Source organism: Myodes glareolus, chromosome 3 (genome assembly GCF_982192425.1).
Source record: "Myodes glareolus chromosome 3, mMyoGla1.1, whole genome shotgun sequence".
In the NCBI taxonomy this organism is placed as follows: Eukaryota; Metazoa; Chordata; class Mammalia; order Rodentia; family Cricetidae; genus Myodes; species Myodes glareolus.
The window spans coordinates 67,310,019-67,453,592 of NC_142028.1; the positions used below are offsets into that span (position 1 = coordinate 67,310,019).

Genomic DNA, 143,574 nt, shown 5'->3' on the forward strand with positions numbered 1-143,574 from the left:
TGGGTCACCCTTCTGCCTCCCACTTACCAGCAACACTACTCTCAATGCTCCTAGTGAACATGAGAAATGCAGATTGCTGCCCAATGTCCCTGAAGACACGGGTCCAGAGAGACTACGTGACTTATCCACAGTCACGCAGCATTGAGACTATAAATTCACTGTCCAGCATCCCTGTCAGTTCTGACCCTGTCCAGAAAGCACCCGTATCCTTTTGGTCCCCTCTGCCTTCCAACCCCATGCACAATTTGTTTTGTCTCCCTCTGGGAGGTGCTTTACTTATTTTTCTGAAACATGGTCTCATGTAGCCCAGGCTGGTTTCAAATTCCCTTTTCTGAGCTTACCTTGATCATTTGCAATCCTCCTGTCTCCACCTCCTCAGTGGCAGAATTATAAGCATTTACCACCACGTTCAACAATGTATACAGCACTGGACCCAAGCCAAGGACCTCAGCATGCGAGACAAGCACTCTACCAACTAAACTATGTCCCCAAGCCCCGAGGGACGGTCTTGATACAATGTCTAGAAGAGGTGTATTCAGTGTGCAGGCCCCCTTTACCTTAGCTCCCTCTAAGTGGGGGACTGTGGGGTAAACCAGAGGCTGAGTGGCTGCCAACTCAGTGCTTACTGTGTCCCTGGATGCTGAGCATGCCCAACGGAAGCCGCTCCTGTGTGTCACCACACAGACTCAGGACAGCTCTAACAGCCAACTTCACAGAGCAACTGTCTGTCGACTTCAAGTCTTTGGGGACTAGGAGTGCAGATCCGGTCCCTGGGGGTTTCTAGCAGAAACTAGGCAAGGGGCTCTGGTCAACCTGTGTCCCATTCTCACGGGTGTGCTGGAGAATAGAATGTACTACAGTGAGCATAGGAGTTATGCAGCCCAGATGTGGGCAGTGGGGGAGGGGTGCAATGATGGGAAACCTTGGAAAGGATGAGAAGACCAGCTCAGTCTGCGTCTCACCACGTGCAACTCTAACACTGGTGATGCAATGTGTGTCCCTAGTGGGCTGTCCCACCCACTGTACCCCTCACTGAAGTCCTGCACCCTCCTCCCACTCTGTAACTGCAGCAGGTATTAGGAACCCCCAAAGTGGGATTCTGCCTTCCACATGTTTCTCTAAGCACCCACATTCTGAGCTGACATCAGAACCAATCTCCAGGGCTGGCTCAGTGGGTAAAGGGCTGGCCACACAAACCTGATGGCCTGAGTTTGATCCCCAGAACCCGCCTAGACAAAGGAGAGGACTCCACTTCACAAAGTTGTCCTCTGACCCCCCCACAGCCATGCTGTGGCACAAGCACCCCTTCCCTCAACCCTTAACATCTTACACAAGAATGATAAACAAAATTAAATTGTAAAAGAAATTTGAGAAAAGAAACAAAGCAATTTGAAAAGAACCGATTCTATGACTGGGTCTGGCAGTGTCGGCCTGTGATTTCGGCTTCCTGGGAGGCTGAGACAGGAGGATTGTAAGTTCAAGGCCTGACTGGGTTGTAGACTAAGTTCAAGGCCAGTCTAGGAAACTTATAAGACCCTATTTCAAAGCAAAAGAAAAGAAAAAATACTGGAAAAGTCTGGAAATGTAGCTGTGTGGTAGAGAATTTTTTATGTATTAGGCCCAGCGCTCAATCCTCAGGCTCAGTCCTCAGTACTAAATACACACACACACACACACACACACACACACACACACACACACACACACACGCTAGTGATCCTAGAACCTAAGATAGCAGGAACCACAAGCCTTACGCCATGGCCTGTTTGAGATCTATTCCATGGACCGCTCTTTAGCTGGGAGTGTCTAGCCTGCACCCCATCCTTTCACACTGAACATGCCTCCCACCCCAGCTCTCTGATTCCATAACCCTCACTCATCTTCCCTTACTGTCCGCAGCTCTATTTTCGTTCGATCCTTATCCAACTACACACCTGCTTCCTGAATCCAGTCCAAAGAGGCCTGGCCTCCTCCCAGTCTGGCTATGGGTTCATCTCTCCGTGTAGGCAGCCAACGCAGCCCCCATGGGAGTCCTGAAAAGTGACTTCTCACCTGTGCTTCATGCCGTCCATCCAGCCTTGAACTTGTGAGGAAATCCCCAGCTAGGCGACCTGGCCTTTGGTGCTATAGCAATCTGAAGTTATTCCTGGCTTGTAGGTTTCGTGTCTGGTCCCTTCCGCTGGAAAGTCGATTTCAGATCAGCAGAAACCTGATCCAGCTGACCCCTTCCCACACTGCCGTCCCCCTCCCCTTCCCTGGGACCCACAGCAGGGTCTGGAGCCTGTGGTAGCTGACCTGTCACTGCCATCCCCAGGACCCACAGCAGAGCTATGGCACGTGGGCCTTTGGAAGCTATCAGCTGGATAAAGAACAAATGAGCTTGGTCCCACAGGCCCAGGCCCGTGTGGGGCAGCCGTACAGAGATCCCAGAGGGAAAATAACAGAACTGGGGTCTGCACAGAGCTCAGGCTGAGAAAGGCTGTTCTAGTCATCATTCACCCCACACGGAAAGGACCCTAATTCCTTCCCCGTCCCCGCACACGGCCTTTGTCAAGTGACTCTGTAGTTGCTCCCACTTAGAAGGTGGCATCTCCGCGCCCTCCTCTTGCAGTCTGCCTTGCCCAACAAGGCACAGCAGGGATAACTAGGCACTAGCTCTGACTCAAGACCTTCAGAGGCCTTCATGCCTGTGTCTGCCCTGCTTCTACTCCCACCATAGCCAAGACCACAAACTCGGGTCTGCCTGCAAGATGTAAGACAAATGGCCATGCCATCATCCTGGCCAAAATAGTGTAGAACAGTCAACCACCCAGAACCCTCCAGACCTGTAAAAGTCCCCTCCAAAATCAACAGTGCAGTCTAATCCATCTCAGTTCACTCCAGGCCTGTGAGCCACACATCTTTTCTGATGTATACCACAGAGATCGTGTGCTTCTTACACAGCAGACACTGACCAATACACTTTCCAGGCAACTCTTGGGTTAACTCTCTAGCCTCTTTCCTCCAAGCTTCCCAACACCTACTCATCCCACCTCCACCGACAGGAACCTTTCTACCTCCACAGGCAGGTAACTCTGCCCATATATTGAGTTTAAAATCTCTGCCTGTGTCCTTCAACCCCAGGAACAAACGGATCAGTCTGCCCAATCTGCCCAGGCCTGTCTTGGTGTTCATCTAAATGCTCACTGAGCCCTTCACGTTAAAAAGTCCAGAAGAAAGGGCTGTTTCTCTCTTAGCCTGAACAAGACGAGAACCCCTTGGCTCCCTGCAGCCTCCCTCACCCTCGACCTCTATGCTGAAAAGCTACCAAAAGGTGAAGATTGAATTTCCTCGGGGTCAGACCTCACTCTCTCCAGGACTGGCTCCACAGCTCTGGCCTGAATCCTTCTGACACCGGACTCCCAGCCAACAGTCACACCTCTCTGTTCCTTCCTCCCCCACAGCTGCAGAACTGCGTCCTGTTCAAAGTGGCACCTGGCATGTCCTCTGATCCTGGAACCGGGTTGAGAAGGAGGACATAAAAGGCACGGTAGTCCCTGCTCTCCAGGAATTCAGCTAGTGAAGGGATTTTGAAGGGACTTTGATGCTCTAGCCCAGGGAGCTCTCTCAGGACAACACATCCTTCATGGGATGCCTTGTACACAGCAGGGAGTTTATGTATATTTATCTGTTTAGCATGTGTGATGAGGTCAAAACACAACTTGCAAAAGTCAATTGTCTCCTTCTACCTTGTGGATTCCGGGCAGGTTGGAACTTTGTGGTAAGCTGAGTTTACAGCTTTACCTGCTGAGCCCCCCCATGGGCCACACTAGGTCCTTTATACCATGCAGTGCCTTAAATCCTTGAAACAAATTATTGAGTTTTATTACTCTCTCTCTCTCTCTCTCTCTCTCTCTCTCTCTCTCTCTATCTCTATCTCTCTGCCTTGCCCCAACCCCTCCAGCGTGTGTGTGTGTGTGTGTGTGTGTGTGTGTGTGTGTGTGTGTGTTTGTGTGTTAAACTGATCAGGGCCTCTGTTCTACCACTGAGGCATGCCCCAGTCCTGTATCTATTTTTAAAGATGAAGAAATCAAGGCTCAGGGGCTGGAGAGATGGCTCAGTGGTTAAGAGCATTGCCTGCTCTTCCAAAGGTCCTGAGTTCAATTCCCAGCAACCACATGGTGGCTCACAACCATCTGTAATGAGGCCTGGTGCCCTCTTCTGGCCTGCAGACAGAATACTGTATACATAATAAACAAATAAATAAATATTAAAAAAAAAAAGAAATCAAGGCTCAGAAATTCACAGGACTCGCCCAAGATGTAACTTATACACAGCAACATCTGGATGTCAGTCTAAAGCCCAGGGTCTCCCTATGTCCCGAACTGCCTTTGAGCCTCCCCTATTCAAGATCTCTGTGACTCCCACAGCAAATAGAATAAAAGTATTCTCTTTGGCACAGCCTCTGGGGCTGCTCCTGTTATGCTCACACCGAGCCAGCCATATTCCCCAGGCTCTCCTTTATCCAGAGGCTGGGATAGCTCTCTATTCCAGGCTATCTCACTCCATCCAGAGGCTGGGATAGCTCTCTATACTAGATAGCTCACTCCATTCAGACCCACCTCTTTCTAACTCACAGCCCTGGATTCCTCTGCTGGGACTGTCCTGTGTCCCCATCACACTTTGACAGGACTTCCCCTGGCCCAGGCCAGTCTCTCCTACCAGACAAACAGGTGTGCCGAAACACAGATTGAGTTGATTGGTACCCCTGATGCACCCCACGTGGGACCAACATTCAGTTATCAGCAGGATCAGACAACTCCGACCCTAATAGTGACAAAGTAGGGCAGTGGACACACTCGTGGTGCCAAAATTAGTTATTCAAACAGAAAAAAAAAGAGAGACACTTTCTTGTAGCCCAGACTGATGCCAAACTTTGAACCTTGTTGATATTTTTGTTTTGTTTTGTTTTGTTTTGTTTTAAGAGACAGGGTTTCTCTGTAGCTTTGGAGCCTGTCCTGGAACTCATTCTATAGACCAGGCTGGCCTCGAACTCACAGAGATTCACCTGTCTCTGCCTCCCAAATGCTGGAACTAAAGGTGTGTGCCGCAGCCACCACCACCTGGCTCAGCCTTGAACTTCTGATCCTCTTGCTTCCATCTCCTTAGTGCTAGGATTACAGGAGTGTACCACCAAGTCCATCTGCTTCAGTGCTGGGGGTCAAACCCGGGGCTTCATGCTTGTGAGACCAGTACTCAACCACCTCAACCACATCCCATTACCACTTAATCAACATTTTTTGAGCACCTCTATCTATCAGGATCCCTTTATAAATAATGGTAACAGCTCAGCCCAACCTGCATGGAACCCCCCTGAAGGGATGTGCCATATTCGTGGGAAGAATCAAAGTGGTCTTAGAACACCCAGGTGCCCAGGAGCACTCAGCAGTTAGAACTGACAGGGAATCCACGGAGAATGTTACCACAGATGTTCGTTTAAGCCTGTGAGCGTGGCTTCTCTAAATGACCCCTCTGCTGCCCCTGGAAATCTGGCTGGATCCACCTCTCTGGGTTCAAAGTGCTAGCTAACCTAGGTCACATGTCCTGAGTAGCTCTACAAGTAGGAGGAAGAAGACATCTGCTTCCACCGATCTCTGAGGGAGTGGGAGACAGTTCTTCCCTCCAAGACTTGAAGGAGAGTCCATGAAAATGAGGAAGGGGCCTGGGTGCTAGGCAGCCAATATTACATGGCCAAGGTCAACAATAATCCTCACTCTTACAGCTCACATTTTTGCAGGGGGTGAGGTGTGACCTTAGCTAGAGATCACCTGTTAGAACAATTCCCAAACTGTAACCAGTGGAACGGTAGGCAGCCAAGATAGGAGAAGGGTTCGGTGGTCAAAGGAGTCATTACAGAAACACTGCCTTGAATGTTTTCAAGACCCGCCAGAGTGTTTAGTGTTCAATGTGCACCATGGCCATCCAGGGATGGGTGACATTCTCGTCTCTCTTGGTCACACAACCCTTTTCTTGAAGAATGTTCTGTAGGATCTACATCCTGCAGGCCATGCTGAGGGAAACCCAAGTGACCAATCCTTCTCATCCATTAGACAGGGAAAGTGAGGGGCTTTCCTCCCCTCATGGCCTCTGACAACAACCCAGGACTCAGGGAGAAGACCAGTTCCCAGCAGAAGGCAGAGCAATGGAGGTCAGGACCTGGGCCAAGAGAATGGATCAGACCCTCCCCAGTCTGGCGCCGCTTTCCTATTCTGCCTGCTGACACAGGCACCCTCCAGGTGCAGTCGAACAATACACGCTCTGTGCCTGCAGGTCTCACTTCCATCCTCAGGGAAACCCCTACCAGGACAGAGGGACGACATCATGAGAAACTCTGGGAAACTGGACCAGCTCTCCAGCTGCCCCAAGAGCCAGAAGGAAGGGGCAGGATGCCCAGCAGTCTGCAGGTGCTCAGTCCCCCAAATAAGGAGCCGATGCCGATGCCTGCTGTTAGATCTTCCACACATCTGCGTGACCTTGGAGAAAGCTACATTTACTCAGCCTTGGTTTCTTCAGCTGGAAAAGAAATTAAAAGCTGTATCTTACCAGTTGATTCATTTCAAATAAATGTCCAGTCAAGTATTAAGCATTCTTTAGATGTAAAGTGAGTATTATATTGGACATCAAATAAGAATTACCTCCTTTCCTTCATAAGGTCCTGAAAGATTTTTCAAGGAGCTCACACACCACACCACACACACACACACACACACACGACATATTGTTCCTCCATCTCTAATCTCGCCCTGATGGTCCAGACTTCCTAGCATAGGCTTCCCTGTCTTTCCCTGGTAAATTTCTTTTTTCTTTTTTTTTCTTTCTTTTTTCTTTTTTGGTTTTTCGAGACAGGGTTTCACTGTAGTTTTAGAGCCTGTCCTGGAACTAGCTCTTATAAATCAGGCTGGCCTCTAAATAACAGAAATTCGCCTGCCTCTGCCTCCCGAGTGCTGGGATTAAAGGCGTGCGCCACCACTACCTGGTTCCCTGGTAAATTTCTATTCCCTCTTCACAATCCCAAGAGCTGCCACCTCTTCAGCGAAGCCCCCTCCCCCCCCCATTCCCCTCTCCCCAGGGTCAGTCAGGCACCTGCTTTGCACACTAGATCTTCATCACTGAGATGCCTAGGCCAAACATCTCTCTTGTTTGTACTCTGATGACTTCCAACAGCCTGGGACTTCAGAGCTATCCATCACCCGCGAGCCGAGCCTGGAGTATGCAATAGAGTGGACAGATGGGAAGCGCAGTCCTCATCCCTCTCTGCTGTGGGCAGCCTGGGGTTTTGTCTTCTGTCAACCTTAAAGCAAATGCCACAGCGGGGTGGTGGTGGTGCACGCCTTTAATCCCAGCACTTGGGAGGCAGAGGCAGGTGGATCTCTGAGTTCAAGACCAGCCTGGTCTACAAGAGCTAGTTCCAGGACAGGCTCCAAAGCTATAGAGAAACCCTGTCTCAACGCCCCCCCCCAAAAGTCACAAATTCATCACATTTCCCTGAAAGTAAACACCACACACACAACATCTGAGCACTGAAGATTTTGTAAAGACAGAGACGATGCCCACAACGAGATTCCAAACACTCATGAGACGCGTGTATTTGTTCTCACAACTAATCGTCTTGAACTGAAAAAACAATGAACTTTAGTAACTTTCTGGGGGGGGGGCACATCATTAAGTTAGGGTAGCTAGCCAGGTGGTGGGGGCGCACGCCTTTAGCCCCAGAACTCGAGAGGCAGAGGCAGGTGCATCTCTATGAGTTCAAGGCCAACCTGGTCTACAGAGTGAGTTCCAGGACAGCCAAGGTTTCAAGAGAAACCCTGTCTAGAAAAAACAAGAAAAAAAAGTTAGGGGAGTTACCCTCAGCCTCACTGGGCAAGCAAGGCCACAGTTCACCCACAGCAGGGCAGAGCTCAGAGAATGGGACTATGAAAAGGATAGGAAGGGCGGGAGAAAGCTCGCTGAAGAGAAGACATTGCACTGGACTTCGGAAGATATGGAGGCCACCAACGAAGGAACTGTCCTGGTGCCTCAAAAAGACTTACAATGACAGGGGAGAGACACTGAGAGACCAAGTGACACCCACTGCCAACTGTAGAGGCGACCATGCGAGGAGACAGAACAGCTGAGTATGTCTGTCCTGGCTGCTCCTGGCCCAGCCTCCCGCCCGTCCCATGACAGAAAATAGCCTGCCTGACCCAGAGCATACAAAAGCATTTCCTGCACAGCCCTGGGGACCCCTGAGCTGTACTTTCTCAGGGGTGGGGCTGCCTGAGGGTTGAGGGCAGAGGAGGAGGGGATGAGCCATCTTGAAGTCTCTCCAGCACGGAAGTGGCTAAAGACAGGAAGGAGCGGCATGCCTGTGCCGGGGCCACATGTAGGTGTGTGTGCCCCTGCTTGTGCAGGGGTGGAGCAATTGCGCCTTTCTGTGTGACTAATCTTGGATTCTACGAACATTTTCCTGGGAGCTGAAGGCTGAATGGACGCATAGCCCAGGCGGGCTGGTCACGTCCCTGCCTTAGGTCCTAGAGTACAGGTCAAGGAGAGAGTCTACTGCTGTCGCAACCTTGGTGTTCCTGGAGCAACTTCCAATTGCTCTCCCATTGCCATGCCTAGTTCCCCAAAGCACCACCTTGCGTATCCCCTCAGATGTCAGCAAATTGGTTCTGACTCTGCGGAAGACTGAAGGACCAGCCAGGACTTTCACTGGGGGGCTTTCCCAGGAAACGGAGGAGGGTTCACGGACAGCTGGGCGTGACTTCTCTAGTCCAGAGCAGCTGAGTGAGAGGGTGTCCCTTGGGAGGGTTCCAGCGTCCCCAAGTGATTTCTCCATGACGCAGTCAAGCTTTGCTCTGCTCCCCTCGTCCAGCCCTGGTCCTGTCTCCAAGGCTACCTGCTTAGAGAACTGGACTTTAAGCCTGTTCTCTCCATCTCATCCCTAGAGGGCCCATGGTCCACCTCTGTCTCAGTTGTGGAGGGTCTCTTTTGTTATAGGCGTTTGGTTTTTTTTTAATTTTTTATCTATTTAATTAATTTTTATTTATATTTTATTTATTTAGGGGGGTTTCAAGACAGTATTTCTCTGTGTAACAGCTCTGGCTGTCCTAGAATTCTCTCTCTCTCTCTCTCCCTCTCTCTCTCTCTAGACCAGGTTGGCTTCGAACTCACAAAGATGTACCTGCCTCTGCCTCCCGAGTGCTGGGATCACAGGCTTGTGCCACTATCACACAGCTGTTTCATCCTCTGAGCAGAAGAGCTGCCAGCTGTAGCTGCTTTCCAAAAACCATCACCCTGGGCTTGCTGCTGCTCCCTCATAGAAGAAGGGGCAAGAAGGGTCACTGGCCCTCAGTCAAATGTGCAGCCATTCCTCCAAGCCAACTATCTGAAATTTTCTCCTAACTGCACACAGCCTTGGGGGTCTCTGGGAGAGGGGAGAATACATTGACCAGGGAAGACTGGGAGGAAAGGGGCTCCATCTATGCAGCCATGGGGAAGTCACCATCCACGCTGTGCCCGGACCTTCTAGTGGGGCAGGCTAAGGGTCACCCACTGCTCTGTCAGGAAGTCGAATGAACTAATGGTATCCGTAGGGTGAACTGTAGTAAGGATCCCACTTTGGTTTGTCACTGGGACCTTAGAAGAAAGGGAAGATGTTACCTAGTTCTCCAACTCCCCGGGAAAATTCTTACATGATCCCAGCATAGGCAGATGGACTTTCCTAGCTGACAGGCCTGATGGGCAAGACCAGAGGCAGCAACTGTAGCAGCAGCTGAGGGTGCATCGGTCCTCTGAGAGGAAGCTGGGCTTTTGTGTTCATGGGAGTAGACATACACACACACACACACACACACACACACACACACACACAGTGCTGTCAAAGTAAAACATTGCCTTTCAGGACACTCAAATTCATTAGCCTCATATTCCCCTTCTAAGTCTGAGGTCTCAGCCAGGATGAACCTCCCTGACCTTGGTCTTCTGTTCACATGCAGAGTACTACCAGCCAGCACCTTTGACTCCGTAGCCCTGAACCCCATGGAGCTCCTTGTCAAAGATTCAGAAAGGCTGATGGTCTCCACCTTCGTACAGGACACTAAGGAACTCGTGGTGGAGAAGGGGAATGCCTACCACATATCTCCTTTAGCCAACCCAGAAGCCTCCTCAGGGGAGCTGCAGTGCTGGTAATGGGTTTCCCGGATGAAGCCACATCAGGATTCAGAGTGAGGCTGCCTCATATACGTCACTCCTCCCTGTGTCATGGACAAGAGAAGGGCTTGAGGCAGCAGGAGTATGGATCAGCAGGAGTATGGATGAGAACATGACCTTTCTCACTCCAGCTCCTGGGACTGGGTCAAAGCCATAAGACAGGAAGGGAGGAGCTACTGGCAGAGTCCACGGGAGCAATCCTTCCCGGGGAATTTTTAGAGAGAAACTCATAAGCATGCTATTTTGAGGTTCAGGGACAAAGCATGACCTGAATTTGGTGAGAGGACTCAATACACACATTCACACACACACTCATGCACACACCTCACAAAATTCCAAATGGCTTTGCAAGGACTAATGGAAACCTGGCGTAGCCAGGCATGGTAACACATGTATTAATCCCAGCACTCAGGGCAGAGACAGGCAGATCTCTGTGAGTTCAGCACTCTGGTCTACATATTGAGTTCCAGGACAAACAGGGTTCTGTAGAGAGACCTTGTCTCAAAAAAGCCAAAATAACAAAAGAAATAAAGAGATAATAATAAAAAAGAAAACCATATATCAAAGTCGACCATCTCCTGTAATATCTATTAGGAAATTTCCCAACCTTCCTAATGCTGTGTGACCTTTTAATACAGTTCCTCACAATGTGATGACCCCCAACCATAAAATTATTTTTGTTTCTACTTCATAACTGTAATTTTGCCAGTGTTATAAATCATAATGTGATTATATGTGTTTTCCAATGGGTGTGGGTGGTCGTGACCCACAGGTTGAGAACCACTGACTGAACCATGCGTGCCACATGCTCATAGGTAGGTCTACGGTATGGGGCTGGTGGAAACATGGTGTCTTCTGGAATCCATGCGTGCTAATTGAGCTCAACAGGACAGCCTCTGGACACAAAATGAGGACTTTCCAGGTGCCTGTAGCCCCTCTGTGGTTTCCAGGGGAAGGAGGTGTTCGGTCACAAAACGGTAAGCGATGACCACATGAGATATGACTGACCTCTGAGTAGACAAGAGTCAGGCGTCCATAGCTCTGCCGCTGAGACAGACACAGGGGACACTGAAGCCATGGTGACTTTGTTTGCAGCCATAGGCTGGTAACTTTGGTGGGCGTAAGAGGCAGAGAGAGAGGGGGGGTTGGTGGCTTACATGTTAGTCACAAGGGTAAGTTAGATTGTGTTCACTTGAGCATGCCCTTTCCGGTCCTCCCCAGAATAGGGAGGACAATGAACTACAGCGCCAGGGAGAAGAAAAGCACCCTCAGGGTGGGGGGAGTGTGGGTTCTCCCTTGGGCTTCTCTCAACAATGGCGTGGGTAGCAACGTTGTTTGTTTCTGAAATTAAGACCCCTCCCCGGAAACCCCCACCCATCAGTGGCAGTCGGGTGAGGCACAAGCAAAAATGGGTGGCAGGGGCAGTTGCTAGTGTCTTTGGAAACCTCCTGGTGCCTGGGGTACCACCTCTGTGACCACAACTTTATGTGGTCAGGAGTGGAAGAGGAAGAGGTCAGAGAGGGACAGGAGAACGGACTGCTCTGTGGAAGACAAGAGGCTTAGATGGAGAAAAGATGGGCCTGACCCTACGCAAGCCTCAGGATCACCCCTCAACTGAGAAGATTCTCTGTGCCAGAGACCCAAGTCTGGAGATAAGTTGGTCACACATTTGATTCCAGATCCACTCCTAACCTTAGCAACTGCCCAGTGCCCTTGAACTCAAATTACTGTGACTATATGTGAACCTGTCTGAGGCAGACGAGCCCACAAGGTCCTCCTAACCATGTCTAACACTAGAAACCTTAGTTCCAGGTGTGCTGGGACTTCACTGTTGGTGAAACACAAGGATCTGGGACTTGGGCAGGAGAGTGAGCTAACTCCAAAGGTGGGGCTCAGCCCACCAGTGAGATCGGCAGGCTGGTTGATGTCAGAATAGAGATCTGCGAGCTTCAGGAGATGGGAGTGATCAGAGCAGGAAGCCAGGCCACAGTTCAGGGGCACAGAGGCCAAGCCCTGCTCCTTCAGGGAGACACAGAAATGGCTAAGGCAAGGCTAGTCATATATCAGAAGTAAGCGGAGGTTATAAACCATAAAACAACCTGGCAAGTGTCATGGTGCTGAGGTGGCTAAAGTCTGACCATGTCCACAACTCATGCACATCCAGGCCCAGCTAAGAGAACTCAGGAGCGATAAACAGCCACCAGAAGGAGCCACCATCTATGCCCAGAGGAAGACTGTGCCGTCAGCAGCCATGTGAACGCCTACTGTCTCAACGTAAGGAAGACAAGGGGACAAGGAAAGGGTATCAGCCCTCGGGCTATGGGATACAGGGATCTCATGACAGTTCTGGCTTTCTCAGGCTTACGTAGCCATCATTCACACCCGGATGAGGGCCATGACACACAGGCAAGCAACAGTTATCAGTGAGGAGGCGATCTATGTCAAAGCTTTCTTAGTCCAGCTACTGAAGACCTGACCTTTAAGTGTCAGCCCACACCCCGCCCCCAAACAAACCTCACCAATGGGACAGGATGCAGAGATGGAGAATACAAGCCCTAGAAACACTCAGAATGCACAGAGCGCAGTATGGCCCCAGCTCTAAGTTCTCTGTCCTAGCTAACTTAGATCTACTGCAATCAGGTACTACACACAGACCACCTGGTAGGATACACCTCAGTTGTGGAATGTTCCATCTCCGCTGCCCAGCACTGTGTTCACTAGGCATGTGCGGCGGTTGAGCCCTTAGAAAGTGACTCCTCATCTCGGCCATCGTTCTTTTAACAGTCACCAGTGGCGAGCGGCTTCAGGGCTGTGCAGCCTGATCCAGGCTTTTCTACGTGGTGGGGCAGCAATGATGCCACAACTCAGATGGGGCTGCTCTTAAATGGACTACACCCCAGGGATGTCCCTCATTGCTGCCCTTTCTGCAGCCAACAAGGGCCTCTGTTCTCCTCTGATAAACGTCTTTGGGACCCACCCATCTCCAGACCTGGTAAAATTCCGTGCTAAGTCACGTGCTAAGTCTGGGCCCCAAGCTCGGCCCAGAGCCAGCTCAGCTCAGACAGTATCTGAGGATGCTTCACGTTGTATTTGATCTATCGCCTGCAATATTTATCGTAGCCCTAAGAAGAAGTCAAGAGGCCTGAGGAAATCTGTCCCTCTTGCTCTTCCCCACATCCTCCATTGGCCAGGCCTCATGGGTCCCTGCTCAGTGCTTCTCTCTTCCCTCAGGTGTTTTTTATATAATCTCAGAAGCTTTTAGCCTCCAGAAGTCAGACCAAAACCTGATAGTTTCTGTCACAGCGCTGGCCACAGTGGCTCTCGGTGACCTGAAAATGGTCCCTTTCACATCAAAATTCATGTGGACTCAGAGAACTAAATCATCATAGCAGCAAATGACCTTTTTCTATCTCGAGCAGCCTGTTGTTGCTGCAGCCCCTCCTTAAAAAGCATCCCTTGGTCTCTGCCCAGCTCGCTCACCCTCCTGTCTGCCGAGGCTGTGTGGTATGGTTTCCTCTTTAAAATGCTTCTCTGAAAAATTTCTCTCTGCCTCTCTGCTAGGGCGCCTGCAAAGGCTGAGGGTCTCAAGAGGCAGCCTGGAGTTGTAAGTGCCCCCTGTCCCCTCTCTGCTCACACCAGCCGGCCCTTAACTCCCAGCACACTCTTCTCCACGGGGGTGCCTGTCTGGATTCCTGTCTCACACTCAACCTCTCTCTCACCCTCAGTCTTCATGAGCTGGTAAGTTTTCACCCCACAAATCAGAGCAAAGCTCATGTCCCCTTCTTCCTCCTCCTGCCCACAGCTCTCAGACACGTAGCTCTCTCCTCTTCCTGCCACAGCCCCTGCTTCCTGCAGCATTTGTAACCTGCCCTGTCCGTCACAGCTCAGTACCTAAAGAGTCTTCCAAAAGTAAATATATAAGCAAATAAATCAATAAAATGGGGTTTTAGTAAGCCAGCGCCCCCTAAGACAGTGGTTCTCAACCTGGGGGTCAAGACCCCTTTAGGGTCACATATTGGATACCCTAAATATCAGATATTTACATTACAATTAATAACAGTAACAAAATTGCAGTTATGAAACACCAACAAAGATAATTTTATGGTTGGGGGTCACCATGACACGAGGAGCTGTAGTAAAGGCTCCCAGCGTGAGGAAGGCTGAGAACCTCTGCCCGACAACCTGGTCTGCTCAGACTATTCACAGGGGTGGAACTTCCCGCCACACTCACACCTCTCTCTTTGCTGCCACCCCCAGCAAGCCACTGCCACCCGATAAACCGCCTACCTCCACCCCTTATCCCTGCACACACACCCGCTTTGGCTAAAGGTCTGTCTCAGTGTTCACAGTTTCCAACCAGGTTCCATGAAACATCATGCTAAAGACTGAAAACACTTCCGTGTTGCCGTGTAAACAGCTTGACTGTGTCGATTGTCTCCTGTTGGTCGGCCGGCGTCATGTCCGTCTGAACTTCTACAGCACCTGTTAATTTTATCTTTAAAAGTTAATTTAGAAAACAAGGCCCGCCACTCTTAAGCTCTTGAGACCTCCTAAAATTAAGACAAGCACATTTGGAGGCCGCAGAGTGGCTGCTCTTGTGGAGGAACTGGGTTCAGTTCCCAGCGATCACATGGTGGCTCACAGCTGTCTGTAACTCCAGTTCCAGGGGATCCGACACCCCCTTCTGGCCTCTGCGAACACCAGACATGCAAGTGGTGCACAGACACACATGCAAGCTAAACACCCATCCACATAAAATAAAATTAAAATCATAAAAAGTATACACATTTTTTGTTCAAACTAACTTCCTAAGCTTTAGTCTGACTTCTTAAGTCTTCACTTGCCTATTTTAAAATATATACATTTGGTATTCCAAAACTGATAAGGTTTCATTTTTTAATTCAAAAAGTTGTTTTAAAATTTTTTTTCTAACAATTACAAGGTTAACATACAAGGTTTTGTTTGGGTTTGGGTTTTAATGTTTTGTTTTATTTTGTTTTGTTGCCTTTCTTGGTAACAAGGTAACCTACAGCTCTTGCTTCAGATACACTTTGGAATTTACTGTGTTATGTCTCATAAAATACCGGAGTGTTTTGAGGATTAGGAAATGCCTGAAGGATTGCCGTCATGGCAACACTGTTTTGAGCAAAAATGACCAAGGCAGAGTTTAAAGATCTCAGCAAACTGTGAAGGTCCAAGTAACTTACATGATGTAGAAAAGATAAAGCAATCATAATGTATGCTCAAGGGCTGGAGAGGTGACTTCATGGTTGAGAGTACGTGTTGCTCTTGCAAAGAACCCTGGTTCAATTCCCAGCATCCACATCACAGCATATAACTGCCGGCAACTCCAGTTTGATAGGACTGAAAGCCTTCTCCTCGTGCACATACATAAAATAAGACTAAAAGTAATAATAATGACATATGTTCAATGATTAAGTTAATTATTTTTTGCTCATACAACTGTTAGATTAGAACATAGGACTAATAAGACCTATTTCTCTGCTGTCTTACAGAGGGCTAGCAAGCCCCTACAGAGAGTGTATCTGTGACCAGCTCCCTGGGGCCTCCCGGGACTTCAGGACTTCAGGAAATGCTAAATCCCCCAGGCACTGCAGCTGCTATCTCTGTGTCTTCCTCAGTCAGCTCTCACAATTGTTTCTGTGCTCAGAGATTATACACAAAGAGTTGAATGGCCTGTCTGAATTCTGAATTCATAAAACAGCCTCCCTAAGCATCCAGAGAATGACGGGTCTCTAGGAAGTCGGAAACCTTGGTTAAAGCGCATCCACCCAATGAAGGCACCTGAATTACCCCACAGTGCAAGACAAGTCCTCCCCTCCCCCCCATCACACTATGGCCTTAAAGCAGGCTCCCTTAGCCTTCCAGTCAGTTTGATAATTTCTCTCTCTCTCCTTCGGACCTGCCACATCTCTCTGGTGTTAAATAATTAGTCTACAGACTCACGGAACAATCTTTATTGTCTGTGCCTTCTACTGTATCAGAGACCAGGCAAGAACAAAAGCTGGCTTAAATGATTTTGTTGAAGATAATTACTTACTACACTGACAAACTAAGATTTAAACTAGTTGGGGTTTTAACTGAGATATATTTGAATACACAAACATCATTGAATTTTGTAAGTATTGAAAGCAAGGCCTGATGACTGTTGGGTTATAAAGTGCTATACATTTGGGGTTATGTTGTATACATATTTATGGCTGTAAGTATCAGTAGTTTTTGGACTTTTTTGGTTTGGTTTGGTTTTTCAAGAAAGGGTCTCTCAGTGTAGCCCTAGCTGTCCTGGAACACACTCTGTAGACCAGGCTGGCCTTGGACTCAGAAATCTGCCTGCCTCTGCCTCCTGAGTGCTGGGATTAAAGGCATGCACCATCATCGCCCAGTTTGTATATAATATTTTAAGGTAAGGAGGGATTTTGCTCAAAGACATCTTCTGTTAGTTAATAAGGTTTAAATATAACTTCTTCCCCTCGCCCTCTCTCTCCGAGATGGGATCCAACTGTGTCAACCAGATCTGCCTGCCTCCATTCTGGCTGTAACCTCTGTTTTTACAGATGTGCTTTTGATAATAACTGGTTTCCACAGTACAGGATGGTTTCCCGAGTTCTTACCCATTTATCAACAGACCTGAGAGTTACAGACATAAAGTGTAGATTTGGTAAAGGAGGTCTTTGTCAAAGACTTTTAGATAAGAAAAGATTTTGTGGGAAATTTATAAAGAATGGCTGTAGTGGCATTTCATTTGTATTTTAACAAATAAAGTTACCTGAAGATCAGAGAGTAAGCCAGCCCCACTGATCAGCCTTACAGACCAGGCAGTGGTAACACACATCTTTAATCCCAATAGCCACACTAGTTGCCATAGACACCGGGCAGAGCATGCCTTTAATCCCAGAACTAGAGAAGATTATAAAATGGGAGAAGACAACTCATAGACACAGTCTCATTCTGAGATTCCTGGAGGCACGATCGCCATTTTGAACTAAGGCTGATGTAAGAGCCAATGGCTGGCCGCTTTGCTTTTTTGGTCTTCAGGTTGAATCCCAATATCTGTCTCTGAGTTTTTATTAATCATGCATCAGATGATTATAATGTAGTCATCATTTAATTACAATTCCTAAGGTCAAAATTCTGTTACACTTTGGTAGAATTAAAGTTAATGATCTGTTTACAACAATAAGGGCTTTTAAAGGAAGACGTCCTTCTTTCTATTTTATGTGTATGAGTGGTTGCCTGCATGTATATCTGTACCATGTGTGTGCCTGGTGCCTGCAAGCATCAGAAGAGGGTGTCGGATCCTCTGGAACTGGAGCTACAGATGGTTCTAAGCCTCCACGTGGGTCTGGGAACTGAATTCAGGTCTTCTGCATCATCTTAACCCACTTAACCACAGGCGCTCCTAACCCGCTGAGCCATCTCTTCAGTCCCCTGGATACGTTTTTATTTATTGAATGAAGCCTTAAATTTACTTAATTTACACCGTCCCAGAGGTAGGAACAATTCTATTAAAAAGAATTTTTCCTACTTGACATTCATACTAAACTATAGTCAACATCAGACTTACTTTGCTAACCCAACTGCTTAAACCTATATAAATCTGATCTACTATGCAAGTTTCCGTGTCTGCATAAATCTGGCTATATAATGTCTCATTGTGCCCATGTCCTTTCATGCTTTGGGTTGACAATTAAGCTCCTGGCATTAATTTTGAGTTCTCCACAGGAAACTCCTTAAAAGCAAAAACAGCCAGAGGATTTCATTAAATCAAAGACGATGCCCTCAGCGCCTCAGGTCACGGTCGTCCACAGCTGTGTCTCTCCCGACTCTATGCTCCCTTTCCTCTCAGAAGCATGACACGCCGGATTCTGTCACCTCCTCTTCGCTGGGCTTTTACTGACCCCTCCGTTTGGACGTCTGTCCTTCCCAGAATCTCCGCTCTTGCTTCCCTTCACCCTTCTGAGTTCTATTCACTGTTCACTATGCTGATCTCTGAGTTCACCCACCTCCAGAAGGTAAACTGAGGCTCACAATGGGCGTCTGCCTGCTTGCTTCGGTTATACAGGGAAACGATTACATACATTATATTGGCCAATTGTCGTGTGCTATTTAAGTTCACTCAGGAGCTGGCTCAGAGGTAGGTTTAGCCCACCTACTTCAGAGCCAAGTGTACGTGTCTCAACGTGTCCTTCAAACTCACCTGTCCTGGGTCAGGCTGGCCCCTGGCTCTGTAACAGGAGAGAGCTGTGGGGAGAGGACCGGAGGAAGAGGGAGAGGGCGGAGAGGGGAGAAAGGGACTGGAAGAGAGACTGGGAGGAGAGGGAACAGGACAGGGAGAGAAAGGAGAACGAATGAACAGGGAGGAGAAGCAGAGGGGAGAGGAAGAGGAGGGGGCCTGGGAGAGGGACAGGGACAGGGACAGGGAGAGGGACAGGGAAAGGGAGAGAACGTAGGAACAGCACAGGGTAAAAACAGAGAACAACTAAAAAGTGAATCATTTCCAGCGTCAGTTACTACTGTTCATCCGTGACATAAAGGCCTTTCTGGGAATGACCAACAGGAAGCTCCCCCATGGAGAGGGCTCCCCGCCCCCAAAAACCCTCAGTCAGTGACTCCAGCATCAGAGTTTGAACAAGGCTCTTCTAGTAGATTTCTTCTATGCATTTGATGATGTTTTGCTATTTATCTGCAGTTTGTCTCAATTTACTTACTACCTACACTCGTGCAAATGTATAAAAAACACTGAAAATGAGGCTTAGCAATGCCTCAGTGACAGCAGTCACACTACGGAGAAAAGTGGTATCGTGTACGTACTTTAACCACCTTTTAAAAAAAAGATTGTATTTTATTGATTGTGTGTGTGTGTGTGTGTGTGTGTGTGTGTGTGTCAGTATGTGGCTGCTGCAAGTGAGCAGAAGTGCCCGCAGACACCAGAGGCACGGGCCCCTGCGGAGCTGGGGTTACAGAGCTGAGTCACCCGATGCGGGTGCTGGGAACTGAACGAGAGTCCTCTGGAAGAGCAGCTCCACACATACCTTTTGATGTAATTATTTCTCAGTCACTCTACCACTTTAAACCTAGTTTTCAAATGTTTTCACTAGATTCAAATGCTTGGAGCTTGAAAGACAGTTCAACAGTTAAGAGCACTGGCTGTTCTTCCAGAGGACCTGAGTTCAATTTCCAGCAACCACATTACTCTTTGTAACTCCAGTTTCAGGGGATCTGACATACTGTTCTGACCCCCATGAGCACAAAAACACATATGGTACATATTACACACATATAGGCAAAACACTCATACATGGACAATAAAATAATAAACCAGTAAATTAATGAATTGATTAAAATACATTCACTGCCATAAAAGTTAAATGTTTCACTGCCTTTGTAAAATAATTACGTCATTCAGTAAACTTTAAGGCTAAGTCTTTGAAGGCCAAGAAAACTTTTCCTATTTTTGCATATTACCTGGGTCCAACTCCTAGATTGCTACTCTTAGACCAATTCCCGTCCCTAAAAAGGGGGAACTTAATATTTCTGTTACATATGTGTTGTATCAACTATAGAGAACAAAAATAAGTAATTTAACCTGGAGTATAATGTGACTGATAGATAATATAACCCCAAAATAATTTCTTTTAAAAACATTTGTTTGACAAGGTGGTAGTGGCACACACCATTAATTCACACTTGGGAGGCAGAGGCAGGTGGATCTCTTTGAGTTCAAGGCCAGCCTGATCTACAGAGCTAGTTCCAGGACAGCTAAGGCTGTTATACAGAGGAAACCCTGTCTCAAAAAAAAGAAAAAAGAAAAAAAAAAGAAACAGAAAAAAAGAAAGAGAGGGAGGGGGAGAGAGGAAGAGAGAGAGAGAGAGAGAGAGAGAGAGAGAGAGAGAGAGAGAAGAAACTTTATGTGTGAGCGTTTTGCTGTATATGTGTCTGTGTACCAGGTGTGTGTGTATATGTGTCTGTGTACCAGGTGTGTGCCTGGTAACTGTGGAGAGCAGATGAGAACATCAGATTCCCTGAAGCTGAGATTGTGGATGCTTGTGAGCCACCATGCAGGTGCTGGGAACTGAGCCTGGATCCTCTACAAATACAGCAAACGCTCTTACCTGATGAGCCATCTCTCTGGCTCCACAGAAATCTCTTTGATGATTTCAGTAACCACTTCCGTCCCTTGAGGATCCGTCTCCCTGGCATCCCAGCCTGCTTCGATTTCAGAGTAAGCTCCGGGCTACCCTGGCACACGAGTGGCCATGTACCACTGACAGAACCTTCAGAAAAGGAGCCACAGTCATGCTGGACCTCCAACAAGCTACACTTGTTTAGGATGCCGCGGGTCCAAAGCCAAAATGATATTGGGCTATGTCAGCCTTTTCAATATATGGTGTGATATTTAGCAACTAATACTCAAAAACTTTTTAAAGGGATTAACAGTAAGGAGACCTAAAGCAACCCTCCAGAGACCCTACCTTTTCTCTCAGCCTTCTCCACAACCTCCTCTTAAAGCTAAACTTCAGATCTTAACAGCTCTCCCTCCTGTCACGCATGACCCATTATCAGTTCTTCGACTCGGCCTCTACCCCTTTCTCAGGAACTCTTCATGGATTTCCTGATTCACAGTTGCAATTATTCCTCTAAGGGCTGTCCTGATTCTTATATCCAGAGGTGGGTCCCTCTTTTCTAAATTGATTTCTTTTAGACACATTTGTGTCTTGCCTGCATATACTACAGGCACACGGTCTCTGCACAGGACAGAAGAGAATATTGAATCCTCGGCAGCCGGGGTGTTGACAGTTGTGAACCACCATGTGGGTGCTAAAAATAGAACCCGGGTCTTCTGGAAGGGCAGTCATGGCTCTTCAACACTGAGCCATCTCTCCAGGCCAAGATAGGCTGTTTGGACTCACTAGCATTCTCACCTCTGCCCTAGAGACCAATACTTGACTTCTTTCTCTACATGGGGGAATCCCCACCCTCATCCCAGACATCCAATCTCAGCTCAAAGGAAGTTAGATGATTCTGTCAGCTCCTGCCCCCTTGGCTTTCCTCCTCTACCTGCCTGGCTTGTGAAATCTTCTATTTCTTTTTTTATACACATAAGCAAGCGTCTGGAATGTAAGAATATGATGCTAGAATCCAGCTCTGCACAGGCCTTCTCTCACAGACACTGGCAGGTACCCTACTGGGACATTGTCTGTGAGCGCCCAGACTGGCTGGTGCCAAGTCCTTTCACCTGGGAGTGCCATATCCTGTTCTCCACCCCTTTCCTTGACTCTTGCCTGGGAATCAGAGAGCCTGACTGAAGCCTCTGGCTGTGAAACTGCCCAACCCCTTTCTCAAAAAAGTATAGAGACTCTGGGCCTTGCCATGTAGGCTCTCATTCCCCTCAGAGACTCCAGGCCTTGCCGTGTAGGCTCTCATCCCTTAGAGATTCCTCCATGCAATCTGTTTCTGTTACTAGAGTCTGGTGTCTCCTTGAAGGCCCTGCCATGCTCTTTGCTCTGTCTGTTCATGGCATTAGTGATTCTTCCAATAATCTTCTAATAAACTCCTTAGTCTCTAGTAATTAATCTCAGTGTCCTCTTGAATCTCCATTGCATCCGTACTGGATCACTTTATGTCAACTTGACGAAAGCTAAAGTCATCTGAGAGGAGAGAATCTCAACTGAGAAAATGCCTCTGTAACATTGGGCTGTAGGCAAGCCTATACGGCATTTCCTTAATTAGTGGTTGATGGAAGAGGGCTCAGCCAATTGTGAATGGTTCCATCCCCAGGTTGGTGGTCCTGGGGTCTATAAGAAAGCAGGCCAGTAAGCAGCACCCCTCCATGGCCCCTGCATCAGCTCCTGATTCCAGATTCCTGACTGTTTGAGTTCCCGTTCTGACTGCTCTCAATGACGGACTACAAATAAAGAAGTCAAATAAGCCTTTTTCCTCCCCAAGCTGCTTTTGGTCATGGTGTTTCATCATAGCAGTAGTGACCCTAACTAGGACACCACCCCAAACCTAGCAACACTCATCTGCTGGGACCATCAATTGCTCTCTACTCAGAGGAGGGCTGAGCGACAGGAATGAAGGGAGGGCAGGAAAACACAGCCAGGTGATGGGAGGCATGTTCTCCTATTTCAGCCTCACAGAAAGCCTGTGATGAAAATACCATTAATACTTAAAATACTGAACATGGTGGCTCACAACTGTAACCCGACATGCAGCAGGAGGATTGCCACCAGTTCCAGGTCAGTATGGGTTTCAGCATGAGTTCCAGGCTAGCACAGTCTACGTTATGAGACTCTGTCTCAAAATAACAAAACTTGGAGGTGCTGCCCTACAAGCAAAGGGACAGAGACTCAAAGGAGTCAACAACTTGCCCCATCAGCTGTTCACACCGAAGCTAAGATTGGACCACAAGTGATTCCAAAGTGCGCAGCCTTCTGCCTCACAGAAACTGAAACAGAAAGGGCCTTTTGCCTATAGCTAACAGAGCTGAAGAGGACAGAGAGCCACTGGCTGCCACCTAGGCTCAGCCCCTCCTGGACGCGTCTGTCCTGTTACAACTTCTAGAAACTGAACACACCCAGATTCACACATAAGACACATGGCCAAAGACCAATGATCTGCTGCTGCTCCCTCCACGCGTTAGTAGATGATAACAGTTGATTTGATATTCTTGGCATGAAGGAAGGCAGAGAGATGCTTTGTTTGGGCTGACATGAAGATGCCGCACACGCCTGTCTGCACGCACTGATCCACTCACTGGAGACAGCTGGGGTCAGGAGTGAGCTGCGTGGGAAGATGCGGGTGGGGAAGGCACCGACATTTCTTAGCTATCTAGTAAGTATCAGGAACCCGGGTGAAGTTCAACAGATTATCTTAAGCTATAGCTGCCCTCCTCATTTCACGAGACCCGGCTGAAGCCAGAGGGTGAGGGGACTTGTCCAACGTTATAGTTACTAGCGATAGAAAATGGCCAGAAGACCGAGGTCTCCTGATGCCACAACTATTTTACATGGCGCTGGCCCCTGAGAGAAGGCTAGGAAACCCACCAGCATCAGCGAAAGTCTCCAGGACTAAGGAAGTCCTGAGGCACCTTTATCGCCATTTGGTACGAAACTTGAGGTCTGACTCCTGCGCGGCCATTCCTTCTTCCTGAAGTTCAGGCTCCCACGAACAAGAAAGGACCCCAGCCCCCAGCCCCATTGTGCCACAGATGACAATGCAAGGCAGGCGTCCCCTTTCGTACCCACCACTTTCCTTCCCACCCTGTGTGGTGCTGCCAGTTCAGCACAATAGCACATTCTGTGTCCAAGGGCCTCTGATGGCGGCCCCTGGACTTTTGCAGCCCCTGTAGACAATGGTAGGGCCTGAAAAAGGCCTGATAGCCGGTGACAAATGTATGTGAATGAGCGGCTCACAGGAAGTGGCCTTCAATAGTCCGATAGCTTCCTGTATCCTGACATTGTGAAGGTCCACTTCCTGTTCTGTCTCCGAAAATACAGCCAGGCACCCGGGGTGGTGGGAGGGGGAGCAGGGGCAGAGGCTGGGCTCCCCGTTATTCCTGGTCCAGGCTCCTACAGGATTCTGAGGATACAGCCAGTATCGCTTGCCTTGTGATTGGAGAGGGAATTCCTGCTGGCCTCTGACCAGTCAGCTCCTCCACCTTTGGCCAACCCTCTCCCAAGTCCAGTCAGAACAAAACGACCTATTTTTAAAGATTTCACAAGCTCAGTTTTCCTCAGTTTCACCCGCCACACCCCATCTTTCCAGGATCTCAGGCCTTCTACTGCTGGGAAAGGCTTTCCCAGGTCTCCTCGAACGCGCCGTGGCCCTCTAAACACATTTCCTGGTCAGAGCTGGTCACTCTGCTCTGAATGATAACCTTCCTGGGCTCAAAAAGGATTCACAATGCAACCTTATCTTCCCAGAGTGGATAATCGCCATTCTTTCAGCTTCCTCTAGATCATGAAAAGCAAAACGAAGGCAAGGAAACCGAGCTAGGCAAGTGCAGGGTTTTCCTTTATCACTGGCTCCAGATGGGCTGGGAAAAGGCTTCCCCAGGTCAGTTCATGCCCATTGCACCTGAACCCCCAGCTGAGGCTAGTAGAGAACCAACCAACAGAAAACAGGCAAGAGGGCCATGGATGAAGGGTGAAGCCAAGGAGCTGCTCAGAACGTTTTCCTCTCAATTAGTTGGTGAAGTAGCAAGAATGTGGTTCATGCCTCTAATCCCAGAACTCAGAAGGCTAAGGCCAAAGGACGGCCAAGAGGCCAGTCAGACAACCCATGACTCGCAACTCCACCTGGTGCAGGGATACAAGGCTAGATACAGAGGATGGGGAAGCCACCACTTTGCCCCTCTTTTCACACCCACTCTTCGGACCACTACCCCATGTTCTGACATAAAGAAGGGCAGGTGACTACTCCCAACCTCCTGGCACCAATCTCTTTTCCACTTTCAACAAACCTGGCTCTGAATCAGCTTCAGGCCATTATAGCTGCCAGGCTTGGGAGGATTGTTATGGGAAAGGGGTCAGATCAAAAGGTCACAATCCGCTCAATTCCTCTAGGCCACTGGAACCTGAGAACCCTTAGAGTCTAAGCAGGAATGGGGGAACAAAGAGGTCTCTAGAGGCAGGAAGGAGGCAGAGGGGAACAGGCTGGCTCCAGCTTCTCACCCTCCACCTTCTGCTGTCCAAGGGGAAGAGAAACAAAGGGCTTGGTGAAGTTGGAAGGGACAGCTTTGCCTGGGGACAACTTGTGCTATTTAGGCAGTTACTTGTCTCTTAGGCTCAGTTTCCTTGTCAAGGCTAGGTAAAGACCTCCAGATATGAAGTGTCCAGCCTGGCCAGACACTTGAAGAGCATGGCCCGAAGAAGCTCAGTGAACAATTTCCCTGTTCCTCTTTTCTGGGATTCATCCGCCTCGACTTCCCAAGAAGGACAAGATCCATCAAACAGAGCAACTGCCCTCTATCCCTTCTCAGAAAGCGAGAAACTGCTGGGCTCTTGGGTTTCATGCACTGGGTAAGCAGAATCTTCAGGGCCAGAAGCCACATGAGAACCAGGGCTGCCAACCCCAAAGGGAGACACAGAGAACCGCCCCTGGAATGACTCTAGGATTGCCTAGTAGGGCTGTATGAAAGGACGGTGGGGAACCACAGCGAAGGAAGGTAAGGTGGTCGTTGGTCACCCATGACTGACTGACCCTGGTGTGCCCCTGCCTCACTTCCCCACTTGACCTCAGCTCTTACCAGAAAACACGTGCACTGAGGCAACCAATGTCTTTACTAGAAAGCCAGCCTCAACCAACCCAGACCGGGCAGTTTGGAAAAAAAAAAAATAGAAGTGATGTTTGGATTTTCCCGGCTGTTTCCGCAGATCCTGTCCAACCTGGTAGAGCGTACATAGAGTCGCAGGGCTCGGCTACAACTAAGATCAAAATTATTGCGTCTCTACTTGGGAAAGCCGGTGGTCCCAGCCTCAAAGCCAACGGAAGGGCGTCTAAGTTCTGATAAGGCCAGGGGAAGGATGAGACAGTGGCCTGAGGCCTGTTGACTGTTCCTTCACCCCAGAGGGATAACAAGTTCCAGAGCCTTCCGGCGCACCCTAAGGTCTCTTTTTGGCAGGAGGAGCCAGTGTAAGCAGACCTGCCCACAGAGGGCCAGCACCTTCACGGGCAAGGCTCTCCTGTATGGAGCATTCCCCAGACACTACTATTTGTCCTTAAAACATGGGCTCAATGAATCCCTCCAAAAACTGCTAGACTCCAGTGCCTTCGGTGGTGATTAAATTGCTTACAACGCGGCTGTTAGCAGGGTCTAATGTAATCTGCTGAAGTCTTTTGTTGTTTTTATTGTTTGAAGAACAGGCGATTAAACCTACAGCCTGCTGTTTACTAGCGGAGTACTCTACCACTGAGTTACAGTGCTTTTGTTTGTGTTTCGCTTTGTTTGTTTATTTTGAGATAGAGTCTCACTCCATAGACTGGAAATCACTATGTAGACCAAGCTGATCTCGTACTCACAGTAATCCACCTGCTTCTGCCACTAGAGTGCTGGGACTAAAAGCATGTATCACCACACCCAGCTCAACTTTTTTTTTTCACTTTTAGTGTGTGTGTAATGAGCATGGCGGTCAGAGGACAATTTGCTCAAGTCAGCTCTTTTCCCACCATGTTGAAAGATTTTTGGTGAAATGTGTTAAAACTGGACACTGTGGGCCAGGTGGTGGTGGAACACTCAGGAGGCAGAGGCAGGCAGATCTCTGTGAGTTCGAGGCCAGCCTGGTCAATAAGAGCTATTTCCAGGACAGGCCCCAAAGCTACAGAGAAACCCTGTCTCACAAAAAAAAAAAAAAAAAAAAAAAAAAAGAAAGAAAACCTGGACACTGAGTGGGCCACTGGGCTGTGTTGTTAGAAACCACAGATAACATGGCAGGGACTCTGGAGAGAGGGATCAGATGGGGAGCTCTCCTGCCTTTCTGAGGATGAGGAAGGTTTCACAGCCAGAGCCTGCAGCCAGGTTCTCTGATCCCCGGGCAAGAAGGCAGGGAAGGGGGTGGGGAGCAGGATGTGTGGCCACCAGGATCTCTTTTGATGTAAACTCACTTCCCAGGTACGAGATCCTGGCACCAAGAAGTCTGTTAGACTCACAGACAATGTGTCAGTAGGGTGCCAGGCATTTTGTACAAAAGGGAGCGAGGAGAGTGCTGCAAAGTCGGGTGGCCTGACTGCATTCTTCCACACAGTCCTGAGGACTGATCCAGACCGTCAACTCCAGCTCAGGCTTTTGGACCTAATTAGCCATCTCACCAGCGCCCCCATTAAACTTGTTTGGTTTTGCTTTTGCTTTTCGAGACAGGGTTTCTCTGTAGCTTTGGAGCCAATCCTGGAACTCGCTTTGTAAACCAGGCTGGCCTCGAACCCACAGAGATCTGCCTGCCTCTGCCTCCCGAGTGCTGGGATTAAAGGTGCACACCACCACTGCCCAGTTCTCATTTTGAAGTAACTGGATTACAGACTCGTGCCAGTAGTTTCCTCCCTCTGTCTGTTGAGTTTTTCCTGTTTTAACTGGGGCCTCTTGTTGCCCAGGAACCAACTATGTGGTAGAACTCCCAGTCCTCCTACCGACACCTCCCAAGTGCTGGGATTACAGGCTTGTCCTCCCAAGCCCAGATCATGACATGATGTCTTTATATAAAGAATGTGAGCCAGATTCGATGATTCATATCTATAACTCCAGCGTCTAGGAGGCCTCAAGTTAGGTGACATAGCGAGATCTTGACTCAGAAACAAATCAAGGGGCCGAAAGGATTACTCAGTCCTTAAGAACGCTTGGCTCTCTTGCAGGGGACCCAAGTTGGGTCCACAGCACCCACAGGTGGTTCACAACCCGTTCCAGAGAATCCGATACCCCCTCCCACACACTCCTAAGTATAATAATGCACATAAAACATGCAGATTCACACACATGCACATAAATAGAAAATAAATCAGCAAATCCTTGAAACAAATAGCCCAGGAGGGGCTGATGCTGCCAGGATCTTGATCCTGGACTCCCAGGGCTCCAGACTGAGAAAAAAAATTCTGCTGTTCAAACCATTTGGTCAACAACGTTTTGTTACAAAAGCCTAGCAAGCTAAGGAGACTCTCCTGATTTGTCTAGGGGACCACAAAAAAAGTGGGGTCAGAGCTTCCTTTGCGTGAACTCTCGGCTCAGCCCCACACTGGGCTACAGCTTCAGAGCCTCTTCAGTTCATCTCGTCCTATCTGCATCTTCCAGAAATCTTCATCTCCCTATGTGCCAATGGGTAAACCAGCTAGGGTGGGGCTGTGTGAGTACTAAGGCCTCAGCAGGAACTAGGAAGTGCAGGTGGTATCTTACCCGCCAAGGCAGAAGGGATGCAGGGGGAAGGGGCAGTGAAAGGGGCAGAGACACAAGTGGCCCACAGGCTTTAGGCTGAAACTGGAGTCCTTATCATTTCCCAGCCCCATCCCAGCATTGCTGCAGGCCCTCTTTCCCTCTACACTTGGGCACCCCCTTTTAGAACCCAGGGGCAGTCGAAGGTCTTGCAACGTGGCTAAATGCTGCTGAGTTCTGCAGATCACGCTGACCAATTTATCCTAACTGCAAACTGTGAGCATGTGATCCAAAGGCCTTGGTGCATTTCGTCCTTGGATCTCTCCTCTGTGAGGTCAGCCAGGTATTTGCCCCCATTTAACGCAGAGGTTTAGATACTTAGACATGAAGTTGCTGGCCAAAGTGCACACTGCTCTAAGTGGTAGCTCTGGGCTTTGAGCGAAAGCCGTCTAACTCAGGAGCTGATTGATTGATTGATTGATTGATTGATTGATTGATTGATTTTCTGGAAAGCTCAAGAGAAGGACTGAGATTTGAGCTCCACCAAGGCCCCAGTGTATGTTACATGGGATGAGAGGAGCCAGACAGGGCTTTAGGGACAAGAACAAGCTGAAAAGTCAGTCCCCCGTCATCAGTTGTCACAATGATAAACACACAGGACTTCCATTTGTGGGAATGACCATGACTCCCCCTCCAGCCAGCCTGCATGATGGGAAACAGCTTGGAGAGCATCAAACGGCCAGAGCTACCCCAAGAGTTGATCTTTTGTGTGCAGACTGGGCAGGAAAGGCAGGCAACACCCTACAGCAGGGTAAGTCGGAGAGAGGCTGCCAGCCAAGGGGCCATGGCAGTGCCTGGCAGTTGGCAGGCACTCAGAGTGTCCCCTGGTCATGTCAAGCACTCTGCAGGCCAGAGCTGACCTTGGTTTGTGTGATGACAAGAGGCAAGCTGGGAAGGGGCGGGGGGTGAGACTTAAGGCCGGCTCTGCCAAGATTCCCGTGTTATCTTGGGTGAGCCATTTCCCGTCCAGGCCTCGGTTCCTCTGCTAGCTTGAGGAGAACCAGTCGGTGCCCGTTGTTGTCTCTTCTCCTGGAATTCTTCAGGGACCGGGATGAATGGAAAGAGGGTTCCGGAGAAACACAGCGATCATTACACCAGCTTGGCATGTAGAGTTGGGTTTTGTTGTCGCTGCCGTGTGAATCAAAACCAGGACCTAGTGAGTGTTATCCACAGCCCCTGCCACTGAGCCACTCGCCTGATGAAAAAGAAAGTTCCACAGCCTGGGCCACACTTGCTGAGTTGGAACCACTAAGGGGAGAGCAGAAATCCCCTCCCACCCCCCTTTTTTTTTCTGCTCATGCTAAGGATCTAATGCGGGATCTCATGCACGGGATATGTTCTGTTTCGGTGCTATGGCCCACGCTGGGTAGAATGTAATCTCGGGCCTTTGCTTGCTTTTTGTTTTCTTTCTTTTTTCTTTTCTTGTCTTTCCTTTTCTTTTCTTTTTTCTTTCTTAAGGCGGCATCTTATGCAGCCCAGGCTGGCTGAGAGCTCCTGATCCCCCTGCCTCCACTGCTAGAATTACAAGTATGTACTCTTACCCCAGACTTAACTTCAGTTTAGGTGAAACAGGAAAACCAAAGTCCACCCTTTGTGCTGAGAGTCCCCCTACTTCCCAGCCTCACCTGCCAGCCTGCCCCTCCCCTGGGGGTCTCAGAGAGAAGGTATAAAGGGGAGATGAAAGAAAAATGGAGGTCTTCCAGGCCGATTCCCACAGGCTTTTCCAGATGACATTCCCATGCCTTTGCATCCTCAGCCAAGAGGCTGCTGGGAGCTGCTGAGTCTGTGAGCTCCACCTGGCAAGAGCATTAGGTGGATCCCTGGGCTGTGACCCAGGTCCTTGCTGGATTCCTTGGAGTGTCCCCATCCACCCCGCTGAGCTGCTGGGGAGCTTTGATCACCACTACACGAAGGGCTTCCTGAATGCTTTCCTGAGGACATTGTTCCCCACTGCAGAGTCATCAGGGTCAAATTCATCATTGGCTGGGCTGGTCCAGGTTCTACCCAGTGGGGAAACACAGCCCTCTGCCCAAGCCCCACTTCCCCTCGGAAAATTAAGCCAGCAGTTTGCCTTGGGAAAGATAAAACTGCAGCAAGCAGAACCCTGCTTTTCCTGTCCTTGTGCCGCACTGGGGCCCCTCAACACACAAACCATTGGCCCTGCTCCCTAGCGCTGTCTCCGCACTCAGGCCCAGTTCCGCTCCCTCCCAGAACGACTCAAGCCCCCCCCCCATTCAGCATTTATTGAGTGACTATATGTGAGCCGTTTCTCCCGGGGCACAGGGAAGCCTTGGTCCCTGCCCTCAAGGAACCTAAGTTCCTTGGCAAACACAGTGCCTGGTAACAAACACTGCCAGAAAGTACCAACCACGGGGCCAGGCAGGCAAAGAGGGACCACCAACCTCTATTTGGAGAAGTGGGGTTCGGGTCCACATGCTAAATCATGTATAACTAGAAGGATTCCATCAGGCAGGCAAAGAGGGAGGCAAGAGCCAGGGAGGCCTGAGAGAGCACAGTGCACACAAAGGTGCCAAGGTTCCAACAAGCAGAACACACACAGGAAATGACAAAGCCAGGTTCCATGTCCAGGAGTGATAGATGCCAGGTGAAGGGGTGGCAGGCAGTGGTGGTGCCCGCCTCTAATCCCAGCACTTGGGAGGTAGCGGCAGGAGGAGCTCCATGAGTTTGAGACCAGACTGGTTAGGCAGAACATGGTGAGGCCCTAAAGCAGGGAAGATGGGGTCCAGATGTAGACAGGGGTCACCAAAGGCTGGCGGCAATGGAATCCATGAAGGAATTGGTGGGGAAAATGGCCTCAGATGTGAGCAAGGTGGGAACAAGGTGCCTGTCATCCCAGTGGCTCAGGAAGCACAAATTCAGGCCTGTCTGGGCTATAGAATGCGGCTGAGGCCAGTCTAGGCGACTTAGTGAGAGCCTGTCTCCAAATAAAAGATGGGTCATGGAGAAGAGCCTGTGGGTTAGGGAGTTTGCTGTGTACGCCTGGCAGCCTGAGCTCAATTCCAGCTCACATAAAGGTAGAAGGATTGAACTGGCTGCTGAAAGCTGTGCTCCGGCCTCCACGTGAGCAATATGGCATGAGGTGCCCTCCCTACAAGAATCATAAAGTAGCGAGTCGTGTTGTACGCTAGTAGGTTATGCTGAAGGGGAAGGAACAGGAGGCTTACAAGTTTGAGACCAGCTTTTAATTCCAACACTGAAGAGGCAGAAGCCAGATGATATCTGTGAATCTGAGGTCAGTCTAGTCTACATTGGGAGTTCCAGGCTAGCCAAGGCTGCATAGTGAGACCTTGTCTCGAAAAATCAAGACAAAATAAAATAATAATAAAACTAAACCAATTTTTAATCAAAATAAAAAATATAAAAGACCCGAGGTTATAGTTCAGTGGTGGTGTATTAGCCCAGCAGGTGAGGCTCTGGGTTCAAGTCTCAGTAGTGCAAGAAAGAAAATTAGAGAGGGAGGGAGAAAGGGGGGGAGGAAGGAAGGAAGGAAGGAAGGAAGGAAGAAAGGAAGGAAGGAAGGAAGGAAGGAAGATCGTACTCCAGTCCTGTGCTGGGTGTTTCTAAACATTATCTTGGGCTCATAGCTCTGGAGGTAACACTAATTAGCCCCATTTACAGATGATGCTTAAAGAACATAATCAGGCTACTAACTACTAACCTAGTTAGCTCTCGCATCCAAATCAATGCATGTTTTCCTTTCTGTGACAGGGTCTCAGGTAGACTCAACTAGCCTCAAACCACTATGCAGCCAAGGCTAACATTGAGATGACCCTCCTGCCTCCACCTCTTGAATGTTGGGATTACCGGTGTGCACCCCCACAAATGGCTCCATGCAGTGTCAAAACCCAGATCTGAGCAAGTGCTCTACCAAATGAGCTCCAGCCCCAGCCTCAGAAGTCAACGCTTTTAACTGCCACACCATATGGTGAGCCTAGCTTGAACAGTGTTCATGGTGTACCTTTCCATGGCTTGGTGGTTATATTCAAACCTAGACATTCACATCCAGGGGTCATCGAGGGAGATGCTGGCGGTGGCTGAAGCCACAGATGAGGCTAACATTACTCAATGAGGAAGCTGAGGAAGGACTAAAGCAGGGAGAACATCCCCACCTTTGTTTAAGACAGGATCTGATGCTGTAGCCCAGGCTAGCCCAGGCTCCATAAATTGCTGCTCATCCCAATTATCCTGCCTCAACTTCCAAAGGGCTGGGATTCCAGGCATGAGCCACCATACCCAGCTCATTTAGCAGGACAGAAGGGTTCAGCGGCAGAGGGGAGCTAGAATGGGACATGGAAGTGCTGTTGATGCCAAAGGATAGGGCCACAGAGACACTGCCACCCACCGAAAAGAGACGGAATATGACTGAGTCGCAATTGAGGACACCAGAGACGTCTTTTCAAATGCATTTAGCCCAAATAGCTTTAGGTCATGAAGTGGTCGAACAGCAAGCAAGAAGCAAAAAAAAAAAAAAAAAAGGCTGTGAACTGGGAGGGACAGTGCTGGGGGCGTGAAGAGCTTTGTTTAAAGAGGCCCGCCTGCAAGTCTTTAGAGGATCTCACAGCTAGAAGGAACGGATGGACAGAGCTAGGCTAAAGGGCCCCAGCTGCACCTAGCGGCTCAGATTGAGAGGCAAATAGGAAGTTGCGGGGTGGGGGGGGACACACACGACTGGAGTTGGGCACAAGGCACAGGGGCAGTGGGAGAGGGGCACAAAGCACAAACACCTTTGGACTGCACGCCCCCTGTACCCTGAAAAAATTAGCCGCCCTTGCAGAGAAGCTATGGACTTGTTTAAATCTCAGTAATTTGGAGGACCCATTTGACTTTTATTGAAAGCCATGGTTTACCTCTGTATTCTGTAAAAAGGATTTCAAAAACATATAAATAATGTTAGCAAATGTAATTCATAATGAATAAACTCTTTCTAGGTAGATGGGAGCCACCGCTGGCACAGGATGAAAACCGATCTTCCAACAGCTAATTATTCTTCACTTTGTGGCCGATTTCCTCCAGCGACTGGTATTTAGCAAACACTTTGAAAAGAGGCTGTGTGCAGCGAGGAATCAAAGACCACTTATTTACCTCGCATTGTTCAGACTGGCTGCCATCCCACTCAGACAGAAGGGAGGTTTTCCTGGGTCAATGCCACTAGCACTGGCTTGGGCATGCTCTGCCCTACCAGCAGGGGTCAAGTAACAGCGTCCCTGGGGATGCAGGTAGGAAAAGCTTCCTGCTGTGCAGGTGGGGAAATGGAAAGCTGGGCCACTGGAAGACAAAACCAAGCCACCCAGTTCTCTTGTCTTCAAGCCTACGGCTGTCCTCCACCCGTACTCCGGATCTGTGAACTCCTGCTGGTGCCTCACTTTCCGAATCTGGCTTTGCACATCCTAGGTCCAAAACCTGAGATCCCTGATCCTTCAGGCTAAGGTGGAGTCTATAAAATAAGGTGTCCTTAGCCAAGAGGCCTGCTAGGGACCTCTGTCATCATCCAGCCAAGGCTGTTCTATCCTCTCCCCCACTCTCCAGGATCACAGGAAAGCCAGTAGAGCGGTGGTTTTCAACCCGTGGGTCGCCACCCCTTTCACAGGGGTCGTATGTCAGTGCATATCGGTGTCCTGCATATCAGATATTTACATTGATTCAAAACAGTAGCAAAACCACAGCTATGGAGTAGCAATGAAATTAATTTTATAGTTGGGGCCACCACAGCACGAGGAACTGTATTAAAGGGTCACAGCGTCAGGAAGGTTGAGAACCATTGCCTTAGATGCTGACATTTTCATGTTATTTATCAAAAACTCTTAGCCCTTTTGTAGGCAAGACATCAGAGTTCAGAAATGCTCAATGACTCAATCATTCGGGTAGATGCTCAGGCAGAAGATAAAACTCAGGTGTGTAGACGACCTTGATCTGCCCTCTGCTACGCTGCCTAGCTCAGCACTCAGGGACTAAAGGACCACCCCAGAGTGGGAGAACCATCAAGACAGAGCCGCTGGGGCCAATAAGATGGAGCAGTCGAAGTAATCCCGGGGCTTGCTGACCTGCCAGTCCAGCTCAACTGTCCAGCTCTGGGTTCCTTGTGAAACCTCGTCTTATAAAGTAGAGAGTGAATGAGGAAGGTATCCAATGTTGACCTCTGACCTCCTCACGTGAAAGCACATGTTCATGCATCCATACACACATGTATACACATACACACAGTGAGCCTTTCCACCCTGACAGCCTGGTTCCCAAACCAGACGCTGTGGCACTAATTCCTCCCTATCTCGGTCCCCGAACAGTCTCACCAACCCAGGGCCCCGAGAAGCAGACAAAAGTCAGAGGACTCCCTGGCAGGCTTGTCCTGGCAGCTGCCCAGCCGACTTGTGCTAACGCAGCCAACAGACTCAGGAAGAGAGTCCAGAGAGTGGAAAAGCACCAGTGAGCCACTCGGGACAGAAGTCAGGCCCGCTACGCTCAGACAGGATAACCCTGCTCCAAAGTCACTGCATCATAACTCTGGGGAAAGACCCGGGGGTGGGGGGGGGGAGGGTGGAGAACAAGCAGAGTTCCAAGTGAACCTTGACTGTTGGGCCAATCGAAAGACACAATTCACATATCTCCAAGGTGAATCAGCAGCAAGCATGATTCACCAAGAAAACCAGCCCGAGTCTTGTTCATCCCAGCAACCATGACAAAACAGCCACCTGCACAGGGACTGGAGAGCAGGCACTGCCTTACCGCCATGACAGCAGCCACACACCTCAGCCGGTCCGTGGGAAAGGGAGGTCTAGCTGAGAATATTAATAGACTCGCTGAAGGCAGAAATTCAACAAGGACGTGTCCCAGGAAAGGAAATTATTTAAAAGGAGGCACAACCAAAGTTAGGCTGAAAGACAGGAGCACTTGGATTTCCAAAGATAGGCCGTCCTCGGCCAGGCGTGGGTAGGAGGTGCACCCATGGGGGCAGGGTTATTCTAAAATATCTGAAAAATCCAGAACCGTCTATGGGAAAACCTTTTCGTTGTTTCTGTGGCTTTCTTTCCACCCTTCAATGTTTAACTCAGGCTATATTGAGCTACACACAGTCAGGCACTGGGACAGACACTCAATTAAAAAAATCGTTTTGTTGGGTTTTTTCTTCCTTTTTCTTTGTGAGAGGGTGTTCTGCTTTGGTTTCTGACACAGATCTCACATGTAGTCTAGCTAGACTCGAATTAGTTTTGTGGCCAAGGCTTTCCATCCGAGCTCAGCTTCTCCATCACACCTGGCTCCAAACATGTTTTCATGGAAATCCACTTCTGGGGAGTAGTAAAAACACATGCCCTTTTGATCTTATTAGGAGAAGCAACTTTCTTCCTTGTGGTGTTAGCACTGGCATCTCCAGGACCACATGAACTACATCCTCATTTTGAGGACATTGAAGGACATTTTGAGAGGTCACAAATTGGCAAGCTTGACTTTTTAAATATTTTAATTACATTTCTACTCATTGTGCATGCACACACACTTGCTACATTCTGCCCCTGGGAACCTGAGGGCATGTAAAGGTCGATTCTTTCCTTCTACCTCTTGGGTTGCAAGAATCAAATCCAGTGGCAAGTGCCTTTTCCCACAAAACCATTTTGCTGGCCCCTCACTTTTAATTTTTGGTTGTTTCTGTTGGCGTAAGACAGTATCTCATGTATTCCAGGCCTTGAACTTGCTGTGTAAACTAGTCTTGAACTTTACCATTTGCGTGAGGGTGTGTGCACTGCATGTACGTGCGTGCCACAGCACAACATAGGTGATAACCGGAGAGCAACTCTGTAGGCTTGGTTCTTCCTGTCCTCTGTTTCGGATGTTCCTGGGATTGAATTCTGGCCACCAAACTGCACAGCAAGAGTCTTGACCCACAGAGCATCTCACTAGCCTGACCCTGAACTTCTATCTGCCCTTACTTCCCAAATGCTGGGATCACAGTCATGCCCCCCACCCCGTTTATGTGGTGCTGAAGACAGAACCCAGGGCTTCATGCGTGAATAGTCAAGCACTTTACCAACTGAACTAAATGTCCAGCCCCCAGATTTTCTCTAGTGAGTTGTCTCTATCTGTAAAATAGGCTCTACAAACAGAAATAATAAGGAAAACCTCATTCAATTTCTAGCATCTTTGGGGGAGGATATATAGAAAACTTGGTGCCCCAGCGGGAGCAAACAAAAGAAAGCTGGATCTTTACCGTCCCCTATTGACAGACCTGTGGTTTCCAGTTTTCAGCCTTGGCCAGCCCTGTCACTCATTTGTCACCTGACTGCCCCCTGCAGGCATGCACCAACATTGACTCAAGTTCTGCCTAGTGGGGCAGCCACAGGTCTGGTAATACTGAGAACAGCCACAGGGTGACAGCACTGGACTATTAGTGAGGCCCATCACTGGCCTAGCCAGGGCTGGCTAAACCTCAGCTTAGTCGATGCCTTCAGAATCGATCTTTTCATCCTTTCTTGAGAGGTACACAGTTGCTCCTAAAACTGCCCATCAGAGGTGTTCGAGCAACAACTCGAACAATCCCCTTAGGCACAGAGGGAGAGCTATTGACTGTATCTGCTCTCTTCCAGGCCACCACTTGCCCCTCTTCCCAGGATGCCCACACCATAGCTGGCTTCGCCACCTGATGCCATCCATCAGCCCTCTGGGGACAAGCAGGGGAGGCACCTTCCTCATTTAGAGGCAAATTCATGTTTAATCAGATAAATGCCCACTATACTTTCTTTGCTCTCTTGGGCTAGTCATCTGCTTCCTCCAGCCCTCTGCTCTCTCCCTTTTCAACCTCCCCAGCAACATCCCAGTGGTAACGCACACTACAGTACTTTCAGAAGGGATGTTTTGTATTATGCATGAAGACTCACTTCATCCGAGGTCGTTTGTTGGTCATTCAATGGTCTTTCCTACCACTGACTCCAAAACACAGGGGAAACGCTACATTAGACGGTCATGAGTTACATTAAACTCATGAACAAGAACAATATCCACACTGAGCAATACGGAAACCTTACAGTCAGCTTTTGCAATAGCTTCCCTTGACGGGTACATAATGCACAGCTACTAAAAACAGTAAAGGGGGCTGGAGAGATGGCTCAGTGCTTAAGAGCTGTATCTTCCAGAAAACCTGAGTTCAGTACTCAGCACCAGAATCATCAGGTGACTCACAAATCACGTGTGACTCTAGCTCCAAGGGGTCTGGTATCGTCTTCTGGCCTCTGTGGGCACCAGCACATTATATACACGTATGCACGCCTGCGCAAACACACACACACACAAATATTAAGATAAAGACAATGGTGAGGGCTTGAAAAATGGCATAGAATATAAAGGTACCCACTTGCCAATATTAATGACCTGCATTTAGTCCCTGAAACCGAAATGGTAGGAGAGAACAAAACGTTTTCTGAACTCCACTCGCACGCATATGCACACACACATACACACACGATCAATAATTTCTAGAAAGTATTAGGAACACAGGCTGAAAAGAAGACTCAGTGGTTAAGAACATCAGCTGCTCTTCCAGAGGACCTGGGTTTGAGTCTCAGCATCCACACGGTAGCTCACAATCATCCACAACTCCAGTTCTAGGGGATCTGACACCCTCTTCAGGCCTCTGTGGGACACTAGGCAAGTCTAGTGCAGACTTACACACAGTCAAAACACCCAAACACATGATGATAAAATAATTTGTTTTTCAAGACAAGGTTTCTGTATAGCACTGGCTGTCCTGGAACTCAATCTGCAAATCAGGCTGGCCTTGAACTCAGAGATCTACCTGCCTCTGCCTCCCAATTGCTAGGATTAAAGGCATGTGTCACTACTGCCTGGCAAAATAATTTAAAAAAATATTTAAAAAAGCAAGCAAGCACTGATGAATCCATTTTAGCAGTGCAAGTCTATAATCCTAGGCACTCATGGGGATGAGGCAGGAGAGCCAGGAAGTCAAGAACTATATCCTGGCAACCTAATAGGACATCTCATAATAAATTGGAAAAAAAGAAAAGAAAGAGGGCTGGGGATGTAGCTCAGTGATTGTTTAGCAGGTGTGAGGCTCTAGGTTCCCATCTCAGCAACCTCCTCTCCCCAAAACAATGTCGACCACATATGGTAAAGATGAAAAATGACATAAAAGTATAGTCATGAACTCTTTAGGGTTACTCTAAAGCTAAGTGGGGTGGCACACGCCTTCCATCCTAGCTCTTAAGAGGCTAGCCTGGTCTACATAATGAGTTCTAGGCTAGGCATGTTTACACAGTGGTCGTTTCAAAACAAAGCAGAATTTACAAACCCACACAGACGTTAGTGAAGACAACAAAATGCTGCCAGCATCTACACTGGAGCACTGGGAGGGCAGGTGACCCTTCTCAGTCCTGCCCAATTTCTTTAATGTGCAAATAGCTCTGAGTGTGTGCTGCCAATTTAGACTCTGGAGATGCTGCAGCCTCGTGCAGCCATGGTAAAAAGACTCTTGGGAACTTGTGCCTCGGGGAGTCTCAGCTAGCACTCGGTGCAACAGAGCTTCCAGCTGTGTTCACGGTCTTAGGAAGTCTGTAGACACCACTGGCCTGCAGTAACTCCTAGAAGAACCCAGACCCCATCCAGAAGACAGAATTCCACCAGTGTCTCAGGTGCCACTTTAATTGAGGTTCTCCCTTCACATTGAGGAAGGGTGGAAGACAGGGATTGTTTCCAGGCACATGCCCCTTCTGTCCCAAGGTAAACAGCCTGAGCTCCCCACCAACAGAAGCATGCTCTCCTTCCCCTGAGAATCCACCCCTGAGCCGGTAAAGGGACACATGTGTTGGGGCATAGGAAAAACTCAAGAGAGCCAGGGAGATTTCTGAATTCTTTCCAGTGTAAAGACTAGAACTAGACATGGAGGTGTCCCTCCTTATGGCAACAACAAACCCACCCATTCCCAGTTGAGGACAAGCCCCTCCCCAGGAAGCCTGAGAGCAGCGTTCATTCCCCAGGGCTCCTCTCTGCAGTGATCCCAGGGAAGACCAGAAGCCTGCACAGTCATGGAGACAGCCATTCAACAGACGCAGTCTCCTCTTCGTGGGCCCCTACTGCTGCAGCTGTACAGCCATGAACGACCAGCCAGTCCGTGTGTGGCCGTGGGGTGCAGAAGGGGCCAGAGTGAGCAGCAAAGCAAACCAGATGTATGTTCTGAAGCTGGGTCAACATAGTGGCAGGGCATGTCATAGCCCTGCGGGCCACTGGGACCTGGGCCCTCCATTAATTCTTCTCTGGACGGTTTCTGTTCAGGACGGCTTTGGGGGTAAATTCCAGCTTGTCCTTAAGGCTCACCACCTGAGTGTGGTCCTTGCCTAGCAGCTCATCTAGCTTTCGGTCCTCTCGACGCTCCGAGATGCTCTTCTCCTCCTCCACAGGCTGAGGGTCCTTTCCCCTGATGAACCATTCCAGGTGGTAGCCCACAGCCCCGACCACAAAGGCCACAGGAAAGGTGACATAGGGAGCGTAGGTACGCACCACGGTCCAAAGCACAGGCCACATGACATCTGCAGAAGAAAAGAGAGGTTACAGAGAAACAGGCACCCTGTCCCCCAGCAGATGTGGACAGCCCGTGGGACACTCTACTCACCAGGCGGCCTGGCACTAATAACTGAACAGCCACCCCACAAACAGCCAGCGGCTGCTGTGCTTCATGCAATGGCTGGGTCCCTAGGAAATAGAGTAGAAATACTCTAGGGAATTGTGCAAGATCTGATGGTTAAGGAAGGGGGTAAAATCTCCACGAACTCAGCTGTGCTCCTTTGTGCAGATGTTCCCCAAAAGTGTGGGTTCACCTAATGGAATTTCAAACTTGGTGTGACCTCAGGTCCCCCCTCCAGTCTGTCAACATTTCCGGAAGGGAAAAAGAAGTCTTTTCTCTGTTCCGGGAAATTTCACATGCACACACACAGCCCCATTCTGAATTCTGGCTCTGATTATGAGTAGTTCCTCTCCTTGGATGAAGTAGGAGAGGCTTATTTAACAGTCAAAAACTATGATCCATTACCTAACTACCCTGGACTAAAGATAGAGACGGGTTTTAAGCCTATTCTGGACTTGGCTTTTTTAACAATGACAGCAACCTCTATTAACAAAAGAACCTGGTCCAAACACCCTCAAAATACACTCCTGCCAACCATCCTCTCATCCTCGCACGCGCACAGTGAGCTCCTGAAGCTATCACAAATGAATACAGTACTCCAGATGCCCTAGAGCCTCGGTACTTCAGAGTCCCTGTGGGAATCACTGTAAAATAAAACTAACAAATATTGTGGAGCTGCCCCTAGGGCTTCTGCAATGAGATACCAAAGTAATACACAAACCCACTCACTCAAATGGCCCCTTAGTCACAAATGATCACCACTATTAAATTACTATTTATACCATTATTTCCATTACTATCACACTCATAAAAGGCCATTGGTAATGAACTCATAATGCTAGCTGCCATCTACTGATCACTTATTCCAGGCTAGGCCTTGGGCTGAGCACTTCACACACACACTGAACTCTAACCCTCCTATTCACGCCTCAGTGGTCAGCATTTGTTGCTGAGGATCAGCACGTGTGTCGATTTCTCCAACACTGCCGTCTCTCCGCTCTAGGGGGACATCTAAACATCATGGAGAATTAGACGGCTCTTTCTCCCTCTGGTTCTCATTCTCTTGGAGGGGCCAGAGTGTCTTATGGGCCTGAGACTACGCGTGGACCACGGGGTGAGAAACTGCAGCAGACTCACACTTCTCTTTGCGGTCCTTTGACTTGACCCCATACCCTGTGCTCCGTGGTAGCTCCCCAGTCATCACCTGACCCTCACAATACCTCTATGATGTAGGAATTACTCGCCCAGATTCCTGTCTAAGGCAACAGTGGCTCAAAGACACTCTGCTAGCAAAGTCACTCCAAGCTGCCAGCCCACTGGTTTTGAAGCCAAGCCCGGGCTTTTTCTGGTAGAACACGTTGCAGACATGTTTACGGTGTCTGTTCAAACCGTAGACATAGGACGTGACTCCTGCAGCTCCTCACTAGCTTAGTTCTTCATTACACTGGAAGACTTCCTTTCTTGTGTGCTCGAAGGTTGCACCAAAAGTTTTACAAAATCTTACAATGTATACATTAACAAAGAGGGACACCCCAAAGAATACCAAACCCAAAACTTCTCCTCTTTTTTAGATTTTAGAATCTTTTTTAAATTTTTGTTCATTCTTAAGACCGGTTCCCATGTCACCCGGCCCGGTCTCAAACTCTCAGTGTGGTTGAGGGTGACTTAGAACTGCTGTCCTCCTGTTTCCACTTCTCAAGGGCTTATGATTACAGGTGCGAGTTCTTCATACTGTTGCTACATGGCGACTCTCCATTCGGTTTTCCGATGTGTCTTAAGTCCCAGTCTACAACTATTATCCTCTTACATATAAAGCACAAGTTCTGTATGGTCCTGTTCACATTCCAGTCACCCACGTATTCAACACAGCCATTTTCCCTGTAACAGGCATTGTGTGGGTTTACCCTACTTGTCTACCTCTCTCAAAACACCTTGAAGCTCCGTGAGGCTAAAGACCAAGGATGTCCGGATCGTCCTATGCTGTACGCCTCTTCCCCACTGCTAACCTCCCTGTTAAAGAGCTCCAAAAAAAAGTTTGTTGAGAGAACGAATGACAAGCCGCATACTCAAGTCGCTACCGTTAAGTCTTTCACCCACAATCACAAAGGGGCAGGAATACGATCACAAGCAGCTAGACTTCATGAAGTCGTCCCTAGGGCATCAAAAAGTTAAGCAGCAGAAACGTCTCGCAAACACTGACGCCTATTCCCACCCCAGCACGCCGGGGAGCCTGCCAAAGAGTCCAGAGTCAACTGGGCCGCCCGGAAACCTGTCCTTGCGCCTGGTCCTACCGGAAGTTAACACTCCAAATTCGAGAACAGTCAGAAGAGGTCCGAGGACGTGGAAGAAATCAGCCTTGACAGCTACCACAGTCAAGTCTGGGGATGAGAGCGAAATAGGTCAGGGTCATCAGCTCCCGGTCCCCTGTCCCGTTACACCAAAGGCGTGGCCTCGTTACCCTCAGGCGGACAAGTTCTGACTGCAGCCCACACTCGGCCACGGAGACCATCCCTCCCTCAACTAGGAGGGCACGGCCAGAAGCCGTCCCCGTGGGACTCACCTGCGACCCAGCCGGCACGCCCCGGACCGGCCCCGAGCTGCGCCCGCAAGCCGGGAGCTTCACGCACGGACGTCGCCGGTCCCAGGGACCCGCGGGGCGTCGCCCGAGACCCCGCCCACTGGCGTCCGGGCACTCTCGGAGAGTAGCGATTGGCTGAGCTCGCCTCAATCGACAAGAGGAAGGAAGCCAGGCATCCGCCTCTCTGTTGGGAATGCACGGAGGTAGCTATAGCGTCCCCTGGCGGCTAGGAGGCTCTCCAGCGACGTTGCTTCATGCTTTTCTAATGAAGGAAAGTGAAAAGTTATGCGTTCTTGATCCAAGTGAGGTTTATTAGGCATCTTCTGAGACTTAGGTCGGGTGGTATCGAAACAGAAAACCCAACCCCTGACTGCCAGAAACTCCTCTTAGCGAAGGATAATCTAGTGCTTTCAAAACTCTTTCAGGTTGTGTGTCTTTGGGAACATTATTAATTAGTCTGTCTGAGCCTCATCTCTTCTGCATAGCGTTAACACCACCGGTTTTCGCAAGGATGTTGTGAAGGTTAAACAATATCACGCATGTCAAGTACTGTGCCAGGCACACGGCAATCCGGGAACTAGATGGTAGCTATGGCGAGTCTACAAAGAGCATTTGTACAAGACCCTCTCTCTCCAAGGGTCTATACAAGCATCCACTCTCCTCCAGACTTCCACTCTCGCTGAACAGACATACATTTATCCCATACAGAAAAAAGCCTCATTCCCGATGTCCCAACATGGTCCTGCCCTCCCGGCACTGAACTCAACCTGACAAGCCTCCCTATCATTAGTAACACATACTAAAAATCAGCTTTCTGAGCCTGTGCCTTTTCATGTTCTTTCAGTCACCATTTCTTAACAAGTTAGCTGTGAGTCATTTGTTTCAAGGTCTTGGGTGCTTTCTCAGGAAGCTGCTAGACTGCATTGTCAAGTTAGACATTCTTCTCATTTTACATCAAAGAACCCAAAGCTAAGCCCGAGAGTGAAGTTAGGGAGAAAGAAGCTGCCAGAAATTAGCAACCATACTTAGCAGAACTTGATTATTTGTACACTAAAAATGTAGAGAAGAAACAAGGTCAGAATTGTCTAGAAGACAGGCTGCTGTTTAGTCAGTCATTCTACACAAAGACATTGGAAATACAAAATAGACTGCCCTCAGTTCTCCGGCTGAAGAAGAAACAGGTAGGCTCACAAGATGTTAGCAATCTAAGAAATGTCATAAGAGAGGACACCATCAGAAGAGTCGGTGGATGCTCCCTGGAAGGACAGACGCTCATGCTGTTTGTATCTCAGCAATGACTAGACGCTCCCTCCAGCAGAACTGGAGTGAGGGCATAAGTCCAAACTTACAATGAAATCACAGCACTTGGGAGACCAGGACCCCCAAGACCAAGCTTGACTACATACCAAGAGTCTATATCAATGTAGGGAGGGGGACAAGGGGAGCTGGGCATTGTGGTGCACACCTTTAATCCTAGTACTCCAGAGGCAGAAGCAGGTGGATCTCTGTGAGTCTGAAGCCAGCCTGGTCTACTTAGTACTTCCAGATCCACCAGAACTTCATGCTGAGATCCTGTCTAAAAAAAATTTAAAAAAAAAAAACATACCAAACTTTGAACTTAGTCGTGGATTCAAATCCCGACTCTGTGACCCATTAATCTGAAAAAAAATATGTATAACCTTTACAAAAGGATTTTAATTAAGTATATGTGTACAAGAACACAGGCACCTGTGGAGGTCAGAAGAGGGTATCAGATCCCTCTGGAGCTGAAGTTATTGCAGGTTGTTAGCTGTCAGATATAAGTACTGGGAATCAAACTTGGATCAACTGCAAGAGCGGTATGTACTCTCACCACTGAACCACTTCTACAGACCTATTTGTATTTGTAAAAAGACCGTTTAAGAGAATACCCTTGGGCTCGCCAGATGGCTCAGCAGGTAAAGGTATTTGCCACCACGCTGACGGTCCGAGCTTAATCCTCAGGATCCACGTGGTAGATCTCCTGAACGTCATCCTCTGACCTCCCCACGGGGGTTGTGGCATGTGACACCCCACACACACATACATATGTTAAGCATCCTCTAGGGTTGTTGTTTCAAACCATCTCCATGTGCAGGAAGTGCCATAGTTCTTGACGTCTCCTCGACAAGTATTGGCAGTGCCTCTTGACATGTTAAGTATTCCCCCGATACACGCTTCTTTCTGCGGTGTTCATTCCGAGCAATCCTCGTTCATTAACAGAAAATCCTGTGTAATATCTTCAGGTTTGCTCTTTTCATCACTCCGCAGATCCAGCCTGCGGCGTTACGCTTCTCAACAAGCCCTCAGAATCAACACCATTACCTCTTACCTGGACCGTATCACTGGCTCCTCACCCTCCCACTGACCCTCCACTCTGTGTCTATTCCTTTGGCTAAAGGACCATTCAAAGACTTAAATAAAACAACGGAATCTCTGGGTTAGCCCACGGATCTCTTTCGGCCAAGTCATCCAACCCTATGCTGGTTTGTCATCTTTCTGTAGCTTGTTTTTCCAATCATTTCCAACACAGCCGTCCTTCTGAGCCTCTGCCCACACCGGTCCCTTGAAGTGTCCTCCTGTTCCATTTCTCCTATGCAAAATTCCAATGCATCCCGCGAGACAGTTCCCAAGGTTTTCCCAAACTCCCTGTGCTTCCAAAGGATATTTGTTCCTGCTGAAAATCACATTGAAATCTAATTATCATTGTTTGTGCCTGCTGAAAAAAAAATACATTGAAATCTAATTACCATTGTAACCAGGCAAAGAGGCTGGAGCATCTTTAAAAACCAATTAGGCCACAAGGACTCCAAATCTATGGGGAAGATTGCAAAAGGGTGTTTATCTCCCTCACGCCTTTTCTTCCTCTTGTTTTTCAACATGGAGAGGGGTTCATCAGGAAGGCTTTTGCTATATGCACGATATGCAAGAGGATTTGTTTTCTGTTCTGTGATTAGGTGGGTCTCATACAATCCAGACTGGCCCTCTGCTCTCCAGCTGGGATGACAGGTGCGTGCTGGTATCCATTTGTGTTTGCTGGGCCTTTTGAGGCAGTCAATTTATTTTGTTGTTCTTTTAAATTTAATTTTATTCAAAATATTGAATGTTTTGCCTATAGGTACCTCAGTGTGCCACATGCATGCCTGATGCTCAGGGAGGTCAGAAGAGGGTGTCGGGAGTCCCTGGACCTGGTGTTACAGTTATGAGCTGTCATGTGGGTGCTGGGAACCGAATCTGGCTCCTCTAGAAGAGCAGCCAGTGCTCTTAACAGCTGAACCATCTCTTCAGAGCTCTTTTGAGTCAGTCTTGCTATGTGGCCTAAACTGTCCTTGAACTCACTGCAATCTTCTCGCCCCGGCCTGCAAAGTGCTGGGATCGCAACTGTGCTGTACCTCACCACATTCAGTTACCATCATCATCTTATTACCACATCTTATTATTGTATTTGTGGTGGTAATTTTTTGATATTATTTTATGTGTATGAGTCTTTTGCCTGCATGACTGAGTGTGCACATGTGCATGCCTGGTACCTAAGGAGGCCAGAAGAGGGAATCAGGCCTTCCTGGAACAGGAGTTAAAGACAGCTGTGAGCTGCCAAGTGGATTCTGGGAATTGAACCCCAGTTCTCTGTAAGAACAAGTGCCCAGAACCACTGAATCAACTCTTCAGCCCAACCAGTTATTTATTGTTGAGTTAGGAAGGTAGCTAGGCTGGCCATGAACAAGGCAACAAGGCTCAAATAATCCACCTGTCCACACTCTCAAGTAGGCGGGGTTACAGGTACACAGTATTGTGCCCTGCTTTAGGAATATATATATATATATATATAGTTTGTTTTCTTTGTTTAAGACAGTCTCACTGGGCAGGTGGCAGGCATGCCTTTAATCCCAATTGGGGAGGCAGAGGCAGGTGGGACCACTGTGAGTTCAAGGCCAGAATGATCTACATAGTCTATACCCTGTCTTTTAAAATGAGTTTCAAATATAGCTTCAGACTCACTGTGTGGTCACAGATGGTCTCAAACTTCTGCTCCTCCGACCTCCATTTCCAAGCGCTGCATTATAGGTATGCGATATCACACCTGGCTTTCTTGCCATACTGAAATAAGACCTCCAGCCTCCAGAACTAAATTCGTTATACAGTACCCAGAACCAGCCTCCTGTTGTACCTGTACGTGGTAGGTATTCAGTTTCGCTGAGAGCAGGACCCTCTTCAAACTACAGCTTTCGGCTCCTGTGCCTGGTTACAATCAGGCTGAGAGCCACTTGCTGCTGTAGAACACTAGTAAAAGATGTGTTTATGCTGTGTAGCATTTGTTTAACGATGAAAAGGTGTGGTCATCTTTTCGGTTGCAGTTGTTTAACCCTGTGAAGCTGTGTTACTTTGCCTGTCTAAAATACCTGATAGGTCTGACAAAGAACTGAACAGCCAATAGCAAGGCAGGAGAAAGGCAGAGCGCATAAACAGGACAGAAAAGGAGGAGGGGAGGACTCTAGGAGCCAGCCACTCAGCCACACAGCAAGTCACAGAGTAAGAAATAAAGGTGTACAAAAATAGAGAACAGTAAGAGCCCAGAGGCAAAAGGTAGACAGGCTAATCTAAGTTAAGAAAAGCTGGCTAGAAATAAGTCAGGCTAAGCTGGGCATTTACAAGATTTGTGATTTATTTGGGAGCTGGGTGGTGGGCCCCCAAAAAGAAAAAAAAAGAAAAGAAAAAGAAAAAAGAACAAAAGACAACAACAACAACAAAACTCTACAACTTGTACGCAAGGACCACCTCTTTTTTCTACCTAGGCCACTGGACTAACACCAAGCAACTACCCCACATTCTCAGCTCCTAAGAATATTTTTATTTGTTTTTTAATTTTATTTATTTATTTTGGTTTTGAGGCGAGGCCTTTCTATGTAGCTCTGTCTGACCTGGAGCTTGCTAAGTAGACCAGGCTGGCCTCAAACTCATAGAGATCAGTCTGCCTCTGCCTCCCAAGTTCAGGGACGAAGAGTGCCACCTCCTAGGGAAATTTTAAGCATATGCCCACAGCAGGATGACCAGGCCTATTGGTACTGCCATGTTTCCTGTGTCTACTCCCATCTACTATGACTTCAGGAGACCTAGCCCCACTTCCAAGTGAAGACAAAGGCCCCTCTGAACACGGTGTAACCGAATCCCGTATAATGCGGCCTCTACATCTTCTTGGCTTAGGGGAGAGGAGTTTAAGTTTGTCTCCTTATCTGAAAATCACAGTACCTGCTACACCGGACTGCTCTGATCAGTCAAACTCACTCACGTCCCAGCTTAGGATAAAAAACACTCTTCAAGAGACGGAAGGTTAGCCCAGGCCTCGTCTGGAAAGCCTAAAGAAAACCTCCAGTCCCAGTGTCCCCACATCTTGCTGTGTCAGAATCACCTGCAGCACTTAGTAAAGCCCAGTAGAGGGCGCTGGAGTGACAGTTCAGCAGTTCAGAGCACTGACTGCTCTTCCAGAGGACCTGGGTTCAATTCCCAGCACCCACTTGGCAGCTCACAACTGTCCAAACTGCACTTCCAAGGGATTGGAACTATCTTCTGGACTCCGAGGCACACATATGACACACACATGCGTACAGGCAAACACTCATACACATAAATTTTAATTTAAATTTTAAAAAGACAGAAACTAAGGACTGGATAAAGTGGGTAAGAATAACAGATAAAGTGCTTGACATGCAAGGATAGGGACCCATGTTTGGATCCCCAGAACCCACACATAAGAAGTCTAGTGTTGTAGTGGATGCCTGTAATCTCAGCACGGGGGAGGGGGTGTGTGTGAGCGGGGTGGGATGGGTGAAGATAGAAAGGGCCTGGGGGTTGGCAGCCCACCATCAGAGCAGAATAAATAAACTCCAGGTTCAGTAAGCCTGGGTCTCAAAAAACTAAGGCAGAGAATGACTAGAGACACATCATTCACACACACACACACACACACACACACACACACACACACACATTTTAAAAAGACCTCAGGGCTACTCCATGGTGTCTGCCAGTGGCAAACATTTGTTGAACAAACGAATAAGAATTGGCTGGTCCAGTGTGGCCCCAAACAACAGCCCCAGGAGACTATAAAGGGGGGGCTTTTTTGTGGGGACCGATGTCAAGTTCCTTCCGAGTTGGGAATACTGTAGATCTATAAATCTCATGAATTGGCATTAGACCTGGCCGTGCCCACTACTTTGTGATTCTGGAGAGCCCAGTTTAGCCTCCCTGGGCGTCAGTCCCTCCATCTGTGAAGCACTCATCCCTTGGCCGACCCTCCGGAGGCATTCAGTAGATACTCTCCATGCCTCCAAACCTAAGTCAGTTTCTCAGTGAAGTTTCGTCCTTTATAACCCTTCCTGCAAAGCGTCCCACATCTGAGAAAATTGCAGCGTTAATCTGGAGTTTGTTGCAGCTGACTGGATGGGACTGGAGCAAGAAAGAGTACTTGTTCTCCACGGAAAGCTTACGCCCATTCATTGATTTCTAACAATAACCACCCCCCATACACACACAGGATCCTTCCTCCCCCATTGCACATGTTCTGTGTGCCAAGTACTGAACGCGGGGCTTCCCTTTCTGGAGGGTCTAGGAGGCCCTGGGTTGACGGAGGTGGGGCGAAAGGGTTCCTTGATTGACGGAGGAGGGGCGGCGAACGGGTTCCTTCCCTCCCCTTCACGCCCCAGCAGGATCCCTCCAGGAAGGCACAGGTCCGTAGCGTGACTACCAGAATCCCGTCTCCCAACTAACCCTTCCCAGAAAGGGCTTAGGTAACCTCTGCGGTCCCCCCAAAACGAATGCTCAAGCTCCTGGCTCCTTCTCCTCCTCTTCTCCACCCCACCCCACCTTACCCAAGCCCCCACAGAGGTGGTCTCTTCTGGAGAGAGCTGGCTCCGGTGCAGTTCTGCGGTTTTATTTTTCCTGGGATAGTCAAAGGGATGTGGGAACAGCCACAGGTGTGGTGAGGGAAAGCCCCTGTCTCCCCTCCCCAGATGAGGGAAAGGGGAGAGGCCCAGGCGCCCTGGTCCTGGGTTGGTCCAGCCACTGTGGTCCCTGGGCCCTGTAGGCGGAGGGCTTAGGATGGAGCCCTGGGAAGGTGGGGCGGGCTCCTAGGCGGGGTTCGGGATTCTTCATAAAAAGCCACGAAGCTTGATCCCCACGAAGCCCAGCCCCGCGGGGTGTGGGAGAGACGCAGAGCCCAGATGGGGGACCCGGCCCTGCCTGGCCCGTGGGGGTGTAGAGGGTGTAAAATAATGGCAGAGATGGTGCTCATGGAAGGGGAAAAGGTGAGGACAAAGCGTCGGACCAGGAAGATGGGAGTTCCTAGTGAGGGGCGCTGGGCGGAGAGGCACGGCCCCCAGCCTAGCCCGGGCGCCTTTGCGTGGGATCAGGAAGGTAAAAAACCCACGAAAGTGCGGCGGGCAGGAGCCGGGGCGTGCGGTGCCGGCAGGGCGGGCGCACGGAGCTGCCCGCGTTCACAGTGACCTCGACGCTGGGTGTACAGTACGGGTAGAAAACTGCGGGCCCGGGGCCGGGTTGGACGGCCCGGGCGGGTCACAGCCTGGTCTGGGCCTCGGGGATGTAGATCTCGATGCTGTCCGCGCTCTCGGTAGCCGAACTGTGGCGGAACGAGGCGGCGCGCTTGGCCGCCAGGAGCCGCTTGCGCGCTTCCTGCCGCTGCCGGTCCACGGAGTCCAGGGAGCGCTCCTTCACCGGCACGCCCCGCCCCCGCGAGGGCTTCTTTGGTATGGGCGGAGGGACCTTCTTCTCCTCCTGTCAGGAGAAGGCGCGCGGGGCTGAGCTGGGCGGCGGGGGACCACTGCAGCATCCTGATTCTCGCCCCGCACTCCCCATCCCCGCTCCCCGAGGGATAGAATTCCCGTGGATAGCTCCGGGAATTGGCCCCGAGACCCGATGCTGCAGGTGCACGTGTTTCCACAAGGTCAAAGCCGGTCAAAGCCCCTGAACAGGTCTCCAAATAATGACGGGGCTGCGCGCCCCCTGGTGGAGCCGCTCTCAACAGCTAGCACCTACGTGCAGGCTGAGAGGTGAGAGGAGCGTTGCCCGGGCTCCAGGGGCCTCCCCAGTCTCACCCATCTCAGACATAAGTCTATCAAAAAGAGGGCCGAAAACTGCCTTAAAAATCTGCCTCCACTCTCCACACTGCCGCTGACCGGAGGTGCTGGGCTAAGCACAGGGCAACGGCTGTTTTATCTGAAGCTGTTCTTGCTGCTGTTCCCCCCCTCCATAACCCCCAAATCCATACATTCACACACTCCTTTCTGAGGAGGGCATTCCAGAGTGTGGCTTCTTGGCCCGAAAGGACCCACAACAAACACACCTTAGGCTCCAGGAGTTTCCAGCTGTTGGCCTTGAGTTGTTGTAGCTCCAGGAACTTGAGGGTCACATCCTCAATGGAGAGCTGCAGGAGGTCCCAGAAACCCGCCAGGTCCTGGAAGGTGGGCACAGGGAACGCAGTGGGGTCCTGCCATGGTGAGACACACAGGGGAGGCAGCAAGTCAGGGAGGTCTGACCCCCAGGCAGGCTCAGGGAAAGCCATGCTCAGCCTCACTGTTAGGAAGTTCATCCTAGGGATCTGGACTGAAGGATGGGCGACAGGGACAAGAAAAAGCCCAGGTGTCTCGTACCTGGGCGGAAAACACTGGGCTCAACCTCGAGGCACAATACTCCAAACAAGACACATCTGACCTTCTGGCTTCTCTGGACCCCACACAACCCACCCCTCCAAGTACACAGACCTGGTCCCACTTCTCCATCACACTGGGCCACCTGCCAGATCCCTTACAGACACTTACTTACCAAGCTTTGCTGACACAGCCTGAAGAACTGCTGGACCTTCTGAGACAGGAGAAGCTGTGTACTGCCCACGGCACTGCGAATCTTCTCCAGGACTACGGAACAGAAGGAGGCTTGAGGGGGTAGGGAGTGAGATCACTCTTCCCCCAGGGACCCAAAGTTTACCCTTTGAGATGCTCGCCTCTTGGTTACTGTACTAGCTATCTATCCATCTTTCTCTTCCAGCCCCTTCCTCAGTCATCATTTACCAAGTGTTGGTCCTTCTGTATCCTTCCTCCCACCAGTCCCCCCCCCCCCCACTGACCAGATTCTGTATCAGTACGTGCGTCCTTGGTTTGTTAAGAATTACTAACTCGTCTCAGAAACTTGACACTGGCTCCCCTCAGACTGGATCCGTGGGGACGGGTCATTCCCTCTGTCACAGGGCTGGCTGCCATGCTGACCTTCCCTTTCTACCTCAAACTTGTTCTCACTTGAGCTGCCTCCTCCAACAATGTTAAAAGCCTCCATCTTTCATTGAGGAATCTCAGCATCCTCTGGGAGAGCTCTTCTCAAATCAGAATGGTAATGTAGTCCCGGCCTTACCACCAAGCTCATACTGGAACGGTATACTTGTCCAGATCTGAACAGATTGTACCTCATGGAGTTAGTGACTTGGACCTCCTTTTGCCTGGTCATGATCCACCCCCTCCTGCCCCAGTCCTAGCCCTGGCCTCTAAAGCTGTCCCTTTCCAGGCACTCCTAGAACTTCCTGTTGCCAGTGGGAACCTCATATTCCAGTACTGAGGACCAAAGAGGAGGCAAGCCTGAAGGGAGGGGCCATCGCCCCTCTCCCCTTCGTAGGTGGCAGGGGACTCACTCTCCTCCGGTAGCTCATAGTCCTCCGCCTCACGCTCCATCTGCTGGCACCAATGTTCCAGTTTCTCCACCTCTGCCCGCAGCATCTTGATGAACCACTCGCCGTCCCGTGGGCAGGGGGACGTGCGGCCTGAGTCGGGGAGGCTACGTGAACCGCGCTCCATCCAAGAATCTCGGCGGCCGGACCCGGGACCAGGGGCGGGGATAGGGGTAGGGCCAGGCGACCCATCAGTGGCCGGCGGCTCATACGGCAGTGGGTAGCCCTCGCGGTAGGCCCACTGGCCCTGCGTGTGGACCGTGCGGAAGACTGAGTAGGTGGGGGCCCGGGGTCCGGGCTGGGGCTCAGAGGCGTGCCTCTGGAAGGAACGTCCGAACTGCAGGGCCTTGTCTTCTGTGGCCACAGTGGCCAGGCCAGCCAAGCCCTCCAGCTCCAGGTCTGCCTGCACACCGGCGGTCACGCTGTTGGAGCGCTTGAACCTTGCCCGCCTGTGGAGGAAGATGCCTGTGCTCTCTGCTCCTGTTTAGGTCACCCCAGGTCCACCCTCATCCCAACTCCAAGCAAAAGCCTACAAAACGATGACCACTACACACTTAAAATCAACTGGCCCTTGCAGCGAATATACCGACCTACTGTACTTCCATAAAACAGCAGTGACAGCCAAAGTATTTAACAACCTGTACCTGTGACCGGAAGAGATGCTTGGACACACCAAGCAAAGTAAAGCAAGCTGTGGGGCTCCTGGCCGCGGTAGCTCTTGAGCAAGAAATGCAGAAGTATTTTGTTATTTTTCTATGGGGTTTGTTGTTTTGAGACAAGGTCTCACTCTGCCCAGGTTGACGTAGAACTCACAATGGATCCCCGGGCTGCACTCACAAGGTGAGTGAGCCTCCTGCCTCAGCTTCCAGAGTACTAGTATTATAGGTGCTGAGTCACCATACCCAGCTTGCAATTCAGTATTCTAGAAAAGATACGCCTCTGCTGGTTTACGGCGGCTGTACAGTGTGTCCTAGGTCCACCGAGACATTGGCAAATGGGACCCAAAGAGGTCCTAGGTCATCCAGCTTCAGAGTGGCAGAGCCAAGATATAAACCCAGGGCTGCAATCTGGGCGGCACCAGCTAAAGGAAGAAATCCTGGGAGCAGCTTGGGATGGGGTGGGCATACAGCAGGGAAGACATCACCCCTGGGGACCCTGATGGCTCAGCCCAGAGCCTGGCCAGATAGTCTGCCAGAGCCAGTGGAGCTGAATTAAGTTGTTGGCAGGAATGACACAGGGCCTGGAAATTTCTTGTCTGTGAGTTAATTATATGCAAATCCTATGCAAAACAGAAAGTCAATTGGCCTTGTTCATTTTTCCCACTCTGAGTTCAGAGTAGGGGCTCTTTTCTGTGAAGAAGTCAATGAGCACTGTGACGCATGAGGTTGGGGCCAGACAATACTTTCGGAAGTAGTAGTCGGGCTGGGGGTGTGTGTCAAAGATGAACAGAAGTTGAAGTAGTCTGGGAATTCAAGAACCTCAAAGGAGAGGTCCGTGGGTCCTCATCTACCTCCACATTCACACATTTAAAAGGGAAGAGGGTCTCATGAGACATCTCCACGGGCCTGTCCAGCCCTTTCCAGTCTTCCCAGTGGACTCTTCTAACTGTACCCCCTCCACAATCCCCGAAATTCCAACCTTCCTCCTGTGGCCCAGGCCTTCTCTCCAAGCCTGCCTGCATGCTTCCTTCCAGCTGGCAGGCTGCCTGCTGGGAGCCTGTTGCCATAGAAACCAGGCCCAGAAGGATGCTGCAGGACTCAGGAAAGAGAGATGCACTCATGTGCAGTCTCCAATGAACCCCATGTCCCTGCCCCCACCCAGAGACAGGAGAAAGAACACTCTACTTTCCCTGCCTCCCACACGGCTTTCACCTTGGCAACTGCCCTGGGCGCCATCCACCCTGACTACTGGCCACCTTGGTGTCCGCCCTGGGCGCCATTCACCCTATCGGCCTGGCCTCCTTTCAGATACCTCTGCATCCACTCAGTACAGTGAAGAGGAAGGAAAGCCCTGGACCAGGAAGCATCCCTGAGTCCCATCCCAATGCTACATTTGTCACTGTGTGCCTTAGGGAAGTTCTCCATCCAGACCATCTAAGATGTATGAGGACTCATGTAAAATACAGTCGAAAGGCCCCGTGTGGTCGGGCACATCTTTAATCCCAGCACTCAGGAAGCAGAAGCAGAAAGATCTCTGTGAGTTCCAGGCCAGCCAGGGCTACAGAGTGAGACCCTATCTAAAATAACAACAAATAGTCTAATTAAATATGCATTATATAAAATATACATATGTAATAAATATACATATGCACATATATAAAACCATATGAATGGGACAATAATTCCCAAGGTATTTATTTCTTTTGTCAAAAATTATATCCCGTATATGTTAAGGTCTGGAACCTAGTAATTTCTGCCCAGTCTATCCCAAGATTGGAGTAGTCTTTCAAAGATAAGCTCTTCTAAGTCATTCCCCTGCTCAGATTCCCACAACTCCCCAAGGCCAGCAAGAGAAAGCTCAAACTTCGGTGCCAGCCCTGACTTGAAGCCCCTATGGTCTGGATGCACCCACATCCGCAGCCTCCTCCTCTCTACATCCTCCTTGATCCCTAAGTAGATGACATTCTGACTCCAGACCTCTGAGCATGCTGTTCTCCTGCCTGAGATGGCCGTTTTCACTCTTGCTCCCTGGCTATTCTCTGCTCAAGTCCCTCTTCGTCTGTGAGTCCCCTGGCTGCCCCCAAGATCATGCCTCAGCTCTGTGCCTCCCCCACAACAGTCTTCCTGCACTGAAAGCAACTCCACTGATTTGATTAATTAGTCTCTCTTTCTGGTGACTAACTAGAGTGACTAACTATACTCTCAGGACACACCTTGGTTCCCTATGAATATTTGTGCCTTCCAGCTACACTTGGCCGGAGGCTCCTTCCAAGCTCCAGAAATTGCAAAACCAGAGGTCATGGTCATGATAGGTTTCCCCAGCAACTACATTTCTGAAGAGGTACCATCCAACGCATTTCCCTATTGTAAGAATTTGGAGTTTAAATGACCCCACAAGCTTATGTGTTTGAACAACTTGTCCCCATCTGTTGGCAAAGTTTGGGAGGTTATGGAACCTCTGAAACCTGTGAGCTAACTAGCCACAATGGGTCACTGCAGGGTGGGCCTTGAGGACTATTTCTGATACAGGCCTGGGCTCCCTGTTTCCCTATCTGCCAATAAGGAAACAGGCCACAAGCTCACACCAACATGAACAGCCTGCCCCCCAATGACAGGCTGCACTCTTTGAAACTGTGATCCAAAGTTTTCCTCCTTGAAGCTGCCTCTCTAAGGTCGCTTCCCACTAAACACACTCTGCTCCACTGGCCTGCCTTCATCTGACCTCTGGGAAGTCCTGAGGAGGATTCCACACTATCTCGGGCAGAAGTAGGAAAGTGCCCCAGGCTTCATGGTTCTAAGTTCCTTCCACGGTGATCTCTTAATGCATACACTCCAAGGAAAGCTAAGGGAGCTGTGGAGCAGCTGGGCTCAGTGAAGCGTGGTCCTCATATCGCTCCCGGGCAACAGTCATGTTTGCACAGGACGGGCAGGAGTCAGCCATCCTTGTGAGCTAGCCATTAGTGCGGGAGAAGATCACAATAAGAAAGAGCACTGGATTAAAGATCCAAAACCCTGGGGCAAGCTGGACATTCCACAGGGAGGTAGAGACAGCACAACACATAGAGAAAATGAAACCAGAGGAGATAGAGGGAGGAGGGGGACATCCCAGGAGGAAGAGAAACTGAGATGCTCAGTAGGTAAAAGCCCTTGTTGCCAAGCATGAGTTCAAGCCCTAGGACTCACATAGTGCCAGGAAAGAACCAACTCCTTCGACTGTCCTCTGACAGTCACACATATGCCTTGGTGCACCCAGATACACACGTATGTGCATATGTGCACACACACAAACACAAATACACACAGATAAATGTAACTTTTTGTTTGTTTGGGTTTCTTCAAAACAGGGATTCTCTGTGTAGCCCTAGGTGTCCCGGAACTGACTCTGTAGACCAGGCTGGTTTCAAACTCCTAAAGATCCACCTGCCTCTGCTGCCTGAGTGCTGGGATTAAAGGTGTGCATCACCACCGCTTAGTAGCAATGAAAGCAGTTTAAAAATGGATCGATAGACAGATAGACAGACAGACAGACAGACAGACACACATTAAGTCATGACGGATATGTAAAGGCAGACAGAGGAGAGGACAGCCTCCAGGAGACCCAAACAGCCAACAGGAGTAGGCAGCTTGGTTGGCTAAGGCTCTGCTCCTGACACAGCAAAAACAGGTATAGACAGCATGGGCTGTCAGGAGGTGGGGGAAAACAGTTAAAACAACCTCATCAAAGATGGCATCTGAAGCCGGGCAGTGGTGGCGCACACCCTTAATGCCTGCACTTGGAAGCAAAGGCAAGTGGATCTTTGTGAGTTCGAGGACCAGCCTGGTCTACAGAGTGAGTTCCAGGACAGCCAGGGCTACACAGAGAAACCCTGTCTTGAAAAACAAAACAAAGCAAAAGATGGTGTCTAAGAAGCAAGCAGGAGTAAGGGGAATGCCCATCGGAGGAAGAGAGGTTGGTTTTGGGGTAGCTCTCGGTAGTCATATCCTGGGGGAAGGGGAAAACTGAGTGGGATGTGTGAGATAATGGTACCCAAAGAGGTTCCTTTCTTAATCTCTGGAACCTGAAGGTTTGCCACCTACCATGGCAAAGGGAACTTTGTGGACTTGGCCAAGTTCAGGATCCTGAGATGAGATGAATAGCGTGGGTTATCCAGATTTGAAGGTTCATCTTACTAGTCGAGCTGGCTGGGGTTCAGAATTGTTCAGGGAGCACACCTCTGGGTGTGCCGGGGAAGGCATTTCTGGAGATGCTTCACTGAGGGGGAACAGTCTGAGCAGGAGCAGAAAGCCTGCTGAGTATCTCCTCATGCTGGACATTCAGCTCTCAGTTTCCTGACCTGGGATACTAACCTCATGCTCAACCTGCCATAAAGGACCCCTCCCCGCCCCCCTCAGGTTTTTCGAGACAGGGTTTCTCTGTGTAGCCTTGGCTGTCCTGAAACTCGCTCTGTAGACCAGGCTGGCCTCGAACTCAGAGATCCGACTGCCTCTGCCTCCAGAGTGCTGGGATTAAAGGTGTGTGCCACCATGGCCCGGCAGGACCAAGTCTCCTAATCACGGAGAAAACAGTCTTCCTTTCTTAAGTTGCTTCTGTTAGGTACTTTGTAACAGTAATGAGAGGAGTGTAACACACCAGATGTGTGCAACTTAATCACGAGGGTCCTTATGGACAAGAGAGGGGGCCCAGAAAGGAGATGGAGAAAGAAAAACCTGGGAAAGAAATAAATGGAGGGCTGGTGTGTGGTTCAGTGGAAGACGACCTGCCTAACATGCACAAGGCCCTGGGTTTAATCCCTGGCACCACAGAAATAAAAAGGAGAATAAATTTAAAAAGGTAACAAAATGAATTCTTCTCTAGAAGGGACATAGTCTTGCCAACACTTTGATGTTAGCCCAGGTAAATCTAGGAACAACTTCTGAGCCCCAGAAGTGTAAGATAATAAATACATATTTACATCACCTGTCATGGCAGGGATTCGGGAAACAAACATGTGTAGAGAGAAATCAACTGAAGACAGAGAAGAGCCACAGTCCGAGTAGGGGTGGGATAACCGTTAACACTTCCTGAGCACTTAGTAAATGCTAAGTTAATCACCTAACATGACTTAATGTCCCTAGTCTCAGGGTGACGGCATCCCATCGCCCCTACTCACAGATGAGAAAAGATGCCCTTAACAGGCGATGTGATTTCCTGAGATAGCACAGTGCAAAGGCCACCACACGTCACTGCATCCCACCCCAGGCCTCTCCGTATGCAGGGAGGCCACAGGGATCAGAGGCTGTCTGACCCGATGGCTGAGGAGAGGGAGGAGGTACAAGCAAGCTAGGAGCTGGTGTGGAAATGGATCAGGTCCCAGACGATGGCCTCAGTCATCACAAGGAAGTGCATGAGGAAGCTACCTGCTGGAGATTTGTGGGGGCCAGGAGACGAAGGAGAATGGGCTGTTTGGGGGGCGGTATCAGTAGAGTAGGGGAGTTAAATCTGGGTTCTCTAGAGCCAGGCTGCCTGGTTCCAAAGCCAGCTGGATGGCTCGTGCCTGGTTCTGTCATCTCCTACGTGAAGATGACAACTGTACCAGCTCCAGAGTGCCGGGAGATAATGTATGGGAAGAAGGGCCAGCACCTGGCCTGCCATTGTGTGAGCTATTGTGGAGAAGTAGGAAAGTTTGTGGCTCTCGCTGCCACCCAGAAAAGGAGCCGGCCGAACACAATAGCCCAGCATAGCTGCGGCCCCAGCTCGGCCATTGTAGTCATTAATTATTCTGATTGCTGTCGATCGTTCCCATCTGTTCTCCCGCAGCACTCGGAACAAAACCTCCTTTATCCTCCCCCGTCACGTGGCTCTGGAGTCCGCTATTTGCATATCCGTCTCCCTCACTAAATAGAGCAGTTCCTCAAACATCAATGTTGGCGGGCTAGCTGATTGGTTGGTTGGCTGCAAGGGTGAGGGGTAGTAATTATCCCTAACATCTATTCTTCCTTTCTTCCTCAGTAACAGAGTTCCATGATTTGAAGCTGGACAGGTGGCCACTTTGGATAATAACTCATTTCCCAACCTCTCTGAGAACTAGGTAGAGCTAGGCGGCAAGGTTCTAGCCCATGGGATGCGAGCAGAACTGTTATTTACAACTTCTAGAAAGTGCTCTTTGAAAGGAAGTGTTGGGCTGGGCATATAGTTCAGTGGGAGAGAACTTGCCTGGCACGCACAAGGCCACAGTAACCAAAGTGTTATTCAAAGTAGGGGATAGGCCAGCAAGGCAGTTCGGCAAAGGCACCTGCACCATGCCTAACCACAGGCAGGAGTTTGAGCTCTGAGCCCCATGTAGTGGAAGGAAAGAACCCACTCCTACAAGCTGTCCTCTTTAACCCACTCACTCTCTCTCTCTCTCTCTCTCTCTCTCTCTCTCTCTCTCTCTCTCTCTCTCAATGTTAAAAAAAAAAAGAAAAGAAAAGGAAGGTTATATTCTTTGTTTGACCCTTCCTGCTCCCTAATGAGTAGAATGTAGACTTGACGATTAGACCTCAACTATTTTGGAACTCGAGATACCATGTGGAGAACATAACCCGAGTTCTGAGTCTGTGGATCACCAACCAGCCCTGTGGCTACCTAAGCAAGCAGGAAAGCAACTCCTGACGTATTTCAGTCACTGTCAGGCATGGGTTTTCTGTAACTCACGCCCAAACCTAATCCTAAAATGACATGAATCTTCAAGCTCTTGACGTCCAGAACTTATGTCCCTACTTGGCTTGGGACTTGACAGTCACTTCTGTGGTCTTCAGCAGCTGTAAGCGCCAGGTAGGATGTGGCTTCCGTTGTGGTCTACCAGTCATGGGAAACAATGTGTCACATTGTCATTGTCTCTGGGGCCTTTTACGGGGCTGTGGAGGCCTCCCCCTCCAGTTCTTTCTGGTGACAATGATTGAGTTTCTGGTAATCCTAGAAGTCATTATCACGCTTACTTTAGGGAGTTGTTCCTCTTGTGGCTCTCTGGGCAGAAATTGAATTACCCCAAGGGATAGAGTATCCAAGGAACATTCAGTACCCACAAACTGGCAAGGGTTTTGCAGGGAGAGTTTGGCAGCAGGATGGTGGGGGCGGGAGATGAGGGGGCGGGGGAGGGACATATCAGTGCACCAGTCTCTGGGGAAGCTCCTCTCTGAGAGAGAAGCCTAGACTTTAAGCGAGGGTCCAGCAAGGCAGACTCAGAGGTCACAGGAGTCAGTTAAGAACCTCTCCAGGCAGCCATGAAGAAGATGAAATTATGGCATTTACAGAAAGTGGACACCATCATGTTAAGCAAAATAAGTCAGATTCAAAAAAACTGGTTTTCTCAGGTGCAAAATCTAGGTGTGTGTATGTGTTTGTGTGTGTGATAAAAGTAGAAGAGAGACTATGTAGGGAGGAAGGGGTTTAAAGGAGAAAAGACAAGGGAACAGAGATAAAAGATAAATATCCCAGATTCTCTCACATATGGAATGTGATTTAAATATACATGTGTACATAGTTACACATGAACATGGACAAATATGACATTAAATCAGAACGGGGACAGTTTGGAGGAGGAGAGGCACAGCTGGGGGAAGAACAAGGGAGTGCAACAGGGGTGTGTGTGGTTAATATCGGCAAGGTGCAATGATACACCAGACTTGAATTAGAAGAGGTCCACCTGCCTCTGTCTCCCCAGGGCTGGGATACAGAATTTTGAGGTCAGCCTGAGCTACATGAGACCCTATTTCAAAATAACAACAGCAACAAGATCATCTTCTCTTTGCCCCCCAAAAGTCTCGGGAACGGCTTTTCTGCATATGCTTTGCTCTGACTGTGGTCCAGGGGTCTGGGTCAGAAGACAAGCACAGTAGGAACTTCTAGCTCTGTTTCTGTGAGAGTCTCGATAACCCTGAGGCTAAGCTTCAAAGGGCAGGGGTTCATCTGATTCTGTTCATCTTGGTAGCCTGGTACCCACAAAGTATTTGACAAGCAGAACAGGGATCCAGAGACCCGGTAAGCAAACGGAGAGGGTCAGAGGAGATGGAACCAGAGTCAGTCACGCCCACCGACAGGTAACAGGAAGCAGCCACAGACAAGCTTCAGAAAGAAGAGGCAATACACCCGAACTCCACCCAAGAAGCGATCAGGGAGCATATCAACGGGTGGTGGTGTTTTTACACGTATTCGCTTATTTATTTACTTAGTATATGCGTGTGTGCCATGGTGCAAATATGTCACAGGACAGGGTGCAGGAGTCGGCCTTCTCCTCCCATCATGGCTTCCAGGGATCGGACTCAGGTCGTGAGATTTGATAGCAAGCGGCCCTCTCACTGGTGCTGCCCAGTGGCTCTTAAAACCAAAGTTCAGACTAGGAAGGAAGAAAGGTGAGAATCCAGAAAAGTGGGTGGCAGCGGGTAGAGGGCGGCCTGGAAGTTTGCCGAGCATGGCTACTGGGCTCCATGGCTCACAGCTAGGTAGCAGTTGGCGCATGGCGTGTGGTGAGTCAGAATTAAAGTGCCAGGGACAGAAGGGTTGGCACGAGCTGTGCAGGTGTATAACAAAGGAAGCCTTCGGCAGACAAGCAAGGAAGGCCAGCCGGAGAGCTGGGCCAGATCTGCCCTGTCCCCACCTGTCACTCCCTCTGAATTCCCAGTGTGATCACCTGTTCCAGAGACTCAGTTCTTCACCATCTCTCCCCGATGAGCTCATCACCAAGACCTCGCGGCTCACACCACGTTCCCTGTCAGTCTGCCTTCACACTGTGTCTCCGTTTGATCCTCTTCTCCTGGTGTTGGCTACTATCAGTCTCGTGGAAATGACTGATGGGTACAGAAAAAGGGAAGTAGGAAGCGCCCGCCCTCACCCAAACACCTAGAAGAGCTGGAGAAAATAAAATCGGAAGGGCGTTTCTGCTCCCGATGCCAGGCTTGGAAACAGGAGATGGCTGCGGGTTCCAGAAACAAAACGCAGTCTTAAAACTTGAATAGTGAGAGGATTTCTAAGCCAAGAAGGCCGCAGGAGGATCGGGCCCGATATATGCGGAAGGCTAGAAGGAAATTCTAAGGGAGGAAGGGAGGAGACACCCCAAACGTATGCACCAGGGGGAGGTGGAGGGAGATTTCCCACACAAAATCAACAGCCAAAGAGGTCAACTTTGCTTATAAATGTAGACTGAAAGAAAAAAAAAATCTCATGCTGGTATTTCAGGAATGAAGCCCGGAAGGAGGATGCTGGAAAATCAGAACATGAAAGCTGTTTTGTATAGGGATGTGGGATTCCAGTGTGTTCTACCAGGGAAACACAGAAACTTCAAGCTGAGATATTAATTTCCAAAGGGATCTGAAGCTCAAGTGGTACCCCAGCGAGGAGGAAATGGAGCACCCGAGGAAGGAGTGGGCAGGAACAGACTGCACACACAAGTCATTTATGCATGTTTGTAAATCTACACGATTAGGCCACAAAGAACACAATGGCTGGTCTAGCGCAGTCCTTTGAAGAGGTATAATCAAAACACTACATAAGCACACAGGCAGGTTAGGAAGAGGGAATTAAGATGGCGTGGTAAGCATACCTATCATCCCAGCAGAGGGGACACTGAGGCAGGAGGATCACCATGCATTTGAGGCTAGCCATGTCTCAGAATGGCCACCCTCCTAAAAACCTCCATGAAATAAAGTGTTCCAAGGCCCTTGTTTATGTTTATAGAGAACTATTGACTAACCGTGTTCCTAGGGAAAAAAACAAAGCTATGTGCTATCAATTCTGTGTCGAGACGTCTCACTGTGTAGCCCTTGGCGACCTGGAACTTGTTATGAAGACAAGGCTGACCTCAAACTCACAGAAATCCACCTGCCTCTGCCTTTTTGTCCCTTTCTTTTTAAACACAGAAACTTCACCCTCACTGTTTTCTAGGCTGGCTTCAAATTCCTGAAGTACTTCTCTGAATCTGTTTTTCTTTCTTTCTTTTTGAGACAGGGTCACACTGTGTAGCCCTGGATGGCCTATGTCTGGCTATGTAAACCAAGCTGGCCTCTGGCAGAGAACCGTGTGGCCTTGCTTCCTGATTGCTACCATGCTCAGCCTGTGTGAGATATTTTTATACACCTCTCCGCCTGAACTGTGAATTAAACATATGAAGAAAATAAAATATAAACATCTGAGAGTCGCAATTTATAGTCGATCGTATATAAGATACATCACACACACACATATATATCTATTATATGTATTTATGCATGATAGAGAATGTCTCAGTAAGCTAAGAAATTGGACTAGAGATATGGCTCAGTGTTGAAGGGCACTGGCTGTTCTTCCAGAGGACCCAGATTCAATTCCCAACACCCAAGGGGCAGTTAGTCCACAAACATCTGTAACTCCAGTCCCATGGGTTCCAATGCACCCGCCCCTGTCTGTCTGCTGCCCTTGGATCAAGATGCAAAGCTTTCAGCTACTGCTCCCTGCCGTGATGCATCTTAGACTAACCCTCCTCTGAAACTAAGCAAGGCCACAATCAAATGCCTTCCTTTATAAATTGCCTTGGTCATGGTGTCTCTTCTCGGCAATAGAACAGTGACTAAGACAACATAGTATTAGGAATGCAAAATAAATAAATAAATAAAGCCACATAGAGAAAGAATGAACATTTACAGAATTATCATAGCAAGAGGAAGAATATTTTGTGCCACACATTTTGTAAGCTGTCCGTTTTTATACAATAGTTTAAAAATACTGACTCAAGAAGAAAAAATAAAGCCAGAATAGATTAATAACCACTAAATAAACTGAAGATAATTTAAAATTTTCTTCACTCCCCAAAAGGCACTAGACTAGAAAGTTGTATAGGCAACCTTTGCTAACTCTTAGGGAAAATATCATTCTGCTTTATAAAACTGTTTCTAAGAACACACACACAGAGAAAGCTGTCAAACTCATGTTAGAAGTCTAGCATGAGGGCTGGAGAGATGGCTAAGTGGTTAAGAGCACTGGCTGTTCTTCCAGAGGACCCGAATACAATTCCCAGCACCCACATGGCAGCTCACACCTGTCTATAATTCCAGTTCCAGGGCTTCTGACAGCCTCACACAGACATACATGGAGGCCAAACACACATAAAATAAAATAAAATAAAATAAAATAAAATAAAATAAAATAATACATTTAGTATGAGCATAATACCTAAACTGAACAACAACTGAAACAAAATTTTGGCACAAGCATAGTGGCACACACCTACAATCCTAGCACTTGAGAGAGAGAGGCAAGATCAGAGTTCAAGGCCAATCTGGGCTACAAGAGATTGTCTCTAAAAAACTTATGGGCCAATATTATTTATGTATACATATTAAGATCTTCAAAAATCTAATTATATTAAAAAATAATACAGCAAAACTGATTTTTAAAACCACTTTTTAAGACAACCAGGCATGGTGATGCAAGCCTTTAATCCCAGCACTCAGGAAGGCAGACACAGGCAGATATCTCTGAGTTTGAGGTCAGTCTGGTCTACAGAGCAAGTTCCAGGACAGGACAGCCAGGACCGTTACACAGAGAAACCTTGTCAAAAGGAAGGAAGGAAGGAAGAAGAAATACTGCTAAAGTTCCATATATTCATGTTTGGTTTTGTTCTTATCCAAAAAAAAAAAAAAGCCCTGCTTGTGAGCTGTTTCCTGGGTTACAGACTTCACAGCCTCCCTTGCAGCTAGGCGACTCCAAGTGATGCAGTTACAACAATGTCAGTGAAAGTGGTGAAATTTTCAGGAAGTCTCTTATAAAGAAAACAACATCATTCTTCTCCCACCCTCCTTCCAACTGCTAAGAATACAAATGCAGTAAGTATAATTCCCGAGCTCCAAATCTTTTGTATATGAAGCAATACACAAAGGTGGAAGAGCAACAAATGAGAAGACGCCTAGGGTCCTGACACTATATTACCTATGTCAAGGGAAGCTTTCTTTAAGTGATTAAACACACTTGGTAATGACACTATTGAAGCCCCGTTAAAGCCAAATTTAACCTAAGCACACAATAAAATCAAGCAGAGGTTATCCCAAGTCTGAAAACTAGGCCAACGTGGAAAATTTATTCATTATATCACATTTCACAAGAAGAAGGGAAGTTTAAGATCATTTCAGTAGACTCCCAGCATTCAATCAAATTCAACTCGGACATTATATTTTTAAAAATATAGATAAGGATGTAGCACAGTAATAGAGCTCTTGCCTAGCTTGTACAAAGGACTCGGGCTTGAGGACCAGCACCAGAAAAATAGGAGGTGGGGGATAGAGGGTTTTCTTTTTCACACACACCCCCAAGACAGAGGTTTTTTTAATGTAGCCCTGGCTGTTCTGAAACTCACTCTGTAGTCAGACTGGCCTCAAACTCAAGAGATCCACCTGCCTCTGCCTACCAAGTGCTGGGATTAAAGGCGTGCACTACCACCAAATGACTTTCTTTCCTTCTTTCAATAATTATTTACTTTATTTCACGTTTATGAGGGTTTACTTGAATGTGCCTGGTGGTCCCCGGGGTCAGAAGAGGGCGCTGAAGCTGAAGTTGTAGACAGTTGACAACTGTCACATGAGTTCAGGGAATAGAACCTGGGTCCTCTGCAAAAACAGCCAGTGTTCTTAACACCTGAGCCATCTTTCCAGTCCAAAGATTTTCATTAAAAAAAAAAAAAAGCCTTAATAGAGTAGGAACTGAAGAGAATTTCTAAAGGGACAAAAATGGTACCCATCAAAAATTGTTACAAATGTCATCTTAGAACACTACCTTGGGGTTTGAAGAGATGGCTCAGTGATTAAGAGTCTGGCTGCTCTTCCAGAGGACCCAGGTTCGATTCTCATCACCCATATGGAAGCCTACAACTATTTATAACTACAGTACTAGAGATCTGACACCCCCTTCTGGGTTCTAGGGGTCCTGCATGCATATGGTATGCAGATACACAAGCAGGCAAAACACCCAGACACATAAAATAAAAATAAATAAAGTGTATCTCAGGCCCAGTGAGATGGTTCAGCAGGTAAAGGCTCTTCCTGTTGAGCCTGACATTTGATCTCTGGGACTCACAACGTAGAAGAGAATCAACTCTTGCAAGTTGTCCTCTGATTGTCACACAGATACTGTGTGGCATGAGTGTACACATGCACACGCACACACACACACACACACACACACACACACACACACAAGTCAGGAATTGGGTGAGTCCACTACCACTCAACAGGGTGTATAATTTGATACATTATTATAAGAAAAAATTGAAGCAACATCTTACTATGTACTCCTGCCTGATCTGGAACTCACTCTGTAGGTTAGGGTGGTCTTGAACTCACAAAGGTAGAATGCCTCTGCCTCCTAAGTGCTGGGATTAAAGACATTTATCATCACATCCAGCAAAATAATAATAATAATAATAACATTTAAAATACAGATTTGAAAGAAATGTCCTCACTTGAAGAAATTAATTAACTATATAGAAAATCCATCACGATTATCAGATAACCTGAGACTTGATAAGGGCCCAGCAAGATTGCTGAATACAAAATCAATATTCAGAGCTTAAGAGTTCACATGCACTAGTCTTGGCCAATTATAAATGCATTGGAGAGAAGCCTGTTGTAAGAGCCAGCAGAGTTCAAAACATCACCCACCACCCTCCTGCAGCCTGGAAATTACCCTGGTTCGCTTCGTTTCTACTATCTCTTCCCCTCAAACTCACTCTCCGTCTACTGCCAGGCGTGACGTGGTGGCACACGCCTGTAATTCCAGCGTTTGGGGATTGGAGGCAGGAAGATCAGGAGCTTGGGGTCAGCCTCAGCTACGTAAGTGAGCTCTGGGCCAGTTAGGGATACGCGTGACCCGATCTTTTAAAAAAAGAAAAGAAAATCTCCATTCAGTACTTAATACTCTTTTGTAAACATAAATTAAAGCAAGTCACGCTGTTCCTTTAACCTTTTAATAGCTACTCATTACGTATAATTAGAGCCCAGTTCTTTTAGCCCGTGCCCTGCACAACCTGGCCCCAGCATTCCCCAGCTCTCAGCACTGCCCACTCCCCCCACACTGGCCATATGACCCTCCCCCCCCCCAGTTCCCAACACACACCCGAGTCTTTCCACATCCCCACATGCTATCCCCTCTCCCCCAAATGCTTGTTGTCCCCAACATCACCCCCATGTGCCCCTCATCTGCCTACTCTAAGTCCACTTCATCCCCTCTTTATGTATTATACCGCTACACAGAACACTGTTTATAATCGTGGATTATTTATACAGTCTTGATTTCCCTCTAGCCCATAACTTCTATGAGGTAAAAAGTCTTATCTTTGACAGTTCCCAGAGCATTTGATACACAGCCCAGGAACTGTCTCATACCAAATGCTCAGTAATTATCGGTTGACTGACATCATCACTGAATGGCTGGGTGGTGGTGCGCTCATCAAAGGCCCACTGCAACACATTTGCGGGTTTCTGGCTTGTTTGAAGGAACGGAGGACGGACCTCCAGCAGAGGCCTATCCACATGAGAAGTCAAAAAGCCTTCCAGGAAACCAATGAAGATTTGGGGGCTGATTTAGGGAAAGCATGAAGTCAGGAAGGAGGCTGGGAGCACAGAGCTGTGTCTACCCGTGACTCTTACTCCTTCTCTAATTCAAACCATGATTTGCAAATGGACTCTGCCACGCAGCGACAATGTTCTGTGGTTTTCATGGCCTACTAAGGGTTTGGAGGACAGCAGCTGCTGCAGGGATAGGTCAGGTAACTGGGCAGGTTTGTCTCCTAGCATCTCAGGAGCACGTGGTGCTTCATGGAGTGGACAGAGACAGTGACTCCCCCAGGAACCCCAAGACTTGACCAGGCACTCAAACAAGGTTTCCAGAGGTTCCCAGAGATGGCAATAATCCTGGGAGGATTGGAAGGCTCGGCATCGTGCCCGGGGACAGCTAGAAGGGGCTGCCACACAGGTTCTCGCGTCACCCCCGTCACACAGCCTTAATGACTTCAATTTACCATGAAAGCCCTCGGAGCCAAGAAGGTTCCCTGCCACAATACTCAGGCCCACCAGTCTGGTGTCACTGGAGCCTAGAGGACACACACGGCCACCGTGGCACTGCCACCTGGTCATTAGTGAAAGTGTCTCTCTCCAGGCTTCCCAAAGCAGAGAGGACTCTTTCCAGGCCTCCCTCCGGGGCTCACAATGTTAATTCTTCAGCTGGAAATTAAGGAAGCAATGTTTCTGAGGCCACCTAATGCCAAAATAGTGGCTGCTGGCAATTCTAGAATCTCTGATTCACCTCCGATTCAGGCACATAATAGGTACCCCCTACTGGTTAAATGCTTGTGCGAGCCAAGTGAGGAGGAGTGTTAGAACTGCCTGGGACCCGTGAGAGGCAATCTTCCTGTTTGTTTCTTTTGAGCTCATACACTTGTACACCGCAGGATGTAACAAGGGACTGGCAGAATCCTGCTATCCCCTGCTAAAGAACAGTTGCTGGAGGCCCGCTTAGCACCTACCGATAACCTCACCACCACCACCACCATCACCCCTTTCCTTCCCCTGACCACTGCACCTCTCCTGCAGCCCCTAATCACCCAGACTGGCGGGAGTTCAAGCACTCAGTGCAGAGTTATCAGCTACCGTGGCAACACCATCATGAACACATATCTACTCTGACTCCCCAGTAGAAGGGCACGGGGAGAGAGCTTAGTGGAAATGCACTTCTCAGGCAAGCATTAGGACCTCAGCTTTATCCCCAGACACCCATGTGAAAAAGTCAGGTATGGTGGCATGTACTTATAATCCCAGCACTGGGAAAGCAGAGGCAGGAGGATCCCTGGGACTTGGCAGCCAGCCAGTCAAGTCTAATTGCTGTGTACCAGGCCATTGGGAAACCTTGTCTCAAGAAAACACGGGGAGATGTCTCAGTGGACAAACGTGCTTGCCACAAAAGTCTCACAATCTTAGTTTAATTCCCACCAACCATGGTGGGAAGTAAAAATATTCAACACTGGCACCACCACTCCCCCTCCCCCAACACACTTTTCTTAAGTAAAAAAAAAGGTCAAAACCTAAATTGGACCTCTGGCCTCCAAAAGAAGGATAAACACATGCACGCATACGCACGTGCACACACGCACACAAGCACATATCCATAAAAGTGTGGTGTGTCTCCCCCCCACCACCCCCCCCCCTGGAAGGCAGCATGTGCATGAACAGTAGACTAACAAAGACATTGCACTTTACACAGGCCTGGCTCCCCTTTATCCCCAAACCCCAATGACACCTGAGAGACCCACACTGTGACCTACCTTTTGTCCTCTTCCACCTGAACGCCAATGGAGTGGAACTCTCTTCGGCTCCTGTTCTCGGTGTCCGAGTCTGAGATTGTCTCCACCTGGAGCAGGATGGAGGCGGCATTGGCTGTGGCTAGCCAAAGAAACACTGGGCTCACAGAGGACTAGAATGGCCAGGAGTGGTTATGCGCCAAGCTGGCTGGTAAGTCCCAAACGAAATAGAGTGCAAGTACCAAGATGGAAGGTACTGGGTGCCGCTCAGTGCTCAACACTCACCAAGAACATGGTACCAGGGAAACGGAGATGGGCTGTTAAGAGGCAGCCTCAATCATCAATGACCAAGATGGGTCTACTTGCAGCTCAGGGAAAGTTGCTGGTTTGTTTGTTTGTTTAAGTCTGTATAAGCAGAAATCCCTTTCGATCTCCGTCCATTTGTTCCCAAATACATAGGGCCAGAGCCTTGGATAGTTATTACTGCCAACCATACCTGCACCCCAATGGACGGCCTCCACTTCCGTTGCCGCGCCAGGCTCCGCAGCTCCTCCCGGCCGGGGATAGTCTTGATGATGAGTGTGGGGGGCTTGGGGCTGGCCCGGGGTGGCACCGGCGCCAACTCGAGGGTGCGTGCGCCCATGGCCGGGCCGTCCAGCCCGTCCGCGGAGCTACAGCGCCGGGCTGGGCCCTCTGCTGCAGTGAAGCTCTCATGGGCAGAATCAGTGCTGCTCTGGGCGGTGATGGAGATGCGGGGTGGGGCCTGGCTTCCCGTCGGGATGGGGGGCGGGGCCTTTCTGAAGTTGAAGGCTGCAAACAGGGATGCAGGATGCAGGATGGAGATGGTGGCCCATCATCCCCACACAGCCGCACCCACGTGGTACAGAGGTCCTTGCAGCCAAGGACCACTTCCGTTCTAATCCTACCCAGCGAGAGAAGCGATCTACGCAATTGGCGTCCAGGGACAGACAGAGAGCATACTTACAGGAGCCGGGCCTCCCTGAGACAGAGGCAGGGGCAGCAAGGAGGGGTAGGCAGTCGTCGTCTTGAGAGCAGCCGGCCTGGATGGCCCGGAGGTAGCTGTGGCTCCGCATGCGGAAACAGCCGGGCAGGTCCAGGGCGTCCACGGCCTGGGACTCAAGCTCCCCAAACACGGACCCGCACACGGCCTCCAGCTGCTGGTTGAACTCCTCACTGAGCTGGGAGAGGACCAGGAGGACCTTTATTGAGATGCTGGGCTAGGGTGATAGCAACTAGGAGCTTTGCTTTAGAGAACACCCAGGTCACAGAGGCCGTGGCTCTGTGCGACTCTCCTCCATTAGCGGGCAGAAGGTGTCCCAGGCCTACCTTGGGGCCACTCTGGTCCATTCTTCCTCTGAACACACAAACTCTGACCTATGTCTCCCTTCAGGGAGGCTGCACACGAGACTCCAGGCCTCCACATTTGCCCCTCACCTTTCCCTCACTTGACCCTGGCAGAGGGAACCAGGAACTAGTATTCGCCCTCCTGGACAGCTTCTGGGTACAGAGCAGTCTGCTGGCGTAAACATGTTTTATTATGGTTTTATTTTAGCTTTGTTTGTTTGTTGTTTTTCTAAGCTCAAGGTCACAGTCACCCAGGCTGGCATCAGAACTCAGAGCAATCCTCCTGCTTCAGTCTCCCCAGTGTTGGGATCACACGTGTTCATCACCATCCTTGGCTATGAACTGATTAAAAGCAACAGTAGAAACCTTTGCCCAAAAGGCAGGTTGGGACTTGACGGGTAACGGAGAAAAGTTACCAACCTACAAGTGTCCCAAGTCTCTCCCCGCTATACACACCTACTAACTATGTCTCTCGTTTAACCCTCTGGCCACTGCCCTGTCCTCACTTTCATGGATATGTCTATAGTACAGCACAGGTACAAAGCCCAAACACCACTCTGCATGGATATGAACTTGACTGTGGGCTTCCACTCAGCCAAAGCATGAAGATTCCTGCATGGGCCACGGTGTGGACTCAAGATCTGCCACTTCCTAGAAGTGTGGCCTGGAAATATGAAAATCTGGGGGCTTCAGTTTGCTCCCCTATCTAATGGGAGTGCTAGTGGCACTGGCTTAGGGCTGCTGAGAGGGCTGACACAGACATATAAGACATCTGGAGCGGATGGATACTGGTACAGAGTGAGCTCTCGGCGGCAGGCAGATATCCCAGGACTACCTGGTCAGCACAGGCCAGTTGCTCCTAAGAACTACAACACTGCCATTACTGAGTTCAAGAGCAAACCCCCTGCTGATGGTTGTGCAGAGGCCACTGGACGGAGTCAAGGATGAGGTTCTCAGAAACATTCCAGGGGGACTATAACAGCAAGTGCATTTTGTGTCACCCCCCTGGAAAGATTCAGGTCACCCCAGTGATCTGCAGTCACAAACCTGAAAGAGTATCACGGTCCTTGGGTAAAAGTGCAGCTCAGTGTCTCCCTAATGTGGCCTCCTCAGTGACGGGAGATTTCCCTAGACACTCTGCCCTGACTGCAGCAGGCATCTCCGGCACCACATACCCACAGACCGATGTCCAAGGATGCCAATCTGGTACGTAGTAAAACTGAACTGCAACTTTACTTCTTGGGTTCTCCGCAAAGCTGGTTGGTCATCAGGATCATGGAACCTGCTCTCGAGCTAGAGATGCCACTCTCTGCTTCTGCTGCCTGAATATTTAGAACCAAACCTGTTGGTTTTGAACTATACTCGGTGGCTCTCATGCAGACCCAAGGTTTTGAACTACATTCAGTGGCTCTTGTGTAGACCCAAGGAATGACACAGAACTATTTGGACTTCTTCCTGTGACCTTTCCCAAAGCAACTTCATTACCAGTATGCAGACGTCCAAACACTACAGGTTCTAGATCCTCTAGCAGGTACGTTCTCAGCAGCAGCTCCTCCCATGATTCCTGTACCTGGCTCGGTCCTCCTTTCGAAAGCATTAAGGGCAGCCAGTGCCAGAGTCCCTCCGGAAACACGGGAGCTACACTAACTGCCATTCCTGGGCTTGAGGCACTGTCCTCTGAAACTATTCAGCCCCAAGAGTTCTGCCTAGAGCATAAGGGAGCTGAGCTAACCCTGGCATTCTGGGTACTCTGGGCTTGAGTTGTTGGGGCCTCCAAGATGGATGGACTCTCTGAAACTCCAAGCCCTGCATTTACCTCCAATCCTCTTCTGTGTGAAGCACAAGCACACAGTAGATGCTCAATAAACACTGGCTACTATTAGGAGCAGCAGCAAGAGTGTCTTGGGTCATATTGATAAGACCACTCAGAACGAGAGGCTTCTCTGACCCAGGGGTTGCCAGGCCCTTCAAATCCCACCCACTGATAAATATACTCAGAGTGAACGCCACCCAAAGAAGACAGAGGGAACAGATAGAGGAGAACAAGCAGGTTCCCATCTTCCAATAGGACTGGCCAAGAGGTGACTCGGTCCCCACAAAGAACCAGAATGTAAGGAAACCGCAGGCACATATAGACTCCGAGGAACACGGCACACGAGCTGACCTATACCATTTATGATTATGAAATGATAGCACTCTCTGTGAATACTCCTGTTACCCCTACATGGACTTCCACCCGACTTCTCCCAGAACCCACTCGCAGGAGAGTTAAAGGAGTCTCTTGGGAAATGAGATCCTGCATCTGACTTCAGCCTGAGTCAGAATCACCAGCTGTTTCTAAGCATGCGAGACACAGAGAAGAAAATACTTGGGCTGGATCGAATTGGAAATCGAGCAGGCTGGAGTTGGTGGGTCCAGCTGGGGGCCAGGCAATATCCTGGACACCTGAAGGAGGTTACTCGCTTTGGCACACCTTGGGAAAGGCCTCCCATTTCAAAGCAGTTCGCGACACTGGCAGAAACATAGCGTTGTTTTATATGCACAGCTGAGCTCACAAGAAAGCGAGATCAGTCCCCAGGGGACAAATGCAAAGAGGAGCCTGGAAAATCAGAATATGAGCTGTGTGTGCCAGTGCTGCAAACAGCCTGGTGGAGGCGGAAGGCTGGGGGCAGGGGCTACTGGTCTCAGCACAGAGGTTTAAGTTTTAACACCCAGTCTGGTGCCGGCGTAAGACTTGGGGCCTGGGTGAAGCCTAAATGAGAAGCAGAAATGAGAACCTTCATAAACCTTTGATGATAATGTAGACGAGGAAAAAAATGCTATCAATCATCACCAGAGGCCCATGACAGGGAAGCCAGTCTGTAGCTGAGACACCAGGGAAGGGAAAGGAGGTAAATCCTCTAAGAAGCTGTGCACACAAACCAGTCTTCCCATAGACTCAGGACCGCATGTGCATGGACTTGCATGGTCCAGATTAAAAATGAACACCGAGAGCTCTTAGATCAGGACTATTCTAACAGAAACAACCACAGAATGTATCCCAGGAGATCAGGCCTCACAGAAGCTGCTCTGGCCTTACCAAGAAGAAGCCACAGCGAAGACGAGGTAACCTTGTCTACATGTGAGACATCTCTAATAGTATAATAGCACCCTTCAGGGCACATACTTCCTCTGGACTGTGGACTAGACTCAGTGGTTCACACCTCTCTCTCTCTCTCTCTCTCTCTCTCTCTCTCTCTCTCTCTCTCTCTCTCTCTCCCTCCCTTTTGCAGGGACATTGTTTTCTGAAACAAGGTTTCTCTATATAACAGTCCTGGCTGTCCTGGAACTCACTCTGTAGACCAGGCTGACCTTGAACTCACAGAGATCTGCCTGCCTCTGCCTGGGATTAAAGGCGTGAGATTAAAGTGCTGGATTAAAGGAGAGTGCCACCACCGCCTGGCTGGTGGTCGACATCTCATGAATAAAATGTGGCAGACAGAGTGGCTTCCACCTTCGTTTCTGTCTCTCTGCCCCCACCCTGCCTCTCTAACACTGCTGCGAAGGAGGTAAAGCTCATATCACTGCCTAATGCCCATGGAGAACCAAGTCTTCTCAAGAGCCCCATGGGTAAGCAGGGAAGCCAGCCTTCCTCCAGCCAGACTGTGAGGTGACCGCAGCTTTGCGAGACACCATGCCCAGGTGCACGGGGCTAAACTTTACTCTGGCCTACAGACACCAGCAGATAAAAACCATGTTGTTTTTAAGGGTCTGTGTTTGGACAACTTATTATGTAGCAGTGAATAACTAATTCAAACTATGACGTTAAAAAAAGAACTTACGTGTTACTGAGTTAAATCCTCCAGAACCTAGGCATTCTATTACAGCAACTAACATCACCTTAGTTGTAATAAAATCTCTTTTAAACCACATTGTGCTTTGTGGTTATGTCTTTTGTTTGCTTGTTGGCTTTGTTTTGAGTTTTGCTGTTTTGGTTTGGAGTTTCTTGTTTGTTATTGTTGAAACAGGATTACTTGTAGCCCAGGTAGGCTTTGAACTCACAATGGAGTTCCTAACCCTTCTGTGTCTACCTCTGGAGTGTGCACACCACAACAGATAAGTAATACTATTTTAAGACACGTCTCTCTATTTCGCCTAGGATAGGCCCAAAATTCTAGGCTCAAATAATCCCCCTGCCTCATTCTTCTAACTACTAGGGATACACTGTACCCAGTATTAGACTATATTTAAAGGTTTCTAATTTAAACAATAAAATTAGGTAGGCAATGGTAGTGACTGCTGATAGTCATAGCATCTCAGAGGTGGAGGCCAGAGGATCAAGAGCTCACGGTCATCCTCCACTACAGTTCCTTTCTATACCAGCCTGAGCTACAGGACCCTGTCACATAAAATAAACAAACAAACAAACAACAACAACAACAAAAACCCTGCTAAGTTAAAAAATATAAGCAAGAACAAAAAGTTGACTGGGGGGGGGGAGAGTTCATAATAAAAATTTGAAAAGAATCCCAAGAAATTTCTTTAAAAAAAAACTCAGTGAATCAGGTGGTGGTGGCCCACGCCTTTAACCCCAGCACTTGGGAAGCAGAAACAGGCAGATCTCTGTGAGTTCGAGGTCAGCCTGGCTATAAGAGCTAGTTCCTGGACAGGCTCCAAAGCTACAGAGAAACCCTGTCTTGAAAAACCAAACCAAACCGAAACAAAACAAAACAAAAAAAATCTCAGTGAAATTTAAAGCACAATTTATAAGTTAACAATAGAAGACATTTTAATAAAGTGATAATACCAAGCAGAGGGAGGGAACGTGAATGAAAGGTGGAGACACATGGAGGGAACGTCCCAGACAGAACAAACGGGAGCTCCAAATGGAGACACTCAGACGGGTGGGGAAGGCAATGCTTTCAGAGACGACAATGGCTGGGAATTCCCTAGACTTCCTCATGACTTCAGACAAAAAAGGATAAGAACAACAAATCCTATTCCCCAGACAACTCTAAAGATGGACATATCTGTCAGAAATAACCATTTTGTCACTCTGAAGGCAGATCAAAGGCATACAAGAGGGTATATATGTGTCAGAAAAATCACCAAGCTTTGAGTGAGGAGGACTTCGATCCTGCGCCCATGCCCCAAGGCCCCAGCTCTCGGGGGATGCAGCACTCCAGACAGCAGGCGATCAAAACAGCTGTTGTGTTCCCACGGCCAGAGGCCCCTGAACTGAGCATGATCAGGTACAGTGCATAGAGCAGAAAGGCCAGCCGCAATGCTAGGCTCTGGGGCTAGCAACAGATTGAATGGTGAGACGGCTATGTTTACATTTTTTTTATTGGTGTTGTATGTACATAATGTGTATGCACATTTGTGCTATGGCACGGGTGTGGGGATCCTCGGTTTTCTTTTTCCATCTTTATGTGGGCTCTGGGGGTTTTACTCCGGTCGCCAAGCTTGCACTTCAAGCACCGTTTGAGGCATCTCACTGGTCCTGGCCTGAACTTTTAAAGAGAATTCTGGGAATTCAGCAGAGAATGGTCTGAGAACCTGTACACTGTCCGTCTGCCCCCCCCCCCCATTTCCCTCAGCAGTGGAACGTGTGCACATGTGCAGGAAACACAAGAGCCCCTGGTGATGAATGAAAGCCAGAAAAGGCTTAAAAACAAACACAGGCTGAAAGAGGAAACCTCACTGGCTCAAGGGTTTTGAGGACAACTTCTACCCAATCTTTGGCCTAAACGAGGCTATGCAGCAGACACTGTAGCCATCTCTAGGAAACAAGACTTAAAAAGCAAAAGCAAAAAAAAAAAAAAAAAAAGCGAAGACATCAGAGGCTACATGCTGCAGGAGAAGCAGACTTCACAGGTTTGCTCCAGGAATTAACACAAATAAACAAAGCAGCAGCATGTTTGGGAAGCAAAAATAAGAGCCCAGAATTGTCACACCATATTACCTAAAACACTCAGTATTCAATAAAATATTATGTCATGCAAATAAAGAAAGCCTAAATGGTCTCAAAATGTTGGGCTTATCGCACCCAAACTACAAAGAAGTTATTATAATCGTATTCTAAGAGCTAAAGGAAGCCATGTTTAAAGACTGAGAGGCGAGCATGACAGCAATGACTTCCTGGATAGACATCACAATAAACAAATGGGAAGAGAGGAGGAGTTTAGTCAGGGTCTCCTGGGAGTTTTCAGGCTAGCCTTAAGCTCACTAAGTAGCCCAGGTTGACGCTGAATGCAACATTATCCTGTATCGGCTTTCCAGAACTGTAGACATGCATCACTATATCCAACCTAGGTTTTTTTAAATTAGTATTATGATTATTTTTGAATTACATGTATATGTGCATTCAGGTGCTGTCAAAGGCCAGCAGAAAGCACTGGATTCCCTGGAGCACTGTAATTACAGCATGAGAGGTCTAAGAACCAAACCTGGGTCCTCTGCAAAAGCAATATGCTCCACTAAGTGCTGAGCCATCTCTCTGGGCCCTTATTATTATTAGTTTGTTTTAAGAGAAGAAACAAATGGGGGAGCCAGTAAAAGGGCTCAGGAGGTGAAGGCACTTGCCAGACAAGCCTGTCTACTCCCTGCCTTCCAACCCTGGAACCCACATCAAGGTGAAAGGAGAGAACCAACTCCATAAAGCTTCCCTCTGACCTGCACACGTGCACCATGACATGCGTGTACACCCAAGTACACACCATACATACACATATACATCACACACACATTAAGAAAATTAAAATCACACACACACAAATTAAGAAAAGAAAAAATACGCATTCAAGAGCTGAAAAGTGCAGTAACTGAAATGAAAAATTCCATTGAGAGGTTTAATATAGGACATGGTCAGCAAAGCTGAAGACAAAACAACATAGACTATCCAGTCCAAAAAGTAGAGAGGAATACACTACGGAATAGAATGAGCAAAGCTTCAGAGACGCACGGGGCAACAGTGAGCACGCGAGCATACATATGATGGGAGATCCAGAAAGAGAAGGAGGAGGAGAGGAAAGGAAAAGAGAAAGGTGAGGAGGACAGAAAAAAAAAAAAACCTGAAGAAGTCATGGCCAAAGGCTGAGTGCTTGCTTTTCACCCAAGATGACCTGGGTCCAGCCTCCATCACCTCATAAACCAGGCAGGCATGGTGCCTTGTAACCCAGCCGTTCAGGAAGCTGGGGAAGAAGGACCATAAATTCGAGACCCACCTGGGCTACAGACGGAGTTCAAGGTCAGCCTTGAACAAATTCAAAACTCCTTGTCTTCTTCCATTAAAAAAAAAGAAGAAGAATTTTAGTTCAGACAAGCTCTCGCTACGTAACCCTAGCTGGCCTTGAACTTGCTGTGTAGAAGAGGCTGGCCTCAAAAGAGAGCCTTCCTCCCTCTTAGTGCTGGGATTTAAAGGTACATACTACCACATAGAGCCAAGAGAGAGAGACCTGAGGATATAGTTTCATGATACAGTATTTGCCCAGTGTGTTCAGCTACAGGCTCAATTTTCAGGTACAAGGCTGAGGTGGACGCTAGGGGATGGGTGTGTACCTGATAAACAGAATGTGGGAGGAATTTTCCAGAGTCCATGGAAGGCACAAATCCCAGTCTTAGGAAGTGTACACACAAGCACACACGTACACCATAGTGAAAGTGCAGACACCAAAGTCTAAAACAAAATCTCAACAGTAACCAGAGAAAAATGAGAATTACATACAAAAACGGGCATGCTGCCGCAGACTTCTTAATATCAGACAATCAGAGGGACAAACACTGATCTGGATGCCCCTAATAGCTAAATTATGTCAATCAGCCAGAGCTTTCTACCAACAGTCCCTGGAGCAACTAAAGAACACACTTTAGGAGGAAGGAATTCACCTAGAAAGCGAGAGTGACAGGGAAAAGGGCAGGCGACAGGAGCATACACAACTCAGGAGTAATAGTGTAAAAACGACCAAGGCCCAGGAGTCCGCTCAGTCAGCAGAGTGCCTTCCTAACATGCATGAAACCCAGGGCTCGATCCACAGGACTGCATAAAACCAACCCTACAGATCTGTCACCCCAGCACTCAAGACGCAGAAGCAGGAGATCAGAAGTTCAAGATCATCCTCAGCTACATACTGAATTTGAAACCAGCCTGAGCTACGTGAGACCCTCATGTAGATCCTCGAAAGATGAAAATCAAATGTCACGTGCCCTCCCACAACAAACACCATCAAAATGGACCATATATCTACAATAAAATGCAGGAGACATGAATTTTGTTGTGATCTTGGGCTAGACAAAGATTTCGTTTGATATTAAAACAAATTTTCTGAAAAAATAATTTCATGAAATATACCTCCATTAAATTTAACGTGATTTATTGGGGCCTGGTGGTGCAGGACTGTCATACCAACAGCTCAAGAGGCCGAGGGAGGAGGACAGTAACTTCACGACCTACTTAGAAAGACAGGAAGCAGAGGCAGGCAGATTTCTGTGAGTGCAAAGCCAGCATGGTGTATAAAGCTAGTTCTAGGACATCCAGGATTTCACAGAGAAACCCTATCTCAAAAAAACAAGCAACAACAATGACCAAAAAAAATCATTTATTAAAAAAACAAGTTAAAAGAGTTCTGGGGGGGGGGCTGACAATGGCTCAGCGGGTGAAGAACTTGAGTTCAATCTCTGGAAAGAACTGACTCCTGTAAATTGTCCTCTGACCTCCACATGCACACACCGAAGGACGGGGACACACACACACACGTCACACTAAAATAAAAATATAATCTAAAAAGTAAAAACAAAAAAATTCTGGGACTATGACGACGCAACAGTACAGCACATTCCAGTATGTGTAAGGCCCTGGTACTGACAGAGAGAGAGGGGGGGGGGGGGGGGGGGAGAGGGGAGAGAGAGAGAGAGCGCGCGCACTGTGAGGGGGCCCAGCGGGTAAAGGTGATCGCCACCACCAAATTTGATGACCTCAGCACCCACATAGTAGAAAGAGAGAACAGACTCTCCCGCGTTGTCCTCCGGCCTCCACGTGTGTGCCGTAGCACACATGCAGGTAAAGACACACACAGACAGATGATAAATGAGTGAATGGAACAAGAACGTCAACAACACTAAAATGCCCTTTCTTTAAACGAGATGAAAACCCAAGTCCCTCAACAGAGGAAAGCACCGTAGCGGACCGCTTAGCACTATGTTTTTAGCATCTAGAACTTCAGGAAAATAATGTTTTCATGTGGGCGTTGGGGAGAGAACCCAGGGCCTCATTGATGCTGGGCCGGTATCCCGTCACCGAGCTAGAACCACTCTCCTGTCCCCAAATGAATTTCTATTGCTTAAAAAAGAAAAGGACGAGGTCCTCAAAAATTAAAGTCCCCTCAGGACTCTGCATTATTCAGAGCGAGAGTAGCAAACCTTGTCGGCTCCAGACTAAGTCAAGTCTGCACATTAAAATTACAGGAGTAACCATAAAGAATAAAATGGAATATGTAACTGTCAAACTGGCGTGGGATTTGGCAGAGAGAAGAATAAAGCAAACTCAATCAATCCAAAGACAGCAGCGAAGGAACAGAAAAGTGCCAACTCAACTCTGCGAGGTGTGCTGACAGAAACCTGTCATCAGCGCTCAGGAGGCTGAGGCAGGAGGATGGTCACAAGTTCAAAGCCAGCCTGTGTTACACAGTGAAAACCTATCGCAACACAAATGAAAGACAGACTGACAGACAGACATTAAGGGAAGGAAGAAAAGCATCGTCTAAAAAGCTGGAGAGAACCAGACAAGATGGCTCAGCTGGTGACGGTGCTTGCCACCAAGCCTGACCACTGAAGTTTAATCTCTGGGATCCACATGGTGAAAGCAGAGAACCAATTCTTCCTCCATGTCGTCATCTGACCTCCACGCGTGCGCCCCAGCATGCACTCCCATACCCCCGCAGAATGAATGGAAGGCTCGCAAAGTAAGATGATAGAAATAAATACAAGCCTATCAGCAATCACAATAAATATAAATGTACAAAACTCTCAGGCAATTACCGAATGGATGCAAGGGCAAATCTATTTAAAAAGACCTACCTGAAACATATGGGACAAAACGCTTTAAAGCCAAAGATGGAAAAGGATGTTCAAGGCAAATACTAAAGAGAAAAATCCACCCAGGAGGAGAAGCATCATTAGGGATAACAGGGCAGCATCTCTGGTGCTTTAAGCCTCTCCCTCCTCTTCTGTAAAGCAAAGGCTCTAAGTCACACCCCCAGGAGAAATATGCCAAGTATATACACTGTTAGATAACGTAAAGTGGGAGGAAGAGAGGGGAGGAGGAAGGCGAGGAATAGGAAATGTTTGCAAGGTTTAAATTCAAATTTCAGAACAGTTGGAGAAGATCTGAATAAAAGAAAGTGAAGAGAGGTTCCTGGGAGCTTCTGGGAAGGAGACATCTAGGCAATGACAAAGGCTAAAGTCCTAAGGCTGGAGTCGAACTCCCGTGTCTGGGGAGCAGGCGGGGGTAGTGTGGTAGAGAAAGGGAAGGGAAGGGAACATGCTGGAAGATGGACAGGAGGTAACACCGGCAGGCTCATACAGGGCTCTGTAAGCCCCACTAAAGTCCCAGGTGGCTACTCTGAGCAAGGCGAGGGTTCTGAGCAGAAAGGTAAATAGCTGTAGTTACATTTTAAATAATTGTTCTGGCTACACTGACAGCGAATGAGCTGGAGTCAGGACAAACATAAGAAACCAACAAGAAGGCAATGCAACAGCCCTGACCAAGACTGGGGGGACTTGCAGTGATGCTGGGGAAGAGTGGATGGGGCCTGGAAATATCATGAACAGGATTGGCTGAAGGACCGAAGGAGATGGCATATGTAACAGAGAGAACAATCTGACCTCATGGATTGTGGGTATAGCTCGGTGATGGAGTGTATGCTCAACAAGAGAAAGGCACTGGGTTCAATCACAGCTCTGGAAGGAAGGCACAGAGGGAAGGAGGGAGAAAGGGAAGGAGGGAGGAAGGAAGAGAGGGAGGGAGAGAGGGAGGGAGGGAGGGAGGAAGGAAAGGAGGGAGAAAGGGAGGGAGGGAGGGAGAAAGGGAAGGAGGGAGGAAGGAAGAGAGGGAGGGAGAGAGGGAGGGAGGGAGGGAGGAAGGAAGGGAGGGAGAAAGGGAGGGAGGGAGGGAGAAAGGGAAGGAGGGAGGAAGGAAGAGAGGGAGGGAGAGAGGGAGGGAGGGAGGGAGGAAGGAAGGGAGGGAGAAAGGGAGGGAGGGAGGGAGAAAGGGAAGGAGGGAGGAAGGAAGAGAGGGAGGGAGAGAGAGAGGGAGGGAGGGAGGAAGGAAGGGAGGGAGAAAGGGAGGGAGGGAGGGAGAAAGGGAGGGAGGGAAGAAGGAAGGGAGGGAGAAAGGGAGGGAGGGAGAAAGGGAGGGAGGGAGGGAGGAAGGAAGGAAGGGAGGGAGGAAGGGAGGGAGGGAGGGAGGGACGGAGGGACGGAGGGAGAGAGGGAGGGAAGGAGGGAGAGAGGGAGGGAGGGAGGGAGGAAGGGAGAAAGGGAGGGAGGGAGGGAGGGAGGGAGGGAGGGAGGGAGGGAGGGAGGGAGGGAGGGAGGGAAGAAAGACCAAAAAAGACTGACTTCAGACTTTTGGACCATAAAGTCCTAGAAAAACAAAACTGCGATTATCTGAAAAGGAGATGGCAGTGGATGGAGCATAGCTCTGAGGAGGAGGAGAACTGGGGGTGTCTGCAGCAGCCATCCAAGTGTGTTCCAGCACACGGTTCCATGCACACGCCTGGTCTCTCAGGGAGGCTTCAGGAGCTATGTGTCTGGGAGTCAACAGGCTCTCAGTAATACTCAAAGCTACAAGCCTGGATGAGGTCACCTACGGAGTGGGTGCTGAAAGCCGAGCAGGGACAGAGCCCTGGAAAACTCCAGTGGTGACATCCTGAGACTACCGATTGACTATCGAGAATTGGCCTTCGTTAGGGGGAGGGGAAGGGGGCGTGGCGCCCAAAAAGCCACCAGAGAAAAGTGTTCCGGGAAGAAGGGTCATCAGCTATGTTAGATGTCACTGACTGTCAAGGAACACGAAGACCGGGTATTAACTAGTGGCACTGGGAGCAGAGGCAGGCTTGATGGGGAGAGACAGCTGTGCCAAATCAGAACCCGACTGAGGAAACGGAACAAAGGAAGGGGTTCTGAGAGACCGCCGAGGCTCACAATAAGAGCCGATGGACGGTCTTCTGCACGGCTTTTTGCATTTCTCTCTCCGCACCCCCCAGCAAACAGTAAAAATAGCTAACCTTTACTGAGCACTGGCTATGTGCCAAGAGTGCTATTATGATGCCTATTTTTAAATAGGGAAGGAAGGGGCTCAAAAGTCATGTAACTTGCCCCAGGTCACTCGGCTAGTAAGTAGTTCAGCCTCTATTCAACCCTATTCCCTACAATCAGATACAAACTACCACTGCCTCCGTTTAATGAAAAAGGAGGCCCACACTTTACAGAAACCACTTTATTCTTTTTGAGAGAGGGTTTCCTGGACCCCAGAATGGCCTGCAACTCGCTAGGTAACTGAGGATGACCTTAAACTATCGATCTATCTGCAGAGACAGGCATGTGCCACCACACGCAGTTTTATGCAGCATGGGGATCGAACCCAGGACTTGGCGCATGCTAGGCAAGCCCTTTGATAACTGAGCTATATCTGGGAACTCAATTTTTTTTAAAAAATTATTTATTTATTTAAAATTTCCACATCCTCCCATTTCCCTCCCACTCCCCCCACTCCCCCTTCCCCTTGCTCTCCAGTACTAAGAGAAGTCAGGGTTCCCTGTCTTGTGGGAAGTCCAAGGCCCCCCCTCCATCCTAGGAAGGTGTGCATCCAAACAGACTCTCAAAAAGCCAGTCCATGCAGTAGAATCAAAATCCAGTGTCATTATCATTGGCTTCTCAGTCTGCCCTGATTGTCAGCCACATTCAGAGACTCTAGTTTGATCACATGCTCGTTCAGACCCAATCCAGCTGGCCTTGGTGAGCTCCCACTAGATCATGGGAATTCAATTTTTATAAAACATCAGTTTGGGGCCAGTACCTTGCATTCGAATGATGTTTTCTGCTGAATTTCCACAAATCCCCTGAGAGTTATCTTACACTAACACTGTCCTTTGGTTTTGTTTGAGATTAGAGTTTTAGCCAGGGTTGACCTTGAACTCACAGATCCAAGATTACAGAGTGCTGGGATTACAAGCGTGTGGCAACATTTCTAGTTTGCTCTTATCATCCCAAAGAGGAAACAGAGGTGTTGAAAGGGAAGGTAGTCCAAGGGAGTAGAGGTCGTGGCAGCAGAGCTCAGACCCAGAAAGCCTGGGAGACTTCAGCTCTGTCCCTGTCTTGTCTGTACCTTTCACTGACGAGTCTGATGCAGTCAGGCCTGGAGATGACCCGAGAGCCACAGAGAAACGATGCTGTCCTTTCCCACACACTCACCACTTTGACCACACTTGGTGGGTTCTTGGGGATCTCCAGCCCAAGAAGCTCTGGAAGTCATAGGCAGCTTTGAAAGTTTCCCCAGAACCAGGCTTGCTCTCCCTCCAGAGACAGATTGACATCACAGCATTGACAGAACACCAGTTGACATCCCCCTCTTCCCTTCCCTCCGAATAGACAGGGCCACCCCCTACCTGTCCAGTGGTGAGGGAACGGCTGTAGCCAGGGATGGAACTCCGGGGATGGATCCGGGGTGGGACACAGCAGCTGCAAAGAGTAGATGCCAGAGTCAGAATGGGAGTGTGCTGGGGAGGGCGTGATACTATCAGAGCCTCTGACTAGGTTCTGTGCCTCATAACAACCCCCCCCACACACACACACACAAAAGAAACACTAAGACAGAGACCGACTCCACCCCATATGGAGCAGAGCAAGCTGGTCTGTTGAACCCTAAGCAGGGCTACCCATGCAAAACCCACGACATACAGTTCCTGCAGGAACTCAGAATCATCTCCAACACCCCTGCCCCCACCGTCCTTACTTGATCCTGGCTGTGTCCACGCTGGAAGAGCGGCGGGAGGCAAAGCGTCGGGCAAGTGCTTTGGGAGATGTCTTGGGGCTACCATCTGAGTCTCCGCTCTCCTCATCCCCCATGGCTTTGATATAGCTGCCGCTCCGCATCCTGCGACAGGGGATCTCCCCATCCTTGCCACCCGTGGGGTAACCCCCCCAGTCATCTTGCGGCACCTGAAAGGACAAGGGCCTCTATCTCTCAGACAAGTCATCCTCCAGCTCAGAGGAGAGGGTATTCTTCCTCTCACCGCCAGCAGGAGGCACTCTGCCCTGCTGGGGAACAAGTTACACTGAAGAGTATCACAAAGGACCTAGATAGGATGTCTTAGGGTGTTCCTCTCCCTTGTGGAAGTTGTTACATCATCCTCCAGAGACCTTTAGCCCTTCAACAGAAGGTCAGCTAAAGAGCCTATGAGTGAGTGACAGGCCGGATGCCAAGACATTGAAGCCCAGAGGCCTGAGTGGCCTGTCAATCATATCCTCATATGTCCAGCATCACCTGACCTGGGTCACCTTTCACCTCTCCTCTTCATCCTGTTAACATGTTTCCGCTCCCCATCCTCTGACTCTCTCCCGGGCCCTCAAGGAACTACAGAGGATATTAGGCAGGGAGAGTGTAGGCGCTTTCCAGTCTAGACCGAGGCTAGATGGTCAGGAGATCAGGGCCCAGGCAGAAGCTCAAGTGGCAGGAGGGAAGCTAATTAGGAGGCTGAGGCTGTTATGCAGGCAAGGGATGATGCAGCCTAAATTAAGACAATGAGAATAAGGGGGAGATGAGGAGAGGAGGGCGATGTAGAGAGGTGGTGAGGAGCATCAGGGAGCCTGATTAGCGGGGGAAGGAAGAGGAGCCGAGAGGAGTCCACGATGACTGAGAAGGGTGATGGCTAAGGACCTGGGAGTGGGAGCACTGTCTTTCTCTGAGCCACAGAACTCCAGACAAATTGATTTAGGACAAAGGGGTGACAGTGTTGAGTACCCTGAGTTTGGCCTAGAACTGAGGTGTTTGTTATGCTTAGTCTTGGGGTTTGCTGGGGGAGGTGGGCTGGAGGCAGACATGCAGAGATCAAGGGTGGCAACCAAATGCCCAGGAATAAGGGAGACACCCGCGGGGGAAGAGGGAAGGGGCTGTGGATAGACCCACTGGCAATTTTAAAAGGACTGCAAAGAAAGGAAAGGGGGACCGTGACATCACCTGAGGAGTGGGCAGAGGAGTAGGAGGGAGTCAGGAGAATGCCATGTCACAGAAACGAGACATTTCGGGAAGAAAAGGAGTCAATTATGTCAAATGCCACAGTGCTCTTCGAGGTGAGTAGCTTGTGCTCTGGAGTCAGGAGACCGGGTGCAAAGGCTGGCCCTGGCGCTTGCTAGCTAGGTGAACTTGAGCAAAGCTAATTAAGCTCCAAGTATCAGTTTCCCGGTCGGTAAATTGGTAAAAAAGTAATTATACCTACATCAGAAGGGTTGGTGGGAAGGATAAACAAGCAACACAGAACCCCTAGCACACAGGAACCACTCAGTAAATGGTGGCTGTTATTATAGGCACTGAAGGCACTGCTGGGCGCTGCGGTCCAAAGACCACTGGTGACCACCACCCAGGGCACTTTCGAGGGCAGGGTGTGGAAATCTGACTGCGCGAAAACTGAAGGGAAGCGAGGAGAGAAATCTACGCTCTACGGACTGTAGACAGGGATGGCAGGACGTGGTGGGGGGAAGGATCTGGACAAATGTTTCAGGATTAAAGCAGTTATGGGTGCATTTTCAAGAGAACCAATCAAGACTGTCTCTAACTACAGGGGATGAAGGGGCTGAGGTGCCCTGGTGGAGGAGGGAGGGAGGGACCAACCCGGCATGGGTTGGAGTCCATGATGGTCACCTAGGCTGTGAAGATGAAAAGGAGAGAAGGCTGGGGAGACAGCAAGGATGTAAAGCATACGGTGGACGGAAGAGGTTAAACGGGGCAAGCCTGGAGGCTCCAAGAGGAGCAAGGCCGAGCGAGTGGGGACTCACGGGAAGGCTGAAGCTAGTGAAGGTGCAGGGAGCAGGCTCAGTGAGCGGCCAGAGCTCCATCAGAAGGAAGCTCCATCAGGGAGCAGAAAAGAAATGAATGAAGCTGAGGGGGAAGCAGAGATCCAGAAAAGGCTCACGGTATCCAGTGAGAGAAACCGGGCTTTGTTAAAGGGGCAGGAAGCTGGGTGTGGCAATGTATTACTGCACGCTGTAGGTGGAGGCAGATGGAGACAACCCAGGCTACACAGTCAGTTGGAGGCCACCCTGGGATACATGAGACCCTATCTTAAAAAGAAAAAGAAAAAAGAGGAGGTAATATCCCAATGAAGACACCAGGTCAGGTCACACAGTCAGACAGCCACCTCCCTCTCCCCCACTTCTGTGCCAGGGAAGTACTAGGCTGTTTTGGAAAGGTCCGCACAGCCTTCAGTTCACCCACAAAGGGGCTCAAGTCCTCTCTCAAGCCCCATCCTGTTAGGATGCTCTGGAACCCCAGGCTCTGAGTGCCATCCCCGCCCCCATCCTCCACAGAGAGGAGTGGCGGGAGGCCAGAGAATGGGACGGCCAGGGCTTGCGCTGCCACACTGCAGCGCTCCCACTCCACTGCCACTGCGGAGCTCTTTGCTCCTCCGCAGGACACTGTGAGGAGCATGTTAAAAAGGAAGCCCCCAGGGAGGTCAGGACAGCCCCGGAGCAGCAGCAGGGAGCAGCAGAAACGGTAGCCAGGTCTGGTGCCAGGGGAGGAAGGGCACCTGCCACCCGGGAGGGAGCAGTCTGAAGCTGACCCACGCAGCTCAGATCCCAGATGTCTAGTCCTGTTTTTCCTATGGTCCAATCTGCTCTCTTGGGCTTCCATGAGATTCCCCAGGAGGGTACTAACGTGTGTACAACTGACAGGCAAGGCCAATGTCACCCCAAAGGCTCACGCGAGCTCACCTCTCCACACCTTCCGACACGCTGTAGGATCTTCCTGGAACACCTTCGATCTGCACTTGACTAACTCCAGCTCCTCGCAGAGATTCAGCTCAGGAGCTATTCCTCACAGAAGCTTCCCCCAGCCAGCCCTACCCACCACCCACAGGAGAGCAAGGAGCCTCCTCTGTGTTCCCACAAGACCCAGGATTCTCTTCTGTCCCACAGCTTACCATCTGCTCCCTGGGCTACTGTGAGCTCTTGGGCAATAGGGATCCTGATCACTGTATCAAGGACATGCTCATTGAATGAATGAATGTGGATTAACAACCTAGGAGAAATGTGGGCTTTGGAGATACCCCTAAGTCTGCTAGATTGCCAAACTTGTACTGATTTTTTTTCCCTCCAAAAGTGACAGGAACAATAACAAAATCGGTACGGGTTGGCTGAAGTTAAAGTGAAAGCCCCAGAAGAGGGGTCAGAGCTCCTAGCCTTGGCAAAGGGACCACAAGGTTACATGGGAGAACTCGACAGCCATCACTCTGCCCTGCCTGTAAGGACAACAGGATTCAGACTCCTTTGTGTCACGAGCCTTGGAAAACCCCCAAAATGCATGCCTCCAGGCTCCCCCCATCATTTCCCGAACTGTCCCACCACACCATAGCCCAGAATGACAGATCCCAGGAGAGGCATGTTCTGGAATCTGATCTTCACATTCCAATAACTGGACCAGCTGGATTTGAGTCTAAAAGGTCTAGGGAAGGGCTCGGGGCAGGATGAACTTCTCTCCAGCTGCCAAGCTCCAAGGCAGTACTCTAGGTAATGCCACTCTGCCCCATCGGGCTGCCTTAACCTCACGTTGCCTTCAACAACAGAAGACAGAGGTCAGCGCATCTTGTCCTAATCAGAAGGTCAAGACGTCTTCCTGCTCTTGGCATTCATGATCAAATTAGAGCAGTCCCGTCATTGTACAAATGAATATAGTAAAGCCCCAAAGGGGACCCAAGGTATGACAGAGGCAGAGCCTCCTGCCTTCAAGACCTCCAAATACAGGGACAGCTGGATTCCACCCAACCATGTCCACTGTTCCCCAGTGGAGCAGACTGGTGAGGACTCAGAACATGGTTCCCCACCCCACCAAGCCTCACCTGCAGATAGTGATAAGTCCTGGCTTTGGCCTTGGTCTCTGGACCCAGGAGCCCCTTGCCTGGCCCGGCCCCTGGGTATCCGTCCCGGCCCTGGTTGACCATCATGGTATGCCAGGCACTTCGCTTGACTGACTGTCCATCCAGTGACATGGACATGCCAGTGCATGCAAGGCAGCGGCCTTCTGACCCGCCTGAACGGCCCTTGAAGCTCAAGTCCCGGTAGGACCCATCTGGAGCGTCCAGGCAGAAGGGACCCCCAGGCTCTCCAGGGGGCCTCCCACCCGCAAGAAAGCCACTGTCACTGTCCAAATTATCATCAGAGCTCCACCAGCCTGTGGCCTTGGTCTGGTGGCGCCCATCCCCCTTGCGGTCCTTGCTCTTGCTCCGTTTGCCATGCCGGGACTGGTGGTGGTGGTGATGGTGGTGGTGATGGTGGTGGTGAGAGGTGTGAGGGCCTCCAGAGCCTGGGCCAGGGTAGCTGTCGCCCCCAGAGCCACCTCTTCCCTCGGCTTTTGGCCCATTATAGTCTCGTTTCCCGGGTGCCTCCAGAGAGTGGGACTTGGCAAAGAGCTTCTGCACAGAGTGGACCAGGTGCCGGATGCGGCTAGGACTCTCGCTGCGAGCCTCAGGGGCAGGGCCAGATCCAGGTCCAGGCCCAGGCCCTGCTGGACCTCGCTGGTATGGGAGTGTGTGGAAGCCATCTTGTTGAACTGGTAACTGCTTTTCAAACTGATCCAGGAGTGTGGGAGGCAGGCGGGTGGCACCCTTGCCCTGTGGGTGGCCCACACAGTCTTCACAGGTGTCGAAGGGACCCTGGCCGGGGTACATCCTGGGGAAGGTACTGCTGCCTCCCCCAGGCCCCACCCCCCCTGGGCCTCCCTCAGGGCCTACTGATGATGGGCCTTCACTCAGGCTCAGGGGCCCTTCTGGAGAAAGGTGTCCCAGGCCAGCTCTTGGAGCACAGAAGCGGGGCTCGGTGGAGAAGGCCTCCCTGGAGCCCAGCAGGTACGGGGCCCTGGCAGCTGGGCCCACGTCCATATGCTGCTGGTCAGCAAAGCGGGCTGGGCGGGGATGGCTGCCTCGGTCGCCATGGTAACCCCTCATGGCCTCAGCAAAGGCTCTTCATATTGTTGGGGGCCAGGCCCCAGGAACCTCCTGAGAAAATAGGGAGAAAAAGGATTTGGACTGAACAACAGGCCACTTCACCTAAAATCATCTTTCACTAGGCACCGTGGCATCCCTGTTGGTAGTGCATACCAATTTATTGTGATTAATTATACTATCTTTCCACACAGGGACTGAAAAGTCCTTAAAACAGTCATAACAGACAAAGAGACAAGGGCGCAAAATAATTCCATCATTCATCAGTGCTGCAAATTTGATAAATACTTATTCACAAGAGGAAATGCTTTCAGCCAAATGGGCTTTTAAATATCCTTAGATTATCAAAAACAAAAGGAGACCCAAGCAGACATACAACAGAGTCAAAGAAACCAGTCATTAGGTGAACTGGCTTTTAACAAGCTAAGCTGTAGCAAATTGGTCCACAGCCATCCCTCTGCCCCAGCGCTATCCCACAACCCACTGCTGCCGATGTCAGGCCTTGGAGACAGAGCACCCGAGCGCCAGGATGGAAGAGGACACTAACTTCAAGTCACATCTCCATGCCACGCCCTAACACCCCTCCTCCTCCACATCGACCTCACATTTGACTGCAGGATCCTCCCCACCCCTTGAGAATGCCATAGGCAGGAAAATCTGAGTTGATTTCCTGTACCTTTGCTGGCTTCCAGACACTCCCTACAGCCCACCCCTTCCCCATCACCCTTTGCCACACTCCCTCTCCATGGAGGGCATTGTGGAGGCAGGAAAGACTCCAGAGAAGGAATGCTGGATAGACCAGACATGTGACCAGTAGCCTGAGATTGGAACCCAGGAGTTCTTCCTCCCAGGAACAGTGGGTGAGTAAGGCCAGGAGCCAGTGGAGAAGCCATTGTGAACCAATATTTCTGGCCCCCATCCCAGGCTTGCCAAGGCTACAGGACAAGAGAGGTCAGCTCTCAGCAAGAACTGCCTCCCATCAGGACTCCAGGAGCTGCCAGGACAGGAGCTACAGGCAGGAGGAGGTGACAGCAGGAGGGACAGGGACAGAGGACCTGGCAGACGGAGCCCTCCCCCATCCCAGACCAGCTCCTGGGCCATCTGCTGACTAGAGAGGACAGCCTCAAAGACTCCAGACAGCGGCACCTCCTAAAACTCCATCTCCGTCCCCCCCAACACACACACCGATTCTCCCCCAACCCCGCACCCACTCTGCTTCTGGCTTCTTCCAGACCCTGCCCGCAGCTCGGCTCCTCCTAGCTCCCTAACACTAGTGATGCACGGGGCATTGTGCACACCTCACCGTCTCTAAGCCGACAGAAAATCCTGTCATTATCCACACTTACCATGAGAAAATGGAGCTCAACACGGGGAGACGGAAAAGCCAGCAAATGGGTTGGGTCACTTCAAATCAAGTATTTGGGTTTGAAACTCTGAATAAATCTCCATCTCCCAAATTTCCTAATACTCACCATCCGGGGTGTCCCATCCTTGACGTCAGGATCCCCACCACGAGGTAGAATCCTAACTTCAGTAGGCGCAGGACCACTGGCTCCTGACAGACAAGAAAGAAGGCAGCAGTCACACTAGAGGAGGAATGAGGTTTCTCCTGGAGTTCTCAGGACAGGTCTCTGGCCTGACAATTTTCTTTCCCAACCCCCCAAACCAGGACTGGTTGGATACCCCATGATGCAGAGGCTTCAGACCCTCAGGGAAATGAAGTTGGCTTCATTATGCAAATGTATGCAAATGCACTCACAGGTTGGACTACCTCCAATTGCAGGTGTCGGTGTGATCTGTCTATGGTGTTCAGCTACAGCATTTTCATTGCCCTTAAAGATGGCTGCATTCCACAGACATCTGTAGAGCGCCTACTGCAAGACAGACTGAATGAGAAGTGTACTGAGGTCATTTAAGTGTGGCCCCGTCCTTACAGGGTCTGAAGTCTCAAAGGACAGAATTATTGGGTTCCTATATTCTGGCACAAGCTGTTCCTTCCTCTTTGAATCGCCTCTCATCTTCCCACAAGCTCTCCTCCCGGCTAACACTTACTCATATGAAGCCTCACCTTCCCATGGAGACTTTCTGTACTCTTTATTCTGGGTTATGCCTCTCATTTGGGCTTTTATGACACTCTGGGTACCCCCAAGGAAGCAGCGAACACGCTCCATTGAAACTGTTTGCTTCAGTCTCCATCTCCCCCAACTGCCACTGTCTCCAGCAAGGAGAAAAATAGGCCCCGGCCATCTCTGACTTGAGCCCATGCTAAGTGGGTGTTCGTCTGAGTAGATGAGGAAATGGCCGTGCCAGAGAGAGAGAGGACAAAATGCTGGGCTAGCTTGAATTAACAGCTCGACCAGATTCAGAAGATAACAGTCAAGGAAGGCTTCCTGGAGAAAGATGTATTTGAAGTACAATATGGGTTAGAGAAAGGTTGGGTGTGGGTACGAGGTAGATAAAGAATGCAAATATCAATTTCTGAGGGGTGGTCTGGAAAAGTTCCAGAAGGTGGTTAGGGGGTTGGCAAATACTAGGAGGGAGGAAGGGAGGGAGGGAGGGAGGGAGGGAGGGAGGGAGGGAGGGACAGAGAGAGAGAGAGAGAGAGAGAGAGAGAGAGAGAGAGAGAGAGAGAGAGAGAGAAGAGGAGAGGAGAGGAGAGAGAGAGAGAGAGGGGACTCTGAAATATGTGGCAGCCTTGACTGGAAGGACTAATGAAGCCATTATTAGACACAGAGATGTCAGAGGAAAAGCTAGCTTTGTGGGCATGATTAATAACAGTGAAAGAGACACACTCAGACATCACGAAGAACTTCCTGGCCCTGAGGACAGTGACACAATGAAGAAGATTGTGGAAGTTGGTGGAATCTTCTAGAAAGGAAAGGTTCAGACGTGTGCAGCTCCCAGCTCCAGGGCCTGGACCAAAGGAGATATTGGCTATGTTGCCTAGAGGAACATGGGAGTGACCTTATTGATACCCAGAGCCTGACTCTGTGGCAATTCTTCTTCGTTGTCCTTTTGCTAGGATATCAGAGGGGAGACCAATATGGTTTAAGCTCATATAGAAAGCCATTGAGAACCAACTCCCCCCTGGGGTGAAGCTTCGACTAGCCTGGACCTTTGTCCATGGCATATTTCTTTTGCTGCCCCAAAAAGGACACAGACCCAAGACTCACAGCACAAAGGCCACTTTGGCTGAACCTCGCACCAACCTGTTTACCTTGCCTAGAACCAAACTGGAACCTCACACTGAACTCCTGCATGCTGGATGTTCGCAGATGGCCCTCCCACGACCTTCCCACACCTGCTGCCACCAAGTTGCTGGGCTGCCATCAAACTGCTTTGTTTTGCTTTGGTTTTGTTTTCTTCTTAAGATTTATTTTATGTGTATGAGTGTTTTGCCATCATGCATGTCTGTGCATCACCCATGTGCCTGGTGCCTGCCAAGGTCAGAAGAAGATGCCAAATCCCCTGGAACTGGAGTTGCAGATCACTGTGAGCTACTGTGTGGGTGTGGGAAACAAACCCAGATCCTAGCAAATGGTCTTAACCACTGAGCCGTCTCTCCAGCCCTAGGACTCCTTCTCTAGCCAAGGATGACCTTGAACTCCGATCTTGCTGCCTCCACCCACTAAGTGCTGAGATTAGAGGTGTGAGCCGCCCCATCCAGCTGGCCATCACACTCTTCCCACACTTGATTCTCAGTCTCACCAATCCACGTTCCTTTAGCTCTAGTCTCGGACAATGACTCCTCTCCAGACACCTCGCACCCATGCCCTACAACAGGAAAGAACTGTCTAGCAATAAAACACAGCCCCAGGACCAGGTCTATGGTATCAGACAAATGGTATGGTCTTCTAAACTTAGCAACACCTGCTCGCACATCATGCAGGACTTCGGTGAACATCAGATGACACAGTGCACATGAAACCGTTTTAAAACCCTGGAAGATTGGGGCCAGTGAGATGGTTCGGTGTGTAGAAAGGCACTGGTGGCCAAGCCTGACAACCTGAGTTGGGCCCACAAAGAGCCCACAAAGGGGAAGGAGAAAACAGATTCCCAACAGCTGACCTCTGACCTCCACATGTGGCTCATAGCATTTATGCACGCCCCCATAAACACAAACACACACACACACAGATACACACAACCACTGGCCTCTGACCTCCACATGTGTCTCATGACATTTGTGCACGCCCCCATGAACACACACACATACACTCAATAAGTAAATAATAAAATTAAATTTTAAACCCCAAAGACTGCACAGTGTAAATGAAGGACCCCAACTCGTTTTAGCCACAGTTATACTGTTTTGCAAAGGATTCACAGTAACAAGTTCAGCTCAGGGCCTCCGGAATGCTGAGCAAATAACAAGCTTAATTCAGGACCTCCGGAATGCTGAGCAAAGATACCTGAGGTTAGAGCAAGAACAGCCTTATCTGGCTGCAAGACAGGGATTTATGGACTGGCCATAGAAACAAAGAAAGAGAGGATTGCGAGGCCTGAGTCACGTATAAAGCGGGGCTCTCAAGAGTCAGGGGCTGTGCAATCACACATCTGGTCGCCAGCCAGGAAAGGGGGGGCAGGATAGGAGGAACAGTAAACCGCTGAGTAGTCCCCTCATTGTTATTTAGGTTAAAAATTTACCACCCTGCATCTTGCTTCTGTAAACCTCGCTTTTTGCTCTCCTATAAGAACCCCTCACCCCCAACCTGCAGGCGCGCAAGTCCTTCGAGAGACTCTGTCGCCCCAGGTACCTGTGTATCCAATAAACCTCTTGCTGTTTGCATCCGGCTGTGTGTTTTCGACTGATCTTTGGGCACGGGGTCTCTCCCGAAGGAAGACGCCCACGGGAGTCTTTCATAATCGTTAACATAACACCTTTATTTGTCCATTGTTTTCCATTTTCAAAGATGTGTTATTTTCAATTATGTGTATGTTGTGTGTCTGTGTGGGGTATTCACATGTGAGTACTGATGGTCACAGAGGCCAGATGCCGCTCAGTCTCCTGGGCCTGGAGTTACCCGTGGTTGTGAGCCACCCCACATGGTGCTAGGAATTGAACTTGGGTCCCCTACCCTATGGCTCTTAATCGCTGAACCATCATCTCTCCAGGTCATACTTTTTTCTTTTCTTTTCTTTTCTTTTTTTTTTTTATTGAGACAGGATCTCACTACGTATCCCAAGCATGGAGGCCCTCTTTCCTCAGCCTCTTGAGTGTTGAGATTACACAGGTGTTCAAGAAAACCCACCAGAAGCCTTTATTTGGAGGTCTAGACCCTTCACATACGAGCGACAAATCACACGGCTAAATACAAGTTACTGAAGGAAAAAAGAAAATTTCATCTCTTGTAGCCCAAGTCAACTCTAAATTCCTTACACAGCCAGAAACGACGCTGACTTTCTGATCCTCCTGCCTCTACCTCTAGAGTGCTGGGATTACATGCATGTTCCACCACACCCAGTTTTAAAGGGAAGACTGAATTATGAACTGGCTTCCTCCTGTGAACTATGTATGCCTCAGATCCCATGTCTCCCCTCCTCAGTCCCCACCTCATTACTAAACACAACGAATGGGAAGGAAAGGCAAGTGAGGAGAGGCCTCATCGTCCAATCCGTCACCACTTCCTATGGATTCTGTTTCCTAAAAATAGCCGAGCCCACTTAGTTCCAGACCCACCAATCACTGTTGGCTGTGTGGCAAAGACTGATTCCCAAACCCCTTTCCCTTCCCAGGCTCCCTTGTGATGACGCCAGACCATTCCATTGTGGTTAATGATTTATACACAATAATATGAGGTTCCTGGGGAAAAGTCTGCCTTTGTGACAAGGGGTGGGGCTTGCTGGTGCCACCCTTCCACACTTGCTTTCTGGCTGGAATAAGACAACGATGGCCAGATCTAGGGTTTCTAGCTCAGCGTGAGAGAAAGGCTTAGATCATCGCCGAGATGTTAGTCCTGACACCATCGAGCCACGGAACCAACACAAGCGATTGCCTTTCTCCAGGCCTATATATGATAAGGAACACACTACTTTAAACCACTGTTGGCCAGATTTTCTGCATTTGTGGCAGGAAGCAGCGCTATCAAATCCAGCTGCACCTCAAGCATCACCTTCTGCTGGGACATATGCAGGAGGCTCCTAACTGATCTCCCTGTTCTGGTAACCCAAATAATCACTCAGAGATGCAGATGTGACCATGTCACGTTTCAGCTCCCAACTCTTCACCAGTGTTCCTGGGTTAGAATCTTAACCTGGCCCACTGAGCCTGCACACCTTCCTGCTTTCCCAGCATCCTCTCCTCACACGCTCCCCCTTGCCTGCTCACTCTGCTTCAGCCAAGCCAGCCTTTTCTCTCTTCCATGATCACTCACTCCAAGTGGCCTACTCCGTGTCCAGAAAGCTCTTCCCCACCCACCTCTGCCTCGCTGACTTCTGTGCGCCCTTCAGATCTCAGCCCAGTTGTTGCTTCTTCAGGGAAAGCTTTCTCTGGCCTCTCTGACTAGGTCAGATCCCCCTGCTGTTTGCTCTCAAGGCATCATGTACCCTGCTCTTATCTAGTTACCATTTTAAATCTGTGCGATTCCATGACTGCCTGTCCCTCCTGACAGAATGTGAATTCCATGCGGGAATTCTGACCACCCTCAGTGCATCCCCCTACCCCCGGGGCCCCTAGACACAGTGCTTGGCATGTAGTAGGTACTTGTGGAGTGAATGTGGGCCTGAAAAGACAAGGTGCTTTCACTTACGGCATTCTTGTATTTGACTCCCAAGACTAGACTATCATTCCTCCACACGCTTTCCCTCTAAAGAAAAAGAAACTGAGGCTTGGCCTTACCCAAGATCACACTAAGAGCTGATAGCAAAGCCCACATTGCCCAACCCCACACAGTCTGACGGCTTGGCTACTGCCTGTGCTATTAGCCCAGAGAAGTCGAGCTTACGAAATGTCATTCAAAAGTAGCAGGTATTAAACAACCAAACAAAGACTTCACACATCCCACAGAGCTAATAAGAGCCTCGTTTACCATTTTCCCCTATGTGGGAACTCTAACTTTATACTAAATCCAAGGTCAAATAAAGATAATAAAGGAAACTTCCTGAAGTTCTCTCTCTCTCTCTCTCTCTCTCTCTCTCTCTCTCTCTCCCTGGTCTCTAACTCACAGTGTATCGACCTTGAATCTGTGATCAGCTTGCCTCTACCTCGAGTCCTGGGATTAGAGGCAGGCCTGAACTCAGGTCTATGCAGTGCTTGGGACCAAACCACAGGGCTTTGGCTAGGCAAACACCTCTACCAAATGAGCCACATCCCTAGCCCTGCTTTCTCCATTTTGCCACATCAAGTCACCTTTCCCATCCCATGACCCTGACAGTTACTCTGTGGGCCACGTGAACCTGTGGGTCACGGAGGCAGTCGCTTCCACAATTACCTATGGCTGGCTGGAAGTGGAAAGAGAGGGAGCCTGGGCAGGTGCTGTGTGCGGCAGGTTCTTCTTTCTGTGACAGACCTCAAATCTATCTGGGAATGGAAGAAGTGGCACAGATGCCGTCACCAAGAAATTACCCAATTTAGCACCGACTCCACAATCCAGCAATTAGTTTCTTAAACCGGAACTTGCTGGGGGCTGCCAGGCTGGCAAGGTTGTTGTTACAAATCTCACTGGGAAGCCAGCTGTGTAATTCGCCAGGAGGCTGTCACTGCCCTAAGCAATTACCTTCCAGAAAAAGAATGGAAATGCTGAAGAACCTAAAGAAAGGTTCCTCCTTTGCCCCAGGGCCCTGCCTGCTCGAGACCTTGGTGACTCCCAGAGTCGACACCACTCCCATCCCAAGATCAAAGCCAGCCGTCATTGGTGCAGGCCTGCATCTTACTCTCTAGGTTCAAAGCCCTTTCTTTTTACGCACTAGCTGTGTGTATAGGGATCAGGGATGGATGACTCTTACACCATTGTCTCATCTATAAAATGGGCACATTAGAGTCGTCACGAATGTGCTAATGACGTGGTTAATAGTAAATGGCATCAACTCCTTAGCACTGGGGCTAGCACAGTAAATATTCCAGACAAGTGGCTATCGCTATGTGCAGTTTTATCTTTCTTCCTTGCTTCACCGGTTTACAGTGTGACCTTGAGCAGGTCATTTAGCAGGTTGTCTCAGAGACAACCATCTAAGGCCAATGGTACTCTGCTTGGGAAGAGAGGAGTTGTTCTTGATGGTCCGTATCTGGGGACCAGAGATCCAGATGTGCGTAAGAAAATCCAGTGTCTTGGAGACCGACACAAAGGATGCCTTAGGTGAAGATGAAGATCTCACAAATTAAATATTAGCTGATTCATTGCTTCCTCGGGAAGCTGCTGGGAGAACTACAGCTAGACAGAATGGTCCAGATAGCAGCAAAAGGATGTTGGAGCTCTTTAACAGGGGCCCCAGCGTTACTCATTGCCCTGGAGGCCCATGAGGTCATCTCCCTGCAGGTTTCAATATAACAGATTCCCCAGCAGGTGAAGCCTAGGGTTTGTTTTGTTGCTGGGAGCCTGGGTTCGTCCATGCCTGTGACTGAACTATGTGTGCTGTTGAGAGCTCTACCTTCAGGTTTTGCTTAACTGTCCCCTTCCCCCCCACCCCCCCCCACCCCCCCCACCCCCCACCCCCCGTTTAGCCCTTCACCACCCCTGGACCTGACAGCAGCTCAGATGGCTGGGGCTGCATGCCTTCTGGGAATGGAGGAGCCACTGAACCACACAGAACCCCTGATCCAAAACTCAAATTCCACCATGATTTATCTTTGCCCATGGACTCCTCCCACCCTCTCCCCTTCTCTTGCATCCACTTTCATCTGAGCCCCGTGGACCAATCTGACTTTAGTTGGGCTCTGATGCCTTTGTCAACAGCTGCTGCTAGGTGGGTACCCTAGTTTCCCTCAATCCAGCCCCATGGCCCAACCCCAGGCCTCAAGACTCCAAGGAAAACGTCTCTCCTACCTTCCCTGCCACAGGGGATGGAGGAGGATCCGTAGACTGGAAGGAGGAATGCTTACAGACCTACTCCCTTCCCTTCATCAGTTTATTTAATCAATTCCTTGGGAGCTCGGGGCAAGAAGGCTGCAGAAAATGGGCTTACTCTTCCACAACACTAAGGCATTTCAGCAGGGCCGAGTCTAAATGCATCTTCCTGACCCATCAGACAGGACCCATGCAAGCCTGTGACTAACCCATACCACCTATAATCTCTTTGAAAATCCCACCTCAGGGGGCTCTGCACTTGATGTTCTTGCTGCTGGAACACTCTGCCCCAGATATTCCCATGGCTTCCTCTGTCTCATATTCCGGGGCTCAGTTCAGACAGGCCTTCCCTGACCACTCACTCTAACTGAAGCCCAGCCTTATCCTCCCGGGTTCGTTGTACTCCAACCTGTCCTGCTGCCCCATTGCAGTTACGGGCGCTTGAAATTACTTTCTTCATCCATTACATTTTTACAGTATGTCTTCTGGTGGTAGAGCATCGCCTCCAGAGGGGCCGTGACTAGGCCTCTCTCATTGCTGCAATAATCTGTGATCTAGAATGCCTGGTATTAGCAGACAGGAACGAATGGTTTCCCAGCTGCCTTTGCCCACTATCCTGTGCACAAAAGTCTGCAAAAAGGACCTCCACACCTTTCCCTCCAGAGGCTTTGGAGAACTCAGATCAGTATTCAAACTCCTGTCCCTAAACACCTCTCTGTTCTTCCTATTAGCCTGGAGCACCCAGCTGTGCTCTTTTGCATGGGGAAGGGAGTGGTGGAGGAGAAAGAAGGGAAAGGGTGGCCTTTACAATGCTACGGAGACAGACAAGTCGGTGAGGAGGTTCAGGGTCCACTACCAGTCCTGAGTAGGTCTTGTCACTCAAACTTACTGGATCCCAGTTCCCTCACTAGCTGGGGCCATGGAGCCAAGAAATCCCGCAAATGAATTATGAGTTTCCTCTTCCTTCTCCAGGACTTCCAAAAGCCCTCTGAGATACAACCACACTAACCAGCCTTAGCCCTCACAGCCAACTACTTCCAGTTCGTCCATTCACTCGGTCCACCCCACCCCCACTCCTCCAGGAGTCTCCAGTTTGGGAGTCTCCTCCTGCTGAGAGGAGTAATCCCAGGACCAGAACTCCGCTGAGGCTCTATCCAGAGAGTGTCTTTTCTAAGTTTTGAGCTAAACCATCCAGGTTCATAGCCCAGGTCCATCAGTTAAGTAATCATGGGCTTTAAGGAATGGCCTTCCTCCCAAAAGTCCCTCTGTCTTCAAATGGGGCAAGAGCAGTCTCTCCCTCAGGTCTGCGATGTCACAGGATTAAAGTAATGTAGGTAAGATCCAGGACAGTGCCAAGGGCTGGCTAGAGATGAAGGAAAAGTCATTTAAATGATGAGAAGTAAACGCAGGGCCTCTCAGAGAGGATTTCTCAGGCCGTCTTGAACAGAGACTGCAGCCATGCCTGGTGGATCAGAAATGGGCCCTGTGGAAACTCTTTTATTTTGCGTATCCAAGAATTTTCTTGCCTAGGAAGCGTTTGAAGACCTCCCGTATCTCGAGCATGCAGGACACAGCAGAGCAGCCCTGGTGCCCCAAACTGGAGCCCTCTGGCTCACAGACCTCCAGAGTCCTCTGTACCCAGAAATGGCAGCTTCTCTTCCCACTCCAGAGATTGAGAAGAACAAGCTCAGCAACCTCAAACTAGGAACTGGAAAGACAGAGACAACTATCTACCTGCACCAATGCTACCTTTGCCGAACCATAAACAGCTTGTTTTCTCTGCCTGGGTCTCAACGTTCTCATCTGTAAAATGGAGACAATGGTGTCTGCCCCCCTTAAGTTGTACAACAAGTAACTAATTGACCAACCCAAGACAAGGCACACCGGTCTCTGTTCTCACATCTATCCTAACATGAACACCGGTAGCACCTTCTGTCACTCATGTGTGACTTGAACTGGCCTCTGAGGTACTGCTAGACTTGAATAAGCCATGGCCACCAGAGAATGAGAGGCAGGAGCCAAGTCCCAGCAGGGGTCCTATGGGATATGTGATTCTATTCCAGGCCAAGTCCATGGCCGTTTCTACTTTCAACCTAGCCAGCCAGTCATGTGTCCCTGCCACGGAATCTATAGCTTGGGGTTCGCATACCGTTCCCCAAAGCCCTCTATATAACTGGCACAGGGATGTGCATCACAAAGGCCATCTTCTCCTTCCGGGCCAGTGCCATAGGAAAATCAAGCACAAGGCTGGACCCTCTGCATGTCCTTTTGTTGGCTAACTTCTGGGTGGACTCGCCTACCCTTCAGCTCTGCCTGAAGTCTGTGGACCCCATCCCAGCTGCAGGAATGCCTAAGCCCAGTTCTCCTCTGGGCCTCTTGACTTAGAGGATCCGAGGACAGAATGGGAAACCGAGAGGTGAGAGGCACAGCAGGCAAGTGTACATACAGGTCAAGAAGCAGAACAGTAACAGCCATTCTCCTGTCCCGTCTATTGCACCGCTAACGCATATATTTTGTTGCTGTTGGTTTTGAGGCAGACTCATGAGTAGCCCAGGCTAAGCCTCAGACTCACTATGTAACTGAGGATGACTATGAATACCTGACCATCCTGCTCTATTGTCCAAGAACTGGGAGTCTGGGTATGAGTCATCATCACAGCCAGTTTGTGTAGTGCTGAGGCTCCAGCTCAGGGCTCTGTACAGGCAAGGCAAGCACTCCATCAGTTACCCAATATGAAGTATTTACTAAGAGCGATCACTCCCAAGACAGCCGTCGCCACCTTCTCTTCTGTCCCTCTACCCCTTATTCTGCACAGCAGGATAAATGCATGGTGCAAGCTTGGAATTCCTTAGAGGCTAGGAGAAAGGTCTATGTCTACATGGTCAAGCAAAGCATACAGTAGATTCTCAATGAGTTAAGCTTCAGTGACCGAGTCATCAAGAAGTAGCAACCAACAGCTGGTGCACTGGGAGCCGGGAGAAATGACCTTGCAATTGGACCAGATTGCCTTAGCAGGCAGTTTGCGTCCCGCCCAGGGAGGCTTGCAGGCAGAGTCCAGCACTGAGCAGAAACTCTCAGGTGCCTATCAGCTCAGAAGTCTATGGTTTGTGGCCCAAGCTGGCCTTGAACTTGCTTTGAAGCTGAGAATGGTTTTATAATTATTAGTCGTCATCACCATAGTAACAGTAGTGGTAGCAATCTTCTTTTTGTTTTTCTTTTTGTCTCATTTCGCAGCTCTGGCTAGTCTGGAACTCACTCTGTAGACCAGACTGAGCTGGTCTAGAACTCAAAGAGATCCACCTGCCTCTGTCTCTTGAGTTCTGGGGTTAAAGGTGTGCGCCACCATGCCAAGCTCTGGCTAAGGATGATTTTAACACTTCTAATTCTCCTGCCTCTGCCTCCTGACTGCTGGGATGACAAGTGTATTTTACGTGGCGGTGAAAATGGAACCCAGGGTCATGCATGCCAGGTAAGCACTCAGCAAACTGAGCTACATCCCAATTTTTTTTCCTTAAGACGAGTTCCCTCTATGTATCCTTGGCTGTCCGGGAATTCTCTATGTAGACCAGGCTGGCCTTGAACTCACAGAGATAGACGTGCCTGTGCCTCCTGAGTGTTGGGATTAAAGGTGTTTGCCAACATACCCAGGTTTGGCTGTTTTTAATTTTAAAAGACAAGAGTCTCACTTTGTATCCCTGGTTAGTCTGGAACTTAGGTAGACCAGGCTGAACTCAAAAAATCAAAAATCACAACAAGCTAGGCTGGATAGGGCAATGGTAACACACTCGTCTAGGATCCACATGGCTCAGGTTCGATCCCCAGAACCATCACACACATCCCAACAATCTGCCTACCTCTGCTTCTCCAAAGCTGTGCACCTCTGTGCCCAGTTACTTTAAAAACTACTCATTCATTCATTCATTCATTCATTCATTCATCTTTACCTATGTGTATGTGTGTAAAACTGTCAGCATGTGCAGCACATATGTGCAATGCTCACAGAGGACAAAAGAGGACACTGGAGTTACAAGCAGTTATGAGCCATCTGGTGTGGGTGTTGGGAATCCAATCCCAGTCTTCTACAGGAGCAGCGAGTATTCCTAACCATGGGGCCATCTCTCCAGCCTCCAGTTTTGTTTTCGGAGACATCTAACTATATATAGCTTAGGGTGGCCTGAAACTCAATGTATAGCCCCGGCGGGGCTCCAACTCATCACTTTATGATCCCTCTGCCTCAGCACTGGGATTACAGGAGTCCACCACCACTCACGTTCAGTTCAACTCTTTGAATGCTGTGGTAAATAGTATAGAAGAAAACCAGCATCTCACACGGTCATCACAGCCACCCATGGTAGGCGCCATCACCTCTCCCATCTTACAGATGAGGAAACTGAGGCTTAGGATGTAAAGAAAACTACTTGAGGTGACACAGATGGTAGACTATAGGGCCAACCTTCTCAATCTCCAGGAGATCGAATGCAGACTGAAAAGGTATGTATCAAAAATATCTTTCTGAGTCAAGTCCTCTGATGATGTCAGCAGATAGACACCCCCCCCCCCCGTAGGTCTGGCTCAGCGCTCACCTAGGAAAGCTCCACCCCTTCCATTTCTCCCTCACACATGATCGCACAGGTACCTCAAACTGTCCACTCACCTTTAACCTCATGTTCATCCAGACATTAAGGGCCACAGCCATGGAGTCATCCACACTCCTCTTAGACAGCACTTGCACGCACACAAAATCCTGGACACTTAGTGTCTAAAGACACTGTTCCCACACGGGTACATCCATGGCTGCATTATCCCCCAAAAGACACGGAAGTCTGGGTGCCTACAAGCTGCAGAGATGCAAGCATGACACATATGTCCACATGCTTATCTCCCTAGGACAGCTCTATGTGTTCATATCTCATAGGCACCCACATCTGATCAATGTCATACATCAAATCCTCCCCCAACAAGAACTTTATCCCAGATCCAATACTAGGCCCAGGTGAGCAATGATGTTCCCTTCCTCTGGGGTTGGCCAGGCAGTCCAAAGAGGGAGAGAAGGCTCGGCCTGCCTGTGATGGATGGAATTAATCTACTGAGCTGGAGAAACTAAATAATTAAATCCCTAATCACCCCCCAAGCCAGCCCAGGCCAATATAGTTGAGGGAGGGAGGGGGCTCTGAGGCCCAGACCAATATCCTAGAGGGGGAGGGGCTTAGAAGAAAGGCCCAGGCAGAACCCTTCTTGAGGGGCCTCTTGGAAGAAAAGAAGTGCGGCAGGCACATGAGTAGACAGTCAGAAAGGCTTTCCCTTCCCATTTGGAAATGAGCAGCTAAGGGAGCTGGGCACCACCTACCACTAAAAACAAACTGGGTGAGGGCACAGCCCCGCCACCATCTGCGGAATCCTTCCTGCCACTCTGTGAAACGGGAGGAGCATCCTGGCACTGTCAGGGGCTAGGAGAAGGAACACTCAGAATGCCAAGGGCTGTGGCAGTCAAGAGCGTCTGCCCAAAGTGGCTGACTCCTCTCAGACCAGCTTTGGCCCACCCTCTACCCCCAATCGGAACAAGATCTTCCCTAAGCCTAGTACAGATGGCAATGAAGAACCCCTCCACATAGGTGCACCTGCTTTCCCTAGAAGCGGGTACAGCACGTGGCAAGGAGGCTGAGGAATGGGGCAGAGGCCTGGGCAGGGGGGCTCCGGGAATCAGCCTGGGAACAGGCCCCAGTCCGATTGGTTGAAAAGTGGGTCATTTTCCTTTTGAAAAATAGTGAGAAAATGGAGAAGTAGGTCGGGCTCTCATCCCCTCAGCCCCAGGCACCACCCCCCGATTTGGATGGGGAGACATAGAGAAGCGTGCATGTGCAAAAACCCCACGTCCCCCAGAACCCCGCCAAGGTCCACACAGAAGAGGCCAAGGTCATCATTACTCAGGCCACTCAAGGACAAGCACATTTTGTAGCCAGGACTGAAACACAGCCACACCCTCCCCTGGGGTCTCTAGGGAAAAGGCAGTTAGGGTTGGTCCAAGCTGAGGAGTGGGGATCCTAGCCTAAGGGACCCTGAGAAGCCCCCTCCCATCTTCACGTTGTCGGTCGCGACTTCTCTCCTCTCTTCTCCTCCCTTTCCTCTTCGTCCACGTGGGCAGAGTCGTTGCCATGACACCGCGGGCAGGTGGGCGGCTCTGGCGGCTGTTTCGGCCCAACCCCCAAGCTCACAGCCCAGGTGGGAAGGGAGAGGCTGCAGCAACCAGGCCCCTAACCCCAAAAACGGAGGGGGAGAAGTAGAGAGGTCCCCTCTACCCCACAACCTAGAATGGGTTCTGGTCCCAGCATGTCTATTCCAAAGCAACTCCACCCTAGGTGTAGAGGTTTGGGGGAGGAACACTCAAAAAAGATCTTTAGCCTTGAATGCTCCCTTTCCCCAGAGGTCAAGGGGAGGGTGACCCACCACCCCCTTTTCTTTCTCTAGTTCTCATCAGCATGGATCACAGACTGTGCGTTGGTCCCTTCTTGCTAGCAGCCCATTGGTCCTGCTTGAGGTCTGACCTTAGTTCCCCATTCTACATTACGAGCTCAAAGCCCCTGGCTCTCTTGTGAGAAGGGGACTGAGCTGTCAAGACACAAAGAAATTCCTCCCATACTGCCAAGCCCCAGACCGTCCTATAGAACTGGGCCTGACTTCACATCACAGCCCCAGGGGTCAACAGCTCCCAAGCATCTTTGGTTAAGATACCCACCCCACCAGGAGAGGCGAGTAGACTGGACAGGGAGGATATCACATCTGACCGCAGGAAGTCGGAGATCTGCCTAAGCTCTCTGACCCGCAGCTCCTACCACCCTTCTCTCTCTATCTCCAAAGCTGTGTCTGTGCTCTGACTTGCTAAAGTCTCTCCTGTTGTTCAGGGTCCCACTTACAATCTAGCCTGTAGCTTAAGGCATGAGCTTTGCGTCACCGGTGCAGTGGGACCACAGAGACCCCGCTTAGCAGGCCTCTGCAGCCTGGCTGGCAGAAGTGGGCGTGTGTGGGTTGGTAGTGCCAAGATCCAAAAGGAAGGGAGAATGGCAGCCAGGGTTAACTGGAGGGTGTCCAGCTTCTCATGGGGTATTATTAGTCATGACATACACACAGCACACAAAATACACACACACACACACATACACACACACACACACATACACACACACACACATACACACACACACACACATACACACACACACACACACGTCTACTTCCCTCCTTAGTCTTCCCCAAAGGGAACAGGTATGATTGACTAAAATACATGCATGCACATGGATGTGTATGTGGCTATGTACATACATGTGTATACTATGTCTCTTTTCCTCCTCCTCCATGGTTAGTGCTCTACATCAGTCTGCCCTCATTCTAATGCCTCACCAAGGCTATTACAATAGTATCCCAACTTGTCCCCCTGCCTCACACCTTGATCTCTGGGCATCCTACGGGCATCTAATGTGATCCCTTTATAATTCGTCACAAATAAACTGCGAGCGCCCACCTCAGAACCAGAGACTCTTACCCACACAGTCAATAACACAGTGAGCCACGCAGATGACGCTCCTGTCCGCAGGAAAGTTATGGTCTGGTGAAGAGAGTGAGATCGGAAGCTGACATGTGAGGTAGCTGGCGGTGGCGAGTGAAAATTTAAAATATAGATGAACTGGAGTGAGGGGGTAGAGTGGCAAGGGCTATTTAAGTTAAGACTGCTGGGGAGGGAGGCCTCGCGGAGAAGACACTTCTGCGCCAAGATTTGAAGACAGTGAGGGAGGAAGTGGCATGAATGTCTAAAAAGAGCATCTCGGACTGACAGGGAAGGAGAGCATCAAGCCTCAAGGTGGGATTTTCCAGCTCCTTTGTGGCCAGGGAGGCGATGGGTGATGATCTGACCACTAGGCACTCCGGATGTCACTCCCAGGGAGAGGGAAAGCACGGCCATGGCTGGAGAAGCCACTCAGCTGGTGGAGTGCCTGCCTTGCATGCACAAAGCCCTGCACAGACCCCCCAGCACTACAGAAAATTTATCATGGTGCTGAGTCCCTGTAATCCCAGAATCAGGAGGTAGAGGCAGGCTTGATTAAGACCTGTCTCAAAAAGGGGTGGGAGAAGCAGGAAGAAAGGGAGGGAGGGAGGGAGGGAGAAAGGGAAGGAGGGGATAAAGGAGGGAGCGAGGGAAAGAGGGAGGGAGGGAGGGAGGAAGGGAGGGAGGAAGGGAAGGAAGGAAGGAGGGAGGGAGGGAGCAAAGAAAGTATGGCCTTACCTTATACCAGCTCCTGAATCCCTGGAGCAAGGGTAGAGGTAGGAGACCAGTGGGGCATTTCTTTTTGATAATGTTTATGCTTATTTCTTATGTACTTATTTATTCGCTTATGTGCACAGTGCGCATGTGGAGGGCAGAGGACCTAAAGGAGGCAGTTCTTCCCTTCCACCATGTAGGTCCTGGAGACTGGACTCAACAGGCATGGTGGCAAGTGCCTCGACCCACTGAGCCATCTCGCCGGCCAGCTTCTTGCTCTGTAATGACTTTTCCCTCGGCTGCTCACATGCTAAATGTTTCGCCCCTTTTAAGCTTTAGCTCAAGTACCCCACCTTCTTTGGGTCCTTGCCAAACTCTTCCCTCCCACTCCAGAGCTGACCTAGCCTCCTCCTCGTGTTTGCGGCGCCCATTGTGCTCACAGGCCTCCACTCCTCCTCCTAAGATTGTAAGTCACTTGAAGTTGAGGATCTTCTTGAGTGTCAAGTACTGTGGAAAATTGTTGGCGTAAAGCAGTAAAGCAGACACTGGCTGAGCGAATGCGTGCCCTGAGTGAGGCACATGTGACGGAACAAGGGCTGCGGATGAGCTAACGCCAGCCTTGGAGGAGCCGGGAACGGTGGCTCACACCTGTAATCTCGACACTCGGGAGACTGAGACAGGAAGACTGCCACGGCCCTGCGGCCACCGTGGGCTACATACCGAGTTCTGTGTCATCCTGAACTACAGAGTGAGACTCTCTCTCAAAACAAAACAAACACAAACAAACAAACAAACAAACAAAAAAACACGAGTGAGTGAGATACAGAGGCTTATGGCTGCAAGTTGCCATCAGGACACTATTACCGTATACTGGGATATTTCATACACACTGCTCACATATGTGTGTATGTTAATATTTATGGGCATGTCTGTCTGTGTACTCCTACAGATTTGTTGTCATATGCATATTAGAAATCATGTTTACGTTAAATGTGCATATAGTACCATAGATAAGTAATACATACATTGCCACAGGACCCATATGGGCACCTGAATGTATACACATAATACACACATATTCTGGGCCTCTTAAATATCCCCTGCCCTCTTCCTCTGTCACACCCAACTTGTTCCTAATTCATGAAACCTCTGGAGTAGTGTTGATGTTTCTCCTCTCACACTTCCCCACATACACCCTAAACATCACAGCATCTGGACAACATCAGGACCAGACCTCTTTCACAGCTGTCTTCACGATTTCCCTCTGCAAATTGCCTTCATACGAATGGAGATAGGAACTAGATGGTATGAAATATGAAAGACCTGCTTTCTGGAGAACAACCATAGACATCAGAGTGGACCAAGTTCAAGCTAGGAGGAAATAAGTTTTGAACAGAGCCAATGTTGAGTCAAACTGAATATCTATCTTCTCTATGAATCAACTTTATGCACATTTATTCATATGTTCCTTTTTTTTTTTTGGTTTTTCGAGACAGGGTTTCTCTATAGCTTTGGAGCCTGTCCTGGAACTAGCTCTTGTAAACCAGGCTGGCCTGGAATTCACAGAGATTTGCCTGCCTCTGCCTCCCGAGTGCTGGGACTAAAGGCGCCACCATGCCACCACCCGGCATGTTTCTAAATAATTAAGCATACACACACACACACACACACACACACACACACATTTATATTTAAGTATATATACAGCCTTTCATCCATGTTCATAGACACATGGCCACACATCTGTATCCCTGGGTGAGCATATCAGACACCACCTGCTAGTTTAGCTGCCTTCACAGCCACACATATAAATGGATGTGTATGAAGTCATACATACACTCAGGTATTAAGTGCCCACATGTATATACACAAATGTGTACCAACGCCATCACAGACCCACTCATAGGATAGGCAGATCCTCCACAGGCTTCTACCATACCCACAGAGAAACCCACCATCTTATTTCCCAGTAACTTCACAAACTTACACTTGCAACTTGTAAGCCCCCCACCTCTCCATTTGCAGAGCTGTTCCTATTAGCTACAGGGTACCTATACCCAACTCCTGGTCACATCCCATTCCCTCTTCACTCAGGGAAAGGTATTTTAGAGAAAGGCTCTGAAATCCCCTTGTTCTATGCCTAGAAAAAAAAAAGAGTATCTGCTTAGACAACTTGGGTGAGGATAACACTAAAGTTGGTATAACTCTGCCGATCCAAGAGGCAGCCCACCAACACACATACAGCCCCTTAACTGTAGAAGCGAGGTGACGATCCCTCTTAGCACTTCTGGAGATGTTTCTCCACTCCCAAACATAGTGAAGATATTGAAAGCAGGGAACGAACAATAAATGAGCTAGTTTGTGTTCTGAAGCCTCGCGGGACAGCCTTCTTCTTCCCTACAGGACAGTTCCATGGTGTCGAGTTTCCCAAGGCAGTCGGAGGGCCTTGACCAGGAAACTAGCTCAGAACTGTAAAGGGGATGACCCAGGCTCAAAATAATAAAAGCAAGTATTTCACAACAGGAGCCACTCAGGGACAGGAAGGCAAGCTGCGGACACCTCCTGGTAGAGAAGCAACTGTTAGAACACTGGATCATGAATAGCAGGGACTCTCTAAGGGGCCAGGGAGAAGGGGGTGGACACCGAGCAGTCCGTGAGGGGGTGGAGGGGTGACTGCTTCAGGCAGCGGCAGCAGCTCCAAAGTAAAGTCTTATCAAAGCTGTTATGTAACCAAGGGAGCCGAGTGGAGCACAAACACCTCCCCTCCCCAAACAGGCACCCACACCCACACCCACCACCTCCCAGCACCCACAAGCATACGAAAACTCAGCTTCTCTGAAGCAGCTCAAGAAGGAGGAATCATCTTGATGGGTTACATCAAAAACATGACGGGTGACGGGGCCCCTAGTTAACCAGAAGTCCTGTCCCGGAGAGACTGGTTCTGTGCGAGACCTCAGGAAATCTCTCCCTCGTCCTGAACTTCCTGCCACACCCAATGTCTGCCCAGAGGCATCTGGAAGCCTTTCCCTGCCCCTCCCCCTCAGAAGGATTCCATTTGAATATTTGATTGTGCTTTTGGGGATGGGAGGTGAGCTGCCTTCAACCCCTCCTGCCTGTAGTTCCCCCCACAGCCTCATCTGCATGTCCTGACATTTGGCTCTCATCCCCCAGGGATGACAAGGAGAGGGACCTGGAGAAATAACACCTTGCTCTATTCCCTTGAACCCAGATACTGCACATGACCCTGACCACAGGTCAGTGGGGGAAAAGTTATTGAGAGGAGATGAGGATTGAAACCCAGACCTCGTCCTTCCATTTGAACAGTCCTTACTCCCCCAGATCTTCCCTTTTCCCTGCTGCCCTGTCTCCAGTAGCCTCCTCCCTCTCTTCTCCATGGCACTGAACAACCCCACCCACTCCTTGAATCCTTTGCTGAGAAATCTTCCTCCCCAACAAAAGTCTCTCCCAAATGATGCTTCCAGCTAGGGCTGGGGATGGGCAGCGCACAAGCAGGCTTGCAGAATATTTTAGGGTTCCTGTTCTCAAGTCTAAAGTTATGGTTAGCAGGTTGGCACCAAGTGGCCTACCCATTATCCTGACTATATCCTGAGGTCTACCTGGCCAGACTCAAACTCTGAATGTCTTGAGTCTGAAGTTCTGGGGCTCAAAAGGAAAAAGGCTTGAGCAGGGTCAATAAGCTTGCTGTACTATGATGATCTCAGAGAAAGCTCGCAGCCACACAATTGCATTGCCCCTTCCCAGTCCCACACTATCAGTCCAGTGACTTTGGAAAGAGGAAGGTGAACTCAAAAACGGAAAAGAAAGTCCTTCTACCAAATGCCACTAAAAACTATGAGACCTAAATTCCTAAAAATGACCTCAGAATATATATATTTCTAGTCAGGACTCTGCCCTTGGAAAATGGGTCACCTGGTAGAATTTTTCTAGTGAACCCTCAGCACTGTCCAGGCACCTCTCCATCAGCCGACCCAACCTTTTTCAGCACCCGGGACAGCTCCAAAGGAGCGCGTCACCGGAGTCTCATTCAGCACTGAGGACAGCTCCTACAGTCACTCTGGCTGGGTTTTCAGAAACCCAGAAATAAAGAGAAGCTTCACCCATCGAAACCCCTCTCCCACCCTTGTTCCGGTGCACTGACACACCTGAACACCCTCCCTTCCCTGAAGGTCTCAAGAGAGAAAAGAAATCCAGACCTGGCGCTTCCCTCAAGAAGCCTAGAGAGAGGACCCCACCCACCTCCTTTCAGGCCTGAGGACTCAGCACCACTCACAGCTGGCTCCAGAAGGCGCTTTCCTTCTTAATCACCACCCCGAAACAAAATAAATACTCACGTGGGGGCTCTCAGCCCTGTAGGCAGATGTGCTGGGAGGAGGCCTTGAGAGATAGCTCCCCACACCCTGTTCTGAACCCCCTTTCTGCAGGAGCCAGATCCCATCTGGACTGGGGGGAGGAGAGGCATGTAGAACCACTGAGTGAGGGGAAGAGAGAGGGGAAGAAACTGGAGCGGGGGACTGCGGGGCGGGGGTGTTGGGATGGGGGCAAGGGAATCCTTTTTAATTTCATCCTCTCCCCATGTCTACACCAGCCCTGCGGGCTCAGCTCTTTAATATTTACACACAGGAAGAGAGAGGATGAGAAAGAACAGAGAGTGTTGGAGGGGGGCAGCAGGGGCTACCTGAGCTCAAAGGGCACAGAGGCAGAAGCCTTCTAAAGCTGAGGGCTTGGGTCCCGTCTACCATCCCCAGCCCACTCCCGTTCTGAGCTCTGGACTGGAAGGAAGAAGAAAAACCCTGGGACCATCCTGTCCCTTTGTTAACAAGATACTTTGAAGCTGCATCAGGAAAAGATCAGGTCCCCACCCACATACCTGGACACCCCCACAAACCCAGATTTCTTGGGTGCCTTATGTGCAGATGGGAGAAGCAGTATTCATACACTAGTGTGCACTGATGCTTGGAACATGCTTGCCTGTGGGCTGTCCTCTAATATGCACATGAACATGTCAGCTAGCATGTACAAGTTTATGCAAGCACGGGTCTATTCACACCTTAACACCCCGAGAAATCAAACCTGAGCAATCACATTTGGAACTCAGCTCCCAAGCAACCTCACCTCTTTGCCCATGGCTCTCCAGATAGGGACCGAAGGAAAAGGCCACCCAGCAGTCTCAGACTCTCCTCTTCCCAGGCCCCTCCTTCATAAGCCTCACTTTTTCTGTCTGTAACATGGGAAGAAGCGCTAGTGGGAAGGGATGCTGCACTGAGCCCAGGGGCCCGACAAGTTATTAGCAACGATGAGCTGGCAGCTTGTTACCATAACGATGGTGCCACTGCCTCACCCCAGCTCAAACCCAAACTCCCTAGACGGCAGGAGGCCCCGCTGAGCCAACAGCCTTCAGACTGAAGGGGGGTGGAAAAAGAGGAAATTCAGACACGATGCTTGCACAGTGGAGGGTACACAGCTGTTCTTCTAACCCCCCACAGAGAAACAAAGCTTGGACTCCCCCAAGGGAGATGGAAATCAGAATCTGGGAAGGCCTCTTGACCACTGGGATGGGAAGACATTGGGAAAGTCTTTGGAAGCTTGTCTTAAGAAAAGCTTCGTGATTACAGCCTTCTCCTCCACCCCCTTCATTTCAGACACCTCAAACAGAAAGCCCCTCAGCAGTGAAAATGAGGGCAATTGTGCTTACCATTTGCTCCACACTCCTGGAAGCCTCGGTCAGAAAGGGTTCAGGTAGCTGCATGTCCTTTCTAGATCAGACCAAACTCAGAAGTTTCTCTACCCAACAGAAGCCCAGTAAGGTTAAAAAACAAAAAACAAAAAACAAAACTATCAGCCCAGCTAGAGGCAAAATGCATCAGAAACTGTGTGGGGTGAAGAAAAATGAGCCCAGCCCCCTGAAGCGCCAACATCAGCTAGAAGAGATGCTGCATGCCAGGCAGATGCTGAAGCAGGCACTGAAGTTGGGCCTAGGGCAGCGGCAGCCCCTAGCCAGCTGGAACTAAGACAAGGCCATGGCCTTCCTCTATGGTGGGTCTGCCAGGCATCCCCCATTCCCAAGAATACCTGTAGGCTCCTCTGTTCTGAGAAGAGTCCCAGGTTGACAGATTGACAGCCTTAGACATACCGAGTCTTCATCCTCTACCCACATCCACACTTGGCTCTTAAGGGGGTAAGGAGTTCCAGGGGAGATGTGAAGGTTAGGAAATGACCTGGGGAACACTAGCCTAGGAATCCACAGGTTCATTGTGTGACCTTGAATAGGTCTCCTCTCTTTCAGATTCCCCAATCTGTAATTAAGAGATTGGACCAACTCAACTGCAAGGCTCTTCCTCTGGCTATCATTCTACAGTTTCATGCAAGCTCATTCCTTGGATGTAAGCCCCCTGGCACAAAAATGCAGTGGGCACTGCCTGCCAGATCACTGGGGCAGTGGGTGGGGGAGGTATGGGGGCTGCATCTGAGGCTGTTCATCCTATGTTCACGTTCCTTTTAGAAACACCTGCCACCCTAGCCCTCCCAGCTCTCTTTTTAGACCCTGATTCACTGCCAACTCACGAAGCTCTCCCTCCCCTCCCTCCTCGCTTCTCCCGCATCTCTCTCTTTTAGGCACTGACAGCTGGGTTCAGAAGTAGACCCCGCACTCAGGGGATAGTGTACAGAAGTGGAGGGCAGTGATCCAGTGTCCGAGAAAACACACAAGAAAGTACTGGTCTCTAAACCTGGGCCTAGCTGGGTTCCTCGGGTCAATGGAAGACCTCGGCGAGGATTTTTCTCTACCGCTGCCTAGCAATGTGTGATCGCGAGAAATGCAACCCACTCCCCCAAACCTCAACATTCTCTTCTGTAAACTGGCATCATATTAGTTTGAACTGTGTGAAATGGTTGTTTTTGCAGGTTAAAAAAAAAAAGAAAGAAACAGTTAAATACTGTCAATTTCATATGGCTAATCTGACAGTCCAACCTGCTTCCAAGGCAGCTGGAGAAACAGATGAAAGAGGAGCATTTTCAAAAGTCCTAGACTTATACTCATATTACTACTTCAAGAAGGTAAGTACAAACCCACCTGGAACCGTGAGCTAAGCCAATGACCCAGAACTTGGAAATTTGGAGCTTGGAACTCTAGGAGAAAGCCAACTGCTCCAGTGTTTAACAAGGCAGATCTTCCTCCTGGCTTCCTCAGTGTCTGACTCTAAGGGGTCTTTACTGAAATGACACCAGCTTCTAGAAAGCCCCCCCCCCCCAAAAAAAACCATTCTCACATACTGGTAGACAGCCTTAAGCTCACCACCAGCAGAGACCCAGCATGTGGAAAAGATACCAGCAGCATCGCAGAAGGTGCCCCAGGAGCTCTGGTCTATGTCTAAGGAGACCCTGGAGGGAGGGCGCGATCTGACCTCAGAAAAGTATGATCTCCCCATGCTAGTCCCACCAGGAATGGAGGCGAGGCAAAGCCCAGGTGTGGGTGAACCCTGCTTGGATATATTCCCACAGTCACACAGTACAACATACCCAGACCCATTCACAGAGGTAGTCGCACATGCACGTCCATTCATACACACTCAGACACCTACATCCACAGCCACACTGTGACAGCACACACTCATCCACACATATGTCGACAGATTCATGGACGGTAACACCCTGCACGCTCACTGCATTACACTCACCCACAGACCCACACGGCGACACCCTCATCACAGACACACGCACGCTCACACACCTGCAGAGGAAACTTCTCTCTGGATCTCCCCAACACCACGACTTCCCCCCACAGCCAATCTCCCTCCCAGATCCAAGCTTCCATTCCAGCCGGGCAAGGGCTGGGCGGGCACTGGCTGGCCTCCCGCGGCCCCGGCCGGGACAGCACGTCTGCGGAGCGCGTGGTCCCCAACCCGTTCCCGGGGTCAGGCACGCCGGCCTCCAGGCCCAGGGTGAGGTCGGGGGCGGTCGCTGAGGCCCAGCCCCTCCCCCCATCGCGGGGCCCTAGCCCAGGCCGCCAGAGCCCCGGGCGTGGGCGGCGCCGGGGCTGCAGCCCGGCCGAGCCTGGGGGGCGCTGCAGAGGGCGCGGCAAGCGCGGCCCGGTTCCCACCCCTCCCAGCTGCTTACCTGGCCCGGTCGGGCTCCGGCCGGGGTTACATGGTGCCGGCGGCCCGGGCCGGGGGCGCTACGACTGCGGGCGCGAGTGCGGGCTCCGGGACCCGGCACTGCGGAGCCCCCAGCTGAGGGGCCGCGCGGGCTGCGGAGCCCCGAGCGAGCGCTGAGCGGCCGCGGGAGCGGGAGCCGGAGGCGGCCAAGCCACGGAGGCTGGATTTCCCGGGGACCAGGACGGGGAGGCGGGGGGATCCCGCCCGCGCGCTCCGCCCCCGCCCCCGCCCCCGCGCAGGGCGGCCGAGCCAGGAGCCCGCGACAGGGAGGGGGCCTGCGCTCCCCGCCCCCGCAGTGGCCCGGCGAGGACCGAGGTCGCAGCCGGCGGGCGACCGCCGCGGTCCTGGAGGAGCGCCCGCGTCGCTGAGCGACAGCGCCGGGGAGGCCCAGCTCCGGGGTGCCAATGAGGTCTCCCGGGTCGGTGTGCACTGAGGACCCAGGAACCAGCACATTCGGTGTCACAACCGCGCACAGCAGACCTAGGCACGGTTACCCAAGCCCAGAGCGCGGGTGGCTAAGGAGACACACAGCCTCACTGAGGCAGTCACACCCTGAATGTCACACACAGCCTCCCCCTCCCAGGCACGTCCTCTTAGGCTACTGTCCTTAGTTTCCCGGGTATGCTCCCCGACTTCGGCTCTTGGCCTGGGCTCTAGGAGTTCCCCCCCCCACCGCACCCCTGCCCTTTTGCCCCACCCCTGCCAGGGCGGGGCGCTGTGCCCGGCCTCCGAGTCACTGACAGGAGTCCCTCACCCACAGTCCGCCAGTGGAGGCAATCCCCAGTGTGCCGGGAGAACCCCGCTATACCTGCCGTCTTAGCTGGGGGCCCCACCCGTACCCACTGTGCCCGCCCACCTCTGGGCCCCGAGCCAGGGGCTGTGCCATAGCGGGGGTGGGGTAGAGGAGGGAAAGGGGACTGTCCGAAGCACAGCGCGAAGCTGCAGAACCAAGACACAGGCTGCAGAAGTGCGGAGAGCTGACTGCAGCAGTCCCTGGCTGGAATCCGTCTTGGCGCCCAGAGCGATGCTGTAATGGGGGGGAGGGGGCCGCGTGGGGAAGCCGCAGGAGGAGGGGCTGAGGAGATAGGGGGAAGGGCGGGCTCTGGATTCTGACTTTCCCGGAGGGTGCGAGGGCACGCTTTCTCAGGAGCTCTAAGTTGGGGTAGAGGGCGTTCTATATCCTCGCCTTGCTTGGTTCTAAAAACTTAAGGTGTGGGCTTCGAGGCTTGAGAGACAGTCCACCACCCTAGAGATAGACCTTGGGAGTGGTTCTGAGTTAACGTCCCTCTGCAACTATGTGTCTCTTTGGGGTCACTGGCTTTCCTCTGTGTATCTCTCTTTGTGTCTCTTTGGGGTCACTGGCTTTCCTCCCTGAGTAACCAGGCAAACTGAGGCACAAAATGTAGAAATCGCCGGCCCTAACAAGCAAGTTTCTGGTGCCAAGTCCGCGCCCATTCCCCAGGGAGATGTTTTAAGGTGACACACTACATAAATGACATAAAGGGGCCTGAAGAACCCTTCTCCCATGGGAAACCGAATAGTCTAGTGGAAGATGAACAAACTGGCCAACTATCTTGCCGCCTACGAGACCACTTCATTGTCCCTTCAATCATGAGCTGAAGCTGCAGACAATTCATGCCCGGCGTTCATTCAGCCAAGAGCAGATGTCAGAGAAAGTAAGATAGAAAGTTGGTCCAGGAACACTTGGTAGAACTGAGAGAAATGTTTCATTTCCCATGGAGCGTAAGCACAGCCATCATGTAGGATGCTAAAAGGTACCTCCATGCTCTGTCAGTTTGAAGATGAATTTTGTAAACCGGAAGGCATCTTAGAATGAACAGGGACATTTAGTATATAGTTCTTCTTTTCTGTCAACGCGGTTGCCAAAGAGCTGTGTTTTAAAACTGAGAGTCTAGGGGTGAGACGGCTCAGCAGGTAAAGGGGCCTGTGGCCAAGCCTGATGACTGAGGTGGATCCCCAAGACCCACATGGTAGGAGAGATTGACTTGCCAAAGCTGCTCCCTGACCTCCACACAAGCATCATGGCACCTGGGTGCACTATCCCCCACCCTCACACACACTAAATACATCTTTAAATGAAGAGCGTGGTGGAGTTTTCATGTGTTCATTCAACAGCTATCTACTGACTACCCCTGGCACCTTGACACTGCCCTGGGACTTACTGCTCAATCACATAGGTTTGCTTCCCACAGAGAACACCCATCTCCAGGGATCAGTGAGGACAATGGCTGTCTAAGCAAACACTACCAGCTCTCCAAACCAGCTACCTGGGAGTTTGACCTTTGCAGTCATTCAGAGCTCACTCTGACTCTGCTGTCACCGTCTTTGAGGTGGGTGTGTGAGAACATGTGTGTTTGGGCATGCTCCCCACATGTGTGCACACGCATGTGGAGGCCAGGGGACAATGCTGGTGTTCTCTTCCAGACACTATCCACTATTTTTGAGAGAGAAGTGTCTGTCACTGGTCTGGAGTTCAACAAGTAGGTTTGGCTGGCTAGTCAGTGAACCCCAGCGACCCATCTGTTTCTGCCACCTCAGCACTGGGGTCTCAAGCACTCGTCACCATAACTAGTTTTATTATTAGATTTTTATTTTACTTTGCTTTGTTTTTAAACATGAGTTCTGGGGACCAAACTCGGGTTTGTAAAGCAAGTGTTTTACCAACTGTGCTGTCTTGCCAGATCATCTTTCACAAGGGGCTTTATACTCTGTGAATCATGACTCCTATATCAGAAATTCCATGCCTTATAGAAGTGGACACAAAAGTATTTTTAAAGTCTAGAAGCAGGGGCCGAAAGAGATGGCTGTGCAATTATGAGTGTTGGGTACTCTTCCAGATGACCCAGATTCAATTCCCAGCACTCACATAGTGGCACACAGCCATCGGAAAATACAGTACCAAAGGATCTGATACCCTCTTCTGGCTTCTGAGGGTACTGCACACATGTGGTACGCAGACATGCAGATGGGCAAAACACCCACCCATAAAATAATGAAATTTTAAAATCTATATGCACTAGCCAGCTCTGTCGAGGTGAAGAAAGGCAGATGAGAGTGAATAAAGAAAGCATTCGAGCAGACCCATTGGAGGGTTTCAGGTAGACTGTGAGCACAGGCGTCTATCCAACTGTCAGTCAAGCAGGGCATGTTCGCTCAGCCCTCCAGACTAAGGAAGGAGGTTCATTGCTTCTTTTTTTATTTCATTTTTTATTTGCTTTTTGTTTTTTTTTGTTTTTAGAGATAGGGTTTCTCTATGTAGCTCTGACTGTCCTAGAACTTGCTCTGTAGATCAGGCTGGCCTCAAACTCACAGAGATCCACCTGTACCTCTACCTCCCGAGTTCTAGGATTTAAGGCTTGTACCACCACCACCTAGTTTAGGTTCATTGTTCCAAAGCCATCCTGGTATACATACTGTGTCAAAACATCTAAAGAAAAAAGGTCTGTCAAGCAGGAGAGCAGACGAGGGGGGAGCCAGGCAGTGGTGGCACACACCTTTAGTCCCAGCAGCACTTGGAAGGCAGAGGTAGGCGGATCTCTAAGAGTTCAAGGCCAGTCCAGTCTCCAAAGTGAATTCCAGAATGACCAAGGCTACATAGAGAAGCCCTGTCTTGAAAACTTAAAAAAATATGATAAGTGATTTGAAATTATAGATATATGACTAGAAAGATGGCTCAGTTATTAAGAGCTCTTGTTGTTCTTACCAACTGAAGTTATGTTCCTAGAATCCACATTGGGTGGCTCAGCTCCAGGGGATTCACACTGTCTTTTCTCCTCCCTCGGCACTCATGGGCACATGTGTATACACACACCGACAGTCATACGTACACATAAATAAATAAAAATGAAATAGATCTTGAGGACTGGAGATATGGCTATTAAGAGCACTTGCTGCTCTTGCAGAGGACCAGGATTCAGTTCCCAGCATCCACACTGTGGCTCTCAACCACATGTAACACCAAGGATCTGATGCTGTCTTCTGGCCTCTGGGGGCTCTACACATGTATACATGCAGGCAAACACTCATATACGTAAAATAAAAGCAAATAAATTCTTGAGTGTCGTTGGTAAAGGCTGATTTGTGACACTGGCTTAGCATGCACAAGGCCCTGAGTTTGATCTTTAAAGGCAACACATAAAACTCAGTGTGGTGGTACACACTTGCGATCACCAAACCTGGGGAGTAGAGAAGGTCAGAAGTTCGAGGTCATCCTTAGCTATATAGTGAGTTTGGGGCCATCCTGGGATACATGAGATTATCTTATAAAAAAAATATATATATATAAACAAGTCAAATTATGTTTTTAAAATTTTTTATTTATTATGTATACAATATTCTGTCTGTGTGTATGACTGTGGATCAGAAGAGGGCACCAGACCTCATTACAGATGGTTGTGAGCCACCATGTGGTTGCTGGGAATTGAATTCAGGACCTTTTGAAGAGCAGGCAATGCTCTTAACCGCTGAGCCATCTCTCCAGTACAAGTTAGTTGTTTTAATATCCTTTTTTCCCTTTAGTTTTTTGAGACAGGGTTTCTCTGTGCAACAGCCCTGACTGTCCTGGAACTTGCTCTGTAGATCAGGCTGGCCATAAACTCACAGAGATCTTCCTGCCACTGCTTCCTGAATGTTGAGATTAAATGTGTGGGCCACCCTGCCTGGCTTTTAAAAATAGTCTTAAATCTATCAATGTGCTAGCAAGAAAACTAAGCCCCAGCTATAAATGAAGGCAGAACAAACAAACAAAAAAAAAAAAAAGACTAGAGCATGAAGCCAACTTTAGCACTAAGGTCTAAGTAGGTCTGTTGCAAAAAGGACATCATTTGAATCTGGCCAAGCTGGTACCCAAGAGTTTGCTTTCTGTGGAGCAGCCACTTCTTGGCACAGTAGCTGACCTGGTCATGGTCTTCTTCGGTGACCCTGACTCCAACCCTTCCTGTGCAATTGAGCATTGCACAACATTCCAAAATATTTTGGGCATTGCGATGCTCTTCATTGGGAGATAAGGAGACACTTGAATAACGAATCAATGGAGAGGGATGAGGGACAAGCAGCACAGCAGTGAGACACAAAGGACACACCCATCTTCCAGAGGGGTCTGAGAAATAGGGCATACTTTCCGCTGGATGTTTTGGTTGACCGGAAACCTTGAGGACTGTGCATTGGTAGACTTCTGGCCTCCAGATCTTTTCAATGGAAAGTAGCCCAAGAAGGACAGAAAAATAGGAAAGCCTGGATTCTGGGTATTTGTTGAACCTAGCACTGCAAACTCTGCCAACAAACCTTTCTTCCTTCCTATATCTCCCTCAGTGAAATAATTCAAGTTGATCAAAAGATCAATTTTCAACTCTCTCTGAATGGCATTTTTTTTCCATGTGATTTTGCAACTCTCTGACCAAGACACAGACTTCTGCTTTCTCATTCCTTCAGTTCGGGTGAATCTGTGACTTTTCATTAGCCTCCACAGTCTGCAATGCGGAACTCTATTCTTTCTCTTGGTCTTCAACCTCCTCAAGCCCGAGCTGGCACACTGGAGAATGGGTGGCAAGATGATAGCCATGCCATCCCAACTCTGTCGGCCGTGTTTCTGTCACTGTGAGCTAAAGCAACTTACAGAGGAATGAGTTGATCTTGGATTACAGCTCGAGATGGGGAGTCCATGGAAGAGGCGTGGCAACAGGTGGCTGGAGCAAGAAGCTGAGAGAATAGATCTTCGGCTGTCAACACGACAGAGAGATGCAACCGGAAATGGGACAAAGCTGCAAACTCTCCCAGCTCTCCCACAGCGCTGCGCCTAGCAAGTACAAGGTCCTCAGCTGGAGGCGGGAGGGGAATGACGTGATACAGGATTAAAAAAAAAAAAAAAAAAGAGTCTGCCCAACGTAGCCAAATACTCGTGCAAACAAACATAAGCATGCAGAGGGCTATGGTTTGAATGGGCAGAAATTGAAGAAACTCGTTTCATCATCACATGAAGGACTTCAAGAAAAATGTGTCTTAAGCTTGGCAGTGAGAGTGAGAGAAATAATCGCTTCCTGAGACTCGTAACATCACCCACCCATCTAGTTCACTCTTACCTAGAGGAACTAGAAAAACTCAAGGCGGACATTAGCATAAAATGGTTCCAGGGTGGTGGTGCTCCAGGTGCCTAGCAGAAGCAAATATTGATTTTTGTTAAGTAACTCAGCTTAGGAGGCTAGGGGACCTCAGTCCGTCCGTGAGGCTCTGTCGCCACAGCGTTTGCCTTGCAAGCATGAAGGTCCGAGTGTGGAGCCCCAGCACCCACACACAGCTCTGGGCAGGGTGGCGTTCATCTGTAAATCTAGCGTTGAGGACATGGAGAGAGATTGGTGGGGCTTGATAGCCAACTAGTGTTACTGGATTCACAAGTCCAGGTTCTGTGAAACACCCCACTGAAGAAAAGCAAGGTAGGTCTCAAAAGAAGACACCCAATGGCAACCTCTGGCTGTCACACACATGTGTACCTGCACAGAAGCACGCGTGCGCGCACACACACACACACACACACACACACACACACACACATCCCTCTCTCTTTAGTAGAACATGGTGTATAGTACCTCATTTTAATTTCAGTACTCAGCAGAGTGTGGCAGGAGGATCATCATGAGTTCAAGGCCATGAACTTTAACCTAGGGAGTTAAAGGCCAACCTGGGCTGTACAGGGAGACCTTGTGCCCTCAAAAGTAAACTCATTTTTTTCTAAGACTACAAATTATTTCCACTAATAAAGTTCCAAAGAAAACGGACAATTCAACCAAATATCACCCAAATACACAGGGAACTATGGCATTGTGCGTAAGAATTCCAGTGAGGGTTAATTTCGTGTGTCAACTCGACCAAATTAAAGGATACACAGCTAACTGGCAAACAGCAATAACAAAACACCTAAATATTATTTCTGAGGTCTAGAAGTTTAATTCCAAAAGAGATTAGCAGGCTGGTAAAGATCTACTCTTAGCTATGTTGGCAAACATGATCCAATTCACTGAGAGTTCAGTAGGAGCAAAAAGATGGGAGAAACACTATCCTTCTTTTTCTTGACCTGAGACATCCATCTTCTATTGCCTTTGGATACTGGGGCTCAGACTGAGGTTTGCTCCAATAGTTCTGACTTACACTGCCAGCTTTCCTTGCTTTCCAGCCTCAGAGAGTGTGTCGGGAAATCCCGACGTGTCCACAGCTGTGGAAGCACATCCTTCGGATAGACCTAGCCCTGCATATCTGTCTACACAGTTCTGTTTCTGGGGAGGGCTCTAGCTAATACCACCAGGAAAATGAGCAAGTCAGCCTGGGGATGTAGCTAGCTAAGAGAGTGTTTGCCCAGCATGCATGAAATCTTGGGTTCAGTCCCCCCCACCCCAACACCAAATAAACTGGTTCAGTGGCTCACATCTGTGACATTAGTACTTGGAAGAAGGGAGGAGAAGGAGGAGGAGAACTGGAAGTTCAAGGTCATCTGTGAGGTTCCTAGTGAATTCAAGGCCAGCATGACACACCTGAGACCTTGTCTTCTCCAGACTGCACAGGTGAGAGACTGACCTAACTGGGAGGGGGATGAAGAAACAAAAGACACAAACACAGAAAAGCTGGGGTTGGGCGGGCTAAGGTCTGTGATGGGTTTATTATATGCAGCCCCAACTAGGAGGCAGGTTAGCTAATCTGATAGTTCTCTATCGGGGAGAAGTCTCAGGTTGCAGTCAACTGGGAGAAAGAAGTGGTGGTGCATATCTTTAATCCCAGCACCTGGGAGGCAGAGGCAGGTGGATCTCTGTGACTTTAAGGCCAGCCTGGTCCTCCTCATAATGACAACCAAGGGTAATACAAAGAGACCTTGTTTAAAAAAAAATCCACAGCAACTTATTTCACAGTGGACCCTGTATTGGTAACATATACATATATTAAATTAGAAATATATACATATATTAAAGGGAGATTTATTACATGGGCTTTAATGGTTAGGTATGGGCAGTCCAACAATGCGACCTCACACTGGAGAGGCTGAGAATACAGTAGTCTTTCAGTCTATGAGGTCTGACGTCTCAGCTGACTCAGCCTGGCACTGAAGGCAAGGAGGATTCCTGCAGAGCTGTGGGTCTTCCCAAAGCAGTCAGTTCAAACAATGGTGGAGGGATGCTGCGGCAACGGAGTAGATGATGGATTTGCCAGTGAGACTAAAAGCAAGCAGGCAAAAAAATCAAAGCTTTCCTCTTCCATGGCCCCTTAACTGGGCTGCCACTAGCTGTGGCCCCGATTTAGCATGGGTCTTTCCAGCATCAAAGAATTAGATTAAGAAAATCCCTCACTGGTGGAAAGGAGGGAAAGATGGAGAAGTCAAGAGGGGTTTTTGTTTGTTTGTTTGTTTAATTGCTGCTGTTGTTTTGTTTTTGTTTGTTTGCTTGCTTTTGTTTTGGTTTGGTTTTTTAACGTTTTCTTTTGGAGGGGCGCTGCAGGGGTGAGGGAAGGATGTGGAGGGAAGAACTGGGTTACGTGATGTGGGGTTCCCAGGGATTCAGTAAAGAAATTGTGCTAAATGTTTAAAATTCATTCCAAAACAAAAAGAGAGAGAAAATCCCTCACAGACGTGCCCAGCATCTTATGTTTCTGTTGATTACGGATGCGGTCAAATTGACAAGGAGACGGGCATCAGAGAAACCGGAAACAACAAAAATGGCCTTCAACAGCAAAAATTATCAAATTATAAGATAGTGCTAAATTAAAAAAATCAAGCCGCAATAAAAACTTTAAAAGAGAGAACAATTGTGAACATGCTACCACAGACCAGGCATGGTGCCTCATTCCTGACTTCCCAGCATCGGGAAGGCTGAGGTAGGAAGATAACAGGAGTCAGAGGTCAACCTGGACTTTGGGCTGGAAAGTGAGACTATCTGGAAAGAAAAAGCACAAAACAAACAAAGATACAAAAAATATGTGGTAGCCAGGTAGTGATGGCTTTCACACCTTTAATCCCAGCGCTCAGGAGGCAGAGGCAGGCGGGTCTCTGAGTTCAATGCCAGCCTGGTCTACAGAATGAGTTCCAGGACAGCCAGGACTGTTACACAGAGAAACCATGTCTTGGGGGAAAAAATCATGCTACCAAAGCATGCTACTATATAGAATTTGATAGCCTAACTTCACAAAATGTAGTCCATCAGGAGCTGGAGAGATGGTTCAGTGGTTTCGAATACTTACTGCTCTTGCAGAGGACCTTGGTTCCCGGTACATATACACACGATGGCTCACAACCATCTATAACTCCATTCACTCTCTTCTGACTTCCCTGGGCAGCAGGCATGCATGTGATGTACATGCATACAAGCAGGTGGACCACTCATATACCTAAAATAAATAATTTTTTTTAAAATTTATCTATTATGTATACAGTGTTCTGCCTGCATGCGTACCTGCACCCCAGAAGAGGGCCCCAGATCTCATTACAGATGGTTGTGAGCCACCATGTGGTTGCTGGGAATTGAACTCAGGACCTCTGGAAGAACGGTCAGTGCTCTTAACCACTGAGCCATCTCTACAGCCCCATAAATCAGTATTTTTTCAAAAGTTTTTTAAACAATGTGGTCCATAAACCAACATCATCTCCATCAATGTTACCTGGGAGCTCATTAGAAAGTCAGACTCTGGGCTATAGAGATAGCCAGATATAGCGCAGTTGGTGGAGTGCTTGACCAGCATGCACACACACACACACACACACACACACACATGCATATCAAAAATAATATTTAACCTGGCCAGTTAAAGTTTGCGCATACCTTTAGTCCTAGCATTTAGGAGACAGAGACAGGTGAATCTCCAAGTTCGAGGCCAGCCTGGTCTACATAGAGAGTTGCAGGACAACCAGGGATACACAGAGAAGCTCTGTCTTGAAAAACCAAAATGGTAATAATAATGATGATGATGATGTTTAAAAAACAATCCAGGCAGATAAAAGGCAAGCTAAAGTCTCTCAGCTCCTTAGAAGGCTAGGACAGAGGATCCATTGAGTCCAGGAGATGTTAGCTAGCCTGAACAATATAAGTAAACCTAATTTCCAAAAAGTAACAACACAAACAAGATGAAATATTTAACATATATTTTGTTACCTATCCCTTTTTATCTTAAAAAATAAAATACTAGCTGAAGTGGTGGTGCACACCTTTAATCCCAACATTCAGGAGGCAGAGGCAGGTGGATCTCTGAGTTCGAGGCCAGCTTGGTCTACAGAGAAAGTTTTAGAATAGCCAGGGCTACACAGAGAAACCCTGTTTCGAAAGATGAAAAAAAAAAGTACCTTGGTTCTCTAGGGTCTACCAAAGGTGACTGATAAAGGTTACTCAGTATTATAATAAATATATTTGGCATGTTTTATTTTATCTTATTGTTTCTAAAGACTTGCTTTTATTTTTATTAATATGTTTTTATAGTGTCCGTGTAGATGTATGCTAGAAGCCAGAAGAGAGCGTGGGATCTCCTGGAGCTGGAGTGTGCTGGTTTGAATGAGGATGGCTCATAAATCAGAATGCTTGGTCCCCAGTTGGTAGAACTTTCTGGGAGGAATTAGGAGGCATGACCTTGTTGGAGGAAGTGTTATCACTCGAGATAGGCACTCTGTCTACCTGTCAGCTGCTATGGTCTCTGCTATAATGGTCATGAACTCCAATCTTCTGGAACAATCTTTCTCCCATAAGCTGCCTTGGTTGTGGTCTCTCTTCACATTACTAGAAAAGTAACTAAGACATGGACTTGCAGACAATTGTGAGTCACCTGACGTAGGTGCTGGGACACAATCTCCAGTCCCCTGCAAAAGCAGTACGTGGTCTTGACCACGGAGCCACCGCTCCAGTGCCCTCCTTCTTAAAAAAAAAAAAAAGTATTTTCTTTTTCTTTTATATTCGTTTTATTTTTATTATGTGTGGGTGTGTGACTATGGGTCCCTGTTCAGGCCAGAAGGGGGCACTGCATCTCCTTGAGCTGGAGTTACAGGCAGTTGTAAACTGCCTAATGAGGACCCTAGGAACCAAAGTCTACAACAGCAAAGCTCTTAACCACCGAGTCATCTCTCCAATCCCGTTTGGTCTATTTCAGTCTACTGAGGCTCCCTTCAGACACTGGGTGGAAACCCAGCTGCTCATCACTTAGCAGGCCAATTAAACTGAGAGACAAGGCATTGAGACAGGTAAGACAAGTTGACTAACAAAATCAGCTAGATGAGAAGATGGGAGACTCTTGTCACAGTATCTGTCTTGCCAGGGAGCTGACTTCAAAGTGGTTTTGTATGGCAGCCTACAGAATGGGAAAAGATCTTCGCCAGCCCCACATCTTACAGAGGGGTGATCTCCAAAACATATAAAGAACTCAAGAAACTAGGCATCAAAATACCAAATAATCCAATTTAAAAATGGGGTACAGATCTAAACAGAGAACTCTTAATGGAAGAAACTCAAAAGGCTGAAAGGCATTTAAAGAATTGCTCAACATTCTTAGCCATCAGATTCATGCAAATCAAAATGACTCTGAGATACCATCTTATACCTGTCAGAATAGCAAAGATCAAAAACACTGCTGACAGCTTATGCTGGAGAGGATATGAAGTAAGGGGAACACTCCTCCACTGCTGGTGGGAGTGCAAACTTGTACAGCTACTTTGGAAATCAATGTGGCGGTTTCTCAGAAAATTGGGGATCAATCTACCTCAAGACCCAGCAATACCACTATTAGGCATATACACAAAGGGTGCACATTAATACCACAAGGACAATTGCTCAACTATGTTCGTAGCAGCATTATTCATAATATCCAGAACCTGGAAACAACCTAGATGTCACTCAGCTGAATTATGGGTAAGGAAAATGTGGTGCATTTACACAACAGAATATTACTCAGCAGTAAAAAAACAATGACATCTTGAAATTTGAAGGCAAATGGATAGAACTAGAAAAAAACATCCTGAGTGAGGTACCCCAGACCCAGAAAGACAAACACAGTACGCACTCACTCATAAGTGGATATTAGACATAAAGAAAAAGATAGCCAGGCTACAGACCACAACCCCTGAGAAGCTAGGTAACAAGGAGAACACTAAGAGAGACGCATGGATGCCCCTGAGAAGGGGAAATAGGCAAGATGTCCTGAGTAAATTGGGAGCAGGGTAAAGGGGAGGAGAGAGGAGAACATGAGGGAATGGGACCGTCAAGTTGGGGGAGGGACAGAGAGGGAGAGCAAGAAAGAGATACCTTGATAGAGGGAGCCATTACAGGGTTAGGGAGAAATCTAGTGTTAGGGAAACTCCCAGGAATCTACAACGATGTACCTAGCTAAGACTCCTGACAATAGTGGAGAGGATTCCTCAACTAGCCTTTCCCTTTAATCAGATTGGTGAAAACCCTACCTGCTATCATAGGGCAGAGCTCCTGGTGTCTAGTCGAAGAGAGGGAGGAGGGATTATATGAGCAAAGGGTTCAAGATCATGATAGGGAAACCCACAGAGACAACTGACCCAAGCCAGTGGGAGCTCATGGACTCTGGACTGACAGCTGGGACACCTACATAGGACCAAACTAGGCCTTCTGATTGTGGGTGACAGTTCTGTGGCAGTCTGTGGGGTCATTGGCAGTGGGGCCAGGATTAGTCCCCAGTGCATGAACTGATTTTTTGGAGCTCATTCCCTATGGAGAGATACCTTGTTCAGCCTGGGTACAGGGTAGGGCAGGGTGGGGGCTTCAACTTGATACACCAGACTTTGTAGACTCCCCATGGGAGGCCCTACCCTTTCTGAGGAGTGGATGGGGGATTGGGCAGGTGGGGAGGGGGAGGTAAGGGAGTGGGAGGAAGGGAGGGAGGGGAAACTGTGGTCAGTATGTAAAACAAAACAAAACCTTTTTGAAACATGGTTTCTCTGTGTAACAGTCCTAGCTGTCCTGGAAGTAGCTCTTGTAGACCAGGCTGGTCTTGAACTTACAGAGATATACTCACCTCTACCTCCAGAGTGTTGGGATTAAAGGTGTGTGCCACTACACCCAGTTTAGGAGAGGTTTATTAAAGGGTCTAGTGGGAAGCCGCGGGATGGTTGACTCCCTATTATAGGGGTGGGCTAGAAGATCTACCTCTGATCCTAACAGCCCAAACGTGAGATGTTCTTCAGTTCTGTAAAACTCCAAAACAAACATCATTATTTCCAAAGATTCCTCTTGTCACTGATCAATTTTCTCACGTGCCGCTCCTGACATATAACCCAATGAGCAGGCTGGAAGGGGCTTCTGCCAAGAACCTCCTGCTGATTGACTATTTACGGTAGAAAGAGAGACATCTTTAGTCTCACCTTCAATTTGGCCTGTGTGCTCTTTTTCTGAAGGGGCCAAAGGTGCCCCCCCCCCACATACACTTTGGTTTAGTTTTACAAGACAGAATTTCTCTGTGTAACAGAGCCCTGGCTGTCCTGGAACTTGCTTTGTAGATGTGGCTGGAATCCAGAGATCTGCCTGCCTTTACCTCCCAAGTACTGGGATTAAAGGTGTGTCCCACTAGGTCTGGTTTGTTTGTTTGTTTGATTGTTTGTAAAGGTAAAGGTGACCTTTTGAAGCTATTTTCTTTCTTTCTTTTTTTTTTTAACCAGAACATTTATTTTATGACAGATTGAAATCCTCAAGATGAACTGGATGCTGCAACAGCTGCCCTCTTGGGTTTAGGGGTTGTCCCTTCACGGAATCCATGTCTGAATCTTTGGTAGACAATTTTTAGGTGCCTCATCTGCCCGGTCCCAGTAGTGTTTCGTCTCTTAGCCTTGGCACTCCAGTTATACTTTCTCTTGTGCTTGGCAATGTAGCCGCATTTGCCACAGGTAGACTTCTGAAGGTGGTAGGCCTTAGAGCCACAGCAGCGGCACAACGTGTGCGCCTTGTTGCTATGCTTTCCAAAGGATGATGTTCCTTTCGTCATCTTGCTTCTGCTGCCGAGGACAAAGAGTTGAAGTTGCTTTCTGAGTCCTTTACAAATGTTAGGATATTTGGAACTTTCCTTACCTTATAAGAAATGAGAGTAATATATATTCACAATGCACAGAAGGATTATTCCACAGCATTTCCCCTTTTTGTCTAATTAAAAAGGAAGTTTTTAACCTTTACATAGTAAAACTATATATGACAAAACAGTTATTATGTAAGAATTACAGTTAAAATATCCAGTCCATTTGTATTTGGCAAATTTAGAGAAAAATACTCTATTACTTACTTTATTTTTATGATTCTAAAGTTTTATAGAAAATTTACATTTTATCAGAACTAAGGAAAATTTTAACTATGATTATTTAGTCTTCAATTCCATCAAAAACCCCAGAAGGATGAAATATTACCTAATGACAGTGACATCTGGCTGTCTGGACTGTCACCCTGGGTTTTTCTGTAATGTTGGGCATCTGTCTTTGGCCCACAGACTCATATATCTCAAAGAGATTTCTGAGCAGGGAAATTTAAAGGTCTGTCCTACCTCATCTTGGTAAAGTTTGGCAGTTGCCTTTTTGCATCTTTCTGGCCCAGTTTGGACAGCATACAGTCAGCAATTGAGACAAGGGCAGATTTTTTGCCAAAATTACTAGCTTTTGCCATAAAGAAAGAGAACTCTATACAGAGTTATTTGATATCCATCATCTTCTTTGAAGGAAATTGGTGCTGTCAGGAACAAACAAGTCTCACTATCAGGAAAAGCCTTGGGTCATTAAACATATCATATATCATATTCTGTAGGCCTAAGAAGTGCTTGAAGATAATCTATCTATCTAAATATATCTGTGTATGACCCTGAAAACATACCTAACATGACTATAGGTTTGATTATTATAGATGATTAGATACTAACCTGTATTTCTTAATTATACATTATATTTTTAAATGAGCTGCATAAGCACAATATTCTAAACAAGAGAAGAAGCATACATAAAGTATAACAAAATTAACTTTAAATTTGTATCAAAAAACCAAAATCCATACCAATGTAATATATTTAAAACTAGTAGTTGTTTCTTTAACAACTGCCCTTTTATCCTATCACTTTTATATCCCCCTTTTCTTTCCAAAACAAGACCCCTGGTTTTAATCTCTTTTGTTCAGCTTTTTCCTAACCAATCCCCCTAAACTATGGCAAATATTCATAACCCACTGAACAACCAAAAGTTGCCCAGCCCACCTCTTGGGAATATGAGCATCTGTTTTTAAAATTACTTCCTGTTGTTTGGTGACAATGACATCTTTAGGGGACCCTAAAAAATTAGGATAATTTTTATCCTGGGATCACTAGTCCTGGGATTACTATATGTATCATTTGTTGTCCCGTCTCTGTGTAGTGGGAAAGTGCAGGGCTTATCTTGAGTCCTGGTTAGAGTAGCCTGTGAGGATGGACCATCTCAGCTAGCCACCTTGAAATTGTCCTAAGCAGTTTGTAGTCCAAAGCTAATCTTTCTGTGGTATTTGTCAGCTTAGTGGTGTTATCACAATCCCGGTGGAATCATCATTGTGGGACACCATCCTCCTGATGGAGGCTTCAAAGATCACTGTTGGGCATGATCATAGTTCACTGCAGAAAATTTAAACATTTTAAATGTCATATGCAGCAGAGCTCAAAAAGGTCAAAGGACCATAATTTGTTATATACATCCAGAGTACAAAAACTTAATTCCTAGTTACCTGATAGAGACTCAAACCTGAAATCATGTACAGGAAGCTAGATGATACCTTTTTCTAGAATTAGTTAATACTCTATATGACCATTATTACTGTGACAAAAAGTTTAAAATATATATTAATTTTATAAATTTTGAGATAATATTTATACTTTAGGAAAAGGGTTAAAGAGTCAAGATAAAACCATATAATTATGAGATTTGCAGCAATAGATAGTCCCTTAATTTTGGTTTTTCTTCTGTTTAATATCAGGTGGCTCTTCTGACATGAGACAAAGATTTTGGATTTGCCTTTAACAAGCATGCTTGAGTTCAAAGAAGGAAGACAATCACACTCCAACTCCAAAGGCAGCTCTAATTTTCAACTGAACTGGGATTAGAAAAGACCACTTGCATTATATGTCTATAAAGAAGAGCAGAAATAAACATTTGGGAAGATTTGGGAAATTTTATTTTGCTGGAAATATGATATATCAATAGAATAATTTATGCTTTTTCTTGGGAAACTTTCTTTAGATGATTTGTCCTTTTTCTTCAGAAGTCTCATTAGTCCATTGGTCTTCAGATTCCTTAGTTGGTGTCTTCATTCTCCTAGAAAGATAAAAACAAAGCCTTGCCCCAACCCTTACTTTGGGGAGGTTCCCTTTGGGCAAGTTATATCTAATCAATAAAAATCATTTATTAGTCTTATGAGTTAGTTTATATTGAATAGTCATGCTGTTTGATGAACTATTCACCTCTTTTAATTAAGAGGTCTCTCTTTTTTAAAATCTAATCTTTATCAATTTTGATGGTACCCAGATTTTTCTTCTCCTGTGGAAACAAAAACAAAACATCTTTTGCCATGAGGAAAGCAAATTCCATATGGAGTTTCTTCAATGCCTATTATCTTCTTTAGAAGTAGATCAGTGCCACCAGGAACAAACCTGTCTCATGTTGAGAAAAGTCTAACTTATCAAACTATTTTAAATGCCATATTCTATAGGTCTTTGGAGTAGTTGAAGGCTATCTATCTGTCTGAAATATATTACTGTTAACCCTGAAAATATACCTAACATTATTACAAGTTTGATTGTCATAGGTGACTAACTACCAACCTGCACATCTTGCTCCCTCTGTGTCTCCTGGCAACTCCACTGACTCTGACCTTCTTCCTCCCAGCATTCTCAGTTTGGTTGTTCCCGCTATGCTTCCTACCTGGCTACTAGCCAGTCAGTTCTTTATTAACCAATGAGAGTAATATATATTCACAATGTACAGAAGAATTATTCCACAGCAGGCTATGGCTGCTTTAAGAGACTCTGCCATACTGGTACACAAAGTAGAAATAAAAAGCTAAGCAAAAATGACCATGTTGTCACCACGCAGGGCACCAACTTCCTAGAACTGGGGTGGGTGGATATATTCCCTGGTCAAACACACCTCTGGACCTGTCTGTGAGCCTAAGGTTGGGCTCTTACAGACCCGAGGAGAGGGTGGGATCAGCCACCAAAGCTGAGGCAGATGACCCAGAAGCATCTTAGCAGTTTAAGTTTTGCTCATGCAGACAGAGAAGCCTAGAGATATATAATAAACCAGGTTCAAAAAACCTCTAGACAAGCTACAGTGTACTTATCAATGTGTGTAGACTTAACAAAGAAAAGAAAATGGGTATAGACAGTCATAGAAAAAAGTAAATATTTTATAAATAATGAGAAAAGAATAAGCCACGTAGAGACAGACATACACAGGGAGTTTGGATCCTGTGTGTTGCTGTGCTGACTTTAAATTGTATGGATGCTGATGAGTGAATGACAGCTGCTGAGAGACATGGGATTGCAAGAGGGAGTGCTGAACAAGACCAGCCTAGATAGTTTAGGAACACCTTAACTTTAAAATGGAAGTTAGAAAATGTATTGTGTTGGGGAAGTGGTATGCTTTTGTTTCCACAGAAAATGAAAGGCTGTGGATTCATTCAAGGTTAACAGAGATCAAGTTTGCTTGGGGAAGACCCCTGAAAATCCTGGCTACAGACATAGAGAAATAAACCAAAGACTACAAGACAGATGACGTGTATTTACCTGCTCAATGTACGGTCCATACTTGTGTTAATACAGATATGTAAGTTACCTTTGAAAGTTTGTGTGGTTTCAGAGCAAGGGAACCAGACAACAATGAAAATGGGTGGCCCAGGTGATCCAGTCTCTCGGAGTACCTCTGTTGCAGGTTCCTCAGAGTTCTGCATCCAGAACAGCTTCAAGGTGCTGGCTGAGATGGTCCAGTCTCAGACTATTCTAGTTCGGATTGTAGATAAACCTTGCATTTTTTCATTGCACAGAGACTGGACAAATATGTTATCACTATTTTTCCCAGGATTTGACCATTATCTCAATTTTCTCAGGTTCCCTGAAGATGTTTTTGTTGACAATGGGAAGCAATCTAGGAACACAACACCCACATTCCAAAGAGATGGGGTGGACAGTTTTTGATCATTTGGTGGGTTATAATGTTTGTCATCATTTAGTTGGAATGTAGGACTATAAGGCCAAAAGAACCATTAACCTCAAATATTTCGCATTGATATGGATTTTGTTATATTGATACAAATTTAAAGTTATTTTTGCTATACTGTGTTATGTTTCTCTTGTTTGGGGTATTGTGTTTATGCAGGTCATTTAAGATATAATTAAGAAATGCAGGTTAGTAGTTAGTCATCTATAATAATCAAACTTGTAGTCAGGTATGTTTCAAGGTTAAATGAATGTATTTAGATAGACTACAAACCCTTCAAAGACCTACAGAATATGGTATTTAAGATGTTTAATAACCTAAATCTTTTCAGAACAGTGAGACATATCTGCTCCTGGCAATACCAATTTACTTCAGAAAAGATGATGGGCATTGAAGAAACTCCATATAGAGTTTGCTTTCATTGTGGCAAAGCTATCCCTTTGGGCAAGAAACTGTGTTTGTCTTGACTACTGGCAGTATGCTGTACAAACTGGACAAGCGGAACACAAAGGAAAAGACTGCTGAACTTTGCCCAAACAAAGCAGGATAGTCTTTCAAAATTCTTGCTTCATAGAAGAATCTCCAGATATTCTAAGCCTGTAGACTGAAGATGGATGCCTCAAACTTGCAGAGGAAGTTTGGGTGACTATTAGGCAGTTTTATAATTGTTCTTGTTGTACATAGCTTTACTATGTTAATGTTAAAACTCTTTTTATTTAGACAAAAGGGGGAAATGCTGTAGAATATTGCTTTAACTATATAATGGTGTGTTACATTTGCTTATGCTACATTTTTTAATAATGTAAAGATTTGTTTCACTTTGCTTGCCTAAGGTCCCTGATTGGTCTAATAAGAAGATGAATGACCAATAGCTAGGTAGAGAAAGAATACATGGGGATGGAAGGCAGAGAGAATAAGTAGAAAGAGAAATTGAGGAAAAGAAGAAATAAGAGAATGAGGAGAAAGAGAGGGCCACACCCTGGGCCAGCCAGGTAGCCACCAGCCAGCCAGACATGAGAAGCAGTGAAAGTAAGATATGCAGAAAAAAGGAAGGTAAAAACCCCTGAGGTAAAAGGTAGATAAACAGAAACAGTTAATTTAATTTAACTTAAATTAAAAGAGCTAGTCAGAAGTGAGCATAAGCTAGGCCAAGCATTCATAACTAATATTAAGTCTCCAGGTCACGATTTGGGAGCTGGTTCATGGCCCAAAAGAAAAGCCTGGTATATATTTTTTTTAACTCTTTTTTGTTTGTTTGTAAAGGTGGCCTCTTTAGGTTGGTTTCTGGTCCTCCACAATCATCAAGGTATTTGGAGCTTTCCTTGCCTTATAATAAAGAAAGAATTTCAATTCATTTTGTATTAGATCTAAAAGGAATATTTTTTTCAATGATCCAGGGTGCCATTAATTTGAAATGGTCTTTAAAGCTTCAAAGGGGAAATCAGAAGATCTTACTAATTACTCTAAATACTTTTGAGGAAAACCAAAGAGATATACTGGTCCCTATCACATATCAGAACTTATGAAGAACATACAGCATCAAGACCCTGCATATGATGTATGGGGCTGGAGAGAAGATGGACCAGAGGACCAAAACTCAGTTCCCAGCATCCGTGTCCAGGGGCTCACAATCACCTGTAATGGTAGCTCTGGTGTGGGAAGTCCTTCTGTCTATGTGTTGCTTTTATTGGTTAATGAAAAAAAAACTGCTTTGAGCCTATGGCAGGGAAGAACAGAACTAGGCAGGGAAAGCTAGACTGTATGCTGGGAGAAAGCAAGGTGGAGTTAAAGAGACACCATGGAGCCACCACCAGAGTCAGACATGCTAAAACTTTGTCGGTAAGCCACAGCCACATGGCAATACACAGATTACTAGAAACAGCTTAAATTAATATGTAAGAGTTAGCCAATAAGAGGCTAGAGCTAATGGGTCAAGCAGTGATTTAATTAATACAGTTTCTGTGTGATTATTTTGGGGTTAAGTGGCTGGGAACCAATAAGCAACCTTCCTCCAATAGTATCTCCAAGAAATCTGATGCTCTCTTCTGGTTTCTGCTGGCCCTGCATCCACAGGCACAAACTCACACAGAGACCCACTTGGAGAGACAAATCAGTTACTACAATAGACAAGAGATCATGAACAGATTTATATATGGAAATTGGATAGACAGAGAGGGCATAGAAGATAAAAAGAATGAGGAGAAAAACGACAATTGATTTGGAAAAATAATTAAATTGAATCCCAACTTCACAGACATCGTGTGCAACTCAACTCCACTTAGATTGGATTAATGAATTAAATGACAAGTACGAAGCTATTAATAGAAATTGCATTAATCTGGATTTTGCAGAGAAACAGACTGGGAGAGGGAGAGAAAGAAGGCAAATTTATTCCAAGTGGTTGGCTCTCATGATTATGGAAGCTGAGAAGCCTGAGGGTCTATGCTAGGCAAACTGGAGGCCCGGGAGAACTGATGACCTCCTTCCAATCTGAAACCCAAATCAAGGGACAAAGTCGCTACTCCAAGGCAGTCAGGCAGAGAGAAAGAATTCTTTCTGTCATGAGAAGGCTACACCAGAAACCGCAGACATTTTCGTCTCTTCCCACAATGTCAGAATTCATTGACTGACAGAACCGCAGTCTCACAGACAGCCTGGACTACTGGTTTCGCTCGATAGCTGTGGCCATCGATAATCACAGGTTCTTTCCTTCCAACCTCAATTTTTAATTTTTTTAAAAAATAATATTTTGTTGGTGTGGTGCTGGCACACGCCTTTAATCCTAGCACTTGGCAGGCAGAGGCCAGCCTAGTCTACAAAACAGTGAGTTCCAGGACAGCCAGGGCTATGCAGAGAAACCCTGTCTTGAGACAGCCCCCCATTACACTTCTGTATTTATTTATTTGTGTGTGTGTAGGTGTGTATTGACACAGACAACTTGTGAGAGTCAGTTTTCTCCTTCTACATCATGGATCCCAGGAATTGAACTCAGGTCATCGACTATGTGGAAAGTACTCCCACCTATCCACTGAGCTGCCTTGCTGGCCCCCAACCTTAATTCTTAATATTAACTCTCAAGTTATACATTACAGTTCACACACACACACACACACACACACACACACACCACAAAATAGTTACAAGCCAAAACAAACGAAGCCAGTAGTCACGCCATATGCCTTTAATCCCAGCACTGGTGGAGGGAGGAGGGGCAGAGGCAGGTGAATCTTTGTAAATTGGAGTCCAGCCTGGCGTACATAGCAAGACCCTGTCCCAAGAGCAAAACAAGCCAACAAACATTACAAAAGGACAAAAAGGCGAAAGAGTTCATAGGGTTCAAAGAGGCCAAACTGAAACAGGAGCGAATCGCTAGTATGGGTGCAGAGCGGCGGCAGGGGACAGATGAGATATTCACATGAGAATTCAGCCGCAGAGTCTGAGCACCCAGAGCTGGTGCCAAGCGCTGAGTTGGCTCAAGGCACTGAATCAGGTTCTGGTGGGCAGTCATTCAAGTGGGCTGTCTCAACAGGCAAGCGTGGTGAGCGGAATGGGAATGAGACAAGAGTTTAGGTGAGAGATCAGAGTCTCCCCGGTACTGGGGGTATGCACCAGGGGAGGTGGGTGTCTCCTTGTATAAAACTCATTCGTTGGTCTAGTGTGTTTGGTAAGTCAGCAGACCTGTTTTGTCGAAATGGCTTTTATATGCCCATGTGCCCATGTGTTCCCGGTTTAATCAGGTAAGTTCATAGACGGTGGTATTTTATTTGTGTAAGTCAATTCTGTATCAGCCTGTGCCTTAGGATTTGTGCTGGGCAGATGCTCTGTGTTAATTTGCACAAAGTGGGGGAGTCTTTGCCTCAGTATTCATGCCTAACATAGAGCAAACTGATGCTTTATAAATACGGCAGTGGCATAAGTGGAGTGTGCCCTGCCCTCCGCATCGACGCAGCTGTCATCGATTGGTGAGACTGTCTGCATGAGGAGGACCATCTCCTAAGCTATGGTTCCAGTGTTAACCTCGTGAGAAGCACTTTCATGGTCACACCCAGAAAAGCTGGCTGACCTTAAATTAGAAAGACTTTTCTGTACGGAAAATGTACTGTCCCTCCCTCAAAAAAATACAATCTAGAAAAATAAGTTAAAAACTAATCATAAATCACCTTAAAGAAAACAATTCCATGAGGTGTGGTAGTGGATGCCCTTTATCCCAGCACTTGGGAGGCAGAGGCAGTGGATCTCTGTGAGTTTGAGGTCAGCTTGGTCTACAGAGTGAGTTCTAGGCCAGCCAAGGCTACACAGAGAAACTCATTCTCATGGAGAAAGAAAGCATCCGGAGGGACTAGGGAGCTTAGCTGAATAGTTTAACCCAGAGCATCATGCCCTGGGTTCCATCTCTTGTGCCACAAAAACCAAACGAGAGAATAGATGGGTCTTTCAAGAATGGAGGCCAGACATGGTGCTACGAACCTTTAATCCCAGCACTCGGAGGCAGAGGTAGTTGGATCTCCATGAGCTCCAGGCCAGCCTGGTCTACAGAGCAAGTTCCAGTGCCACACGGAGAAACCCTGTCTCGAGAAAAAAAAAAAATGAGGAAGAGGAAGAACACTGAAAACCTGGAAACTGACTTAATAGAGCAGTAATGGGATTCCAAAAACAGTGGAAACTCTCTGTGTGTGTGTGTGTGTGTGTGTGTGTGTGTGTGTGTGTGTGTGCATGTGCAAGTGAGAGAGAGAGAGAAAGAGAGAGAGAGATTGTCTGTATAGTTGCTGTGATGCGGGGAAAGGCACTGGATTTATTATTTTGCACAGTGAAGGTGTGTTTATATTTACCCACAGAGTCTCCATTTTCTTTGGTTTTCATTATTGTACTGTTTGTCTTGCTTTGCTTTTGCTTTTGTTGCAGTCAGGCTTTCACTACGTAACCTAGGCTCCTCAAACTCGAAAAGATCCTCCTGCCTCAGCCTACCTGCAGAAGCACAGGTCTGTCCTAACCCACTTGGACTTTTTATCATTACTTTCTGCACCATGAACCTTAGGTCTTTTTTGTTGATGGTGGTAGTTATTGTTGTTTGAGACAGGCTGTCCTTAAACTCGAAATATAGCTAATAATGGCCGGAAACTTCTGATCCTCCTGCCTCCACTTCTCAAGCACTAGGGTTAAAGATGTGTACTATTGTGCCCAGCCATAGACCTTCACTCTGGGATATAGTTTATAAAGTCTCTAAAATGAACCCAAACCTCCGATGTGACTGACTAATGAAGACAACTGTCATCCACTTGAATGCAACTAAATCTCAGGAACTTAGGACGCTGACCTTTCGGCAAGCAAGGAAAAGGGGGAGAGTTAAGGTCGATAGCCAAGCCAGCCATGTGCAGGCTGAGGACTCAGTAGCTCAGGAAGGGAAACTGCTCAGCCCTGGCAGCTGGCTCCCATGGTTGCCATGTGCCATTGTTAGTGGAATTGAAATGCTGCTGCATTGGTTTGATGCCCGAGATTAAAGTTATCTCTTATGAAATGGAGAGAACACTTTTTTTTTTTTTTTTTTTGTGCTATGCTCAGTTGGAGAGGTCCCGGAGTGAAATTGCTTGAGCCGTTAGTTTTATTGTTCTTTTGCTCATTGCCATGGTCATCCAGGCAGGGACTCCATAACCTCAGGCCCTAATGATTCCGCAGAGTCGTCCTCCTGCTGAAAGTCCATCGCTGCTGATGTTATCATCGCTGCTACCGCCAGGAACCAGCGGAGCAAGAACTCAACTGGCTACGTGCTGGTGGAGCAGCAGTTCAGCAGAGCGCAGCCCGAAGGCCACAGGACTGGGAGACTTCACTGCAGGAAGCCCTCGGGATAAGAGAGTGAGTCTTGACGGATGCTTCATAGAGAGGCTGATAGAGCCCCCGAGATGTTTTCAGATCCACCCTCCAAATCTTCCAGTGCAAACTCATAGCCCAAGTCTCAGGATATACACCTGCCAGCAGAAGCGAGACTGGAGTCGGCTCCAGGCTCATCCCTGTGGTTTGTTCCCAGAATCAGTGCTCCTCTCTTTTGTCTGGGAACTCCTGATAGATTAGGTCCATGAGTCCCACTCCTTTCAGGCACTGTGAGTTCCCCTCAGTGGCTCCTGGAGTCAATCCCTCCCTGCCATTACCCTGATCCCTCTCTTCAGAGTTCTCCAAGCCCTGGATAAATCCTAAATATAAATGGATTGTAAAGAAGGAGGATTCACCTAACTTCTCTCAAAAAGATCTGAGCCCTGATTTGTGCCAAACCATGTCTTTCTGTTACATTTATTTTACCCAAAAGCAGATTTAGAAATACATATGAAACTGTTTTTGGCCAGGTGGTGATGGCACATACCTTTAATCCCAGCACTCAGGAGGAAGAGGCAGGTGGATCTCTGTGAGTTCAAAGCCAGCCTGATCTACAAGAGTTAGTTCTAGGACAGGCTTCAAAGCTACAGAGAAAACCTGTCTCAAAAAAAACACAAAGAAAACAAAATTACATTTTTGTTCTTAAAGATAACTTTAAAATTACAATTAAATTAAAATAATTTATTGTGTTGCAGTTTCATTGTCCATTCATCTCGGTATATACATGTCCACATCGTGGCACATGCCCACAATCCTAGCACTAGGTAGGTGGAGGCTAGATCATGAGTTCAAGGTCAGCCTTGGCTACATAGTGGATTTGGATGAGACACTATTTCAGATGCCTGTTGCCAAACCTGCCAAGCTGAATCTGAGTTCTGAGACCCCGAGGGTGGAGAAAACCAAGTTCTGCAAGTTGAGCTTCGGCACGCACACAGGTGGCAAGGCACGTGTGCGAGAGCACACACGCACACAAACGAAGAAGGAAACGGGAAAATGAGAAGAAACGAAAACCACACTAGGATTCCAATTCACCCCAGTCTGAACGGTAATCATCAAGAAAAAAGACAGTGACAAATGCTGGCCCAGATACTGGGGAAAGGAATCCTAATTGTTGGTAGAATTGTGTGCTAGCCGGTTGTGTGTAAATTTCATACAAGCTCAGAGAGGAAGGAGCCTCCGCTGAGGAAATGCCTCCATGAGATCCAGCTGTAAGGCATTTTCTCCACCAGTGATAAATGGGGGAGGGTCCAGCCCATGGTGGGTGGTGCCATCCCTAGGCTGGTGGTTCTTGTTTCTATAAGAAGCAGGCTGAGCAAAGGAAGCAAGCCGTAAGTAGCTCCCCTCCATGGTTTCCGAAACAGCCTCTGCCTCCAAGATCCTGCCCGATTTAAGTTCCTTTCCTGTCCTGACTTCCTTTGATGATCAACAGTGATAAGGAAGTGTGAGCCAAACAGACCCTTTCCTCTCCATTTTGATGATGGCCTTTCACCACAGCAATAGAAACCCTAACTAAGACAAGTTGCAAACTACTCCAGACACTATGTGAATCAATATGGGGATTCCCTAAGATATAAACTAGACTTCCCATATGATCCAGCTGCACCGCTCCTGGGTATGTGCCTGAAGGAATGGAAGTTCACATGGAGACACCTCTACTATGTTCACTACGGCACTGTTCACAACAGTCAAGTCATGAATCAGCATAGATGCGCATCAGCAGAGGAATAAATAAAGAAAATATGTTAAATATATGGAGTGGAGTATTACTGAACTTTAAAAAATAAAATTAAGTCATCTGGGTTGGAAGACATGGCTCAGTGGTTAAGGGTTCTGGCTAAGCTTTAAGAGGATCTGAATTTGGCTCCCAGCACCCACACTGGGTAACAGTTCCATCTGTAACTCCACTCCTAGGGAACTTGATGTCCTTTTTTAGCCTCCCTCACGCACACCTGCGTGCACACACACACACACAAAAAAAATAAATCCTAATTTTAAAAAAATTAGTATGTGATTTGCAAGGCAATAGATGTGTAGTGATATTTTGTTTGTGGTTTAACAAATAAAACTTGTCTGAAGATTAGAGTGCAGAGCTAAACCACTAGAGGCCAGGGTGTGGTGGCACACACCTTTAATCCCAGAGACAGAGGCGAGGAATCTCTGTTAGTTCAAGGACACCCTGGGCTACACAAGATTGAATTTCTCTAAAAGAGAAACAGAGCTCACACATAGGTGATCCCAGCATTTGTGATCCCACGCCTTTAATCCCAGCACTAGGGAGGTGGAGACAGGAGTGATATGGATGGGCAGAGAGGAATATAAGGCAGGAGGAGATGGGAGCTCAGTGCAGACGGTGGAGACAGTTGCAGTCTGAGGACAGGATCGCCCCTTTGGGAGCATTGGTAGAAGTAAAAGGTCTCTCTAGTGGCTGACTGCACTGCTTCTCTGATCTCTCAGTTTTCACCCCCAGTATCTGACTCCAGGTTTTTATTAATAACAATTAGAATTCATGCTATGCACCCTCAGACCCCCATATTAAGTGAAATAAGACAGACCTGGAAAGGCACATATCACATGCTATCTCTCATACATGGTATAGGAGCTAGGGGGCCGCTTGTTCATCCTGGCCGCCCGGCTAGCTTAGCCCCGAAATAACCACACAGAAACTGTATCAGCTAAATCACTGCTCACTGCTTGGCTCTAGCTTCTTATTGGCTCACTCTTACATTAATTTAACCCATTTTTTTGTTGTTTTTCAAGACAGGGTTTCTCTGTGTAACAGGCCTAGCTGGAACTAGTTCTTGTAGACCAAGCTGGCCTCAAACTCACAGAGATCTGCCTGCCTCTGCCTCCTGAGTGCTGGGATTAAAGGTGTGCACCACCACCGCCCGGCTAATTTAACCCATTTCTATTAATCTGTGTATCGTCACATGGCAGTGGTTTACCGGGTGAAATTGCCAACATCTATTTCTGGTGGCTCCATGGCTTTTCCCTGACTCTGCTTTCTTCCTCCCAGCATTCAGTTCTGTCTTCTCTGCCTACCTAAGTTCTGCCCTCTCAACAGGTCAAGGCAGTTTCTTTATTCATTAATGGTGATTACAGCACACAGAGGGAATTCCCACACCAACATGGCCTCTAGAATGTGTTTGAGAAAGACATACAATTGCTGTTAGATTTAGTTTTATTCTTTTATGAGCTAGTGAAGGCTGGAGTATTTTGTTGATGTCTATTGTGTCCCTCTGATCTACCGTGTAGTTTTTTGGTTTGTTTGTTTGTTTGTTTTTGTTTTTGTTTGTTTTGGTTTTGGTTTGGGTTTGGTGTGGCTTTTTGAGATATGGTTTCTCTGTGTTAAAGGCTCTGGGTGTCTTGGAACTTACTTTGTAGATGAGGCGGGCCTTGAACTCACAGAGATCCTCCTGTCTCTGCCTCCCGAGTGCTGGAATTAAAGGTGTGTGCCACCACTGCCTGGCCAGTTAGCTAAGTCTGATGTTTGTTGATTTTTCTTTTCTGGATGATGTCTGGTGGCAAGAGTGGGGTACTGTAGTCACCATCTAGCATTGTTTGGATTGGGCTTGTCTCTCCCTTTATGTCCTGCAGCGATATTTTGTTTGTACTCTAATAAAGCTTGCCTGGAGATCAGAGTGTGGAGTTAGTCACTAGTGAACCATAAAGGCCATGCAGTGGTGGCACACACCTTTAATCCCAGTGGTGTGGGATTCCCTTCTGTATGCTGTGAATATATTTTTTACCATTGGTTAGTAAAGAAGTTGCATTGGCCTATGGCAAGGCAGAATATAGCAAGGCAGGAAATCCAAGCAGAGATAGAGGGGGAAAGAAGGTGGAGTCAGGAAGACATCATGTAGCTACCAAAGGAGAAAGACGCCAGAACCTTACCAGTAAGTCACAGCCTCATGGCAATATACAGATTAATAGAGATGCATTAATTTAAGATATAAGAGCTAGCAAGGAATATACCTGAGCCATTGGCCAAACAGTATTGTAATTAATATAGTTTCTGTGTGATTGTTTGGGTACAGGTGGCCAGGAAGCAGAAGCACAGTCTCCGTCAACATCCCAGCACTTGGGATCTCGTGCCTTTGATCCCAGCAATAGGGAGGAGGAAACAGGAGTGACTGGGTGGAGAGAGGAATATAAGGCAGACAGAGACAGGAGCTTGCCCCCTTTCAGGCTGATGAGTTGGCAAAGAAGAGACTGTGGCTTACTCCTTTGTCTCTCTGCTCTTTCAGCATTTACCCTTATATCTGACTCCAGGTTTTTATTATTAAGAACAATTAGAATTCATGCTACAATGCCCTTGTGGTGTCTAAGTTTTGAAATTGGGTGTGGCAATATAGTGTATGTATTTATAATTGCTTTATATTCTTGAAGGCTTGTTCTCCATATCAATACATAGTAACTTTATTTCTTCTGGCAAATTTTGTCTTGAGCCTTTTCATTGGTTACAA

At 48.5% G+C, this 143,574-nt stretch overlaps 3 protein-coding genes across 8 annotated transcripts; all 3 read right to left on the reverse strand.

Annotated features, from left to right (window-relative positions):
- Positions 1-38,815: 38,815 nt before the first annotated feature.
- On the reverse strand, positions 38,816-42,506 carry Smim12 (small integral membrane protein 12). 4 transcript variants are annotated; one of them, XM_048434372.3, is made up of 3 exons: positions 42,373-42,477; positions 42,104-42,190; positions 38,816-39,717 (listed from the first exon to the last, which is right to left on the reverse strand). In XM_048434372.3, the coding sequence occupies exon 3, from the start codon at positions 39,710-39,712 to the stop codon at positions 39,434-39,436; it is 279 nt and encodes a 92-aa protein (XP_048290329.3). In that variant the 5' UTR covers positions 39,713-39,717; positions 42,104-42,190; positions 42,373-42,477; the 3' UTR covers positions 38,816-39,433. The 4 variants fall into 4 exon arrangements, with proteins under 4 accessions (XP_048290329.3, XP_087760728.1, XP_087760727.1 ...); XM_087904602.1 differs by lacking the exon at positions 42,104-42,190 and adding an exon at positions 39,801-39,880 and having other exon boundaries at positions 42,373-42,423; XM_087904601.1 differs by lacking the exon at positions 42,104-42,190 and having other exon boundaries at positions 42,373-42,506.
- A 6,809-nt stretch (positions 42,507-49,315) lies between these two features.
- Dlgap3 (DLG associated protein 3) lies at positions 49,316-116,050 on the reverse strand. Of its 3 annotated transcripts, none has more exons than XM_048434373.3 (12): positions 115,904-116,050; positions 91,096-91,178; positions 88,523-89,677; positions 84,424-84,629; positions 84,077-84,149; positions 70,054-70,267; positions 69,565-69,878; positions 69,093-69,178; positions 52,100-52,584; positions 51,244-51,335; positions 50,765-50,908; positions 49,316-50,196 (listed from the first exon to the last, which is right to left on the reverse strand). In XM_048434373.3, exons 3-12 carry the CDS (start codon positions 89,624-89,626, stop codon positions 49,978-49,980), a joined length of 2,937 nt encoding a protein of 978 aa, XP_048290330.1. In that variant the 5' UTR covers positions 89,627-89,677; positions 91,096-91,178; positions 115,904-116,050; the 3' UTR covers positions 49,316-49,977. The 3 variants fall into 3 exon arrangements, with proteins under 3 accessions (XP_048290330.1, XP_048290332.1, XP_048290331.1); XM_048434375.3 differs by lacking the exon at positions 115,904-116,050 and adding an exon at positions 112,590-112,676; XM_048434374.3 differs by lacking the exon at positions 115,904-116,050 and adding an exon at positions 111,229-111,375.
- Positions 116,051-128,689: 12,639 nt separating this feature from the next.
- Positions 128,690-129,026, reverse strand: LOC148122679 (large ribosomal subunit protein eL37-like). Its single transcript, XM_087903862.1, has one exon. It carries the CDS (start codon positions 129,019-129,021, stop codon positions 128,728-128,730), a length of 294 nt encoding a protein of 97 aa, XP_087759988.1. The 5' UTR covers positions 129,022-129,026; the 3' UTR covers positions 128,690-128,727.
- Positions 129,027-143,574: the final 14,548 nt, after the last annotated feature.

Coding starts and splice junctions, on each gene's coding strand:
- Dlgap3 (XM_048434373.3), bottom strand. CDS start 89,626: ATGAGGGGTTACCATGGCGACCGAGGCAGCCATCCCCGCCCAGCCCGC. Junction 69,179..69,564: donor GGCCGTCCATTGGGGTGCAG/GTATGGTTGGCA, acceptor ATCCTGCTCCAG/GTGGAGACAATCTCAGACTC. Junction 51,336..52,099: donor CTATGAGCTACCGGAGGAGA/GTGAGTCCCCTG, acceptor TCTGTTCCGTAG/TCCTGGAGAAGATTCGCAGT.
- Smim12 (XM_087904601.1), bottom strand. CDS start 39,712: ATGTGGCCTGTGCTTTGGACCGTGGTGCGTACCTACGCTCCCTATGTC.
- LOC148122679 (XM_087903862.1), bottom strand. CDS start 129,021: ATGACGAAAGGAACATCATCCTTTGGAAAGCATAGCAACAAGGCGCAC.